At 55.1% G+C, this 123,160-nt stretch overlaps 3 protein-coding genes across 4 annotated transcripts; 1 reads left to right on the top strand and 2 right to left on the bottom strand.

The window, feature by feature from the left end:
• Positions 1-3,117: 3,117 nt before the first annotated feature.
• ACSBG2 (acyl-CoA synthetase bubblegum family member 2) lies at positions 3,118-20,558 on the top strand (the record flags this gene model as incomplete). The annotated part of the gene is made up of 13 exons (XM_080822125.1): positions 3,118-3,181; positions 3,640-3,863; positions 7,245-7,333; positions 7,811-7,931; positions 12,549-12,629; positions 12,740-12,889; positions 13,003-13,179; positions 14,952-15,133; positions 15,238-15,471; positions 18,796-19,013; positions 19,268-19,407; positions 19,826-20,072; positions 20,467-20,558. 13 exons carry the CDS (start codon positions 3,118-3,120, stop codon positions 20,556-20,558), a joined length of 2,019 nt encoding a protein of 672 aa, XP_080678251.1.
• Positions 20,559-23,777: 3,219 nt separating this feature from the next.
• MLLT1 (MLLT1 super elongation complex subunit) lies at positions 23,778-88,173 on the bottom strand. 2 transcript variants are annotated; one of them, XM_080801393.1, is made up of 12 exons: positions 88,057-88,173; positions 78,284-78,464; positions 71,114-71,196; positions 43,982-44,125; positions 40,225-40,350; positions 35,664-36,218; positions 31,591-31,678; positions 29,595-29,703; positions 27,291-27,390; positions 26,910-26,981; positions 26,639-26,710; positions 23,778-26,459 (listed from the first exon to the last, which is right to left on the bottom strand). In XM_080801393.1, exons 1-12 carry the CDS (start codon positions 88,066-88,068, stop codon positions 26,331-26,333), a joined length of 1,671 nt encoding a protein of 556 aa, XP_080657519.1. In that variant the 5' UTR covers positions 88,069-88,173; the 3' UTR covers positions 23,778-26,330. The 2 variants fall into 2 exon arrangements, with proteins under 2 accessions (XP_080657519.1, XP_080657520.1); XM_080801394.1 differs by lacking the exon at positions 40,225-40,350.
• An 8,544-nt stretch (positions 88,174-96,717) lies between these two features.
• On the bottom strand, positions 96,718-114,203 carry ACER1 (alkaline ceramidase 1). Its single transcript, XM_080822085.1, has 6 exons — positions 114,011-114,203; positions 102,321-102,435; positions 102,098-102,239; positions 101,142-101,279; positions 98,332-98,469; positions 96,718-98,051 (listed from the first exon to the last, which is right to left on the bottom strand). Exons 1-6 carry the CDS (start codon positions 114,101-114,103, stop codon positions 97,886-97,888), a joined length of 792 nt encoding a protein of 263 aa, XP_080678211.1. The 5' UTR covers positions 114,104-114,203; the 3' UTR covers positions 96,718-97,885.
• Between the last annotated feature and the right edge of the window lie 8,957 nt (positions 114,204-123,160).

Raw genomic sequence — 123,160 nt, 5'->3', positions numbered from 1 at the left:
ACTTGTGATCTCTCTCTCTCTGTCAAATAAATAAATAAAATCTTTTTTAAAAAGTTGAAAAAGTTAAAAAAAAAAAAGAATCACGTATCTGCGGGGCGCCCAGGTGACTCAGTCTGTTAAGCGTCTGCCTTTGACTCAGGTCATGTCCCAGGGTCCTGGGAATGAGTCCCACATGGGTGAGCCTGCTTCTCCGTCTCCCTCTGTGTGCTTTCTCTCTCTCTCTCTCTCAAATGAATAAACTACTTTTAAAGATCACTTATCTGTTAAAGAACTTGTAACCAGAATATGTAGAGAACACATACAACTCAACAATAAAAGGCAAATGGCTAAATTTAGAAATAGGAAAAGGATTTTATTGGACATTTCTCTAAAGATGGACAAACGGTCACTAAGCATGTGAAAAGATGCTTCATGTCACCAATCATCAGGGAAATGCAAGTAAAAACTACAAGACAGCACTTTACACCCCCCACCCCATGGCTAAAAATTTAAAATCTGGCAATACTGAGAGTCAGCAAGGATCTGGAGGGAATGCAAACAGCAGCGCCGCTGTGGAAAGCAGTTTAGACAGTTTCTTAAAATGTTGAACATGGGGGTGCCTGGGTGGCTCAGGGGTTAAAGCCTCTGCCTTCGGCTCAGGTCATGATCTCAGGGTCCTGGGATCGAGCCCCGCATTGGGCTCTCTGCTCAGCGGGGAGCCTGCTTCCCCCCCTCTCTCTGTCTGCCTCTCTTCCTACCTGTGATTTCTGTCTGTCAAATAAATAAATAAAATCTTTTAAAAAAAATGTTGAACATGGAGTTACTGTATGACCCAGCCATTTGGCTCCTAGGTACGCGCCAAAGAGAAATGACCGGAAAGCTTGTACACAAATGTTCACAGCAGCGTTATTCATAATCACCAAATGCTAGGAGAAAATCCAAACGTCCACCAACCGATGAATCAACAACCAAAACACAGTACCATCCAAATCATGGAACCCTACTCAACCACAAGAACGCATGAACAACAGAGACATGCGGATGAACTCACACTACGTGGAAGGAGCCAGATGCAAAAGGCTACACGCTGTGTCACTCCACTTATATGACACGTCTGATAAAGGCAAAACGATGGACGGAGAGCAGATCAGTAGTTGCCCGGGGCTGGGATGAGCAGCACGGTCAGTGTCACACAGGCACAAGGGAACTTTCAGGATGATTATGGTGATGGCTTCACAACTGTACAACTTTTATTAAAATATCACTGGATTGTTGCAATGGGTACATTTTATGGTTTGTCCATGATAGCTCAAAAAAGCTGGGCAGGGGGATGGGGGGATCGCTCATAGGGCTGGAAAAGCCTGCTCAGGAACAACTCCTAGGTCCCCAGCTGAGAAGGCTCCATCATCTCTCCAGCGGCTGATAGACTCCCGCTGCCCCCGAGCTGCTCAGGGAAACTGCTTATGCCCAAGAAGCCGCTGACTGAGGAGACGGCTGGCCAAAGCAGGAAGCGGAGGCTCCCACTGCGGGCCCCAGAAACCACCCGGCTCTCCCCCTCACGGGACTCTCTTCCAAATCAATCAAGACTTGGAACCTCCGCAACTACCCCAGCAACCACCACTCTACTTTCTGTCTCTCTGAGTCTGACTGCTTTAAGTACCTCCCGCAAATGGGGTCAGACAGAATCTGGCCTTTTGTGTCCAGCTTATATCACGAGCACAATGTCCTCGGGGTTCATCCACGTTGTAGCAGGTGTAGGCATGGCCTTCCTTTTTAAGGCTGAATCATAGCCCGTTGCACGGACGGACACATTTTGTTTATCCTTCATCCATCCGTGGACAGTGGTTTCCTTTTAACTGTTGTGAATCAGGCTGCTGGGAACGTGAGTGTGCGAAATCTCTTCTAGCCCCTGCTTCCCGTCCTCTTGGGTATATTCCCGGAAATGGGATTGCTGGGTCATATGGTAACTCTATGTTTGATTTTTTGTGGAACCAGAGAGGCCTTGAAATGCCTTTTTGGTTTATCGACCTCAACAGCATCCAACGCAATATGTGAAAATCCAGCTGTATGCCCATCTGGGAAACTATGCTAGCTCCACACTGCGCCTAATGGGCAGGTGAATTCAGGACCCCCCAAGCTCAGCGACTCAAGGTCCTTCTCCACCTTTTGGGAGCCTCAGGTTCTGCCGACCTTAACTGGCTCTGTGACACACTCGGCTTCGCTGGCCTCCGAGACCTCACGGCTTCCACAGTGCCTCCTCATCTCACTACTCCCTTTCTGGTCTCCTGTGAAATTTGTCACCCAAAGCTAACGACGCTGGGCAGGGACTATGGAGTCCCTCCAGCTCCCAGCTTTAAAGCCAAGATTTTGCTGCCTGCCGGCTCCTCCCTGGGAGCGGTCACCTTGGGAACCACTAGCTGTGGGGGCAGACCCCTGGCTCCTAAGACAGGCCTCTACCAAGCAGCAACAGGCCACATCTCCATCATGGCTCCAGGCTACAGAATCCACAGTGAGGTCACAAAGGCTGGCCATAGGCAGGAACATTCTGGATGTCTAGTCTAGAGACGGCTGTGCCCCTGTGGCTAGAGCAGGAGGGTCATCAAAGCTCATAAAAAGAACTGCAAGACCGAAGTAGGCTCAGCCTCCCCGATGACAGAGAAGGGTGAAATTGTGTTGTGGGCGGAAGGCAGGGGCTAGGAGCTGACGCATTTCAGCTCCCGTCAGGGGTCAACTGGTCTGTACACTGCGTGGGGGATGGACACAGAAGGACCAGAAAGCAATTCTTTACTAACGCAGCAAGCAAGACCCCGTGCTGGCCCCACTCACGCCGCCCATCTGGCTTCTTTTTCTCCCTTTCCCCCAGTTTCCTTATACTCCAGCCCCACGGCCTCCACCACACTCTCTTTCCCCAGATCTTTCCCCCTCCCCTCCTTGCCAAGTCAACTCCTACCCACTGTTCAGAGCAGCCTCCCCGGACCCCCCCCCCCCGCCCCCTGGGAGTAGCTGGGAGTCCCAGACCTCCAGGGGCCTGGCCACCCACAGCCCTCCACCGGACTGCAAGTGTGTTTCTGTGGATGTCCCAGCAGGCCCGACGCTCCCCAGGCCGTAGGAAGTGAGGCCGAAGATACTCCGCGGACCATGTCCTCACACAAGACACTGAGTCCAACTAAGAGAGATCGGCAATCAGAAGTCAAAGCCAAAGGTAAGGGGGGCTCTTTGGGCCCCACAGATGCCAGTCACAGTGACCCAGCCTCGGGTTCTTTGGGGTCGGGTCAGGGCGCTGGGAGTACGGGAGGGAGGTGGCGAAGGTGGACACAGCGGTCAGAGGCGCTGGTCCTCGGGGAGTCCACAGTGGGGGCAGCGGGCCTGCTGCTGAGCTGCCTGCTTGCTTTGGGCCTGCTGCCGAGCCCCCGCTCTGGGCCGGTGCATCTGTCTGTCCACCCGTCCCTGCGCCCCCTTCTGTGCCTCCCCATCCCCCCCCCCCCCACCATCTTTCTCCCTCGGCGGCGGCCTCTCTCCCTCTGTCCGCCATGCCTTCCCCACTCCCACCCTCCCCCACTTCCTCTGCCCGCCCCTGCCCCTGCCGCCACCAGGGCCACAGCCCTGCCCCTCTCTCGCCCACCTGGGGTCTCACTGCCCCCGAGCCCCGCCTGCCCACAGAGCACCCCTACTGCACGTCAAAGCGCGACGGCGAGGTGCACCTGCGGCAGGAGGACACCTTCACCGGCCAGGCGCCCGTCACCGTGCACGACATGGTCATGAACACCGCCATCAAGTACGCCAACTACATCGCGCTCGGCTCCAAGCACAGGAACGGCTGGCACTTGCTCACCTACATCGAGTACTACGAGGAGTGCCGGCGCGCCGCCAAGGCCTTCCTCAAGGTACCACGTGCCTTCCTGCGCCTGCGCGCGCCCCGCCGCTCTGCACTTGCGCACTGCTGTGCCCGGGCCACCGCGCCTGCGCGCCACTCCCCGACACGCCCCCCCCCCTTTCCTTAAGCGCCCCTCCTGCTGGGCGGGCCGGGACAGGCACCCTTTCGTCTGGCTCCGCCCTTACCTGCCCATTTTTGCTTATGTCTCTTAACCTCGCTCACCACCAGATGTGGTTAGATGCCTGTGGCTTTTTTGTTTAAAAAATGACTTAGGCTACGCTTGTGGACGTAGCATCATGTATAGACTTGTGGAATCACTGTATTGTACCCATAAAGCTAATGGAACACTGGGTGTCGGCTGTGCTTCAAACCAACGTTTTTTTAATGACCCAGCCTCACCGTGCCTCGGTTTCCCTATCTGTAAAATGGGGATTTTTTAAGAAAAGATTTTATTTATTTGACAGACAGAGATCACAAGTAGGCAGAGAGGCAGGCAGAGAGAGAGGGGGAAGCAGGCTCCTCACTGAGCAGAGAGCCGGATGCGGGGCTCGATCCCAGGACCCCAAGATCATGACCTGAGCCAAAGGCAGAAACTTTAACCCACTAAGCCACCCAGGCGCCCTAAAATGAGGATTTTTTATATATGTATGATATTAAAAACATAAAAGTTATATATGGACAAATCCATTTACTTTATTTTTATTAAATTTAGTATAAAACGTGTTCTATTAGCATTTTATGTATGAATATGAAAATAAAATATAAAAACACCCAGCACAAGAGTTTGCTGCAAGAAGTTAGGTTGCTGGGGCGCCTGGGTGGTTCAGTGGGTTAAGTGTCTGATTGCAGTTCAGGTCATGATCTCAGGGTCCTGGGACTGAGCCTGGTATCAGGCTCACTGCTTAACGGGGAACCTGCTTTTCCTTCTTCCTCTGCCCCTGCCCCTGCTTGTGCTCTCTCCCCTCTCAAATAAAGAAGTAAATGCAATCCTTAAAGAAAAAAAAAAAAGAATTCAGGAAGTTTACACCTATCAAACAGCCCCTGACTCACACTGAGCATTACATCAGCATTAGCTATATTTTTACGGTAGTTACCGTTACTGTGTCTCTTTGCCAATGTCTCACCTTTTTTTTTTTTTTCAGATATATTTATTTCCTGGAGGGAGGGGCAGAGAGAGAGGGAGAGAGAATCTCAAGCAGGTTCCCTGCTGAGTGCGGAGCCTGACCCAGGGCTTGACCTCACCAAGCTGAGATCGTGACCTGATCTGAAATCACAAGTCAGACACAGACTAAGCTACCCAGGCACCCCTCCAATGTCTCATCTTTTGAGCGAGGTCATCCCTGATCACCCTGGGTCCCCAGACTCACCAGCCCCCAACACACTCTATCATAGTCCCTTTGAAAATGATCTGCCCAGCTCTCATAGCCATGTGGCAACATAGTTGTATAATTTTATTTGTTTAGTTGGTCAGAGGGCAAGGGGCCAGACCACCTCATTCATTGCAGGCCTCCAGAATCTAGCCCCTTGGGTATGTCTTCAATAAAGGAATGCTTGTTTTTCAGATTAGGAAAGGGGATAAGAGACTTCTAGGGACTTGTCCAGTCAACATAACAAACAAGTATGCAGGAAGTAGACAGTGATCTGGAGAAAACTAAAAAAAATAAAAGGGTAGATGAGCTGGGGTAGGGGTTGCAATCTTGCCCTATGGTGGCCAAAGAGAAACTCTCTGAGAGTGGCATTTCAACAAGACTTAAACAACTGGGAGGGGGGAATCTAGGTGAGTATTTGGGGATAAGTGTTACAGGTAGTGGGAACAAATGTGCAAAGGCCCCGGGGCAGGATGGGACCTGGCATGTTGGTTGAATTGCAAAGAGGCCCATGTTGCTAAAGCAGAGTGAGTGAGGGGGAGAGGGAGGTGATGAGGGCAGGGGGCAATAGGGACAGGTCTTGCTGGGTCTTGGGGGGCTTTTACCAGTAATGAGGTGGGAGCCATGGAGGTCTGTAAGCAGAGAGATGTGCCCAGAGTTGGGTACTCACAGGCACTGTGTGGCTGCTGCAGAGAAAACAGACTGGGTGGAAAAAGAGAGACCAGTTGAGGTTGAGAAGGTGTTTGGGACCTGTATGGTAGCAGGAGAGGGGATGAGACGTGGTCGGATTCTGAAGGCAGAGCCAACATTATGTCTTGATGAGTTGGGTGTCCGGGAGAATGAAAGGCACTGAAGATAATCAAGATTTCTGGCCCGGGCAACTTGAAGGAAGTGCTGTTAACTGAGATTGCAGAAGGCAGGGTCAGCACAGGGGAGTGGGTAACATCAACAATTCTTTATGTTGACTTTATGGTGCCCTGTTTAGACAAGGACACCAGCAGTGGGCGGTTGTGCTCGGAAGCCTAGAGTGGAGGGGAAAGGCCCACCTGGGGGCCAGGTGGTGGCAACCCCTGTTTCTGCCAGGATGGATGAATGGTGCACCACTTTGAATTTTTAAGTCAATCCAGACATCAGCACAAATAATGTGGGTATACAGAGCTTGAGCTAGGCAGATGTTCTCCCAATATTTTATCTAATAAAAATGGAGGGGAAAAAGGATCTTACCTAAGTATCAACCAATAAAGGGGGGGTCACTAAATTATGACTTTAAAAAAAAAGATGTTATTTATTTATTTGAGAGAGAGAGAGCACAAGCAGGGTGAAGGGTAGAGGGAGAAGCAGGTTCCCCGCTGAGCAGGGAGCCTGATGTGGGGCTTGATCCCAGGAACCCGATATCATGATCTGAGCCGAAGGCAGACACTTAACAACTCAGCCAGCCAGATACCCCCAAATTGTGACATCTCTATATTATCCAATATCATTGGGGTGTTATATTTGATACCAGAAAGAAATATTTAAAGGCTGGGAAAATAGTCAGGATGTATGGTTTTACCAACAATGCGTGTTAATAATAATATAGACCTAGCACAGCCCTGATTTTGTCAAATATTTATTCATAAAAATGTTGGAGGGGGGCACGTTTTATTCATATTTTCTAATCCCAGTACTATGGACCCTCGGGGCTGGATCATTTTTTGCGTACGGATCTTCCCTGAGCATTAGAGAATATTTCTCAACACCCCTGGTGCCCACCCACTCGATGTCAGCACCATTCCCTTCCCCAGAAATGTCTCCCCATGGTACCCAATGTCACCTGGGAAGGCGGAGTCATCCCTGTTGAGAACCACTGCCCTAGCTGAATATGTGGTAGCTTGTAATGGGGAGATGGGCTCTTTTATCAGCAAACAGAAGCCCAAATGGTCAACAGAGAAAAGGTTCTCAGCCTGAGGCTCCGGCTCCAGGGCAGGGAGGGAGGGGCAAGTGGCAGATGAGCCCCAATGCCTCACAAGGGCTTCCTTCCGCAGCTGGGCCTGGAGCGCTTCCACGGAGTGGGGATCATGGGGTTAAACTCGGAGGAGTGGGTCATCGCCAGCATTGGTGCTATCATGGCTGGGTAAGAGTTATCTGGTATCTCCCGGGGGTACAGGGAGGCAGGAAGCCACCAGCCCAGAAAAGTCTTATCCCTCCTCTTGAATCCATAGGGGGTCTCACGGAAGAGTCCCCAGTTCAAGGAGCAGACTAGGCTCCTGTTTGGTCTGTGTTCAGTGGGACTCATCAAGGGCTCAGCCCTGAGCACCCGCCAGCTCACCCTTCCTGACATTCTCTACCTGTCGAACTCCTACACATCCTGTGCAGCCCAGCCCCATGACCCCTCCTCCACAAAGCCTTCCCCACTTCCCAGGGTTCTCCAGCATTGAGCCCTCCCCTACTTGTCCAGACCACTGGGGAAACTCTGGAGGGCAGGGCTCATCGGGGCTGTCTGCCGCACTAAGGGCTCTGCCTGAGGGACTGTCTCTCCTTTGGCAAAGCCGGCCTCTTGGAAACCCGGCAGTTCACCGGTGGGTGCTCACCTCTTGGGTTCTGCTTCTAGAGGCTTCTCTGTTGGCATCTTGGTCACCAGCTCCCCCAAAGCCTGCCAGGTCATCGCTGAAAGCTCAGAGATAGACATCTTTGTGGTGGATAATGACAGGCAGTTGCAGAAAATCATCCAGGTCAGTGACTCGGGGAACTGGGGGAGCCAGGCGGGCATGCCTGGCGGAGGGCACAGCTCAGGTAAAGACACAGACTTTGCCTAGTAGACAAAACGGATCTAATGAATGACGCACCCACCATCCCATGGTTACTCACAAGCTGGGAACTGTGGATTCCATGCATGGGCAGGTCCGGGGCCTGTAAGAGGTCCCAGGCATGTGCTGTGCCTGCCAAATGGCCCTCGCTTTGCTGACCATAGCCGGTGCTCAAGCCCGAGGAGGTCAGAGCCCGCTCAATGCTGGCCCCAACACACCCCAAACTGGGACGTCAATGTGTCTACTGCAAGCAGATCCTCTCTTCCCACTTTTTAAAAATAATTGTGGTAAAATGCTCACAATATACAACTTACTGTTGACACCCTTTTTAGTTCAGTAACATTGAGGGCACTCACAGTGTTACGCAACCAAGACCTCTGTCTGGTTCCAGAACATTCCATCACCTGAGAAGCAAGCCCTGTGCCCATTAGTGGGGATGCTTCATTCCCCTGGCCCTAGCCCCTGGCAACCACCAACCCACTTTCTGTCTCTGTGGATTTGCCTGTTCTGGATGTTTCATCTTAATGGAACTGTACAAACAGATCCTGAATTTCTCTGGGCCAGCACTGCTCCAAGTGAGGTGGTTCTGGGTGTGGGCTCTATGGCTCGGAAGCTACTTCACTAAGTCTGGGCCCTGGGGCAAGGTGTTCTGAGAATGAACTGAGTACACCTGAAATAGGCTAGGACGGAGCTTAGCATGGTCAGCGTTCAATGCTAACGCTATCGTTGATAGGATCACCAATGGTATGATCATTCCTATTTGATCTCTGTTCCAAGGAGGGAATGGGGAAAGATCCATGGGCATATGGGACACCCAGAGGAGGTGGACATCAGAGTAATGCCCACTCATGTTTGGCCACCCCAGGCTCTGGGTCTTCTTCTCCCTCCCATGGAGGAACTGTGATGGTCCTACAGCTGAAACTTCTGGGTCAGCCCCTGCCCGTCCTGCAGCCTGAGCTGAACCCGGTGAAATGGGGACCCTAAGAGGAACCATGACAGGCGGACAGAGGCATGTAGGCAAAGACAGGACCACCACAAAACACCCCCTAGGATGACTCCAGTTTTAAAACAGACCCTACCGCGTGTTGATGAGGAGAGAGAGCCACCAGAATGCTCCGTCATTGCTGGCAGAGATGGCGCTGCCATCTTGGAAAATGGCTAGATGGTTTCACAGCAAGTGAAACAAATGCGTAATATATGGTCCAGACCTCCCACCCTGGAGTACGTACCCAAGAGAAATGAGAACACGCGTCTACCCTGCATGTGAGTGTCTGTGGCTGTTCTAGGCATGATTGCCCAAAACTGCCCAAACATCCATTAACCAAGATCCAGCTGTTTTTGTGTCATTTGGATGAATCGTGGTCCATCAGTACCACCAAACCATAGTGATGACTGGGTTCCTGTTACGTGTAATCACGTGGCTGCAGCCGAAAGGTGCTGAATGAGAGAAGGCTACCCGTGGTGCGAGCTTATATATGGGAATCTCCAGCAAAGGCAAAGCTACGGGACAGAAATCCAGAACAGTGGCTGCCAGGTTGAAAGGAGGAATCGGACCACAAAGGAGCCGAGGAAATTTTATGGGGCGATGGAAATATTCTAGATCTTGATGAAGGTAGTGGTCACACGGCTGTAAGTTTGTCAAGACGCATGGAACTGGAGGTGCCTGAGTGGTTCTGTCGTTGAAGCGTCTGACTCTTGATTTCAGCTCAGGCTGTGGTCTCAGGATTACGAGATCGAGTCCCAGGTCAGGTTCCAAGCTCAGCGTGGAGTCTGCTTGAGATTCTCTCTCTCTCTCTCTCCCTCTCTGCCCCTCCCTGCTGTTCTCTCTCTCTAAACGTAAATAAATAAATCTTAAAAAAAAAAAAGACTCATGAAACTGTGGACTTAAAAAGGTGACTTTTACTCAATGTAAATTATTCGTCCATCAATCCAGTGCTCTGTTGAGAACGTAAACCGGTGCGGCCACTATAGAACACAGCATGGGGCGTCCTCGAAATGTTACAGAGTCAGCAGCAATCCCACTGCCGGATGCGTACCCGAAAGAAGTGAAGGAAAGGTGTTGAAGATACATTGGTTCATTCGAGTTCATAGCAGCAGTATCCACAACAGTCAAAATATGGAAATAACCCAGATGTCCGCTGATGGATGAAGGATACTGCGCGGTCCATCCCCACGCAGGAACACGGTCCAGCCTCAGAAAGAAAGGGACCCTGACCCCTGCCACGATGCGGAGGGACCCCGAGGACACTGGGCTCAGCGAGAGGAGCCAGACCCAGAAGGACACATCCCGCAGGACCCCACTCCCAGGAGGGCCCCAGAGGAGTCCTGGCCACACAGACAGAGAGGAGAGGGTGGGAGCCGGGGCTGGGGCAGGGAGTGGGGAGGTCCGTGGTTCACGCAGACAGAGTCTCCGTGTGGGGAGATGGGAAGTTCTGGAGATCTGTTTCCCAGTAATGCAAATACACCTAACACTACAGACCGTCTGCTTAAAATGGTTAAGATGGGAAATTTTGTTATGTATTTTTTTTAACCACAAATGTTTTAATGCTAAATAAATAAATAAACCCAAGACAGGGTCTGGGCAGGTGACCAGGTGTGTGGCCTGGGTCATTCTCCACCTGGAAGGCGCGCCCCTGCTGTGGTGGGGACAATGTCGAAAATGAAACTTGCACTGTCCGGCTCCCCGGTTGCTACCTCTTCACTTGCTTGAGCCTTAATCACAGAGCCGGGCCGGGGACAGCAAACCACTGCTCTCCACGTTCTGTGTCTCTTCCCCAGGAGATAACTGTTTGCAGACATTTCCCGCACTTTTATCTCCAGCTTTCCCAATAATCGCCGTGGGATGCCGGACAGGCATCTCAGACACGGCCTGTCCAAACCCAAGCTCCGGATCTTCCCCCCAAAAACCTGCTCTTCTCTCAGTGTTTCCTCCTCCTTCGAGCTGTTCAGACCTGAAGTCTGGCCCCACTCCTGAAGCCTCCCTCTCAGGAGATCCCGTCGGTCGTCGGTCCGTGTGATCAGCCCCTTGATGCCAAGGATGTCCACGCCCTAATCTCTGGGACGCGTGATCACCGCACCTTGTGTGGCAAAAGCGATTTCGCTGATGGGATTAAGATTAAGGCCCTTCAGCTGGGGGATGATCCTGGATTATCCGGGGGAGGGGTCGCCTATAAACACACGAGCTGGAGACAAGGCAAGATAAGGCAGGAGGGAGAGTGGAGAGATTCAACGACTCAACCTCCCTGGCCCCCCTGGGTTTCTGACTTTGAAAATGGAGGAAGGGACCCTGAGCCAGAGAATCTGGTGGTCTTCGGGAGCGGAGAAGGGCCCTCGGCTGGCAGCCAGCCAGGGGACAGGCAGACCTCGGTCTGCAGCTGCAGGGAGCCAACAACCCAAAGAAGCCAGTTCCCAAATGAGCAATCCTGCCGTGGGGCCCCCGGAAGGGACCCAGGCTTCCCACTCTTGGGTCTGGAGATTCCAAGACTCTAAGCAGAGAGCAGAGTAAGCCGCTCCAAGGCCGACGCCGTAGTGTATCCCAGCAGCCCTAGGACACCCACAGCAGTCCGCCTTCAGAATGGGTCCAGGATCCCTCGACATCGAGAACAAAACACACCAGCAACGAAAACCCGGTTCAAAAGTGGGCAAAGAAAAAAAAAAAAAGTGGGCAAAGAACTTCGACATTTCTCCAGAGAAGAAACACGGACGGCCAGTAAACCCCAGAGAAGATGGCCAACGTCCACGGTCACCCAGGAAACATAGAGGGAAGCCGCCATGAGATGCCCCTTCCCACTCACGAAGACAGCCCTTGTCAGAAATGCAGGTGACAAGTGTTGGTGAGGTGGCGGGGCCCCTGGAGCCCTCGTGCGTGGCTGGGGGCGGGGGAGGGAAAGTGGGGTGGCCCCGTGGGAAGCTGCTCAGAAAGCCGACAGTAGAATCACCATCATATGACCCAGCGATCCCGCACCGGGGTGTCTACGCAACAGAATGGAAAACAAGCGTGCAAACAAAAGTTCATACACAGACTTTCCCAGCAGCCCAAACAGGGGCATAGTGCAGCACCCCACCAGCCGATGAGCGGATAAATGGTGGCCCATCCCTGCCCCAGACTGTTCCTCGGCCCTAAAAGGAGGAAAGCACCGACACGCCCCAGCGTGGGTGGACCTCGAAAGCGTGACATTCAGTGAGAAGAGCCGGACACACGCAGCCGTAGTGTAGGATTCTGTCTATACGAATCATCCGGAATAGGCCGGAGGACGGGGGAACGGAGTCACGGCTAATGGGCACCGGGTTTCCTTTTGGGGAGACGGAATGTTCTGGAACTAGCCAGAGGTGACGTTCACATCACGTGAATCTACTCAATACCGCTCAAGTGTCCACTTTGAAATGGTTAACGTGGCCAATTCCTGGGTGTTTTGCCACAATCCAAAGAAACCGGGGGAGTGCCCTCGCCGCCCGTGGGGAAGTGCTGGGGAATCAGGCTCGGGGCTCAGCTGCGACCAGCGCTCCTGCCCGGCGCCTCCTGAGCCCCTCGCTGTCTGGCAGATCCAGGGTTCCCTGAAGCACCTCAAAGCCATCGTGCAGTACAAGGAGGAGATCCGGACCCGGCTGCAGAACCTGTATTCTGTAGGTCCTCGCTGGGGAGGGCAGGGTCGGGGGCGTGGCCTGGAGGCTGAGGTCTCAGGGTCAAGGTCCCCTCCCGCCCCCCCCCCCGGCCCCCCGCCGGCTCTCTGCAGTGGAGAGGGTTCCTGGACCTGGCGGGCGGCGTCTCGGAAGACACGCTGGACCGGGTCATCGACTCCCAGAAGCCCAACCAGTGTTGCACCCTGGTCTACAGCCTGTCAGCCACAGGCCCCCCGAAGGCCATGATGTTCAGCCACGACAATGTGAGTGTCCCCTCTGGAGGGGGGGAGCCTGGGGCTCTGGGGCTCGTGTGGACGAAGGTGAGCTCCCGGGTGTGGAGAACAAGCCTCCGGGTGATGGCTCCGGGGCCTTGCAGATCACCTGGACCACGTTGGCCACGGCCCAGAGGCTGTCTTACAAGTGCCCCCCGGAGGAGCAGGAGATCCTGGTGAACTACCTCCCGCTCAGCTACATGGGGGCCCAGCTCTTGGACATGTGGATCTCCATCTCGGTCGCCGGAGCCCTCTACTTCGCCCAGCCAGACGCTCTGAGGGTGAGCAGAGCTCCCAGGCCCTCTGCCGCGGTGGGCGCAGGGGAAGCTGGGGAGGCTGGAGGGGTGCGGGGGGGGGGTCACCCTCTGTGCGGAGCTCGGCCCAGGACTGGGATGCCTGCCCTGCCCCCACCCCCAGCCCGCTATGCGACTTGGGTCCTCTGCGTCTCTGGGCCTCAGTTTCCCCGTCTGTGAAGTGACGGGGCTGGAGCAGACATGACCTTGTGACCTGGGGAATGGGAAGCCTCCATCCGACTCCTCCCATAGGGCAAAACTCGCCAGCACAGGAGGCTTGATCCAGCCGTTAAAAAAGCACGTGAGGGGAAGCGCCCCTCGTGCCCATCAACAGACCAGTGGGTAATAATACATGAGTTCCCCCCATCCAACAGAAGACAGTCCAGCCCTAGGAAGGAAGGGACCCTGCCACCTGCCACCACGTGGGGGGACCCCGAGGACACGGGGCTCAGCGAGAGCAGCCAGACCCAGAAGGACCCCTCCTGCAGGACCCCACTCCCAGGAGGGCCCCAGGGGAGTCCTGTCTGCACAGACCAGAGAGGAGAGGGTGGGAGCCAGGGCTGGGGCAGGGGGTGGGGAGTCCATGCTTTGTGGGGACGGAGTCTCCATGTGGAGAGATGGAAAGTTCTGGAGACGGGGGGTGGGGGTGGCTGCAGGACGGTGTGAGCGAGCTTCAAGGCACGGAGCTGTGCACTGAAAATGGTCAAGATGGTGTCGTGTGGGTTTTACTGCAATAAAAAAAAAAAGCCCATGAGGCCACTGACATACATCACGAGACCTCAGTCACAGCGGTGTTGACTCCGAGTGCAGAAAATCACACACTTCCCGTCAAGAGACAGGAAGTAGGGAAAAGCGAAGAATCAGGACATCATTGCCCGGATCCCTGCGACTCCCTCAGCCAAGGGGCCCGCAAACGTGTCCCGCAAAGGGCCAGGTGGTGCGGGATGTAGGCTTCCCGGGCCGAGGGGCATAACTGAGGTGAATCATGTAGGTACTTAGGGAGAGAGCAAATTTCTGCAGATTCCTCATTGAAAAAAGTAGAAAACGTTACGGACACGGAAGCTTCGATTTCATATTTTCGCGTGTCACGAGCTCTTCTTCTTGGAGCTCTTTCAAGGACCCGGTTCAGCTCTGGGGCTGGCCTCTGTTCCGGGGGTCCGGTGGGCGTGGCTCGGCTTAGTCCCAATTTACTCTCCACGTTTCATTGTCAATGTTGCGTTTGTGGGCACTGGGGCATCTCTCTTGGTAACCGAGAAGATATGAAAATGGTGATAAAGCCAGAGTTTGTCCCTCCCCATCCCCCACTTCCTCTCATTCCCTCCCCTCCTGTCCCTTCCTGTCTCTTTGTCTCATCTTGTCTCTCTCTCCCTCCATCACTTAATCTGTGTGTTTGTCTGTCATTTTCCGTGTGTCTCTGTCTCTGTCTCTGCACCTTCCCTTCCCTTCTCCATCCACTGCTTGACCCAACTCAGGGTTCTGGGAGAGGCTGGACGGGACCCCAGAAACAGCAAACATTGTGGCTGAATCTCACATGTGTTGAGCCACGTGGGGAGGGACACGGATCCTGCGTGTCCCACTGATCAGGGCCGGTGGGAGCAGATGGTCCTGGTCACCCCCCTCGGCCCTCCCTGCCTCCCTCACGACATGGCTCCTGGCCATGGCTGCAGGGAAGGGCTTCCCACACCCGGCCCTACAGTGGGGCAGGGGGCCGGGGGGCTGGGGCAGGGCTGGCCGGGAGCCCACGGTGCCGTGTGATGCAGGGCTCCCTGATAGACACGCTCCGGGAGGTGAAGCCCACCTTGTTCCACGGCGTCCCGTGGGTCTGGGACAGATTGCTGGACAACCTGAAGACCGACCAGCTCTCGTCCTCCCCATTCCGGAGGAGGGTCGACCAGTGGGCCATGTGGCTGGGACTCAAGACAAACAGAAAGCGGATGTTCAGGTGAGGCTGGGTCTCAGGGCTGCCCCCGAGGGGGCCGGGGGGGCGGGGGGTGCCGGCGTGGAGTCCCGAGGCCCAGCTCTGCTCCCCTGTGTCCGCTCCTCAAGGCAGACCCATCCCCCGCTGTGCTTCGGCCTGGCCAAGAGGCTGACCTTCAACCAGGCCAGGAAGTTCCTGGGGCTCCATCACTGCCGGCAGTACTTCAGCCTGGGCCTGGGGCTCTCCAGAGCCACCCTGGATTACTTCCTCAGCCTCAACATGCCCATCCTTGCGCTCTACGGCCTGTCCGAGAGCACCGGCATCCACACGGTCTCCAGGCAGCATGACTTCCGGCTGCCGAGGTGGGTCTCAGCGGAGGTGGCTGGGGGGCGGGGTGCGTGGGGGCCGGCCAGGGCCGACCTCGACCAGGGCGCACGGTCCCGCTACTCTGTTCTTCCCCACTGCGGAACGCATATCCGAGGTCAAACGAGCACGCGAACCCCCATGTGGGGTGACCCGAAGCCCCTCGGATTTGTCTTCTAATGTGCCAACCGTTCTTTTTACTAATGGCCAACCACTTTTGACACCCTGGCGCCTTGGGAGGGAACACGTTCATCGCCGTGTAAAGGTTACCCTGAAATTTCGCAGCTTAGTACCACAAACATGATTCCGTGGCCTCTGTGGGTTGGGAATCGGGGGGCTGCTTGGGAGCTTTGTGGTCCTCGCCCCGAGTCCCTCAAGGGGTCGCGGTCAAGCTGTTGGCTGGCGCGGCCTCATCTGAAGGCTCAGCCGGGGCCGGAGGAGCCGCTCCGAGGCTGGCTTCTGCACACGGCCGCTTTGCTCCTTTGCTAGCTGACCTCTCCCCGCCACGGTAGTAAGACACGAGAGACCCCAGAGAGGGCAAGGTGGAAGTGGAAAGTGGAATCCACACTCTCCTTCAGGTCTAGGGTGGCCAGATTCAGCAAACAGAATACAGGACACCCAGGGACATTTGAATTTCAGACAGACAACTTTTTTTTTTTTTTTAACTGTAAGTATATTCCCTGTAATATCTGGGATATACTTATACTTGCACCTGTAATTCAGATACACCCAGGCCCCTTGTATTTGATCTGGCAACCCTATCATGACCGAACCTCAGAAGAGGAACTTTGCTATTTCTGCCCTGTCTGACATCTATGGGGGTCGGGAAGACCAGGCCTCTCCAGGGTGGGAGGGGGCTGCACCAGGATGTGGATGCCGGGCGGGTAAAGCCATCTGGAGGCTGGCTACTACCACCACTGATTTCGTTCAGGGACCCCTGCACATCTCCTGGAGGACTCAGCATGTGCTGAAAAAACAGGACAAAATAGTTGACTTGGACACGTCACGGCCCTTTTGGTGGGCTGCCCTTCTCCCCCGCCCTCCGTCTCCCTAACCTGGGGCTGGTCTCTGAAGGGGTGACCATTTCCGAAGGTAAAACCAGACACTCCTTAAAGTGACAGGGACAGATTTTATTCACAACCACCACTGCAGCCAGAAGGAGGGCCCTGTGTGACCTGACCTCCACTTGAATTTGGGCCGAGGGACTGGATGTCTTCGAGGGGTCTGTGGGGTCGAGGGAGGTGGTGGTGGCTTGAGTTGTCGGGGAAGTGGCCGTCACAGAAAGCAGGAAAGGGGGTCGGCACTCACTAACTGAACCCCTCCAGGTCTGACAACTGGCACTTGCTTCTCTGGAGAGAAATAAACCTACCGTGCGTTTGTGGCAGGAGGTGTAGACGAGAGCAAGCGGCCCTCTGGGGAGGGGTCCTGAGTCTCCCACAGGCGCTGAGGGAGAAAGCCAGAGTTACCTCCCTGCGTTCACATTTCAAAGAGCAGAGAAAGTTCTGGGTGGTAGATTTGCATCTCAAAGGGCAGAGAGGGGACTGGCCTGAAAGCTTTTTTCAAGTAGCTACCCTAAAAGGGGGTTTAGGGGGCCATCTGGGAAACTCCCCTGGGAGCTCCGAGCTTTCTGGAAGGGATGTGAGAGGGATGGGGCCATCCTGGGGAGGTGGCCTGAGCGTTGGGAAATGCTAAGGTTTTCTCAAGTCTCTCTCTCCGGGAGTGGACGAGGTGGTTTGTGCCTAGAGACCAGGGCCCAGGGCTGTGGAGAAGACAGCCCAGAGACGCCCGAGCTGCGCGTCTGGTCAAGGAGGGTCTGCGGCACCCTCCCGAGAGCACCTTGGCTTTGGGGAGGTGAAAGCGACCTTCAGCAGGGACAAGACGAAGGCCAGTCACCAAGCACTTGGCCACCCACAGGGTCTCCTCAACCCCAGACCCAAAGAGAGGCAGCGCAGAGAGGGGGACAGGCACGGAGGCTGAAGGAAAGACAGGTTCCGCGGCCCGAGCTGTCGCCCGACGGGGTGGCGGGGTTTGGAGTTGCCGCGCGTTCTAGGTACCGCTTGGCATGTGGAGTGATCCCTGCCTGCGGGGGGTGTCAGACCACTAGGGTTCCAGCAGGAACCCGGCGTCAAGAATCCCTGCTGTGGGGGGCAGTGGGGCTCGCAGTCCAAGCAGCCAGAGCCAGCCCCCGATGCTTCCAGAATCCTGTCATTCCGCACAAGACCTGAGCAGCTCAAGTGAGCAAAGTGGTGTCCGCAGCCAGGAAACCAGTCAGAGCAGAGGCGCTCTCAGTCAGGCCTCTGGGTTTTCCAGTATTTCACTGGGCGGCTTTGCTCCTTCGGGCGGCGTGGGACCGTGAATGGAGATTGCCTTGCACGAGGGGCTGGGCATCTGGCCTCAGGGGGCGTGTGTCCGCTCTGGCTGCCGCGACAGAGCACCACAGGCCTGGGGGCTTCAAGAACCACAGAGAACTCGTCTCAGTTCCGGAGGCTGCAAGACCGAGATGTCCCTGATTCGGTTGCGGTGTGGACGGCGAGCTCCTCTCTGTGTCTTTGCATGGTGGAGAGATCGTGCGGTGTGGACGGCTGGCCCCTCTCTGTGTCTTTGCATGGTGGAGAGAGGGTGTCTCTCCTTAAAGGACATCGGTCCCCACTCCCAGGACCTCACGGAAACCCAACCAGCTCCAACCACCATCTCATTTGGGGTTAGGAATTCGGGGAAGACGCAATTCAGTCCACGCAGGTGTATTCTGGGCATTGGCCGAGCCAGTGCTGAGGCCCCGCCCCGAGTCTCCAGACAGCCTGGGGAGCGAGTGCGGCAAGGATTGGGGTCCAGGTGCCTGGATAGGAACCTCGAACTTTGAAAGGCAAAGCATCAGCCCCAGCACCCACCCCCAGTTTCCAAGGACATAAGCAGGTGGTGAGATGCCTCATTCTCGCCTGGATGGTCCTGTTTTCTCTCCTGCCCAGATACCTCTCACAGCAACCCGTCCCGCCCAAAAGGTGTCTGGAGTTCACCTGCCTCTTGCCTTGTCCCCTGTGCTCATCCGTGGCCTCCTGCTGGCCAGGAGCTGGGTGTGGGAGGTCCACATACCCAGCGAGCTTGGTTCCAAGTCAAGGTGGGCCAAGCCTTCCCTCCCTGTCCCCCTTCTCCCTGTGCCCCCTGCTTTGGATCCATAGGACGTTAGAAGCCGGACAGGCAGGAAAGGCCTGGGATCTGGAAAGCCGTGTGCGGGGGTGGGGGTGGGGGTAAGGAGTTGCTCCTCTGCCGGTGGGAATCTCTATCTGGTGTGTCCCTAACATCCCTTCCCTGCCCACTGTCCCCAGCTGCGGGAAGTCCCTCCCCAGAACCCACATCAAGACACAGAATGCAGATGATGAGGGCATTGGGGACATCTACATTTGGGGCCGGAACGTCTTCATGGGGTATCTCAATGATGAGGAGAACACCCAGGAGAAGATTGATGCCCATGGCTGGTTGCGCACGGGGGACCTAGGCTTTTTGGACACTGATAAATTCCTGTACGTCGTGGGCAACACCAGAGGTGAGCAAGACAAGGCCGCAAGGTGCTCTGTGCCTCTGAGTGGGCCCCACAGGGCTACTGTGGACGGTGGTGCGGGTAGTGTACTGCACAACAATGAGGGGGGGACTGAAGTCCAGGTTGGAGGAAGGGACACCTTTTGTGTGCCTGGGCTGGATCTGTCCTTTCTGAACACCAGAGGGTGGCCGTGGGCTGCGGGAGAGCTGACTTGATGCGGCTTTTCAGACCACAGCCCCCAGCTCCCTGTCTGCATGCAGATATCATCACCCTCAGTTCAGGCGAGAGGATCAACCCGAACCCCATTGAGGAGCGGGTGAAGCGGTACATCCCCCTTGTGCGCTACGTCGTGCTCGTGGGCCAGGACGCACCCTACCTGTGCGCCCTGCTTACGCTCAAGGTACCTCCCGGCTGCGTTTCTGAGCCCCGCGATGATCCGGGCTGTGGGCTGGGCGGAGGCTGCTGCCCCGGTTTCAGGATGGGCACACTGAGGCTGGGGGAGGAGAGGCAAGGGGTCGGTCCCTTGGCTCCCTTGGGGGGGAAGCTCCTGGCCCATTTCCAGAGAAAGGGCAGCTAGGGCTGAGCTGGGCCCACCCAGCCCCGAGAAGTGGGGACGTGGGGGGCAAGAGTCCCCAAGCCGAGCTTGTTTTCTCTTTGGCGCCAGAGGGGGTGGGGACGCGGCCCTCCCAGGGTGGAGAGGAGAGAGACAGGCCACGGGGGCGAGCCCCCACGTGGGGAGCTGGGCTCGTGGGCTTGGGTGTGGGCGTGGGGGCCGCTAGGGAGCCTCCTGATCCATTGCCCCCTGCCCCCAATGTCAGTGCCAGATCAACACGGACACGGGGGAGCCCCGGAACGCGCTGACCAGCGAGGCGGTGGCTTTCTGCCGGCAGCTCAGGAGCCAGTCCACCCGGCTGTCCGACATCATTTACGACGGAGACCCCGTCGTCCTGGAGTTCATCGGTCAGGGCATCGACGCCGCCAACGCCGAGGTCACCTCCGACAGCGCCAAGATCATGAAGTGGACCATCCTCAGGACGGACTTCTCGGTGGCTGGAGGGGAGCTGGGTGAGCGGGGGCGGGGCCGGGAAGGCGTCCTGCCGCGGGGGCTCACTCCCAAGCCCCTGGCTCGTGCTCCTTAAAACGCCACCGTCTCCCGGGCCACGATCCCTGGCGCCTGTGTTTTTCAGCAGCCCCTCCCGAGGAACATGGCTGGGGGTGGTGGGGGCGGTCCTCAGCGGCGGTCCCCGTGCAGGACAATCTCAGGGCACTTTGGGACGGGCCTACTGTACCTCCCCTCCTTGGACCCCTCAATCGCAGCCTTCTACTGTTCCGACCCCAGGTGGCCCCCTGCATCCCCAGGACCCATCTGGCCCGCAAACATCTCATCCTGCAGGGAGGGAGGCTCCTGCAGGGGAGGGGGAGGGGGGAAGGCCCGGCCTTGCACGTGATTCTGTGACAGGAGCCACCACCAAACTCAAGAGGGCCATGGTGGCCAGGATCTACCAAGCTGAAATTGAAAATCTTTACGAGGAGGACGACTATGACTACTAACCAGCGGCCAGGAAAGGCCCCAGGGCTTCCGGCCTCATCCCCGGGCCCGGATCCCCCTGTGCCCCCGAACCCCTATCGGAGGATCCAGAAGATCTGATGCTCAAGGCGCTGCCTTCTAGAAGGGAAGCTGCTCCGAGTGCCGAGCCGACCGGGACAGGTTTTAACTAAGATGCCCCCTCTGGGGCAGTGCTTTACATTTAAAGGTGAAAGTGAGTAAAACTGGTTTCACGAAAGCGGTGGTTCTTACCCAGGGTGATCCTGCGCCCCCAGGACACACGTGGCGATGTCTGGGGACATTTTTGGTTGTCTCCACTAGGCAGGTGGATGCTAGTGGCACGTGGTGGGGTGGGTGGAGGCCGGGGACGCCACCTGACACCCCACGGGGAGCCCGGCCGCAGTGTCCGTCATGCCCAAGTGGGTGAGGAATTCCTGCTGAAGGCTCCGGAAACGCCGAAACCAGATGGGATAAAGCTCATAGTTTCTTCACTTTGAACACTACACACACACTGACGTAAGAAAGGTGAGGCACGGCCGCCCAGGCTCACGACCCCCTGGAGAGAGGGTGTAGGAACGACCCCCCCCCCCGCCCCCCCCCCCGCGCTGTTCGCAGTCACCCGGAGAGAACGGCCACCAAGGATTCTCTGGGGACCCACCCAGCGCCAGCCAGGACACTTTTTTTTTTTTTAAATTAAAATTGAAACTAAAATGTTAACAGGAAACTTCAGGGTAACAAGATAAAACGTTCTAGAACTCAGGCTGATTAGGCTAGCTGGGAAAGCAACCATGCCGGCCTCTCTGGGAAACTCTAAGAGGGGAATAATTGACGTTGGGGACTAGTTCTACTACGAACAAAGACATGACAAAGCCACGGTAGTGAAAAGCTCAGTGAGGGGGCGTCAGCGACAGACGTGCAGAGGCGAGGAGCGCGGCACACGGGCGAGCGTGCAGGAATGGAGCGGCCTTTCGGGTAACCGGAGGAAGCACGGGTTAGCCCGTGACCGTGACCGGGGATGCCCGGCCTCGTGTAGCTACTGCGGAGAAAGAGCTGGAGCCTTGCCTCCTGGCAGGATGCGCCGCAGACGGAGCACACGGAGAGGTGAGAACGGAAGCAAGGGAGGGAAGCAAAGGGAGGAGAAAGCATCGAATTGGTGGAAGGAGCCTGCAGAGAACCCGTAACGCTTGTGTCACGCTCGACCAGGAGTAAGCACCCAGCGGTGGCCCAGGGAGAAGCGGGACGAGGACGTCAGGCTTCCGCGCGTTGAGAGACGCGGACCGCACACAGGACGGAAGGGCGAGCGGGGAACTCTGTGCCACGCAAGAGCCACATCTCATGCTCCGAGAAGAACACGCGCGGGTGCACAAGCAGGCTGCCGCCTACGAGCCCCCTCGGAAGACGGGCAGGTGAGGCCAGCACTGGTGTCCCCCTACCCCTACCCGCCACCCCTGAGACCCAGTCGTGCAGTGAGTTGTGTGCAGTCACGGAAGAGGAGCAGGGGGGGATCCCATCCCGAGCCCGCCCGCAGGACTAGTGGTGCGGGTTAGGGTGCATCGGCACCGTGTGAGGACGGAGCTCGCAGATGCGTTCCGGAAGAGGTGCGCAGGCGGCCGCTGTTTGGGAGGGAGCGTTGTCGTGGTCGGGAGCGGACCGTGGCTCCCGAGGGACGCATGAGAAAGTAGACACGGAAAAGCAGCAGGAATGAGGATCACGTGCCTGTGGAATCTGCAGACTCGTCTGGAGTCATCAAAACAGACACAACGTAAGATTTGTAAATATTCAAGGCAAAAGCACTGAAAGGGGCCAGAGACGTCCTATTGATGAAACAAATCACCAAAACGTTATGCAACTATTTCCAACTGAAAGACAAAAAGGAAACTTTAAAAGGCACCAGAGACCAAAGCCTCAAAGGGGCGAGAGACTGGAGGGCTGACTTCTCAGCCAATCCGGCGGGAGGCAGACGGTCCCGGAGCGGCCGCAGAGCCACGGCGGAGCGCGGAAGAGAACGCAGCCGCCCACCTAGAGCTCCGCACTCCGTGGAGACACCTGTACGCACCAAGGATGACACAGACTTTTTTCTTTCTTTTTTTTAAGGAACTGAATTCCCTGCCGTTAATGAGAATTCCTCAGGCTTCAGGCCAGGGAATCCCAGATGGACCCGCGGGAGGGAGGAGGGCGCCCCCCCGGGGCCAACACGCGTGAGCAGCCGCGGGACCACGTGCCTGGGCTCGAGTCTCAGAATGTGCCTACGTGCCGCGCCGCAGGCCGGCGGCTCTCCGGACCGCTCCGTCCGCCCCGCGGGGACCCCGGCGGCAACCCCCGCGCCATCCAGGGCTCGGGAAGAGGCCGAGCGACGGTTCCCCGCCCTGCTGCATTCTTGGCCCCGGGCAGTCAGCCCTTCAGTGTGTGGTGGGGCTCCACGTACCCTGGGAACCCCCGGGACCCTCTCTCGCTCGCTGCCCCTTCTTCAGGAGCTCAGGGCAGAAACTGCCCCAGGGGACTTGCAGAATCTTTCTCTGGTGGGAAAGACAGGGTGGGGGAGCCCTGATGTTGGAAGCAGAGGTCTGGGCAGGCTGAGAAGGCAGGCTCCCTGGGACCCCACGGGGGCCTGCCACCTCCCTCGCAGCTGCCGTGGGCAGAGTGGCCGGGAGCCAGCCTGCCGCGCGGGGCACTCAGGGACGGGACTCTCGCAGGGCGGACGGGACTGCGTACGTGGGGCCCGTGAGAACTCGGGCTGCCGCGGAGTCCAGAGCAAAGGCCGCCACGGACAAACCAGCAGGCAGGCCACCCGGCTCTCAGCAAAGGAAGCTTTACCACCCTTTTTCTACCTATCTTGCCCTTTGTCGTCCTCCCACCCCAACCCATCCCTTCACCCCTCCACCCCCGCCCCCCATCCCTCCCATCCCCTATGCCAACCCATTCCCCCCCACCCCCCTACACACCCACTCTCCCATACTGTGAAGTCGGGCTTGGTTTTCAACCCCAGCCTTGCTGCCTGCTTCCAAGGAAAGAACACACCATCCAAAACAGGACCCAGGACCAAATTCTCCACCATCATCCCGCTCCTGGATTTCTAACGGCGCCGTCTGCGTTCCTCCAGGAGGCCAACCGTGCTCACAACCCCCCATCCCCACTCCCCCTGCCCGGGCTTGACGCCCGCCCTGTCCCCTTCCTGGCTGTTCCAAGAGGAACCAAGCGGACGCACGAGGCTCCACATACAGCTCTGCTTTCCCATCTGACTTTATTTCACTTTTTTTTTCTATAAAACTCCTCCATAATTTCACAATTTAACAAAAAGTTTAAAATCCAGGACAGAAACAATCCTGTAACTTATTACAAACACGATTCTCCTTTATTCCTTTTATCCAGGAGTTGGTCTCGGGCCGATGAGTGTCCTAGTTCCTAGTGAGACACATTCTTTGTAAAAACCCTTATGGGTAAGAAAGGTATTCGATACCTTTTGCTTTCAGGTGTCGGTTTACATTTTGTTCAGGAGATAGCAAAACACAGGGATTTGCACTGGGGGCAGGGGGCTTAACACTAAACACGAGGCAATCACAAAGTGCCAGCCCCTTCCTATGGAAGTGTCCCCAGAGCCCTTGGAGGCCCAGCTGCCGGGCAGCTGGGGGGGGGGAGCAGCTGGGAATGCTGCAGTCAGGGTCAAGGCCCTGGGTGCCTGGCATGTCCATCGGGTGGTCATGGGGCCAGCACTGGGGCCTTCTGGCCAGAGGAGGTAACTGAGAAGTGGGTTGGTGCTTCTGAAAGCCCCAGGAACAGCAGGAGAGGCCAGACGCTGCTGCTCCTGAGGGCGGGCCAAATCCGGGCCTTCCCCAGGCGTCCTGGGCACGGCCTGGCTCCAGAGCTGAGCGCCGCTCAAGCTGCCGCACGGGGCTCGGGAGGGCCTATGGCCCTGCCCAGCAGATGCTCCCGAAGGGGAAAGACCAGCTCAGGCTCCTGGCTGTGGCCCCCAGCAGCCTCCGCACACAGAGGGCTGGGCAGCGGCTGCCTTCCGTGTAGCCCACGTCAGGCCGCGTCCTTCAGTTCGATGTCTTAGAGTTTCCAGAGGAGAAAGGTGCCCCACTTTGGAGTATTGTCGGCCTGCCTGGGGAAGGGGACGGTGACGGCACGGGGCCCGCCACACAGGCCTGCCCTCTTCCTAATACCTCAAGGCAGTGGGGTCAGGAGAGAATCAGAACAGACGGCGAGGAGTCATGGCCGTTTCCTCTGCAAAGCTCCTGGGCCTTCCCAGCGAGGCCGAAGTCTGGGGCAATCTTGGAGGCAGGGCTCCCCCAGGAGTGCTTAGGGTCTGCCTCACAGACGAAACCACCGGGAAGGGGAGCCTGGCACTCCCCGCATCGGAGCTCAGAACTGGGGGCAGGAGAGACTCTCTGACGGTGGGCTGGGCGGAGAGGGTGAGCCCACCTCTGGGCCCCACCCCAGTCCTCTTCCCCACGTCTCCTTCAGGGCAAAAGTCGGGGGAGGGGGTCGGGGGAACCTTGAGTCACGGTCTGGGGGAATAGAGGCCGAGCACACAGGGCCCCCGCCCCGGGGAGCCCCATCCCAGGTGGGCTGACGCCACGAGGGCGTCCTGGCTGGGAGCGAGGGGCCGGCGTGGCCCTTGGAGAGTCTCAGGCATGCGAGGAGCTGGTCTCTGGACCGGCGTGACTCGCAGGGGTGGGAGGGCCCAGCCCAAGCCAGAGCCGCGTGTGCCCAGAAGGGCCTGCCACTGGCTGGGCCCGGCCACGAGGGGCTGGCTCTGAGTCCTGACACTCCTCAAAAAACTCCACAAACTATCCCGTCTTATTTGGCAAAAGCTCATTTTTTCAAAGTTCGAAGACTCCGACAGCAGAAGGAAGAGGGTCCTATGGAAGGAGAAAGAGGACGAGCCATGGGGGGAGGGGGCGGCCCCGGTAGGGCCTGCAGCCGGCGGAGCCCAGGTCGGCTCCCAGAGGCAGCTGCCCGTCTGACCAGGCACCAAGTGCGCCCAGGCCCCTGGGTGCCCGCGGACCTGCAGGCCCGTCGTAGTGTTCGCCAGCCCCGGGCGGGGCCCTCCACACCCCGGGAGGATGACTCGTCCCCTCGCCTGGAGAGGGCCCGTGCTGCTCCAGCTCGGCCTCCGGCCCAACGACCAGACCAGTGGAAACGTCTTAACCTAAAAGTCCCGCCGAACTCACCCCCCACCCCCCACGTGCAGCGCTGCCACGGAAACGCACACCCGGAAGCCGCTCTGGTACCTACAGTGCAGACACACACGCACACTAGAGAGAACTATACAGACGGAGTCCCAGCACAGTGAGAGCCCGCGGGGGGCTGCGGCCCTCTGCGCTCCTGGGGCGCGGGGTGGGGGGGGTGAACCGTTCGGGGAGGCTGGAGGCAGTGCCCTGGCTGCTCAGAGAGGCCCGGGCAGTGAGACCAGGCCACGCGCCCCTCCGTGGAGCGAGGGCCCCACTGCCGGCCACCTTTCCTCCCCTTCTGAAGCGAGGCCGGTGCTGCCTTCAACACCCGCTGCTTTCCGAGTGGGGTGCGGGGGACGGCCCCTGCGTGTTGGGGAGCAGCGGCGCTGGCCGGCCCCCCCTCAGCCTCAGGGCTCCCGCTAAGGTGGTGGGGAGGGCGGGCCGGGAGCCGACGAGGAAAGTGCAGCTGGCCGTGTGGGCCGAGGACAGGGCGGTCACTAAGGCAGTGCTGCGGGTGGGTGAGTCGAGAGAGGAGGAGGAAGGCGGGGCCCGGATGCGGCCGCCCAGGGCCCCAGCGAACGGGGCCCAGCACCCGGCCCAGGGTCATGTGGCCACGGCCTCCAGGTAGCTCTGCAGCTTACGCACGGTGGTCTCGTCCAGGGAGAAGAGATCGAAATCGAAGGTGGTGTTGGTGACGTTGAAGTGGCCGGTCTCCTCGATCAGGTTGACGATCTAGAAGGTGGTGGCAGGGTGGCGTCAGGAACAGGGGGCGGGTCTGGGGTGGCCCTCCCCCCAGCAGGCTCCGAGGGGGGAGAGGAGTGGGGGAGGAGGAGGGCTCCCTGGGGAGGCACCCTCCGGGCAACCCCCCACCCCCAGGACCCGCGGCCAGGGGTGGGGGCGGGGCACCGAACCTGCTGCAGCACGTTGCGCTCCCGCAGGGCCATCAGCCTCCGGTGCAGCTCTACCAGCTCGTCCGTGTAGGCCTAGGGGGTGGCGGATGGGCGCTCAGCCCGCAGCCGCCCCGGCCCCTGCCGACAGCTCACCCCACCCTGCCCGTGAGCCCACCCATCTTGGCTCAGGGCCCAGGGGAAGAGGAAGGCCGGACAGGGCACCCAGCGGGAGAAGCGCATCCAGCTCTGGGGTCCCGGGGCCCCCGCCACCTGCCCAGGCCCAGCCCGCCACCTTGTCATAGGTGCTCCTCTTGAGGATCTTCTCGGGCTTGCCGCAGGACTCCGGGCTCCTCCGGCCTGATGCCTGCGGGACAAACCCGGGTCTGCTCGGAGTTCTGGCCTGGCCCTCCCACCCCTCCGGGGCCACTGAGGCCTGGAGGGTTCAGGGCCTGCCCATCCTGGCGAGCAGATAGCTCTCTGGGGCCTGGGGGGCGGGGGTGGGGAATCAAGCCTAAGCCTCAAAGTCTTGGAGAACCACAGCCCAGGAGCAGGCCACGGGCCATCCCTCGGCCTACGTCCAGGATGTGAGGGCTGAGGCAGAGACCTGATCACCCAAGAGACCCCCTTCTCCTCCTCCTGAGTGGGCCACCTGGGCCGCCCCCGACCCCCTTACCTTGCTGTTGGGTGGGGGTGGTTTCTTGGAGGGAGGGGGCTCTCGGCTGGGCAGGCAGGAGTCGGCGCTGTTGTCACTCTCACTGTCACTGAAGCTCAACCTGAACACGGGACACGGCTCTGTGTCAGGCCTCCGCCACCCACTATTCCAGGGACCTGGGCTGCTGCCCCGTGGGCCTGGCGTCCACCCCACATTCTCACTTCCGCGCTCCCCTAAACCGACCTCACTCCGTTCTAGGCAGCTACTGCCAATAGAAAGCAGCTCAGAGCACAGAGCCCCAAGAGCAGCGGGCCGGCACCCTGAGAGGCTCGGGGTCGGGCCCCAACCCGAGGGTGGTCTGCTGATCTCGCCCCTGGGCCGGGTTCCGCTGCTGGTGGCGAGCACGTGGAGCTGCGGCGCTCGGGCCAGCAGGCCTCCCTCAGGGGCACGGGGCAGCCTGTCCTGGGGATGAGCAGTCAGGCTGTCTCAGAGAGAAGAGCGTGATGACTCAGGGTTCAGAATCCCCCACACGCATGAGCCGAGAGCCACGTCTCTCTCTCTCTCCGTCTCTGCACTAAACATGCCGGCCGCTGCCTTTAGCGTTCCCCGATCTCCGGAAGCCCAGGACGCAGGTGCGGAGGGGACCCATCCGTGGGCCAGGCACACACAGCACCCTTGGGAAGACTCTGTTCAGGACCTCTGGGCCCTGGGGACACCCCACGGCCGGCCCGGGAAGGAGCAGCCCCGCAGCTGCGGCTGCCTAGCTCCTCTACGGCACCGCCGGTCCGCCGGCTGCTTTCTCCCGCTGCCTGACACAGGCCTCCCCAGGGAACAGTGCAAGAGGCAGCGGGACCCACAGAGGCCAGAACCTCAGCCCGGGGGGCTCTGTTCTCGCTGCCCTGGGGTCAGGGCTGTCCTGTCCTTGGAAGGCTGGGTGGGCTCCTCCCACAAGCAGCACCCGGCCCCAGGGCCCCAGGGCCCTGCTCTCTTCGGGGCCCAGAAGCGGCTCTCTCCCCAACTCCCGCAGCTGCGGGTCCCCAGGAGGGAAGGCAGGCGGGCGGTCTCCTCGTTGCCCGGGCAGCACACGGCGTCAGCCAGGCCCAGGCACAGCCCCGGTGCCCCACGCACCCTTCGGTTCCCCTGCATCTGTGGGCCCCCCACAGAGCCGCTCCCCACAAGGCAGACAGGACAAGGTGGGGTTCTGTCAGCTCATCCCGAGCAGCCACGGGGCCGATGTGGCCCCTTTCCCAGCGCTCCAGAAGGCCCGACCTTCCACGTCCGACCCTAGAAAAGGACACTGAGGCGCTTATGCACATCTGGTCCCTGTGTGGCTCAGGGAGCCTCTCAGGAACGGGGGCCACGTGTGTGAGCGCTAGGGCCCCCCCAGGCTCCCAGTGCCCCCCACAACCTGCACGCAACACTGCCAGCACCACACCGGGCGGGGCAGGAAACACTGCCATCGGTTCCTCCTGGCCTGGGATGGTCCCGACCCACCCTGGCCCAGCCCCAGCTGCCCTGCCCCAAGCCTGCCAGCCAGAGCACAGACCCCTTTACAGCCTCCCTCGGCCGCAGCTCTCAGGACGGCGAGGTAGCCACCGCGACCTGCACAGCACCACTCAAGCCCCCTGTCAGGCTTCCCTGACCCTCGGGAGTGCAGACTCGATGCCCAGCCTCTCCGAGACACGGGCTGCTGACTCCCGGGCCCAGCCGATCCGCTGGCCTGGCGCCAAGGCCGGCACTTGCTGTGGGCTGGAGGCTGACAACACACAGCCGTCCTGGAGGTGGGTGCGCTCCAAGGGTCTGAGGGTACCCAATGGAGGAGCCTGGCTCACCCTGCTCCGAGGAAAGGACAGACGTCACCTTCCCCAGGCCAGCGGGCAGCCATAGCATCTCCCCGTGCTGGGGTGTCTGCAGGTCCCAGGAGAGTTTTCAGTCCGTCCTCACCCTGTGCCACCCACGTGGGTGAGGGGGAGGGGGAGGTGGCCTCCTGGCCCCAAAGCAGAGGAACAAGTCCCCCTCCCCCCCAACCACCGTGTAGCCTGGACCGGGACGGGCCCCGGGCTGCCGGGCCCTGCCTCACTCCCTTCTCGGGTGGTGCCTGCACGTCGTGCCCTCAGCACCCCTGCCCTCCCCGCCAGCCGGCCGCCTAGAGCGCCTCAGCCTCATGGAACCGAGCGCGCAGCCCCCAGGCACCCTGGGGGAGCTCCACGGACGCCGCCCCCCTGGCCCGGCCTCCCCCAAGCCCCCCAGCTGCAGCAGAGGCAGGCCGAGCCACCCCGGGTCGCCCTCGCGCCCACCCGGCTCGCTCCCCGCTGGCCCGGGCACCTGGAATCCCTCCCAGCGTTCGTCTTGCCAGAGGCCTCCTCGCCTGACGAAGAGTCGTCCTCGTCGGACTCCTCGGACTGCAGGTCCTCCACCATGGAGCGCAGGGGTCCTGGGGAGCGCGGCGGGGGAGGGAGAGGAGGGCAGAGAAGGAAGATCAGGGCGGGCTCTGCCTGGACCCTACAGGCTCCCCTGTGCGCTCGAAGGCCACATGGAGCTGCCGGAAACCATGACCCCAAAACACAGCCATGCAAGCCTGCCTCGGCGGTCCCTCCGGCCACAGTGAGGTCTGCCACCCACCCCTAAGAAATGCCCCCATGGCCACCCTCTTCCTGAAGGACCCCGTGGCTCCTCTGCCCCCTACCTTCCTGGCCCTGTTCGCAGGACTCTGGCCCCCGGCCCTGCGCACAGGCCTCTGGCCCCTGGATTTGCTCGCAGGCCTCTGGCCCCTGGTCCTGCCCACAGGTCTCCGGCCCCTGGCCTGCAGCAGGACTGCAGGGCCCTTCCATCCCTCAGGCCGATGGGGCAGCCCTCCTCTGCTCTGGGTGCAGGGAGCACAGCCTCTGCCTAGAAGCCACAGCAAGCCAGCCCCGGCCAGGGAGGGCGAGGCAGCCAGACCTGGGGGCTACAGCACCCTCCCGGGCTGCCTGCGCCCCTATTTGGGCCTGCCCGGCCCTTCGGCAACCCCCTCCGCTGCTCTGGGCCAACCGTCCTCTCCTCTCTCCAGAGGCTCACAGTTCCAGTCCCCCACAGACGGCATCTTGGTTTATATTCCTGTTACCAAGGCAACAGAGGGACACAAAGCCCTCAATTACCTTGGTCACATGATCCTGCTTGGGCAGGTTCCCCCTCCCTTCCCCGTAGATAAGAACCCTTGGAGAGAGTGTGGGCTTTGAGCATCCCATCCCCCATTCCCCTCAGCGACTGCTGTCTGAATTCCAGGCCAGACCCTCCCCCCACCCCCAGCCCCCCAACCCCCCTGCCCATTCTCCAGTCCCCAGCTCTCCCCAACCCTTGAAAAAAGATTCGAGACGGTGGGGGCAGGACAATCTTGGCCCCATCCACCAGAAGAAATGCTTCCGGTTTGAGGGTGAGCCCCTCACTGCCTTCTCACATCAGCACCCTGCAGGCCAGGGGCCCCCAGGCCCACTCTGCACCCGAGGAAGGCCCTCCCTGCTCTGAGGGCAGCCGTGTGGGACTTCGGGCTTCTCCCCCTCCAGCCTTCCCAAACGGGATGCAGGGAAAAGACAGAACCGCAGACTGCTGGGGTCTGAGCCTCAGTGTTTCCCACCCTGCCCCGCGAGAGCCACGCTGAGGTGGAGGTGGGGACGGGTGTGGGGGCCAGAGGGGAAGGGGGTGGGGGAGGGGTGAGCACGGGGTGGGTGAAGATGGGGCAGGGGTGAGGTGAGGGCGGGGTGGAGGGTTGGCAGAGGTAATGAAGCCTCTATCTGCTGGGGGCAGGGGCATTGGCAAGGAGGGGTGTCTGCTCAGGGGTGGGGCCCAAACGAGAAAGGGGCCCCTCTCCAGAGGCCCAAGGGCACAGGCAGGCAAAGCTGAGGCCCCCCTCGGGGACGGAAGAGCCGGGAAGAGCCCCACTTCTCACGCCCGGCCGCCGGTCGGGGGGGGCGGCCTGCTTCTGTGTCACTCTTTAATCCGGTCACCCTGAGCCTCCACAAACCTAAGGACACGCATCTGGGGGTCTGGTCTGGGAACGTCCAGGGCCAGGCTCCCCCACTCTTCCTGTCACCCGAGGCCCTCCCTATCACCGGCCCCAGGTGTGCGCCCGTGAACGTTTCTGGTGTTCAGACTCGGGGTGCGCGGACGCTCAGGCGGGGAGCGAGCCCCCGTGCAAGTCAACGGTGCGGAGAAGACAGTCATGACGTCCTCTGGAGCCCAGACCCCCAAGCCTCAGTGGCTCCAGGCGGCCAGGGGCTGCCCGTGCCCAAGAACACTCTGCGGGCGCTGAGACCCGTCCCCCGCCCTCCCTCCCACCACGCACCTTGACTGTGGTTCTGGGAAGGCTCGAAGTCCGAGTCCGAGCTCGAGTCGGAGCTGGAGCTGGAGTTGGACGGGCTCGACTGCGCAGACTTCAGCCCGGGGCAGCGGGGATGGGCAGGGCAGGGGGAGAGAAAACAAGAGAATCTTTCAGTCCAGAGGGAAGGAGCAGGCAGTACGTGTCCTCTGGAAGCAGGAGCGCCTGGCCAGTCTCCGCCCAGACCCTGAGGCAAAGGGTCACCAAGGCGCCAGAGCCCAGCACCCTTGGCCTAAGGCTCACACAAGCTCTGGGTCCCCCTTCGTCCCAGGACACCAGTTTGCATTAAAAATGCAACGAAGGGACTCGAAATTCCTAGCAGTTCCAGGACAAGCTGCGGACCACACGTCTAGTCCGTCCATCCCCCGGGGCAGAAGGACAGGGAACTAGTTAAGCTCTTAATGCCTCGCAGAGGTTGGCGGTGGGGGGCAGGGGGGACGGGGACGACAGCCCCTCTGTGGCGGCTCATCCCTTTGTGGGCCCTGCCCTCCTCTGGTGGCGGCATGCCCCGGCGGGTGTGGGCTGCGGTCCTGCGGGCATCAGCTGAAGGGCAAGGCGGGCACAAAACCCAACTTCTCTTTCTCCCCCTTGTTTCCTCACAGCCCATCCCGAGGCTGAGGGATTACCCAAAGCCGTCTTCCCGCCACGCGCTACCACCCACCGTGTGCCTGCGAGCACGACGAGGCTGTGTGCGAAGGACAGGCGGGTGAGGCCACGGTGGGCGGGAGCCGGGCCCGTCGTGCTACTGCGGCTCACAACCCCTCCTTCTTCCTCTTCCCGGGGCCAGCTACCCCAAGCCCAGCCACCAGGGGTCAGTAAACGCCAAAGCAGGACACCAGACCTTGGGATTGGTGGGGGGGTTAAGGTACTTGGGGGTTGCACCTGCCGTGGGGACACATGCAGGTGACAGGAGCCTCTGGCGGAACAGAGGCTGCATTTGTTCCTGGGCCCTTGGTTTCTGCCAACAAGCTGCTCCAAAGGGACAGCACAGGAGGCCGTGGGCAAGTGGCACAGGTTCCAAAGGGCAGAAGAGCTGAGCCTGCAGCTCAGGAGGTCTGCCTCGGCCTGGAGCTCCCCCAGCGTGCAGGGGCCCCAGCAGGCCTGTCCTCGGGACAGGGCCTGTCCAGCCCTCTCTAGCCTCCGGGGACCCTCTGAAGGGAGACAGCTTCAGCCCCGGGGACCAGGCGCCCCCCCCACCCCCAACACACACACCAACACGAGGAGGGAGGAGGGGGCCGGGAGACAGGCGTAGTAGGCAGCCCGCAGTGCCCGTTCAGTCCCGGCTGGCGCAGCGTGACTGCAGCAGGACAGGACGGCCCCTCGAGATGACCCGTGGAGCAAGGGCAGCCCCCAACCCGAGGAAGGGGCCCCGGGAGGGCCCAACTCCTCCCTCACCCCATAGGCCCACAGAGTGATGCCGGCTGCCCAGACACAGAACACTTCTCGCCTGACAAGTTAAAGTTTTTTCTCTACAGGTTAGCACAGCCCACCGGAAGCCACTCTAGGCCTTCACGATGTGCATACCCCTGCGTACCCCCTCCTCACCCCCCTTCCCACCGGCCAGTGATGTTCCCTGGGGAGCCCTCACTGGGAAACCCAGCCTAGACAGCCATCAAACACAGACCAGAGAAGACGTGAGACACACACCAGCATGACCCCCAAACCCCAACAGGCCTAGAGCCAAGTGGCTCCACCGACACACAGACCCTGGAGCTCTTACCCTGGCTTTCTCATCCCCACTTCTGGTTTTCAGCCTCAGTTTACTTTGCTGGCCTTTCGTAAATGTGTGTCTGTACTAGATGTTAGCACACCAAGCTCGAGGTCAACTGTGCCACTGACCTCTGGGGGCACAGGATTTGGACAGGACTGGGCCAGGGGCGTGGGCAGTAAGGGCTGAGCACTAGACCAGGGGTGTGGCAGTGCCTGGTTGGGGGACTCAGGTCAGCAGACTCTGGATGTGGGGAGCCCCCAGGGACCGGCCTGGGCCCCGTATCAGGTGAGCACTGGTGGTGTCCCTGCCAAGCAGCAAGACGGCCTTCTCAGGAGGACTTGTCTCTCTTCCTTCCACGCCAACCCAAAGGGCAGGGGAAGGGAACCGAGAAATGGTTTCAGCGGAAAGAGCCTAAAGGAGATGTAGGTCAAAAAGTGCACGGGGGCTCACTGTGAGCACTGCCCAAGTGTCCCGGCCCTCAGGCCACATGGAGTGTCCACAAGGAGGGTGGAGGGCCACCTAGGCTGTGACTGGATGGGGGCCACTGGCTCAGGAACCCCAGGGGCCCAAGAGACTAGAGAAAAACCACCGGAGCGGCTGGGGAGCTGGGCCCAGGGCCAAAGACAAGGAGCTACCCCGCCACCTCTGAGGGCTATGGGGAACGGCAACTCGGGGTCTGGAAGGCTAGCCCGCCTCCTCCATCAGACATCTGCACCTCACTGGGGTCCCAGGGTTGGCTAATGCCCGTGAGTCACCGTCTGGCGTCCTGTGGGTGGTTTGGATCTCACACATGCCGGGACCTCCAGCAGCTAAGCCTTGTCGTTCAGAGATCTCTCGGGACATGGGAAGCTCTTCTTTAACCAGGAGAACCCCCAGGGTTCCTCGAGCAACTCCGGCCTTGGGACACAGTGCCCGAGGCCACAAACCCCGGAGGTCCAGCCAGCCCACACAGGGCAGCCGCCCCCAGGGGCAGGAAGTGCCCCACATAGCCTGCCAGTGCTCACGACGACGACACCAGGAAGGTGGCGTGGGCACCAGCAGCAGGTCACCGTGTGCAGATCGGGGGAGGGGCGTCCAGGGGAGGAGGCACCACCTCTCCCCCACCGTGCAGGTCCGCCAGCCTTGCGCCCGGAAAGGCCTGGCCTGAAAGCAGCTGAGGTGAGGAGGGAAGGGCACCGGCCCACAGCTGGGGGTCCTGGGCAGACGGAGGAGAGGATGGCCGGAACAGCTGCTACCAGCAGCCAAGGACGCTCCAGCCGCTAAGTGAGCTCCTGCTGTGGCCCGGAACTGCTGGGGGCTTCCACAGAACAGGCCCCATCCCGGGGGGGCTCCAAGGTCACTGGCAGATGGAGGAGTGTGGGGCACACGGCACTGATAGCTCTGTGTGTACCCCTAAGCCGGCGGGGCGCATGGTTACCCACGGGCCGAACTGTCGCCCCCAGCCCACATGGTTGCCTCCAACAGTCTGCCCCCGGGAGCCACTCTCCAAGCCCCAGCAGAGCTCTGAGCGGCAACACCAGAGGCAAGGCTTCTGCCTCCCAGAGTGAATGAAGATTTGGAAACACAAAAAGGCAGCGGGGGCAGGGACGGGTGACACAAGTTGGGGGTCACTCAGCCACTCCTCCAGCCAAGCACCTGTCCTCTGACCCCCAGATGCCACACCGCGGAGAGCCCCACACTCCGGCCGCCACCGGAGGCCCCTGGGAGGTCGGCTCCCCAGGCAGCCGTCTGGCTACCGGCTGCCCTATGGCTCAGCCGTCTCTAACGGCGACCTTCAGCGCTGCCTAGAAGAGCTGCTGCGGCCTGGAGCTGCGAACTGCGCGCACGAGAGCAGGTGGTGAGAGGGGAGAGCAGGTGGTGAGGTGGTGAGGCCGGGCGGGGAGGCCCAGCGGCCAGCTGCAGTTCCCAGACCAGAAGAGCGAAGGAAGATGCTCCGGGATGCCCCAGGAGCAGGGGGAGCGAGTCTCCGGACAGACTGACCCTGCGGTGGCCAGGGAAGGCGCCGCGGTGACCCATGATCGGTCCCCGAGACCCTGGCCCGTGCAGGGAGCTGTCCACAGAAGAGGGCTCTGAACCAAGCACCAAAACCGTTCTTCCCTAAGCACGGTCTCTAGCTTGCCTGACCGGAAGGGAAAATGAGGCTCGGCGAGGTGCGGAGGTTCGCCCAAAGCTACAAAGAGCAAGTGGGGACCCCGGACCCCAGCCTCCTCGTGTAACCTTCGGGCCCACAGGCTTCAAGCGGCTCAGGTCCAGGAGAGAGAGGGCGAGGGCGGGGAAGGCGGGGGAGGGCGGGGGAGGGCGGGGGAGGGCGGGGAAGGCGCCGCCTCACCTCTGTCTTGAAGGAGGCTTCGTCCTCCGAGTTGGACTCCTCCACCTCTGCGGGCTTCTTGATCTCCCTGGGCTCACTCTCGGTCTTGACCTTCTCCCCTTTGGCGCTGCCCTTGTCCTTGGCTGGCTTTTTGTCCGAGAAGGAGGAAGACGAGGTGCGGGGCGAGGTGCTGGGGGCGCCCCTGGACCCCTTGGAGCTGCTCTTCTTCTGCTTTTTGGCGCTGGGCTTGGGGGAGTCGGCGGCAGCTGGCCGCTTGCTGGAAGACTTGGGGGGGGGCGGGGGCGGGGGCCCGCCCTTGGGGGACATGCTCTCCAGTTTGGTCTCCTTCAGGGCCATCTTGGGCTCCTTGAACGCGGCCTTGGCCGGTGGGGCCTTCTCTTCCTTGGGCGGCCGGCCTTCGCCCAGCTTCCGCGCGGCGTCCTTGGCGCTCCTGGCCTGCTCGCGCTCCGGCTCCTTGGACGGGGCCTTGCCCTCGGAGTCCTTACGCGGCCGCTCCCGGTGCTCCTTGGCGGCCTTGTGGGTCTTACAGGCCTTGCTGCTCTCCCTGCTGGCATCCTGAAATGCCGGGGCAGGAGGGGGAAAGACACGGTCAGATGGCATCTCGGGGTCGCCCTGCTCCGCCTCCCCCGACCCCTACAAAGTATAATCCACCTGATTCAGACTCAGCTAGAGAAAATCTTCCATAAAGCGAAAAAGTAAGGCAGCAGGTGAGAGTTTTAAATGGAGCTGTCCCTTTAAACTACTAGGAAGTGTCAGCAGGTCCCGGGCGACTGCAGGCTAAGATTCCCCTCTGAATTGAACTGACATTCCCTGAGGGATTCAAGAAGAGTACACGGTGAGTCAGATACGAGACAGGCAAGCCACATCGACCCGCTCCCACTCCGGCACCTCACAGCTTCCCGGCGGCCCAGGCGAGGGGAGGCTGCGCGTGGTGTTGGGGAGGGGCCGGGGGGGGCACCGGCAGGCGGGCGCCCCCTCTTCTGTCCCCACACAGAGCCTGCGCGCCTCCTGCCCAGTCACCCCCACCCCAGCCCCAGTGCACACCCAGCACGGCTGTTCTTTGACCCCCACGGCCAGCATTTACTGAGCACCTGCTGGGTTCCCAGGCCCTGTGCGGAACAGCTCCTAGACCTCTCGGAATCAAAGCCACCTGGGCAGTGTCTCTAAAACACGTAGGACTCTTGGGTGTCCACCTTGGAAATTCAGAGGGTTGAGGGTGGAGCCCAGACTCTAGCCTTGGTCCACCAGGTCACGGAGCTCCCTCTGGGGATGGAAGCAGAGAGGGGCCCCGAGCCAGGCTGCTGAGAAGGCTGGGCTGGGGGCTCCAGCCCTGCACACCTGGGCTTCCTCTGAACGAGGGCAGGACCACCTACCTCACTGGGCAATGGCGCAGGGCCCGGCAGGCAGCAAGCACTCAACCGAGAGGGGACTGCGGTCACTGCCACCAACCCCCCGCCGCCCCGAGCAGCTGGCGCAGTCTGCAGGCAGGAGCCCCATGGGACACCCTGTTCGGGCTTCCTTCCTATCAAAACACCCTAACACCCCGTATATCTGGGTATGCCAGACAGAAGCCTGCTGCGGTCAGCTGCTAAGGGCTCTGGCCCACTCAGGCGGCCAGGTGCACAGTGGAGCCCCGAGGCTCTGCAGAACGAAGGACACCAGGAAACCAACAGAGCCAGACCAAAGGGTGACCCGCACCACGCAGGCAGCCACACTTCACCGGTTCACCCCAAGTGCCAAGAGGACAGCCTGGAGCACGCAGGAGAGGGCAGGCAAGCCAGGAAAACCTCCAGCAGCAAGGCCCCTGCTGCTCCCACAGCCTGCCACGGGACCCTCCCGGCAGAGAGCCACAGGGACAGAAGGCGCAGCCTTGACCACCTCTGATCCACGTGGGTCGCCGTCTTCTTGCAAATCGATAACCCACATCAGTGCCAAAGGTTCGGGGACAGCCCCACATGGCCGTGGGTTGCTGCCACCTCCCTGGAGAAACATCGCCCCGGGGGGCTGTGGCCCCAGCTCTTACGTCACCAGGGCAGGGGAAAGGGATGCTCGCACCACGAGCCCCCAGCAGCCCGTGTAACGGGGCAGCCTCCTTGGGGCCGGCTTGCAGAACGGGGATCCACGCCGCAGCAAGCTGCTCCCCCAAGGAGGGAGGCAAGAAGCAAACTCCACATGCCATCCGGCCTCTTCCTGCAGTGCCCATGTGCCTGCTTGGGCTGCATGAACCGGACCAAGTGCCGAGAGGCGAGGCAAAGCAGAGCCAACTGGCACGCTGGCCGATGCCTCCAATGTGGTTCCCATCATGCCACCTCCCAGCCCCCCAGCCCCGAGACCGGGGGTCCACCTCGCCCCCACAGCCACCCAGGGCCTTCGCAGCAGCAGCTCTTCACCCGGGGCGGCGGGGGGGGGGGCTGCACATGGACCCCCAGATCGTGGGCTCTGTGAAATCACACACTAACTTGAGCATAATGTAGATATTCCCAGGCGTAAGGACTCATCACAGTCATATTCTCAAAGCTGTTAGTGACCCCCCAAAATGACTAAGAACCAAGTTTTAGAGAGAGCTCAGGTGGGCCAAGTGGCTGCCATCAGACCGAGGTGCAGGCGCCCGTGGAGCCCCACGTGTGCGGTCCAGGGGAGCTGCCGGGCGGGGGCCAGAGGGCACCACCTCCATGGGGGCGTGAGCCTCCCAGGGTCCCACCCCACTCCCAGGAGGCTCCGATCCCTGCCTGGCAGGGCGCCCTCGATGGACAGAACCGTCAGGGAATGATCTGCAGAGGGCTGCGACAGCCCGATGCTCCAGCAGTCGCCAGGCCAGGGGGCAAGGTCCTACGAGGACCCACCCCTTCCCCCCAAGCCCCCTCTGCCCCGAGCATGCGGCCTGGCCGCTCAGACCTTTTGGCTCCAGGCTGCAGAGAAGCAACCGGGAGAGAACAGCCGGTGCCCAAAGGAAGGTCCTCAGCCGGATGGAGAGGCTGGCACAAAGGCCGGGCCGTCCGAGGAGAGGAGAGAGAGACCGCCCGCTCTGGAGCAGAAGGCTGGAGAGCCGTCGGCGGAGAAGAACCTGCCTTCGGTTGCCTGAGAAACCCCGTGCGGGTGCCGCCTCAGTCACGCTGCCCGAGGGGAGAAAGAGCCTGGGGCAGGGACGGGGTGGCGGGGGCTGCGCAGTGAACACTGCCCCCACCCCAGACACGCACTTCTGGCCTGGGGGCTCCTGGGGATCTCAAAGACCCCGGCGAGAGAGGCTGCGAGCAGCCCTAGCAGATGCAGCCCCGTCAGCCCCCGCGGTGTCCTGGCCACCCAGGAGGGCATTCCCTCGAGGTGTCTGGGTGGCCTGCAAGCGACACATACAGAAGAAATGTCAGTTCCTACCCCTATTCCGCGGAGCCCCAGATAACCGTGGATGGCTGAGAGAGAAGCCACCAGATCTCCTGCAGGAGTTTCTCTTCCTTTCACCCTCCACGCGCGTCAGGGAAGGACAGGGCCAGGGGGCCGGCAGGGCAGAAACCCCCCCGAGCTGCAGTCGTGCCTGGACTCTAGCCACACACGTCTGGACAGCATAAGTCAGACAAATCAGGGATGTCAGAAACCCACTGGCCTTGTGGAAAGTGCCAGAAAGACCCTCCTGGGTGATGCGGCTCTCCTCCCGGGGTTGCTGACGAGGAGAGCTGTAAGACAGGCCGAGAGCTCCGCCCAGGCCACCCGGGGCGCCCCGAGCCCACAGCACCCAACAAGTGAGTGAAGCAAGAGAAACACAAAGACGCAAAGTGGATAAACCCGTGCGGTCGGTGGCGGGAGGACAGGCAGGTGCCCTGAACGCCAGATGAGCTTGACCTCCGGGACAGAGCCCCGTGGGCAGCTACAGGGGAACAGGACGCACACTCACGAGCTTGTATGCACATCAGGACCCTATCCGAAGGGCTCCAGTGACCACTCCTTAACAGTTCAGAGAGAGGTCTCGGGGAGGCACAGTGCCGCCTGCCCAACAGGACTGAGACAAGAGACAAAAATGGTTCTTCTTGGGGGAAATGAGCCTCCTCACCACACTGTCCCACCTGGCCCTTCCCCTAAATAAGCAGTCTGCGCTGAGAGCTGCTCCCAAAGAAAGAGGCCAAGCCTGGAGCAGCCCGGGGAGGAGGCACCCAGCCCCGGCAGATGGGGCACTCTGGCCACACTCAGGAGGCCTGGGAGCTGGACGGCCGTGGCTGTCGCGCAAACGCTCTGTCTGTGGCCCCCAACCACGTGAGACTCTCGGGGTCCTGTCTGAGGGGTCCTAAGGCCCACGAACACAGTGGGAGCAGGGAGGACGGGGCGGACTCTCTGGCTTTAAGAGGAAGAGGGCGCAGAGCCTGCAGCCCCGCAGCTATCCGTGCGTCCCGCAGGCGCTGACCCTCCGCAACGGCAGGGAGCTGCCCGGTGGAGCCGAGCGCTCCAAGAGGAAGATGCCAAGGGAGCGAGTCTGGGAACGGAAGGTCCAGCTCTGCGGAGGGGGCGCCCTGAGCCCAGGACCCACCACTGGGCCCCAGTGCTCCCACGTGACTGGGCCTTCCGCCTCACTAACCTTGGAGCCGTGGGACGGTTTGGTCTTCTTGGGGTCAGAGAAGGCAGAGAGTGGAATTGTGGGTAACATGGGGTAGTCGGGGCTGGGCCTGGACACCGTTTCTGCTCCTTCGGGCATTACCATCACCTAGTGATAAAGAAGAGACAGATGTTATCAGTGAGCAAGGAGGCAGGCTGGATTTCTGACGGGCAAGAGGAAGTCAGCCTTCAGGAGCCTGGCCAGAGGCTGTGGGAGCGGCCTTCTGGCGGAGGGGCGAGGGAGGGCTGGAGCGCCACTTTTCCCAAAGAATCAAAGGCTTGTCCTCCACGAGGGGCTGGGGGCTGAGTGCTTGGAGCGAAGCAGGCTCGAGGCGTAGAGCAAAGAGAAGCCAGGGTCCCAGGATGGCTGGGCCCCGGTGCGGCCGCACGGCCTCTAGAAGGAGAGCCCAGAGCACGGCAGACGGGAGGGCCAGACCAGGAAGACTGGCGGAGCGTGCCGAGAAGCACGAGAAGGCAGCTGTGGCCCAAGGTGACCTGCACGCTGCAGCTCAGAAGGACCAGAAGCACGGTTTGGAAAGGCAAGAGGCCAGCCAGACACCCACACTGGGCAGCCACGCGGCGGAGCGAGCAACTTGGGATGGCTGGGTCCCCCTTCTCCGGGGGCGGGGGGAGCGCCGTCCTCCACGGTCCAGCAGGTGGAGGTGACCGAACCGGCAGCACGGGAGGCAGAGGCAGGAGGGAACTACACAGGGGTCGGGGCAGCTCTCTGCACAAGCCGCAGCACGAGCCTGCGGGGGAGGGCGGCGGGCGCCCGGCTTGGTCAGCCAACTGCTGCCAGGAGGAAGGGCCTGGGGTCCTGCCGGGAGGTGCTCCCAGGAAACACCGGCCGGATCCAGCGCGGCTCCTGGGCTCCTGCCGCACCTGCTAAAGGAGAGAAGGCTTGGGGGCAGGTCGTCTGAATACTGACACTACATGTTAAAATGACGAGCGGCCAGCAACTCAGAGGGAACTTTCCAGATAGCAACGAGACAGAATAAAAGAATAAAGCGCACAGTAAAAAAAAAAAAAAAAAAAAAAAAAAAAAAAGAAAGAAAAAGAAAAAAGAGGGGAAAAGCATTTAGCTCCGTAGAAAAAGCATCATTAATAACCTTGAGCACCTGGGATTCCTTGACCAGCCAAACCCTTCCTCCGAGGAGGCTGGCATCAGGGGCCACAGGGTTGAAAGCAGCACAGCGAAGCCCCTCGTGCCCCCACCCCGTGGCCCCCGGACTCCCCGGTGGCTCCCCACAGCCTGTCCGAGCACAACACTCTGGCCATGGCACCCGGAGCCCAGCCGAGCAGCCCGGGCCGCGGGCAGAGCCCCACGTTCTCAGGCTCGCAAGGACTCGCCGAACACAGAGAAGCAACTACAACTCGACCCAGGGGCACAGACAGGTCCCGAGGCTCTTTCACTCGCATTTCCTGCCACTCTCGCCTTCAGGCCTCCTCTCTCCCTTCTAATGACTGTCCCGGCCGGACGCGGCTCCCGGACAACGCAGCGATCGCCTCTCCTGTCCCTCTCCCCCATAACAGCAGCCCTCTGAGAGAGGTCAAGGGAGCCAACAGATCGCCTTCCACCTCCGCCGCCGCACCTCATGAGGACCTGTCGCACCCGACGGAAATACAGACCCTCGGTCGCAGAAGGAGCTTCTATTCCGTGCAGCTCAACTGCCGATGGGGCAAGCTGAGGGGACGGGCCTCTGACCATCCAGCAAGGAGCACAGCTCATCTGGCCACTGCTGAGCAGGTGCCCGCAGCTCGGGCGAGGGGTCACAGGGCTCCGGGAGACCGCCGGCAGAGGGGCGACCAGCAAGGCAGGTCTCACCGACCTATGGGTCGGCTCGCAACTTCATTTTTTCGGCACCGACATCAACTCGGGCGGGTCTGAGGTCATCTGCCACAAGACGGCAAATGCCAGCCCCAGTGGGGACGCTCCGCTCAGAATGGCACAGGAGGACCACGACTCACATGCTGGGAGCTACTATCCCATCCAGGGCTCCAGCTGCCCTAAGACCGGAGAGCCCTGCTTTGCCATCAGCCCAGGGCAAGCCCCAGAGGCCTACAGCCCCGAAGGGTGAGAAAGTTCCTGCCCAACCAGTCAGTTCTCCAGGTGGCCCTCCCTGAGGTGAGGAGCACCAGGCAGAGACCACCATGCCAGGCTCTGCCTCCTCCTTCCACGACTGGCCCTTCCCAATGGCTCGCCGGACCTGCACTCCCAAGCTCTCCCCGTCACCGCCTCCGCCCTCCGGTTTTATATGTTTTGATGATGCACATCGAGCCTTCACCTCTTCGCAGCAAAGAAAACCTCCTTACGCAGGGGGCAGCGGGGGACAGTCCCTCCGGGGTCCTGGAGCTCTGAGAGGCCAGGAATGCTAAGCGCCGTGCGCCTCCCAAAGCCAGGCTGACTATGCAGCCTCTGGGAGACATGCTCTGGGAGGCGTCCGGCTGCGGAAAGAAGGTGGCGAGGCCAAGCCGGGGAGCGCCCCGGACCCCGGCAGCCCCGCCCACTTCCTCGGCTCTTCCGGGACGCCCAGGCGAACTTCAGGACGCGTGCCTCTGTGAACAGGTTCCAGCACCTCCCTGTTTGTTCCCATCAGCCGTCACGTGCTGGATGATAATCACACACTCATTTTTTATAAGGAACCTGGCAGAACATAATCAAATTCTCTACAATGAATAAGTGAGGACCTTTATTAAAAAAGAAAAACAGGGGCGCCTGGGTGGCTCAGTGGGTTAAGCCTCTACCTTCGGCTCAGGTCATGATCTCAGGGTCCTGGGATCGAGCCCCGCATCAGGCTCTCTGCTCAGTGGGGAGCCTGCCTCTCTGCCTACTTGTGATCTCTCTCTGTCAAATAAATAAAGTCTTTAAAAAAAAAAAAAGAAAAAGTGTAAAAGCCCCACCTGAGTCAGAAAGGACTGCTCTGGAGACCTACAGAAGCTCAACCAGACTCCTGTGCTCCCGGAGGGGCGGCCAGGCCACCACACGCACCTGCACTTGCAGCCCACACCGCGCCCTCCTGGCTGGCGGCTGGGCAAATGCCCAGCAGTGCTCAGGTGCCAACAGGGGGCTCTGGGATGCCCCGCGTCCTCAGCCTGGCCCTGCCTCGGCACACGTGGTCCAGCCTTCCCCAAGGCACCCCTCCTCCTCCACACCCAAGCATCCCATCCACATCAAGCGCCCCCCTCCCGTTCTCAACCGTGCTCCCGGCACTCGGCCACCACACACGGATGCCCAGCCAAGAGGCCTGGGTTCCGAGAGCTGACGCCTCTGTCTGGCCTCACTCGGACAAAACCGCCAGGAAACCCGCCTCACCAGGGAACCCCACAGGGAGCCCCCACTGTTTCCCCAGATGACGCAGTCCCAGCCCAGCCTTGCCGATCCGGTTCAAAGCTGGCTCCTGCGCCTCGCCACGCTCACAGCCTGGCCCCATGCCCGTTCCTCCCACCCCTTCTTCCCATGGAGAAAGATGCTAATTAACCACAGTCAACCAGGAAACTCTGTGGGTAACTAGTCACTAGTCGTTCACAGCGGACAACGCCCCAGCACCCACTCGGGACACCCGGATCCGACGCAGGGCGGCCGCCCCTCCAGGTCTCGAGCACCCAACGACGCGCAAGAGACAGGCCTGGGAGCCCCACAGGCACCCCAGCACGGAGGCCACGGCACACCAGCAGCCGTGCAGCAGCCACGCCCGAGCGGCCGGCGCCCCTGGCGCCCATCTGAGCAGGGGCTCACTCACCCCGCCAGCCATCAGCAGCTTGTACCGGAACTCGATGGTGGGGTTGTTGAAGGTGAGCTTCTCACAGCGCAGGTGGTTCACGGGCGGGTTGCCCTCCAGGTTCAGGAACAGGTCATAGGTGAAGCAAACCTTCCGGGGCTCCTCCTTCAACAAAGAAGACAAGGAAGTTCACCTCAGAGGGGCGGGCAGGAGGCCATGGGGACAGCCGCAGGACACACGCCCCGCCGGTGGCCCTCTCCCCCTCCTGTGCCAGGCCTCCCCGTCTCTCCCCCTTAGGCCCTTATCTGCTTCTCTCGTGCGCCTCCTTCTCTATTCTGTTATACAAGATAAATTAACTTACTATTTGCACTGCACCCAGCAAAGCAGGCTCCACAAGAGAAACACAGACCATGAAGAATGATGTTCTCAGGCGGTTACTGAAAATACTCCTGCTGGTGGAGAAGCCCCTCTCCTTCGACCCTCACGGCACCCATCAACAAACAGAGAGACCGAGGCTTAGAGACTCGGCTGATGAGGGGCAGTACGGGGGCCTGAGCCCAGGCTCCGAGGCCTGTGACCCCACCGTCTCCACCCCGTGCTCCCTTCCTGGCGGAGTTGGGGGCGGCTCCAAAGACATCCAAATGGCCGACAGGCACACGAGAAGATGCTCAGCATCCCTGATGATCGGGGACAGGCCAATCCGAACCATGAGATCACACCTCCCGGCCCCCAGCACCGCCGCTCTACGGAGTGGGAAATCTCAAGTGGTGGCGAGGACGTGGGGCACAGGCGCCCCATGCATGCCCCTGGAGCGTGCCGTCCCTGCCCCGTGCCCATGGCTGTCACTCCCGAGGGCCTTCGGGGGGCCCCTCCCCACACTGGCTGCAGAGTAACCGCCCCATACGCGTCTCCTGATACACAGCCAAGAGAAATGAAAACACGTTCACACCAACACTAGTACATCCGTGTCCGTAGCACAGCCAGATTCACCACAGTCCAAAGTGGGCGCAACCCCAGTGTCACGATGGATGAACACAACGCGTCCCTCCACGCGCAGGTGCGTCTCAGCCATGAACAGGAGCGAGACGCTGACAGGCGCTGGTGGGGATGAGGCTGTTTTCTGGGGTGATGGAATGTTCTAGAATTAGAAGACTGATGGCCACACAACACTGTGAATATACTAAAAAACCACGGACTTTGGACGCTTCAAAAGGGAATTTTCTGATATGTGAATTATAGGCAATTTTTAAAAATGCTCTCCAGCAAGAGAGAAGACCTAGGAGCCGGGGTGCTGGTGAAGGGGCTCTCACTTCAGGATGGGGCAGGCAGGGGTAAGGAAGGAAGAGAAGCATGGAGCCTCCCACATAGGCAGGCCCACGTTCTTTTTTCCACCCTTCCCTCTACCCAGACCGGCAGGGTCACAGTCCTGGGGGAAAAGGGAGCAGAGGCCGGGGCTGAGCCTCATTCCTGCCACTCTGACTGCGGCCAGGGGCTCCGGCTGCCTCCTCCCCTCCCCCTCCTCCTCCGTCTCGCCGGCCAGTGGTCGCATGGTCTATGTGAGCCATGCTGGGTTTTTTGAGCTCTGGCGAGTGGCTGACACCTGGGTGTGGGAAGCCGGCCTGCCCTGTGCCCGTGTCTGAATAAAGGGGACAGGAGTGGGGTCCTGCAGTTGCGTGTGGACAACTTGCCCCTTTCCCCCCCATTTAGGCCACAAGGAGAAGGTGCCCCTGTTGAATGAAAGAGACACAGATTCTGCCTTCTGGGAGCCTCAAGCCTGTACAGAGAAGACACGGAAAGAGGCCTTCCCAAGGCAGTGCCAACCGGTGAGGTAACTCGGGCCTCGTCCTCCCCCAGCAGCCCTCCGGGTCAGCAGGAATGGTTCCCACCCCCGGCCCATCTAAAGCAAACTCGGAAACTGTTCCCCTGGCCCGAGGTGGACATGTGGCCTGGTCTGAGTGATGAGGGGTGAGGAGGTCGGCCTAGGGAGCGCCGGCCTTCCCAAGTCAAACACTCAGTGTGGAGAGGAAGGCTCGGCATCGTTCTTCCTCCTGCCTACACGGAGGGCTGGCAATCCCAGGAACAGCGTGCAGGCGATCCATGGGGATCTCTGCTCCGGGGCCGCTGGCCGGCTGCTTTCCAACTGCTCGCTAAGGAAGAGAAAGAAGCCCCCATATCAAACTCTACCGGACCCCTGAACGCGGCTCACGCCCCCCCTCCCCATGCCTGCACGGTTCCTGCCAACCTCACGGAGGCACTTGTCACAGTGGTGCGGTGTCCCCACCACCCTGGGAACCCCTTGGAGGCAGGGGCTGTGGGGACCCATCCGGCACTCAGGACATTTTTGTCCAAAGAATGAGACGTTAAGATAGGCAAGAGCAGAGCATGACCCAACAGTGGGGGTGGACAGGGGGCCACCTTGAAGGGTTAGGGTTAGGGTTAGAGAGGGGCGATGAGTCAGTCAAGAAGGGGGCGGGGAGAAGCTGCACAGGCCACAGCACAGACCTTCCTAGAGCCCCAACAGTCCAGATGGCTATAGCTGGAAAGGGAGGGAGGACTGCACTGGCAAAAGGTGACCTAGAGAGATAGGCCTTGGCCACATCCTGGGGGCAGAGGTGTCTACAGGGGCATCTGGACTCAGAAGGAACAAGCCCAGGAACGCCTGGGTGGCTTGGTCGTTTGGGCATCTGCCTTCGGCTCAGGTCATGATCCCGGGGTTCTGGGATTGAGCCCCACGTTGGGCTCTCTGCTCAGCGGGAACCTGCTTCTCCCTCTCCCTGCCAGTCCCCCTCCTTGTACACTCTCTCTCTTTGTCAAAAAAATAAATAAAATCTTTAAAAAAACAACAGCAACCCTTAAAAAAATAAGAAAGAAAGAACAGATCTGTGTCCCAGGAAGCAAACACCCTCTGGCTTACAGGATGCCACTACAGGGGGCAGGATCTGAACCTGGCGAATAAAGAGGAAAAAAACAAAAAAGCACACAAAAAAACCCACATCAAGCATTTGTCCTGCCTTCCCACGAGGTAAAAACACATAAGATCCGAGAGGCTGCCTGCAAGGATGTCTCCAGCTACTGTGTGCAGCAGGAACTTGAGCACCGCTGTTGTGTCCTCCTAATGGGTCAGGGATCGGGGGGCGCTGTTCACCTGCTGCGGCCAACAGCACGAACACCGGCCACAGACGAGGCCATCGCACCACCTCCCAGGGAGGATTCAGCTCCACATTCAAGTTCACATTGACTGGGAACACACAAATTAGAGGACGGCGCTGGATGACAAACTTCACGCGTACAGAAGCAGCAGAGAGCCGGGTGACACCAAACTACCCAGGACAAATGAGCCAGTTTCTTCACATGTAAATTGCCAAGAGAAACAGTGATAGAGGGAGACTCTTCCCTTCTTCAGGCCTTTTCAAGGGGCCAGCTCATGAATCACAGCACGTTGGTCTTACCTGTAAATCCTGATTCAAACAGGAAAAAAACTTTCCACACTGCATATTAAGGAATTGCTCATTTGTAGGTGTGATACTGGTATTATTATTTTATTATTAAAAAGCAGTCGTCGTCTCTTAGAGACATGTTCTGAGACAGGCACAGATGAAATCATGACGTCTGGGGCTTGCTCCAAAATGACACGGGCTGGAGAGACCGCCCACCGAGCGCAGCCACGCGCCGTAAGTGCAGGAGCCAGGGGATGGTGGGGCGGTGGGGGGGTGGGGGGGGCTTGCTAACGCCCTCCTCCTCCTCCTGCAGACGTTGCGCTATTTCCCTAGAAATTCTGTGAGAGGACTCAGTGCAAAGGCAGCTAATGGCCTCAGCTTGGTGCCATGGAGAAAGGGAAGCTACTGCTTTTACCAGAAAGAGCTCTAGGCTGTAGGAGGCCACCTGGGAGACCCGCCAGACAGTGACTGAAGCCACAGGATCCGCCCGCAGAAAAACAGGAGCTCACGGGGCCGCTGAAGGGCTGCTCTGTGGCTCTAGCTGCCGCACGCAGGGGTGGAGCGGAAGGCCCGGGGCCGAGCCTCCTGTGCCCGGCATCCACCGGCGTCTACCACTTTCTAAGCACTTAACACATGCGACTGCTTCATAGTCCGGAAGACGGATGCTCTCAGCGGCCCCGTTTCGCGGATGAAGAAACTGCACAGGCGGGTGAGCTGCCTGGTGCCACACGGGCGGCCCGCGCTCGCTGGCAGCCCTGGCCCCTGGAGCCAAGCAGGAGGGGCGCTTTAGGGCTCCCCAGAGCTGGGCACGCAGCACGTGGGCCGGGTGGAGGCCTTCCCCGAGCGCCCACCGTGTGTCCCGGCCGCTGGCAGCCAAGGTGTGCATCACACGCACTGAGAAGGGCTGACCAGAGCTCCCTCTGGGTGGAGACCTCCATCCGGCCTGCAACGCCCCCTGCCCGGCAAACCAGCCGGCTTCTCAGGAGATGCAGGCGGCACGGCAACACCTCCAAGAGCAGCGTGTTCGGCGAGGAGCACACCCAGGTTCAGGGTGTGCTAGGCCCACAGTCCCGAGAGCAACATCCTTGTCCTTTCAGCCAGACCCTACGGGTGCCCCACTCTAAGCAAAGGCAGCCGAAGCTGGCCTCCAACATTCTTGGCGCGGGCCACGGGCAGCCACCCACTGTCCAGGATGCTGGCCACGGGCCAGCGTGTCTCTCCAGACTCAGCAGACTAGGACGCAGAGGAACCGGACAAACTGGTGCCAGCGCCCAAGCTGACGGCGCGTGGACTCATCCACCGCATTCGGGCAGTCTAGGCCACGGGAGCCCTGGCCACGGCCCGCTGCCCACCGCCGTGGGGTGGCTGACCACACCTGTGGTTTCAGCTGCTGCCCCTCGACCACCTCGGGCCCCACCCTCTCTGCAGCAGGGTGCACTGGCCCTGGAGGACCCGCAGGTTGACTGCCCCACCCCGTGTGCCCCTCAGAACACACCAGCTAAGGAGGGCCTCGGGGCGAAGTCCGGGCTATCTGGGCCCTGCCCGCACTTCTGTCTGCCACCCCTGTTAGAAGGCCTCAGGGTTCAAAAAAATAGTTAAATGTGAACCTGATCGCGGCCCTGTATCTACCTGCCAGCTTACAGGGCCGTAGTCAGTAACCTCCCCACGGGACAACCCAGACAGCTTCTTAAAATGCTTTGCAAGGGAGAAAGAGAGAGATAAAGAGACAAGCGAGATTTACAGAAGCTTAAGAAACGCAGCAAACAGCACCCAGGCGTCGACCTTCTCTGAATCCTGATCTGAACAAATTATTAAAATACATATATACGTGAAAATAAAACTGACACTGGACATTTGATATTAGAAACTGTTAATCTGCTCACTCCCAGCTACGATGACGTTGTGGTTAAATACTTTAAAAGAGTTTTATTGTTTACAGACACAGACTGAAACGTTTACAGAGTGAAAGACAGGCTGTCTCGCACTTGCTTCGAAATAACGCTGGGACCAGCAGTGAGCAGCGCCCTGTGGCCCCGCGTGCAGCTGCCAGGCCGCGCCGTGGTCTGCTCTGCTGCTCTCTCTACTTCCGTAGGTATCTTTAAGTTTTCTACATTAAAAGGCTCTCAAGGCACAGGCTTTGCTCCAGCCAGCCCTGCTCACAGCTCTGCCCTGGGCTTCTGTGGGCCGCCTGCCGCAGACGGACTCTCTCTGGTACTGGGGACCAGGGCACAGACAGGGCCCTTCCAGGAGCCCAGAGGAGCCCAACAAAACCCTCCAGCCCTGGGTCCACTCGGTGACACTTCGCTCTCTGCTTCAAGCGGTCACACTGTCACCACCACTCAGGGAGCCGTCCCTGGGGCCAGGCGCTGCGCCACAGGCTTTACCCAGCCCCTCACTTCCCGCTCACAAATGCTCTGGGACTTAGTCACTGCTCTCACCACACGTCACGAGAGGAAACTGAGGTTTGGTGGCATTTAATCATTTGTCAAGGCCACGTCAAACCTACAAAGGTCAGGCACTCGAGTCCACGGACCACGGCCTCTGGCGTCTTCCTGGGGACACAGCCCTGCCACGCCCGGGCCCTCGGCTCCCACGGTGCGCCCACAGGGGACAGCAGGGGCGCCCGGGAGAGAGCAAGGGCAGCTCCATGCACAGCCGCCACCACCAAACCTGAAATCCCGTCTGGGACTCTGAGGTTCGAGGAGGGTCACTGAGGCACGCCCGAAGTGAGAGGCCTCCAGGTGCCCAGTGTCCCTCCACAGGAGCCGTCAGGGACATTACAGCCCGTCTAAGCTAGAGGGAGCGCTGCGCAGCCATCGTAAACAATGAGGCAGAGTTTGGGGCGCCGATGTCGGGGGTCCACAGAGACTTGTTTTAAAATGCATCTCCCTCCTTCCCTCCCTGTCTCTCGCATACACAAGCCCCACAGAAAAAAACTGTTTCTGCAAGGACATCACTAACTGCTTATAGTGGTGACTTCAAGGAGACAGACTGGAGGGGGACTGCGACTCCCTGCTGCCCACACACATCACCTCTGTAGTTAGGGGCAGAAAAATGACTTTAAAAGGCGTAAGGACGACAGGGCAATGTGGGCTGAAAACCGTGGGCTCTGGGGTCCAAGACCTTCTGGATGCCAGAGCAGCCTTGCCACCGACTCACTGTGAGACCCTGGACAAGCCACGCCACCTCTCTGAGCCTCAGTGAGGGGAGGAAATAAAACCAGAGGCTTCCAGGTGTACAAGGGGAGGAGCGGGAAAAGACTGCGCCTCTGGCCGGGAAGGGCGTGGGTCGGGCCGGCCACTGCCCGCCGCACAGCTGCTCGGCCGGCCATGACGAACAGTCAGACCCGAGGCCGCAGGAGCCCATGGGCCTTGAGTGAGCCCGGGGTGGCCTCCGGCACAAAGTCCATTCTGTCCCCGCTCCTCAGCACTCCCCCAGTGAGGCTGGGCCCCCCGGGCTGCCAGAACCAGCCACTGGTCCCTGTGCAGAGGGCTGCCCGCCTCCGGGGCTCTGCGCAGCCCCCAAAAGCTGACCCCCGTGTGGGCACAGGGCCGAGCTAGTGGTGACCCTAGAAGTGTGGGCAGGCTGTGAGGGGAGAATGTGAGCTCTCCACTCAATCCTTCAAGACCGGAGCTCACATACCAAGTCTCAATTCAAGTGGAGGGCCGGTGGGAAAAGCCCGGCCCGGCCCAAAAGAGAGGGTCTTTGCAGGCCGATGGGGGGGATGGCGCAGGGGGATGGAAGAGTGCAGGATTCGGTGGCCCTGGGACCCCCGCCAGCTCGTCGCCAACCCTACCACGTGGTTCATGTGGCTATTTCCCCAGATCACAAGCCAGCCAGGATGCACCCAAGACTCTGAGGGCTCATGGCTCGGAAGCCGGCAAGCACTGTTTTAATTCACTTTAAAACAAAACCAAAAACACTTTCAAATAAAACTATGCAAACTTCCCAATAAAATGTTACCAAAATGCCCTTCCTGTGACCTCAGATGCCACTGAGAGTGACGGCTGGGGCTCAGTGTCCAATAATAGCTCGTTACAGGGGGTGGGGGTGGAGGGCAGGGAGGACAGCTAATATTAGCAGCTAATAACCAAAATGAACTTGTTTACACTTGACCACTTCTGAAAACCGGGCTATCTCTTAAAGTCGGAGTGCACACCTGATAGGTGTCTCCCCCTCCCAGAAGTGTGTCATTACACTGATGGTGCATCTCACCACGGAACTGTTGGCCAAAGTGAGCCCAGGCCAGCGCTCACTCCCTGACAAACACCCGCAGAGCGCGGGAGGGGCCGAGGGCTGCGCAGGGGGTGGGGGGGTGGGGTAGAAGGGTGGGGGGGGGGAGGGTGTGCAGCCGGAGAAATAAAGAACAGGAGCTTTGAGTGTAGAAAACCTCTCCTTCCCATTTCACAACTGATTTCCTTCTCTCCTCTTGGTTTTGCCAACCACCCCAAGCCAGAAACTCGGGACTAAGAGGAACCAGCTTGACTTTGTGAAAAAGAGAAAATCAGATCTAAGAGGATTCCGAAGGAAAATGAAGTTACATCAAACGATGCCTTAGATCTAGAATGGCCGAGTCCTGCTGCCGGCCTCAGCTAATGACTCAAAACCAAAGCAAAACAGCAACTCCAAGCCAAGGGCAATTGGCCGTGAACACGAGCAGGTAAATCATGGGGTCACCAACTGGGGGGGGGGGGGGTTTTGAAGGTAAGGCACAGGTCATGTCCTCAGGGCCCACACACTCAGGGAGGGGCAGCGGCCCTCCAGCTCCGTCACCCACACCCGCGCACCATGCCCCAGACCAAGCCCCGGCGCCTCCCTCCCATGTGGACACCAAAGCGCCCCAGGTCCCCTGCCCCACCCACCCCCTTCTGGGACAGACAAGTACTTCCCGTTTGGCAGCCACTGAATTACTTCCGGGAAACGTGGAAGCAGGTATGCTCTGTAATGTGACTGTGGCACCACAACACAATCTGGGACGGGCATGAGATGGGCGCTTTGCTGGGCATTCTGGAGCCCTGACCAGAGGTAGATGAACCCAGAAGCAGCAGAGAAGCGGCCTAACAGCATATCCAACTGCCCACACATGGGCCCGAGAGGCTCTTTACGGAACAAGTGGCACCCCCCATGCCCAGCCAGCACACTCCAGTGGCTTGCCAGTGCGCCTGGGTTGGGTTGCCCTGCCAACCACCCAGCCTCCCTTCGGAACCCAAGCGCCCCTGACTCTCTGCATCCACAGTGCTGCTGCTTTTGATGAAGGACAGCTGGAAGGCGGGCAGGCAGGGACAAGGGCCACCCTCCCAAGAGAAAACCACCCCGAGTAGGATTCCTACACCACCCTGGAAGGAATCCTCTACCTGTTCCCATACAGTAGATGGGTGACAAAAACCCAACTGGGTGACAGGTGCAAGGAGCGTTAATCAGATTAAAACAGCCCGCCCACAAGCCCATAAAAACCCCTAGACTCAGAAACTCCAGAGGCTACCCCTTCGGGTCCCCTCCCTCGTTGGGAGCTTTGCACTGTCACTTTGCTGTTGCTCAATGACTTTTGCTTTGCTGCCCTCCGCTTTGTCTGGTTTACCTCTTCGCTCTTTGAAGTGGCATGACCAAGAACCGTGGGCACCGACGGAGAAAACACGTGGAAGAGCGTCTCCAGGTCCTCCCCGCCCCGCCAACCCCCGCGCACCCGCAGGCCTCAGAGTAAGCCTTTCCCTACACGTCTCCCAGCTCTTGCTGAATGAGTCCCTGCAATACCCTCGCAGTATTAAGATACCTGTACCCGAAGTATATTAAAAACCCTCAAAACCCAACAATAAGGAAACTTATTGTTTCCAACTGACAACAACAAAACCACCTAAATTCTAAACCCTTCACCAAAGGAAACACAGGAACTGCAAACGAACCCACGGAAAGACGCAGACTGTCGTCAGCCGGCAGGTCACTCTACGGATTCAGGCTGCGGGATTTTGGCTTGGGTTTGCGGGTACGAGTCCGCATCCACTAGGACGCCTAGAATCAGACAGGAAGCGCGGGCGAGGACGTGAAGAGGCATGGAGAGGCGGGACGCCGGCTCGGCTGCGGGGACAGTAAACGCGGTGGCTACAGAGGACAGTCCGGCACTGCTCACAAAAATGAGACGTGGATGACCGTATGAGCCGGCAGCTCTGCTCCCGCCGACGTGCCCCCGAGAAGCGACAGCATCTCTGCACATCTCACTGCTGGTGGTGGCACAACTGACAGACAATATGGGGTCCGTCCACGGCGGGGGTGTCTGCAGCCACGGAAGGAGCGCGATGCTGATGCGCGCTACGACGCAGACGAGCTCCGAAGACATTACGCTAATCAGAAGCTTCAAGACCGAAGGGGCCGCATGCCGCACACTTCTGTTTATACGAAGGCGGCAAATCCACCGCTAGAAGCAGCTTCCTGGCCGCAAGGGACGGGAGGGAGGGAGGATAAGGAGCGACGGATAGTGGGGACAGTTTCCTCGTGGGTGAGGGAATGTTCTGGAATCTGGGGTGATGGCTGCCCAACTCCGAACGTACTAAACACCAGTGGAATGTGCACATTCAGTGCATGAACGCTATGGTAGGTGCACTGTATCTCCATAGAGCTACTTTTTAAGAAGAGAGCTACAACAGCACACCCCCGGAGACGAGTGGCTGCCCAAGCGCAGGCCAGAACGCGGAGCATCACCGCGGTGCACAGCGGACACGACCCGTAAAGCCGGACACACCGAAAACTCACATTCTCACAAAAACCGGTACGGGGATGTTTAGGGCAACTGTGTTCATAATCACCCAGAACCAGAAACCACCGCGATGTCCTTGACACCACACGCGGGGAAACGGCCCGCAGCGCAGCCACACAACAAGAAAGAGCGAGCTACGCGTTCAGACGACACGGGCGACTCTACAGTGCATTCTGCACCAACAGAGGGCTGCATGCCGTGCGGCCCCAGTTCTGGGACAATCTGGAAGAGGCCAAACTCCAGAGATGGGAGACAGAGGAGTGCTTACAAGGGACCGACAGGGGCAGGGGCCTGACTGCGAAGGGACAGCGTGCGGGGGTCTGGGGGCTGGAACTGTTCTGCACAACACTACTGTGGCAGACGCATGACCGCATGACAGGACCCAGAGTGAATTTCACTAGAAACAAACTAAAACAATAATGATAATAACCAGACAGGCAGGAGGAGGGGTCCAAGATGGCATGTAGACTGTGACGGTTGAATCTGACCACATTACACATGTAGACATGACCACGGCGCCAAGAGGGAGGGCAGAGCTACCATAAATGACCTGGGGTTGGGGGGGGGGGCGGCTGGGTGGCTTAGTTGGTTAAGTGTCTGCCTTCAGCTCAGGTCATAATCCCAGGGTCCTGGGATCGAGCCCTGCATTGGGCTCCCGGCTCCGCAGGAAGCCTGCTTCTCCCTCTCCCACTCCCCCTGCTTGTGTTCCCTCTCTCACTGTCTCTCTCTCTGTCAAAAAATAATAAGTAAAGGGGCACTTGGGTGGCTCAGTCAGTTAAGCCGCTGCCTTCGGCTCAGGTCCTGATCTCAGAGTCCTGGGATCCAGTCCCACATCGGACGCCTTGCTTGGCAGGGAGAATGCTTCTCTCTCTGCCTCTGCCTGCCACTCTGCCTGCTTGTGTGCTCGCTCTCTCTCTCTCTCTGACAAATAAATAAATAAAATATTTTAAAAATAATAAGTAAAATCTTTAAAAAAGGAAATAAAATAAATGACCCACTGAAGAAGCCATGTTTTAGCCAGACATCAGAAGGCCCAAGACCAAAAAAACTACACACGGACATTGTACTCCGGCAAGTAAATTTACTTCTCCTAGGAGTACTGGTCAGCAATTTGGAAACTACTTTCCCAATCCACTGGACTTCAACAATAAGCAAATATGTTGTAGATAATGAGGGTCAGGTATCTCCCCTCAGAGAAAGTTAAACGAAGCAACGGAAGAATGCTAGAGAAGGCTTGTTGGTGCAGGACCAGAGATGGAGGCATTGGTATGAGCTGATGGTTACTGTGATCTACGTGCCGACAGACACAGATACAACACACAGACGGGGGCGGGGAGCACAGGTGACCCTCGACCAACTTAGGGGTTAGGGCCGCCGATCTCCCTCCATCCCCCCACAGCAGTCAAAAATCTTCATATAAACTTCTGACCCCCCCAAAACTTAACAACTAACAGCCTACTGTTGACCAACGTTGTATTATCATATACCCTATTCTTTAACAATAAAGTAAGCTAGAGAAAAGCACATATTACTTTAAAAATCATAAGGAAGAAAAAATACACTCATAGTCCTGAACCGTATTTATCCAAATAAGCCCCCACATCAATGTGGACCCACACAGCTCAAACTTGATTCTAGGACTAGAGAAGGGAAACCCAAGGCGAGCCCGAGCACCCTGTGGTACCTGAAAGTGAGGGAAGGACCCAAAAAACGATGGGAACATAACGAAAAGGGACAGAGGCCCCCCAAGGGGGGTCCCACTAGCCAGAGTGAGAATAGTTTGAAAATAATAATAGATTATAATACATAATTATGTTATATACTAATATATACATATAAATATTATAACCCACAGGAAAAAAAAACAAATATCCATGAATCCATATGGATATAAATAAATGAGTGAATAAGTACATAGATGGGGGAGAACAGACACTTCCTTACAGAAAAATTCCAGCGAATAATCAAAGAAATGAAGGAAATAGAGCATCATAGAACACCACTGACAGATGGCTAAAACTAAAGAAACTTGAACAAGAAACAGGTCAATTGCGTACTTTCAGCGTATCTCCTCCAAAGAGATACTAGTTACCAGGGTGGTTTGAACAACGCCCGCCAAGATGTGGAGCTTAATTTCTCTCTGCCTGAGTGTGGGCTGGACTTGACTCGCTTCTAACAACTAGCAGAATATGGAAAGAGAGTGATGACAGCAGGGAAGCCCGGCAGACAGCACCTTAACAAAGGGATCGAGGTCGATGTCCCCAGTAGTAAGTCAAGGTAGCGTCAGGTCCTCCCTAGGATAGTATGATGGGGGCGGGGAGGGCTCTTCTGCTCTGTCGTCTTCTCCCAAAATCTGCAACCCCTTGTAATCATGAAAATACACCAAGCAAGCCCAAGTTGGCGGGCATTCTTCAAAATGCGTGGCCAGAGTATTTTTAAGACATCAAGGTCAGAAAAGATGAGGAAAAGCAGATAAACCGTCACAGACTGAAGGAGGCAAAAGAGACCTGATGTTACATGCCGTGTAGGCTCCTGCAGCAGATCCCAGAACAGAAAAAGAACACTAGAAAACGGGGAAACCCGAAGTCTGTTAATAACGTCTACCAATCCCAACGAATAGCAGTGCTGTGGTCACGGGGAACAGAGACAGGAGGGAAGCGGGGAGTGCAGAATGCAAGGACTCCGCACGTTCTCTGCAACTCTTCTGTGTTTCCACAATTAATTCAGAATTAAAGGTCACAAAAAACCAGTATCATGGACTATGAGATCGTCCATACCAGGCTGTTAGCGAAAACCCTTATGGACGGCGGCAACTGGAATCTATGAACCTCCTTCTTTCTCCAGATGTAAATCTCACGGAGTCTAAATACAGATCAAGTCTTTCTGATAAAATGTCATGTCCAAACTGGCATGATTCAGTATGTGTAGTACACACACCAAACTTCTACGACCTAGTACGAAAAAAGAATGCAAAGTATCTCAGGAATTCAAAAATATTGATGACATGTTGAGATGATAATGTTTTAGATAGAGCGGGCTGACTTACATTATTAAAATTAATTTCACCAGTTTCTTTTTTGACCTTTTCAAATACGGCTACTAAAAACAATTACGTGGGGGGCTTAACTATTTCTACCGAGCGGCCACTGTACGAAATGTAATTCACACACTGAAACAAGGACTTCAAATGCATCTGGCCACTTCCAAGACAACATTAAGGGAGCGTTTCAGCAAAACTCCACTCCCTTGATTGGTCCTAGGACAGCTAGGACCAACTTCCCTGTCCTGAACACGCTCCCTGTCCTGGGGCAGCCTGAGCCTTGCTCTCCCAGGCCACAACCGATGCTCTAGTTCACTTTACACAGGAATAAATCAGCCACAGCTCATACAGGCTTCTGGGTCAACATGGGATCAGAGGGCAACCATCTGGATTCCCCTAAATGACCTTGAGCTCCTAACTCGGGAACATTCACTTCCATTCATTCTGCCCCATAATGTGCTTTGCCGTCGGCGTTTACAAACAGGGACCTATCCAGAATTCATACAAAACTCTTACACAGCTCAACAACAAACAGACAGACTACCCAGTTAAAAAATGGGCGAAACACTTGAATACATGTTTCTTCAAAGATCTGCAACTGGCCAACCAGCCAACGGAAAGACCCTTGGCCTCATGGGTCACTTTGGAAATGCAATTCAAAACCATAATGAGATACCGCTTCACACCCAGTAGGATGGCCGTGACTGAGAAACCTAGTAAGCGAGAAAAGGCAGGAAGCACTGACAAGGATGCAGAGGAGACCGGGACCCGCGCACGCTGCTGGCGGGAACACAAAACGCAGCGACTGCGGAGGACGGTTTGGTGGTCCCTTCAAAAGTTAAACACTGGGGTGCCTGGCTCGCTCGGCTGGAAGAGCGTGTGGCTCATCTCAGGGTCATGAGTCTGAGCCCCACGACGGGCGAGGAAATCACTTTAAAAAGAGAGAGAGAGAGAAAGAAGTTAAACAGAAATCCTGTATGACCCAGCGAGTCCGCCAGGTGTCTGCCCAAAGGAACGGAACCCTGGTGTTCAAACCAGCACACCCACATATGTGTTCATGGCAGCAGACGACCGACGACAGCCACAAACAGCCGACAGCGCCAGCATCCGTCGGTGGACAAATGAGGAGACAAACGGGGAGACGGCCATGCTGTGGGGGTGCTACTCAGCTGTGAAAAAGAACGAGGTTCTGATACGGTTACCATGTGGATGAGCTCCTACAGTTCCACCAAGTCAAAGGAGCCAGACACCACGGGTCACACTGGAGACAGGCCTTCCTTTGGGGCGGAAGAACATACTTTGGGACCAGGTACAGGTGGTGATTGTGTGACATGGTGAAGGCACCAGACGGCCACGGAATTGTTCATTGAAGCTGGTGAATTTCCCGTTCTAGGACTTTCTCCTGTTTTTAAAAAGCTGGGGGTTGCCGACCGTGTCCCAAGGCTCGTGGGTGTACACGGCTGCCCCTCCAGAATCCACCCGTCCACGCAGTCGCTCATTCCACAGATATCGACCCGGTGCCATCTCCGCGCCGGAGGCCAGCACACAGCGGAGAGCACGACTGGGGGGCCGCTGCCCTCCGGAGCTAATGTTCCAGGGGGAGAGCCAGACGGCAGACAGACACACACACACGCATTTAAGGACCATGGAAAAGCAAAAGAACGGTGTGCTAGGAGAAAGGCTAGAAGGGAAGGCCAAACTCAGAGAGGCTGTGTGGGGATCACGGGGGCTACATGGCCCCTGGCCTGGGTATTCATTAAATACTTTTTTCCTAAGTATAAAATTATTGGAGGTGTAACAATATGAAAAAAAAAACACAAAAACCACATGGTGATGTCAATAATGCAGAAGGAACACTGGACACAATTCAACACCCTCCTGTGATTAAAAAAAAAAAAAATCAGCAAACTATAAACAGAAAGAAACTACCTCAACGTAATACAAGCCACATATGGAAAACCCACAGCCAACATCACGCTCAATGGTGAAAGGCTGAACGCTCTTCCTCTAAGATCAGCAACAGGCTGGGACACCCGTCACTGCTTCCAGCTCACAGCGCTGGAAGTCGCAGTCAGAGCACTAGGCAAGAAAAAGAGAAGAAAAAGAAAAAGGCATCTAAATTGAGAAGGAAAAAGTAAAATTATCTGTTAAGCAGATGATAACCTCTTATCTGTCGAAAACCTAGGACACCTCGCATACACACACAGAACTAATAAATAAATGAGCAAAGTTATGGGATACAAAATCAACACAAAAAATCAACTGCATTTCTATACACTAACAATGACCAAAGTGAAAACAAACTAAGAAAACCAATCCACTTACAAAAGCCTCAAAAAGAATAAAATACTTAGGATTCAACCAAGGAGGTAAAAGAACCGTCCAATAAAAGCCACCAAGCCACCAAACCCTGCTGAAAGAAATTAAAGAGCACATAAATGGACTGGAAGACATCATGTTCTTAAAATTTCAGTGCTGATGAGGGACAGAAGCAGGAAAACGTTCATCTTTAGTCCGGAAGGCTAACCTACAGCAGTTCTGATAGGGACCAGATACGAGCTGGTTGCCACATTCTTAGAGGGTCTCATGACTGCCTACACATCTCACCGACAGTTACCGTCCAACCGAGCGATAAGCACCAGAGAAATCTTGCAAAAGTAGTTCTACGAGTATAAGTTTGAAGAAAAGATTTATGATCTGACACTCCTTGCACGTCCCTTCCCCCTTGAGCACCGAGCACACAACCACCAGCTTCATACAGAAGTGCAGCTCCCTCTGCTCGCGGCTCCTGTCCCCGCGCCATTTACATAAACTTGGGAAGCTGCACCACGCGACATCTGGAGAATTCTTTCTCGGCCACTGCCCTCGACGCCGTTGCGAGAGCACAGCTGTGGAGGAAAACAGCACGGTGGTTCCTCAAAATATTAAAAATAGATTTACCATATGTTCCAGTAACTGCACTTCTGGGTATATACCCAACAGAAGCGAAAGCAGGACCTCAAAGGGATGTTTCTGCACTCACGTTCCCAACAGCAGTGTTCCCGGTAGCTAAAACATGGCAGCAAGCCAAGGGTCTATAGATAGACACGGGGAAAAGCCAAATGTGGTGGGTACACGGCACCACAGAATACCATTCAGCTTTAGAAAGGCACGAGGCCCTGTCACACGTGACAACAGGGGTGAGCCCCGAGAACACGATGTGCAGGAAAGGCCACCAACAAAGGACCAGTATCGTACGCCTGCACGCGGGTGAGCTACCTACGGCAAGTTCACAGACACAGAAAGTAGCACAGAGGTTACCACGGGCAGGGGGAGGAGCAGTTGTCGTTCCACTGGTCTGGTTTTACTCGGGATGACCAAAATGCCCTAGAAGCCCCGAGAGGAGTGACGGTCGCGCGGTATCGTGCACGTGCACGAACGGCCCGTTTCAAAATGGCTAAAATAGCACACACTGCGTCACAGACACACACAAACACCCACACGCCCCAACCCAGAAAAGGCAAAAATCAATAAAATGGACTGCATCAGAATCAAGAGCTTCGGCTCTTTGCAAGACTGCCGAGAGCCGGAGGAGACCAGCCTTCCAATGAAAGTTATCGCAAAGGACGGGCGCCCAGAAATATAAAGAAATCTCACAAATTCAGTAAGAGAACAACTCGACTTTTAGAAAATGGCAGGCATTTTGAACAGACACCTCACTAGACAGAATGACAAATAAGCATATGAAAACATGCTCAATGCCTTTAGTCATTAGGGGAAAAGACCAGAATTAACACCAATTCTGCTCAAACTCTTCCGAAAACAGAAGAGGAGGGAATACTTCCTAACGTGTTCTACGAAGAGAGCATTATTTTAACACCAAAGACAATGACAGCACAAGAAAACAACAGACCAACAGTCCCTGCGAATAAAATATCCTTAAAGATATTTATATCCATAAAGCATCCAATATCACACACTTAAAAGATTATACACCTGAAACTAATGATGTGCTTTAAGTCAGCTAACTGAATTTAAATTAAAAAAAAGATTATACGTATAACTGCTATCTATCCCAGGAATGCAACGGTGGTTCAATGTAGAAAAACCAATCAAAACGATCAAAACGTAGTATGCCACGTTAACAAAACAACGGGGAAAAACCCACATGATTATCTCAACGGAGGCAGAAACAGTGTTTGGGAAAAAATGGGCCCATTCATGATGAAAACAGTCAGAAAGCTAGGAATAGAAGGGGGCTTCTTTAACCTGGAAAGGGCATTTGTGAAAAACGCACCATGAACACCACGCTCAATGGAAAAACACTGAAGACTCAGCCTTAAGCTTTAAAACGTATCATCAGGAACAAGATAAGGACGGGCCACTTTCACTCGACACGGTAATGAAGTCCCAGCCAGAGCAATGAGGCGAGAGGAAGGGAAAAAAGGGAGGTGGGCGCCCAAACTGGAAAGGAACAAGTAATATTATCTCCACATGCTGATGGCATCTTACGTGTAGAAAATCCCAAAGAAGCCAGATTTGGTATAGTTGCAGGATATAGGATCAGCATACAAACTCAGTGGTGTTTCTATATACTACCAATGAACAATCCCAAAAGAAAATTGGGAAAATAATTCCACTTATAATAGCATGCAAAAGAATAAAATACCTAGGAATAAATTTAAACAAGAATATAAAAGACTTGTACGCTGAAAAGTACAAAAGATTGATGAAAGAAATTGATTCAAGAAAACCTAATTAGATGGAAAGACTTCCCATGTTCCTGGACTGGAAGACTTAATAATGTTAAAGAGTACTGTTTCCCAGGCGATCTGCAGATTCAATGCAATCCCTAAATTCTAGTGGTCTTTTTTGCAAAAATGGAAAGCCAAACAGCAAACTCATGTGAAATCGCAGAGGTCCCAAAGAACCAAAACCACATTAAAAAATAAACAAAACCCCCACAAAATCGGAGGGCTGTCATTTCCTAATTTCAAAACTTCCTATAAAACTACAACAATCAGAGAGGTGCCTGGGTGGCTCAGTCGGGTAAGCATCCGCCTTTGGCTCAGGTCTTGATCCTGGGGCTCTGGGATCAAGCCCCATGTCGGGCTCTCTGCTCGGCAGGAAGCCTGCTTCTCCTTCTCCCTCTGCCTGCCTCTCCCCCTGCTTGGGGACTCTCTTTCTCTCTCTCTCCAATAAATAAATAAAATCTTAAAAAAAAAAAATTTAAAGCAATCGGGGCACCTGGATGGCTCAGTTGGTTAAGCATCTGCCTTTGGCTCAGGTCGTGATCCTGGGGTCCAGGGATGGAGCCCCACATCAGGCTCCCTATTCGGTGGGGAGCCTGCTTCTCCCTCTTCCTCTGACCCACACAGCTTGCGTGTGCATGTACACTCTCTCTGTCCCCCAAATAAATAAATCTTTAAAAAAATTTACAACAATCAAAATTAGCAATAGAATAGAACTGAGAGTCCAGAAATAAACCCAAACACCTGTGGCCATCCGACTTTGAACAAGGTTGCTGAAACAACTCAAAGGGGAAAGCTTCGTCTCTTAAGGAAATGGTGCCGGGACAAATGAATACTCAAACATGCGAAAGAATGAACCGGGCCCTACCTCATGGCATATATCGAAATTAACTCCCAATGGAGCAACCGTCCAGATATAAGATGTAAAACCATGAAAGTAAACACAGGGATAAACCTTCACAACCTCACACCTGGCAAAGAAGTCTGAGATTTTACACTCTAAGCGTGAACAACAAACAAAAATACAGAAACTGAACTTCATAAAAATCAAAACCTTTTACACATTAAAAGATGTCACCAGAACATGATAAAACAACCTACGGGATGGGAGAAAATATTTTGTGAAGTCACACATCTGGTAAGGGTCTACTATCCGGGACACAGGAAGAACTCTTGTAACTCAACAACAAAGACGACAAACGACTGAATTAATAAACGGACGTGTATGTAGCCATTTCTCCAAACAGGACATACGAATGGCTAATAAGCACGTGAGATGTTCAATATCATCGATCTTTAAGGAAATGCAAATCAAAGCCTCAATTGAAATAACCATTTCATACCCACTAGAAAGGCTACAATAAAAAAAATTGTTTTTTAACGGAAAATGACAAGCCCTGAGGAGTTTTCCCACGTTGCTGCTGGGAATACAAAATGGTGCAGTCAGCGGGGCAAGCAGCGTGGCAGGTCCTCATGAAGGTTAACGACGGAATTTCCACACGACCCAGCATTCCACTCCCAGGTGCACGCCCCGGAGAAGTCAGAGCCGGAACTCCAACATGAACACAGACTGGGATGTCCACGGCGGCACCACACGTGGCAGCAAGTAAGTGGAAACGGCCCACATGTGCAGCAGGAGAGGGACGAGTATCCAAACTATAGGCCAGCTGACCTTCACTGCTCATGCCTCCGTATCTGGGAATGTGGCTACTCGCTGAAATTTATTTGTAAACCGACAATCAACACCTGTGGCTTTCACATTCATTCACAGACACGCACGCAGGGGTGAAAACTCGGAGCCTCCCAGCGCTCTTCCCAGCGGACTCAGAACGGGATGAAACTCTGCCGTCCTGTGCCAGCCCTCGGGGTAAACAAGTGTCCTTCTCGTGGTATACCCAGGGCCATGGCTTTCACATTTTTGTGCTCTTTGCTGGTGATCTTACGGTCTGAAAGGGCCCCAAGCAAGACACTGATGGGCTGTCGAGGGCCTAAACCCAGGCTGGCCATGAGGTGCCTTACAGAGAAAATACGTTTTTCAGATAAGCCGGGCTCTGGCAATTGGCTGTGAGCTCAGGGTTGGGGAAGCCACAGCATACATTAAACAAGGCGTCTGTGGACGGAAACACCCAGAACACATGACTACAGATCCACCAGTCGGTGAACACGTGACCAGCGGCTCCCAGGAGCCCAAGCCTGCGCTCCCCTCTCCCGACAACAGTGGCTCAGGCTTCACGGATTCGGGGCTGGAGGGGACGTCTCGGAACTCCTGAGGATGAAGGGAACGTTACTTGGCCATAAAAAGACATGAAGCACCGACACGGCCGCCAACACGGAGGAACCTTTGCAACCACGACACTGAGCGGAAGAAGCCAGACGCAGGAGGACACATGTCATCCCACTCCCTTCACGTGAAATGTCCGGAACAGGCAACCCCACAGGACACAAAGCAGACTGGAGGCTACCAGAAGGTGGGGCTGGGGACGATGGGGACACGGAAAGGTCTGACTTTAAAATGGTTCACTGCATGTGAATTTCACCTCACTCAAAAAAGATTTTCTCTTTTTTTTTGGGGGCAATTGTGGTACCAGAGAAAGACACTTGGGCTTTGTTCCTGGCTCCTGGCACAGATTTCCAAAACCCTTGGAATGGCCTGAGGGTCAGGGGCGTCTTTGGTTCTCACGAGACAACCCCTGGTGGGGTCGAAGACAGGGGAGGTTGGGGGTGCTGGTTGCCAGAAAAGACCACGTCCCCATGAGCGGCTTGGATCTTCCCGCCCCACCTCCCAACCTCCAGAGACGGGTGAGGGGCTGACGGCTGAGTCAGTCACCAACCACCAATGATTTTAGCCAATCATGCCTATGCGTATTAAATCTCCATAAAAACCCTAAACAATGGAGTCTGGGGAACCAGGCTGGTGAACACAGGAGGTGCTAGGAGGGCGGCATGCCCCAGGAGAGCCTGGGAGCTCCAGACTGCCCCCCTCGCCTCCCCCATACACCTCTTCCGGCTGGCTGGTCCTGAATTGTATCCCTCATCATAAACTGGCAACAGTAAGGAAAATGTTTGAGTTTTCTGAGCTGTTCTAGCAAATTATGTAACCTGAGGAGGGGGTCGTGGGAACTCGGGCATTCGAAGCCCGGGCTTGCAACTGGCACTAGAAGCGGGGGCCGTCCTCTGGGGCCTGGACTAGTTCGGAGCAGACAGTGTCAGGACTGACTCGAGCTGCGGGACACCCAGCCAGAGCTACGGAGTCGGAGCTGGACAAGTGTTCTCAGAAAGGACACCTCTCGTTAGCGGTCCGAAGCAGTCTCAGTAAGAATGCTCAACAGTGCACACACACAACTTCTGAAATAGGACGAACCCCCCCGCCCCAGTTTGTTCCCTTGGGGGAAAGGAGAGCTTTTATCTGTCCAACAGAATGCGGCCTCACATAAGTACCACTGCCAAACAACACGGAAGCAGAATTCCTTCATTTCACAGACGCCGCCGTCCGCATTCGGGGTCAAGAGTGGCTAAAAACCCCTCAGGCTGACCCAAGAAAACGTCCTTTGCTTGAGAAAGCGCCTGTTTTTGCTGTGGGCATAGGTCCTCCCCGCTCACCAGAAAGGCCGAATGGCATCTCCCTCCATCTCTGGAATGCTGCCCTCTCCGGCCCTGCGGAGGCCACTTTCTCCGCTTACCTTCCCGACGCAGAGGAACCAGCAGGGGAGGCCGCCATCTCAACGGCCCCAGTAACCACACGCTCTCACCGAACGCCCGGTCCGGGCCGTGCCGGGCCCTGGGACAAGCGCTGTGCCTGGCATCTCTCTGACTCTTCCGACCAGCCCTGGAAGGCAGGAACCACTAGGAGCCCCGTGGAGCGGACAGAGAAATTGAGGCCCAGAGCAGGAAGGCGTCCACTCCCTTCCTATCTCAAAGATCAACTCACCCCATCTACAGCTGCAGAGTAACCAAGGGCGACCCTGCCTTCGCCAGGGCGGAAAAGCCGCCAGCAGACCCACTCACAGCGGCCCTGCTGCGAACAGTACTCCAAGCCTGTAGGAGCTCCTCTGGCGGTAAACTGGTGTTACTCCCCACAACTGTCTGATCTCTACACACCTTTGGAAGCAGGGACCCACATGAGACAGCTGCAGAGCACGATGCCTATGACCGTCCCTGTCACCCTGATGTAAGCAAACGCCAGGATTTGTGAGCAGCAGACGTGCTGGGTGTTCAGGGAACAGGGGTACGCATGCACTCAGAGGCTCCGCTGGCTCAAATCCCAGCTCTGCCCGTGGCCGCGTGGCCTTCACTAAGTGACTGGGTGGCCAGGAGCTCCTTCACCCAGAATGGGGGGATCATCTTCCTCCAGGCCTCGTCTGCAGAGCACCTTCCCAATGCACAGCCCCCACAGGACCTGCGGCTGGACTTGCGGCCCGGGCCCGTCCCACGGTGGGCCTTGCTTCCCGGGTTTTCCCAGTTCAGGGGCATCCTTGAGAGCTCTGGGGGCAAAACCACCTCCAGGAACAGAGGAGGCCAGTTTTCGTTCCTAAGCAAGAATGGGCTGCAGTTCGGAGAACTGGCTCACAGCGGCGCTCCCGCCCCAGGCACATGGGCCTCGGCAGGAGTTGGCGAGACAAGTCTATGCCTGGGAACGGGACCTTTTCTTTCCTTTAACAGAAAGAAAAAGGCCTCACTCCAACAGATTTCAAATGAAAGCACGAGTCAAAATTTTAAAAGCCTACGGTACCTAAAATGAAAGGATCATAGTGTAAGTAAACTCTACCTCGAGAAACCATACTCGAAAAAAACTCTTTTAACTTGAACTACAAGCCACGGTGATGGCCTGCGGGACACACCAGGGCAGTGAGCTGCACACGTGCGCCCCCTAAAGGGTCACCTGGGGAAGTGGCGCCACACAGGGTCTGGCAGAGGAACTGGGAGCAGAGAGGCTCAAGGGGCCCAGGGTCCCACCCCACTCTTGCAGGACACACACACACGGGCTCACTCCCAGTAAGAAAGCCCAAGGATCCCAAAGGAGCACACCGGGTTTCAGGACACCCTCTGCTTCCTCCATGCCCCAGTGTAGGTGAGGGCGTTGTGCGCAGGAAGGACGCGTCCTGTGGCCAAAGGGTCACCCGGAATTCCCTCTGTTTCCCACCAGGGGGAGGAGAGAGGGGTGGAACCTTGGAAGCTTAGTATAGGAAGTCCCGATGCAAGGCTCAGGGGAGCATTACAAGACGCCACCGGCAGACACCATGACCCACGGTGGAGACCTTTCCTGAGGCTCCTAGCGGGCTGGGCAAGTTGCACCCGCTCGATCTGGGTTTTTTAACACCTGGGACTTCCGTACATGGTGGGCCTCGATCTCCCCCACCACACAAGGCTAGGGGGGCGGTGCTGAGCAAACAGCACCAACCACGCCCTGCCCAACATCCTCCAACACGCAGCTGGTCCCACAAAGCCACCTGCCAAGCCAGGGGACAGCAAAGGCCAGGTGCTTGACTCTCCCTCCAAGGGCTGCCCTCAGATACGTGGCCTGACTGAGCGTCCGTAAACACAGGGTAACAACTCAGCCTGGAGGGACACTCCAGCGGGCAGTTCTTCCACGGACCGAAACAGAAAAGGGGAGAGGAGCGGCTCGTCTCTGGGACAAGTGTTCTTAATCACTGAAATGATTTGCCGCCGTTCGGAGGTGAACTTCACCGCTCGCAAGCCCAAGCAGGGGACGTGCCAGACGGGAGACAACACTGGGCCATGTCTGCTTGCTGCCAACCCGCCGTGCAAGCTGGAGGAGGAGACACCCTCTCTGGCCCTCAGAGTCCCCAGTGGTCTCGAGGGGCTTGGAGACATGGGGGCCTGGCACCAGCTTCAAAACCAGAAAAAAATGCCTCTGCAGTGAGCCCCCGAAGGGTCCGTTGATGGATGAGTGGATCAAGAAAATGTGGCCAGGGGCGCCTGGGTGGCTCAGTGGGTTAAGCCGCTGCCTTCGGCTCAGGTCATGATCTCAGGGTCCTGGGATCGAGTCCCGCATCGGGCTCTCTGCTCAGCAGGGAGCCTGCTTCCCTCTCTCTCTCTCTGCCTGCCTCTCTGCCTACTTGTGATCTCTCTCTGTCAAATAAATAAATAAAATCTTTAAAAAAAAAAAAAAAGAAAAAAAAAGAAAATGTGGCCAGTGTGTGTACGTGTGTCTGCACACATAGTGGAATATTCTGTGGGCTTGGGAAATCCCAACGGACTGGGATTCCGAAGAAGAAAATCCTTCGTAGATGAACCTAGAGAGATTACGCTACGTGAAATAAGCCAGACAGAGACAGACAAACATGACATAGTATCACTTATGTGTGGAACCTAAAAAAATAAGAAAATCATAGAAACAGAGTAGAGAGTAGTTATCAAGGGCTGGGGGGCGGGAGAAGTGGGGAAGGCTTGGTAAAAGGGTGCAAACGTTCAGTCGCGAGATGGAGTAAGGCTTGAGGATCTGATGTGCAGCGTGGGGACCACAGCTGATGACACGACCACTAACTGAAATCTGCTGAGAGAACTTACATGTTCTCCAAAAGAAAAAAAAGGGGGTGTGTGTAAGGTGATGGATGTGTTAGTTAACTCGATGGGGAAAATCCTCTTACAAATGGGTGTGTCTGCCAAACCATCATGTGGTGCATTTTGAGGGTCCTATCATTTTGTCAGTTACACCTCAGTGAAGCTAAAAAAAGGAAGAAAGAAAAAAAAAATGCTTCTGTGTCGCGCTGTAATTGGCAACCCCAATCCAGCAGTCCTTACGGGCGCCCGTGGGCTCCTGCAGCTCCCAGGGAAGACAGAGAGTGGCCCTCGAGCCTGGGTGCGGCTTCCAGCAGCGAGCTCCGGGGACCAGGAGGGGCGAGGCAGTGAGGGCCGGAGCTGTAGCTCCCTCCCTGCTCGACGCTGAGTACCACCCCTCCTCCAGAGGGGGAGCCCCCCAGAAGGCTCCATGTGGCTCACGGCCAAGAAGCTGGAACAGGGTCTGGACGGTCCCCAAGACCCCTCCCAGCGGCCAAAGCACTGTGCCTTCTCTGGGGTACGTGACGCAGAGCAGCACCCCCTCCCGGTGGGAGAGGCCTGGGCAGTTCTGCAGAAGCCGCCACAGGAACGGGGCCAGCTAAGGCACAAGCACCAAATGCTCCCGCTTCTTGCCAGCGTTTCGAGAGAAAACCTGGAGAGCAGCAAAGGACCTGGGGCAGGAGCAAGGGCTCCAAGAGCCAGTGCCACCAACGCAGCAAAGCACAGCCTCTGTGCGGCACCTCCTCCCCGGGCAAAGCCCTAGCCTCCCTGCAGGCCCTTGGGGAGACACCGGGAAGCCGGGCGGGCACCAGCACTGCCCAGGGGGCGGCAAATGCAGCTCCCACCAGTGTCAGGGACCAGAGAGCAGACAGACCTCAGAAAATACAAAAGCCTTGCTGGCCTGGGGGACCCCAAACTGCTTCTGAACCAAGGAATCAATCTAGTTAACCCAGAGACGAGCTCAGGTGGCCAGAGGACTCCCATACCAGCCGCCCCTCAGAACACCGGTGCACACGAATACCAAAGGCTTTCTGCGAACGGACTTAGTCTCCCCAGCTGCTAGCACCCTTCCCCCACCACAGGCTGCCCCCAGAGAGCGGGGAGGCCAAGGACCCCTGCCTAGAGACTCACCCAGCATCCATCCCACCTCCACAGTCCCCGCCCCTCCTCCATGCTCCTGGACCCTGGGAGGGTCCAGGAAGACTGCCCCGCCACCTGCTGCAGGCCCAGCCCCAGCAGGGCAGCCTCTCCCCTGCATCTCCCCGACTCAGCCCTTGCCAAAGAGACATAGAGCCTCTGCCCGCGCACACACAAGCTGGCCTCTTCTCTCGAGAGCAGCCACTCCCTGGGCCTCGAGGGTCTTGATCCCCAAAAGCCTTGGGATGACCCAGGCTTCTGTGACCTGGGCCCAAGAGGGCCCACCAGCAAATCCCACCAAGTCCTACCCGCTGAAGTGGCACTCGGTTCCCAGCAGGTCGGCACACCTGAGCACCATTCCCCGAGGCCCTCGGTGCCTCATGGCGTGCGAAGAGAGGGCTAACCAAGGGACTCATAGGGCTAGTGGTGGCACCTGCCAGCCTCCCAGGGAGATCGCCAAGGTCAGCGGGCCTTGGGGGAAAGCACACCTCTGAGCCAGGAAAGCTCACCACGGCCTCATGGTGGCGCCTGTGAGAAGCAGAGGCAGGCTGCCAGGAAGGCTTTTCTAATCTTAATCATTGGGCTTTCAAAAAAAAAACAAACTACGGTCCAAATGTGTCCCCCCAAATTCCTCTGTGGAGTCCTAACCCCCGAGGGGATGGACGGAGGAGGTGGGATCTCAGAAGGTGAATAAGTCCTGGGGCTGGAGCCCTCGCGAATGGGATGCATGTTCTTGTAAGAGACCCCACGCGTGGCCGCCTCTCCCTCCATGCGAGGACACAGCAAGGAGTCTGTGACCCTGGAGAGGGCCCTCCCCGACCCAGTGGTGGTCCTGATCATGGACTTCCAGCCAATACATCTCTCTTGTTCATAAGCCACCCAGTCTATAGAACCTAGTTACAGCAGCCCGGATGGAATAAAACAATATACGTAAATACATACAGTCACTGTGTTTAAAAAACACACATGGAAGAAAATAAAACAAAAAAACCCTTATAACCCTACCCCCAGCTTACCCTTTTAACATGTCTGATGAACCTCTTTTTCTCTATGAATAATATACCTAAGCTTGCTTTTGTCCAACCAAAATTAACCCCCCCACCCCACCGGGTCACCGAAGATTCTGTACAGATGCACCGTAAACACATCCAACCGCTCGCCTACTGTTGGACGTTTACGTAACTTCCGCATTTGGCCGCACGACCGGTGACTAACCCCCTAAGACCATCCATGGAATCTGGCCCTGTCATGGCACGTCACTGCTGACTCAGGGCCCACACACACCTGCGGGGCAACCGAACGGGGATGTGGCCCGGCTGCTCCCCGGGAAGGCTGCATCCACGTGCAACCCCACCCACCGTCCCACGGGCCAGTTCCCCAGTCCCCACCTTCCACACGAGACAGTTGCCGCACTTTGTGCGCCGGCGCCCTAACTTGGAGGTCTGCTCCGAGGGACCCCGACACTCCACCCCACGTGCAGCCCCGGCTCCACCTCCTCCTCTGGGAACGGCGTGTCCTTCTCGCGCTGCCCCGGGATCCTACCTTGTTTTTGAAGTACACCTCGATGGGCATGATGAAGCCCGCGTAACCCGACTCCTCCACTTTGTAAGGGGGCTCCTTGCACACTAAAAAGAAAGGGAAAATGCATCATCAGCTCGCCGCACGCTCAAAGGCCCAGCCGCCAGCACCAGCAAGCTCGCAGCTGACCTGGTGGGACTGCAGATTTTCTGGAGGCCAGCTCCCCCGGGAGTGTCGAATCCCACGGAATTCAAAGCATCACAAGGCACAGGAGCGAGCAGGAGAAAGGTGACCCCGCCACGGAAGGAGGGCGGCAGAGGGATGCAGGAAGGGACGTGAGACGAGCTAGGTCAGAGCGGCCACTGCCGGCCACGGGCTGCACGAGCTCAACTGAATCGGGGCAACGAGGTGCCAGACCCCGTGGGGCCCCAGCGTCCCCGGCAGGGAGGGCCGTACCCACCGCCTGCTGCTGCTCACTCAGACACGCTAACAGAGGCCCAGCTGGGCGCCAGCGTCCCAGACGCGGGGAGACGGGAGATGGTGACGGCGGGTCTTCGCTGGGAGGACCCTGGGTTCCGTTTTAGCGCCTCACAAAGCCATTCCCAAGTGACTGAATAGAGACCCGTTAACCCCAGAGTTGGGGGGAAAAACAAGGGGAAACCAAAAAGAACAGCGAAGTACAAGTCAAATGACCTCCAGCAACCACACCCTCTGGAACGAACCTCGATGTTCTGACACGCACGCTGCCATGAAAAGACCATCCTCCCGCTTTGAAGAAAAATTAGAGCAGTCCAGGTCAGCTCCCCTGGTCCCCCACCCCTCCCTCTCCAGAGGCAAATTCTAGTGGGAGACGGGAAACACCGTGCCGACTGTGAAAAGCCATTACGCACACGTCTGCCCCAGTCAGGTGATTCTTCAGTGGGCCGGAAACTGCTGGAAAACAGTGCCCGGAACATAATGAAAAGGTTTTTTGTTTTTTGTTTTTTTAATTAAAATGGTGTAAGTTTTTTTCTTTTAAAAAAATCTTTAGCACTCAAATATCTCATCCAATATCATTATGTCAAATATGTCATGACTCTCATCTGTCCCAGCAAAACTGGCCAACAGGGGAGGTCTGGAAGAGCTAGGGACCCCCTAGGCAGGGCTAGCTGAAAGGCCTTGCACGGGCAAGCCCCAGGGGAGCAGGAGGTGGGCTTGCGGCTCAGGCTTCAGGAGCCCCATGGGCCTCACAGACCAGAGAGGGTATGAGCCGCAGGGGAGCTGGCCTTGGCTCCAGGAGCCTTGACCAAGACTCCCCCCGCCCCATTCCACTCTGCCCTGCCGAAGAGCCTGTTCCCTTCAAAGTCCACCTCCCCAGCCATATGCTCGTTGGGCTCTCTAGGAGCCAGGCTCTGTGGCCGGCCACAGGGACACTTCCGGGGTGCAGGACCTTGCCCACTGCTGGTGAATGCAGGTTACTCAACTGGACTGACCTCCCCACCGGATGTCGGGGAGGCGGCTCCCAAACAGCCCCACGACCGGCCACAGCACACAGCACAGCCCCCTGGAGGCCAGCAGGGGCCCCGGCAGCCCGAACACGGTCACCTGACTATCACTGCCAAGTGCAGCAGCGACTGCATCCGTCCATTCGCTCTGCCACTGTCTACGGCTGGCAGAGTCAGGCGCTGGAGTGATGGCGGAGGCCGGGAGGGCACCTCTGTCTGGCCTAGCTTACACGGGCTGTGTCCCACCCTCGGTCTGTCGGTCAGCCCACCTAGGAGTAAGGAGCAGCCCTGCCTCCAGGACAATAGGCTGGGGCCCACCAGATAGTAAGCCCAGGTAGCCCGGGTGAGGTAAGCAGCAAACCTCTCCGCTAGCCAGTCTCCTTCTGCTTCTCCGACACCTGCCCGAGGGGGCTGGGTGGGAAACGCAGATGTTTCCTTATCCTTATCCTCCTTCCCCAGCACCCCACAGCTCAGGACTCAGGCTGCCTACCACCCACCCAAGGACCCAAGGTCACCCCAATCCTCCGTCTCCCAAGCTCACCCATCACCAAGCACTATCACATCTGCCTCCAAAACACTCCGGAATGCACCCACTGCCCTGGCACCGGGGGCTCTGCTCCAGCCCAGGCACCCTGCCACTCGCATGGGGGGCCACCCAGCATGTCACTGGCCCTTCTGTCTCGCGCTCACTCCTGGGAATCTTCTGCACGGGCACTTATAATGACCATTCTGAACTGTGAACGAGACCGTGTCCCCTGATGGCTCCCCACTGCCCTCAGGACCAACTTCAAGCCCCTCAAGGGTGTTGTAAGGTGCTTTGTCATGACTGGCCTCACCCCTGGCCAGCCTGGCCTCAGTTCCTAGATCCAGCCGTGATGACCCCGTTCCGTCACAGATCACTTCCTTCTGCTGACCTCATCTTGCAGTTGGGGGCTCCACTCCCCAACCAGAAGCCTGCAGGTCAACAAAGCCCACCCTGCCTTACAGAGCGCTCTCAGTGAGAGTTCCCGCCTAGAGGAAAGAACCCAGAGAAACTAGAATAATTCAGGGGCGCCTGGGGGGCTCCGTGGGTTAAGCCTCTGCCTTTGGCTCAGGTCATGATGCCAGAGTCCTGGGATCGAGCCCCACGTGGGGCTCCCTGCCCAGCGACGAGCCTGTTTCTCCCTCTTTCCCTCCCCCCGCTTGTGTTCTCTCTTGCTATCTCTCTCTCTCAACTAAATAAACTCTTAAAAAAAAAAAAAAGAAAGAAAGTAAGAAACAGGAATAATTTGGAGACCACATGAGAACTTGGGGAGAACAACAAACTACAGCCAATGTCCTCAGATCCAAGATCTGCCCAACAAATAGAAACAAAATACTTTAAAAAGGACCGCTAGAGAGTAGGAAAGGGCTTTCAGATGTTACAAATAGAGTACTTAAATTTTATATCTCAATGGGAAGACTAGAAATTAGAGTGGAGGAAACGTACCAAGATGCAGGGCAAAAAGACACATTTGTAAAGGGTGAGATATAAAGAAACACTTCAGATCAAACAGTAACAGCACCTAACATTTACACGGAACCTGCTGTGTGCCAGGCACTGTTCGTAACACTTTATACATATTAACGCACTTAATCCTCAGGACAACCTTGTGAGACGGATACTATTGTTTCTGTTCTACATATGAAAAGACCTACAAGTACAGGAGTAAAGAAGCATCCCCCGGAAAAGGAAAAAAAAAAAAAAAGAGAGAGACCGAGAAAATAGAAATTGTCAAAGAAGTAGAAGAAAACTTTCCAGAATTAAAAATGAAAGACACCAGGGGCGCCTGGGTGGCTCAGTGGGTTAAAGCCTCTGCCATCAGCTCAGGTCATGATCCCGGGGTCCTGGGATCGAGCCCCGCATCGGGCTCTCTGCTCAGCGGGAGCCTGCTTCCTCCTCTCTCTCTGCCTGCCTCTCTGCCTACCTGTGATCTCTGTCAAATAAATAAATAAAATCTTAAAAAAAAAAAAGAAAGAAAGACACCAAATATCCCACATTAATAACAAAAAGAACAACAGAAGGACCCCGAAACAATGCTATAGAAGGTCCCAAAGTGCTCCTAGAGGAAAGCAGACAAACATGAAGGCAGCCCCCCCAGCAGCATCAGAACGAGCACCGGAGCCCCTGGAAGACGATGAAGCAGTATTAAAGGCTCCGCGACTGCGGTCTCCCACGGAAGTATTATACCCAGCCAGACTATCAGTCAAGTGTGACACAGAGTAGTGGCGCTTTCCAGTGCACGGGAGTCAGAGCTTACGTCCCACGTGCCTCTCTTCAGAAACTGCTTCAGTAATTAGTCTCTTGGGACTCTGGAAATGACTCCAGTAAAACAACAAGCCAAAACACAGGGTAATAAACAGATTCCCCCAGGAGAGCAATAAAGGCCCAGGGTAACGGCTAGGAGGTGGCCTTGACAGCTGCCAGTCCTAATTAGAGAAGGAAGATGCGGAGAACCAGAATGAAATAGCGGGGGGGGGGGGGGGGGGGGGGAGTGGTGGGTGGGTGCGGACTCCACCAAATAAAGGAAATGATCAAGAGGATGTGAAAAAAGCAAAGCGCTTTGGATGTTGAAGAACAACACAAGGGGGAAAAGAGGGTAGAAGCAAATTATTCAAAGTTATGTCCAAACAGGAAGCAAAGTAAACAGGGTGAAATTTTAACCACGAATGATAAAAAGGACCCATCTGACCTTGACACGACCTTGAGTGTTGTCCTTTGGGTGGGCGGGAGCTCAGAGGATAAATGAAATCCTGGCAATGACCAGCCCAACAATGTACAGAATCAACAGAACAGTTGGTTTCCAACTTCCAGAATTATCCCCTAATCTGGGAGCAGAAGTGCAGCCCCCAAAAGGAGGGGCAGAAGGTTCAAGGAAAGACGGGGGTGCTCAGGTCCTTCTCTTCCCAGGTGGAAAGTCAGAAAGCACAGACGAAAGTTGACAGGGCTGTCCCCATTCATTTACTCAGTGAGTATTTAGTAAGCCCCTACTGTATCCTTTCAGCGTTAAGGTTACAGCAGCAAACTGCATACGGCAAGACATAAATCTCTCCCCCGGCGGGGGGAGGAAGGAAGGACAAGGTAAGTAACACATATAATTTGTTAAAAGGGGCCTAAGGAGGGAAAGAAACGAAAACAAAAACAAAAAACACAGAGAAAGGCTACGAAGCATGCAGCATGTGGGCGGCTGGGCACAGAAACCTGGAGTTTGACGTGGCAGCCAGAGGTCCTCCTCCAAGGATGCAGAGGACCCAGAAGGCCAGCGGGTCGGCCTCCTTGTTCAAAGTCACAAAGACAACCACTGAAAACCAATCACTTACCTACAAAACGTTAGAGGAGACGCTGGAGAAGGGCTGGAGTTTAGGATAGAGCTGGTAAGTTAAAAACATCATTTTAATTTGGAAAATCAAGATGTAACAAATCTGCTTCTACTACTTTAAGATGTTTGGGAAGGAGAAATCCACAAAGGGCTCGAGTGCCCTGGGGCAGGACGGCCAGTGTGAGACAGAAAGGGAGACTTCCTGCCCCGCAGGCTTCTGTTGGGTCTGTTAGGAATACCCATTTCATTGAAAAAACACTTTTTAAGTATACCAAGTGTAATCTCAGAGCGCCCTGTGCGAACTTCACTCTCTTTAACCTGATCCATGGCTCGCTGACAACCGGCACGATGAGCTTGGTCAACACCACCATGGTCACAACGGGCCACATTCCGGGCAGTGGCTCCCCGGGCTTGGGCGTCCACACTCACAGACAGACCTCGCCACTGGCACGCCACGGCCACTGATCCCACCTCTGCCCCCGAGCTGACGCGTTCAGAGAGCGCGCTCCACTCATCACCCCGTTTCCTAGGTACGTGGAACTTAGCAGGTGCCGCCTCCACATGACCACCACGGGCTACGGGGCCTCTCTGAACCCCAGTGAGCACATCTGCCTGCAGGGATTCTGGGGGCCCCCACGCAGCAAAGCTGCCACGAGCACGGCACAGAGCAAGTACATGGGAACCGCAGACTGCCGTTCGTGTCACTTCGGGTGCCCGGGGCGGGGGGAGGGGGGACACAAAAGATGAAATGAACAGCTTAAAGGTGGATGGAAACATCCCGCCGGGGCCACCCCAGACAGAAGGGGAGCAGACAGGGGAGCGTGACGGTGAAGAACTGGAGAGGAAGCTGCCTAAGGAGGCACGGAGGGCCCAGCCCCAGAGGGCAGCGCGGACGGAGCAGGCCCGCTGGGGCGAAGGGGCGTGCGGGAGCTGGGAACAAGCAGGGGCGCTCCCTGGGCCCCAGGCCAGTGCGCAGACCCTGCTTTAAAGCACAGACCGTGCCCGGGGCCCTCCTGAGCCTGCCTCGCATCGGTTAGGGCGCTGCGGGGAGACTGCACAGGGACCCCGCACGAGGGAAGAGCTGAGCAGGAAGTTGCCGGCGAGCACCGCGGGCTCTAGTTCCTGACGGTGCCTGCCAGACACCTGCCGGTGTAGTAAGCAGCTGCTCCCCTCCAGGACACTCAGGAGGGAAAGGAGAAAAAGGAGACCAGGTGAAGAGCCGGGAACGAGGGAAAGGAATGGCTGACAGCGGACGGAAGAAACCAGAAGAAAAAGAAATGGCTACCACGGCGCTAGGAATCTCCAGTTGCCTTCCCTTGTGAACCAGAACTTTCTGCATGTGCAACAGATGTCATTTCCCCGCTAGACCACAGGCCGCTCGCTGGCACAGGCCCCGGCCCCCAGGGGATCCCACGCCGTGCTCCTGCTTCGGCCTGAGGCCATCCACGCTTGCTCCCGCGTGGTCCCCCCCCCCCCCCGCCCCGTCCCCAGCACTGGGGGCGGAGGGCTCAGCAGCGGCTCTCCCTGCCCTGAAGTCCTTCTCCAGCAAAAAATCCTCCCCTCCTTTATCAACACACCCGTTCAAGAAGTTAATTACTGGACCCGTGACGTGCTGCACTCCACCCAGGGCACTCCATGGCGAGGAAAGCAGACGTGGCGCCGGCCCCCACAGAGCTAAGGAGACGGTCACCAACTTCATCCCAAATTCCCCAGGGAGTGTTCTCTGAACCCTGTAAGCTGGGTGAGCTCCCACCTCGCCGCCCCATCAGACCGCTGGGCCCCAGGCCATCGGGACCTGCGCCCAGGACACGCACGAGGCCCTTCCTTCTGCCCAGCAGCAGTCTGAGGGGGGAGCGGGGAGGGAAGGCACACAGAACAGGACGGCGGGGAAATGAGAACCCTTTATGCTTCTTGCCCCAAATATCACGAATTCTTAAAATGGCATCTCTCATCCTCAAATGTAGGCCCAATAAGCAATTTCCTGATTACTCACCAGGTGGGAGTAAGTCAGCCTTCCCACCCACTGGCCACGGGCTACGTGCTCTGGATGCTTCTCGGAGCCCAAGTCTAAACAATGACACAAGACGCAGTCACCACCTCCTTTGGGTTTTCCCTACAGCGAACTCATCAGGTGAAGGAGAAGCGGAGAGGAGGGAGGAGAACCACTTTATCTGAAGGTCAGAGAAGGGCCGCATCCCAGCTGGGTACCTTCCCTCCAGCAGGGACAGGGGTGCGAGTCAGCAGCTCAGAGCGCGGGCCCCGCTGCTCCCGGGGAGAGGGAGGAAACCAGACTTCCAAGGAGGAGGACACACGGGTTGCGTCCCAACACTCGGTCCCCGCGGGGCTGCCCCGCCGAGGCCGGAGGCACTCACCGCGCTTGGGCTTGGGGAAGCTGTCGTGCAGCCGGAAGACCACTTTCTCCACGAAGTGCTGGATTTCACATTGCTCGGGGCCGCGGACAAACACCATCCAATCGTGGGTGAACCCCTCCGTGGTGGGCTTCTTGCGCAGTTGGGCACGGTGTCCCAGCTCTAACTTGACCTGGACAGTGCACTGGAGGGAGAGAGAGGCCAGCACGGGTCAGTGAAAAGCCCAAAGCAGGGAACTGCAGGCCATCACACCCCATCGCCCACAGAGCTGGGGCAGCGCTGGCCACAGGAAGAGACAAGACTCTCGAGCCACGGGAGTCTCAACCCACAAGAGCGCAAAGGGCCTCCCTGTACTTACGGCGGACTGGACACCGCGTGAGCTGCTGGTCAGGCCCTCTCTCCCCAGCCTGCCCACTGGAGGCCCTCCGTTTCCTCCCGTCCTCGCCCTCATCCTCCGCCCAGCCGGACGACCTGCCCGAGTTCCTCCAGCAAGCCCTGCTCGCTCCTATCTTGGGACCTCGGCACCCGCGGTTCCCTCTGCCTCGGGTGCTCTTTCCCTAGGCTCTTCCACGGCTCATTCCCATCACTGAAGTCTCGGCTTGAGTGTCACCTCCTCTGGGAAGACCCCCCCCCACCCCCAGCCACCCAATCTGAAAGCACCCACCACCACCCCCGTCACGCTGTGTCACATCCTATGTTCTCAGCATCTGTCACTGCTGGAGCTCATCGGCTCACAATCTGTTGGCTCTGCTCTGACGTCTGACTCTCGGGGGCGGCTCCCTGTCCAGAGCTGGAATCCTCACCACGAGCTCTCAGAATACATCTCCCAGTGTGACCCACAGTGCGGTTCCTTCATTCCACAGATGAGGAAACAGAGGCCCCAGGATTGGGCTGCTGAGCCCACCATCCTCAGCTAGGGAGCAGGGCCCAGATTCAAGCACAGGTGTGTCCCCCAAGGGCCTGCTCCCTGAACCCCTGTGCCATCTGCCCTCGCTAGTCGGTCAGGTCACCCAAGCTCCTTGATGAAAGCGTGTTCCCTCTCCTCCATCCCGTGGGAGGCCTCTGGGGAACAGAGACCCTTGGGGTCACTTGAGTCCACACAGACACGCGCTTTCCGTTTTAATGGCAGAATGGAGGGGCCAGGATGAAGCCAGCTGGGGGACGGGTCCCAGGCGGACCTGCAGCCCCGGCAGCCAGGCTCCCTTTCTCACGCACGTGTGTGACGCTACGCCCCAAGTATGAGGTCGCTCATGCCAGTTCCAGCCCACCGAACACAAAGCCACAAAGCGTTTACGCCTGGGCGGGCCAAAACCACCGACAGGGAGCCCACAGTAAACATCCACTCTACTCGGAAGGTCCTCCCCGGGCTCCTCATGGATACAGCCTGACACCTAGTATCAAATGCAAGAATGTTACAAAGAAAGCAGAGGCCAAGTGGACACGTGTTCCCAAGCGCTGAGACAGCCAAGAGCTCGGTGCTGGGTGGCGTGCAACTCACACTTCCCCAGCAAAGCCCCCTCCAGGGAACCACCCTCCCCGCTGCTGCCCACCACCCACCAGAGACCTCCTGCTCTGTACTCTGGACCCCCTTTCTCTCCAGCTGACCTTATGTGATTCCCGCCCCCTTTCCCCCACCAGGGAGCAGATCCCCACAACGGCGTCCTCCCTCTGTCCCTGCGCTCTCGGTCACTGCCAGGAAAGCAGGACACACACAGCCCATCGCTCCGCCAGTTCAACCTTCCATGGCTCCCCACTCCCTCGGAATAAAGTCCAAACGCCTCAGCACACCTCCCGTCTCCCGCCTGTGTGTTTCCTCAAGTCCAAGATGCTCATCGTCTCTCACTTTTTAAGCTTTTTGAAGTCAGAGTGTGTCTTGCCATCCACATGTAGGTTTCCTGGGTTGAGCGGCACGCGTGCACGCACACACACACAAGCACGTGAGCCGTCCCTAAGCTGGTGGCTTGCCTTGGAGGCTCTGCGGCAGTCTGGGTACAACCCCCTCCACGGCACGCACTTCATGCCTGCCCCCCCGCTCCCCTGCTCCCCTGCTCTGTGGCCACTCACTGCTGCCTCCTCAGGGACCACATCTAGCTCGTCCTTTTACTTCCATCTTCGAACCACTATACATGAGGCATCAAATACGAGAGATAATTTAAACTAGAGAGCCTTCCTAGGTCAGCAAATTCTAAGTGGTGCTTTCCAAGAGGGAAGGGCCAATAAGGATGCTGATAAGGACAGGGTGGGTCCCAGTGCAGGGAAAGGCTAGTGGGAGGCTGCGCGCACTTAGCGAGCCAACTGTAAACCACGGAGTAGGAGGTCCCCCAACCTGGGATCTGTCACTGCAGGGCTCCACAGGGGAGAAAGCAGGGGCTCTCTAGGTCCCGGGGCCACTGGAGGGACAGGTGGGGATCGGGATGGAGCATTCAGATTCCCCACAGCAGAAATGAAAGCCAACTGTAAGCAGATGATGGATGCAAGGAAACAGTATCTGAGTCAAAATTTCCCGGCAATTGTGTACAGTTTAGGCTAAGCAGAAAAGGACAGACAGACAAACAACAAGCCTGCTAGGAGGCAACCAGAGGGAGTGGCTAGAAAAGGAGATTTAGACGAGCCTGAAATGGGAGAACTGGCAGGACGTAAGAGTGGACAGAAGCATGCCTGAGTGGTTCAGTCGGTAGAGCGTGAGGCTCTTGATGCAGGAGCTGTGAGTTCGAGTCCCCCACTGGGGGTAGAGATGATATAAATAATAAATAAATACATAAACGTTTAAAAAAAGAAGAAGAAGAAGAGTGGACTGAGGAGAGACAAGGAAGTTCAGCCCCAAGACCCAGGGCAGGGGGATGCTGCTGATGCCAAGCGGTGGCAGGGGTGTGGGGGAGGAGGACAGGCGACAGGGGACACTCCAGGGGGAAACACCACGCCAAACGCTAGAGACGAGGGAGCAAACGTCTGGATAAACAAGTAATGCTCAAATCCACCACAGGCATCCATCTACAGAGCACCGCACACAGGCCACGTTCCACGGAAACGAGCCCAAACTGTATTTACGTTACCCCGAGTGGGCTGCAAGCCCCGACGCCCTCACACACAGGACAGAAACTCTGCCTTTCTCGCCCACCTGTCCTCCCCTTGAGAAATCGGGAGACATTCCCTGGACTGCGGGGGGGGGGGTTTACAGGTGGACTAAAAACACAGGGTCATGACCATACACCGGCAAAGGACTGATTTTCGGTTCTTCGGAGTTAAGCTCCTCTGGACGGAGAGGTCTCCCCAGAGTCGGCCGTTCACCAACCCGGCGGCCTTCTCAGCAGCTCTGATCGGCTGGGGCTCCTACCCAGGGCACGCCAGGGGCAGGGCAGTTATTGTGAAAGAATAGAAGACCACAGTTCCATCAGAGACGGAGAATGAAGCGCCAAAACACCCGTTCCAGAGGCCAAAGTAAACAGGAAGGTTGAGAAGCGGCGCTGGGCGATCGCTGCGCTGGCACACCGTGCCCAGCGCTCTGCCCGGGCAGCATCTATGCCCCCGGGGCTGGCGCCAACCCAGCCTGGACACCCCCCAGCCTCCAGGGGCCGATGACAGCGGCCGCTGGTGCGCTAAGGAGGGGAATGCTCCCCCCACCACCCCCGAATGCTGGACTCTTCCAAGAAATAAAGATGGTGGCGTCACTCAGATTCTGAGCGACTGTCTTAGAAAAGAAGTCGCCGACTGCGGAAGACATTCAAGCGCCCTGAACTGGAGAGAGGCAAGAAACTGAGCCCGCCCCAGTCATCCCGGCTTGTCAAGTCATGATATCTTCTTAGTGCAACTCAGCGAGTTCCACCTTCAAGGGTTCTGCCCACCGTCCCCCACCCCCAACCTGGACTCCTTCCCCAGGCAGCAGAGCCAAAGAACTGAAGTGAATCAGTTAGCTCGTTCCCCAGGAAGGGCGCCGAGCTTCATAAAGAGGTCACCTGCCAGTCAGGTTAAGCTCTCAAGCGTTTTGGAAGGAATGCCTCCCGCCTGTCCCGCCCGCTGCTCGGAGGCACCCCGTGCAACCTCCAAGTGGGCGGCCGGAAGGAGCCTGAGGGACCCGGCCTCGGTGCCCGCCATGTCCCAGAACCCTGGGAACCTCTTTGGCACCCATTCCCCGCTCCAAAGGCTGGGAACAAAGGGGGAACATTCGGGCCTGCCCGGGAAGAGTTCACTATGCCACTTCTATGCCCTCAGATGGAGACGGAGCAACTGTGGGGCGCTGAGGGCGATCGGGGCGGGGGGGAGGGGGGGATTTGGGCTGAGGGCCTCCGCCAGGGACTGCTCTCTCCGGATCCACCAGAACCCAAGGGTGGTGATCCCATGCCCTGCGGGCCAGGCACACAGACCCCAGAGGGCACTTTCTCACTGGACAGGACAGATCCCCCCAAGTGCGAACTCACACGGCCAGCGCCCGGCAGAGGGCCAGCCTCCCTCCAACAGCTCTGCTGCATCAAAGGCCTTTCCTCACTGGATTCTTTCTGCGTCCCAGGGACCCTGCCCTCAGCCTGGGCCCCCAAAGGCAGGTCTTTAACAAGTTTATCTGTAAGAGTTCCCCTGATTTCCTTGTGGGAATTCTCTTCAACAGATGCCCTTTCCTCTGGGACTGCATACTTTACTGAGGGGTATAATTATGCCTGGAGTTTGGCGACCGTATCCAATTCCCTCAGATGCAACAATTCCCTCCCCTCCCAGGAGGAGAGAACACCGAAGAGCCTTCTCCCCTCATTGGCCTAGACGGACCGTGCCAAGTCCAACTGGGCCTGGCACAGCTGCTGGCACAGCCGCTGCAGCTCCACAGCTACGGAAGCGCGAGAAGGTGCTGGTCCCACAGCGCGACAGCAGCACCAGACCAGAGAAAACGCTCTTTGCAGAAACTTCTTCCCGCAGACCTGGCCGGGGGATTTAAGAGCAGCCGTCGCTCAGAACACGAGGAAGATGGGAACATGATGGGGATCCCTCAGTGACAATCCTCTCAAGCCGAAGACTGCCCTCCCAGAGGTGGGGACAAAGCCAAAGGAGCTCTCACAACCCCTGCACTAGGCTCTGGTCTTCTAACCAGTGACACACGGCAGGGACTGGGAGGGGGGAGGGTGGCTAGTACCTGCGCTCCTCGTCTGGCCTCATCCCTTTGGCCTAGGGCGTAAAGTTAATGACAAAAGGACGAGAAGGGGCTTGGTGAATGTCTCCCTAGAAACTAAGGATAAGTGTGCCGACCATGGGGAGATGCAGTGACACCCCCAGTCCTTAGTCTGCAGGTTCCCAGGAAGACTGAGCCTTGCCAGCCGGCCAGAGAGGCTGGGGCAGGGTTTATGCTACACACGTGTCCCGACTCTCACGCCCGCAGCTGCGGGGATGGTGCACCCGCTGGCCACAAAGTTCTCCAGAAAGCAGCGTGCTCTGAAGGAGCACAACCCTAATCAAGGCTTCCAACCGCACGCCAGGTGGGCCTGGTTACACAGCGACTGATTCCTAGTTACTTTTATTCAACCAACAGTTGGCAAAGCGAAGTGCAAAACTTGAGTTAGAAACGATGACTGATAAGGGGACGCGGGTTCAGCGTCCAGCTCTTGATCTCGGCTCAGCTCCTGATTTCAGGGTTGTGGGATCAAGCCCTGCATCAGGCTCCCTGCGCAGCGGGGAGTCTGCTTGAGGTTATCTCTCCCTCTACCCCTCCCCACCAGCTCACTCACTCTCATGCTCTCGCTCTCTAACATAAATCAATCTTAGGGGCAGAAAAAAGGGAAAGAAAAGAATTATGATGGTTATAAAGGTGAAGAGAATTCTGGTTCCTACCTCAAAAACTATACAACGTACTAACTTTAGGACAAGCCACTCAGCAGGTCAACTGCCCAGCGACAGTTTGAGAGCTGGGTCAGGGAGAATCCTGTCACCCTGCAGTCAGCGCTCTGTGCAAATCTGAGCGTTTCTCTCCAAGGTCTGGGAAAAGGACACAGTCACCTAGGAATCCCACCTGGTCCTGACTCCTCTTGGGACCCTCCTGAGCCTCCATTTCCCTCTCTATAAACTGGACCATCGCTGTCAGAAACAAACCTCCCCTTCTGGAACAACAGAGGATGCTCCACAGTAGTGTATCTCACATTTGAACTTGGGACAATCAGCAAGCATCATTTCAACTGTGTGATTCAATGGGCTGGCTGCCCACCTCAGGTGACAGGCTCCGTGTTTCTGTGAAGGGAGTGCTCCCCGGTCCTACCGAGAACAGGACCACTCAGGTGCTGACACCACCCCCAGCAGCCTAGGCCACTTCTGTGCCCAGAGACACAGTCTCCAGCCTCCTTTCTCCATGTTCTCACCATCTGCTCTGCCTTCACCCATGCCCACCCTTCCACACCCTCCATGTCTCCCAGACGTGACCCCCCAAAACACAAACACCACAGACAATGGACCTGTAAGTCCGGACTGAGGGTTGAGGAAATCAAATGGATGGGTTAAAGTCAGGGAAAAGGGAAACAGAAAAGACTTTTTCAGGCCATGGGGAAAGGATTTCAATGCTGAGAAGTTAGGAGCCTAGAATAAAATGCAGAATCCCGGGGCGCCTGGGTGGCTCAGTGGGTTAAAGCCTCTGCCTTCGGCTCAGGTCATGATCTCAGGATCCTGGGATCAAGTCCCGCATCGGGCTCCCTGCTTAGCGGGGAGCGTGCCTCCTCCTCCTCTCTCTCTCTCTCTCTCTGCCTGCCTGCTTATGAGCTCTGTCAAATAAATACATTTAAAAAAAAATGCAGAATCCCCCTTCTTAGCTGAGCCTGAAAGTTCTAGAGAATATGGCAGGGAAGTAAAGAGAATGAAACCCTCCCAAAGCAAGTGGGGCAAGGGGCCCTTAGGGGAAAGTCCTGTTGTTTCCCATCAGGCTGAGGCATTTACAGGTCTGGGGCATCTCAAGGGAGAAAGAGAAAGCCAAGATTCTGGTGAATTCAAAGCATTTTCCACGCACTAAAGTCATTCTGGAACAGTCAGTGCCAACTCACCCACTTGGGTAAAGGACACCATTCCCTCCTGTCTTCCCAGGGAGTGCCACCTCTGTCAGGAAGGGACAGAGCTCCCAGGCCTCTCCCAGATTGGCAGAAATGCAGCCAGGAATAGAGAATCAGACTACAAAGTGCCACATACTTTCCTTTGGGATCAGTTTCATTTGCAAATACTTCTGTAAGGATCTAGACAAGCACTGGCCCATGGAACTTTCTGCCATGATGGAACTATTGTGTCTCTGAGCTGCCCATGAAGGCGGCCAACAGCTCAGGAGCGGTGGTTAATGGGCACTTAAATGTGGCTGGTGCCACCGAGAAACTGACTTTTTCATTCTCATGCACGTGAATGTCAACAGCCACAGGCGCTAGCGGCTGCCCACTGGGCAGTGGCGGTCTCTCTCCTAGCCCAAGAGTGATCACCAGTCCACTCAAGCAGGACTGTTCTCTCCCTCCGTCACGGCCAAGAATGCCACCTATCCCCACCATTCCACTTACATAAATGACAGCAACCCAGACAGCCAGGGCCCGGCAAATCACAGGGGAATGGACACATCTGGGCTGAAGATATCTCCCGGGGGACTAGCAGGTGGGGCGACAGGCGGGAGTCACATTCTATGCCTGCGTGGTACCCAACAAGACTTTCCCACGGGGGGTGGGGAAAAAGTGGGCACGGAAGGTATATTCTCTTTTGTTTTTTAATTCAGCACAGGCTGGGAGCAACAAGCTCAGTCCCTTTGAGAGAAGTGAACTCACACCACGCTACAGAAATCCACCATTCAACAGCTCTAAACTCTACCCCACCTCTCAAGAGAAAGGCCACAGTGATCCTGTACCACCACAGTTGACCGGGACGGGCCCCTGAAACCTCACCGCCACACAGCACCTTACCAGACAGAGCCGCCTCGGTGGCGCCAGCAGCCAGGGACGCCCCAACCTGCCCTCACCAACTGCAGATTTCAGCGGCCGCCCCCAGAGCCCCACACCACCGCCCTTCCTGGCCTCGTGCCCCTGGAAGCCCAGGGGCAGTGGGCAAGGATGAAGAAATAAATGACCCCATGTTGGGGGCCATACCAATCCTGGGCTTGAGAGGGGAAGGGGCGTGGGCACTGGAAAGAAGACGTGCAGAGCTGCTGAAGGCGGGACCAGGGCCTGAAAGGCCTCAGGTTTACTAAAACTGACTGAGTTGACTCCGGGTTTCCAGGTGGAGGGAAAGGGGCCGTGGGGAGAGTTCATGGAGGCTGGGGAGCCACTCTGAGTTTGGAGCAAGGCTCTAAGATGCTGGGGAAGGAAGGGATATGGGCTGGGCTGTGGGGAGAGGAGAGTGGCTGAAAACCAAAACGCCAGGCCTGGGGATGCTGGGAGGAAGTGGGAGACCCTGAATGCAAGGAGACACGTACGGGAGGCTGGGGACCTGGGGGTCCGCCAAGGGAAGCCAGCTGAGGGTGAAAGAGGCAGACTGAGATCTGGACTGGGGGGAAGTGTGGGGAAGGGTATATCAGGGTTGCAGAGGCACAGAGGACCCACGCTGAGGGGAGTGAGCCATCTGGGGTCTGACAGGCTCGGGGGCTCCAGGTCAGAGCAGAAAATGCCCCTGGGCCTGGTCCAAGAGAAAGGTCTGAAGGTGAAAGAGAGCCCTTCAGGCTCTAGGGGCCGAGAGACTTAACAGGGCCTGAAACCAGAGGGAGCTGAGGAAAAAAGGGTTGGGGGCGGGGGGGTAGTCGGGGGTCAAAGCCTCCGAGGAAGCAAGCCCGGTCCAAAGTGGTCGGGCTGAGGGGGTGAGCTCAACGCAGGCCTGGGTCATTGTGGGCAAAACCCAGGCCCCAGCCAGAGTTCAAGGGAAAACGGTCACCTAGGCTAAGGCAGTGGCAAGATCAAGGGGGAGAGAAGGCTCGGTCCTGGAGAGAATGAGGGTTAAGGAGGCTTCAGGTGGGCCTAGGTTTGAGGAAGCAGGAGGCCGCACCAAGGTCCCGGGGATTCCGGGAGGTGTGGGGGGATTCAAACCCCAGCACTCGGTTTAAGGAAGAAGCAGCACTAGGCTGCGGGCTCAGGGAGTTTGAAGAGGCTCAGGGCCGAGGGTCCGGAGAAAAAAGGAGACAGGCCCTGGACCCAAAGAAGGGTGGTACGGCCCAGACCTGACAATCGGAAGGGTCCCAGGGCAGCTGCGGGACTCTCTGGCCCGGGCTGGAGTCCCCAGGGGTGCCTGCGGGGACTCTGGAGTGGGCTGGGATCCAAGCGGCTCTGGGCCGCACTGGGGTCCCAAAGGGCGTCTCAGGGGCTTCTAGGCCACCTGTGGGGGCTCTGGGCTGGTTCAGGGGCCCGAGGAGCGTCCCACAGGGTGCTGGGCTGGGCTGAAGTCTCAGGAGCAGTCCCGGGGGAGTCTGAGCCGCCTGTGGAGGCTGTGGCCCGGGCCGGGGTCCCGGGGAGCGTCCCAGAAGGCTCTGGGCTGGACTGGGATCACCAGGGGCATCCCAGGGGGGTCTGCGCCGGGCTGCGGTCCCGGGGGGGGCATCTCAGGGGGCTCTGCGCTGGGCCAGGTCCGGATCCCCAGAGAAGTCCGAGGGGCTCTGGCCGGGCCGGGGTCGCGGATGGGGGAGGGGCGCCCCCGCCCCACATAAAGGCCGGGGGAGCGGCAGGCGAGCACAAAGCGGGGCGGGCGGGAGCTGAGCGTGGGCGGGGAGGCCGGGACCGAGGAGGGCCGGGCGGGCGGGTCGTGGGAGGGAGGGAGGGGACCGGGCGGGCGGCGGGCTGCGCTGGGGCGGCGCGGCCGCTCCTCACCTGATTGTCCATGGCTGGCGCCCCGCCCCGCCCCCGGGCCCCGCGTCGCTCGCCGCCGCCGCCGCTCAGCGCCGCCCCGCCGCCCTCATTGTCTGTCAGGCGCCGCCGCCGCCGCCGCTCCCGGCTGCCCGCCCGCCCGCCAGCCCCGCGGAACCGGAAACCACCGCCAGTCCGGGTCGCGCACCGACCGCGGGCCCCCGCCGCCGACTCTGGCCTGCCGCCCCGACTGACAGCCGCCTGGGCTAATCTGCAGCGCGGACGGCCGCTCCTGGGGCGGGACTTCCTGCCTGGCGGGGGCCTGCCGGGCTGCGGTCGGAGGGACGAAGCCCCCAGCCAATGGGAAGCCCGAACCGGAGGGGCGGTGGGAGGGAGGGAGGGAGGCGCGAGGCGAGCCCGGCGGAGGGGAGCGCGAGGTGTGCGCCGCACGTGGAGGGGGGCGGGGGCGGGACGGGCGTGCCGCGCCTGCGCACTGCGGCCCGCAGGGGGCGCTGCCTCGTGGCCGGAGCTTCCCGGGGGCCTGAGCCTAACCTGGTCCAGCTGAGGTGGCGGTTCGAGCTCCGGGGCGGGTGCCCTAGGAACACTTTTGTTTCCTGGCCGCGTGTTGCTACCGTGTCATGGGATGGGCTCCGGGCTCTGGAACGGGAAATTAATTTTCCAATGCTGGATCTGCATCAGGGAAAGCCTGGTCGACTAGCCTCTCGGTCCGAGTCTCAGTTTGCACATCTGTGAAATGGGGACGCTCAGTACCTTGTAGTCTTCGTTCCCACTAACTTCAATGATACACATTTGAAAGCGTCTGCATTAAAATGATCAAGAAAGCCTCACTTCATCCCCGAAATTGATCATTCCCCTAATCCCTCTAAAACCATCTTTCAATTCACCCGTGATCATATAATTTCACAATTTGTAAACTGTTTGGATGAGACAGAGACGTATCGTTCCATCTTTTTTAGGATCTTGCAAGCCACTTGTCTCTCGCACGATGGGACTTCTGCCTGCAACTTGGGGACTCCCATACGCTTTATTCTATTTTTTAGAGATTTTATTTATTTATTTGAGAGAGAGGCTGAGATAGCGACTGAGAGCACAAGCAGGGAGGAGAGGGAGAAGCAAGCTCCCTGCTGAGCAGGGAGCCTGACTCAGGGCTCCATCCAGGATCATGACTTGAGCCGAAGGCAGACACTTAACCAACTGAGCCACCCAGGCACCTTTGTGCAGTTATTTTAAATTTCTTCTTATATTAAACCAGGGCTTTTGGTTTGTTTGGAGGTTTTCTTGCCCCCCCACACACATTTAAGTGTCCGCCGAGTATTCTTTAGGTAATGAGGGTGCTATTTTGTACTGAAGAACATCAGGAAATCAGTAACTTTCGAATGAACATAATTCCATGTAAAACTCTGAAAAAGGCCAGATGCTGTCATAGTAATACCCTACCTTTTGATCTAGGGCTGGGCGTGCTGGGGGGAAGAAATGAAGGACCTGCTGAGAAAATAAGCAGCAACTTTGATGTGAGTACAACTTTTTTTTTTTTTTAATCCTATAACTGGATGGAAGTGGATCAGTAGTTCTAAGTGGTCCTTGAACCAGCAGGTTCGCCATCTCCTGGGAACTTTATTCAAAATGCAAATTCTAATCTCCCTTGATTTACGGAACCAGAAACTCTGGGTGCACGATCTGCACCCAGAGGGATGGCCGTACTAGCCCTGCAGACGATAGTGAAACTTATTCAAATTTCAGAACCACTGTCCACAGTTAAAGAAGAAAAATTGGGGGGTTAGCCATTTGTCTCTAAAGGAAGCTTTCAGTGAAAAACCTTCCAGCTACAGTTGTTGCAAGGAAAAGCTTCGGGAACTCAACCACCACCCCCTTACTCATCTGGGAAATTCTCTTTAAGTTAGATTTTGAACTGTTGGGGGTTTTCAAAACTATCTTCCCAGGGCTCCCACTAAATCAAGCATAACCCTTTAAGAATTGGAAAGAATAACAGGGGAACAACCCAAGTGTCAATCAGCAGTTGAATGGACAAAATGGACAAAATGGGATCCATCCATGCAATGAAATATTATTTAGTCTTAAAAAGGAAGGACAGCTGCTACAACATGGAGGACATTATGCTCAGTGAAATAAGCCAGACACAAAAGGACTAATCCCACCTGATTCCCCTCACAGAAGGTCCCTAGAGGAGTCCTATCCACACACACACAGAGAGAGAGAGAGAGAGAGGGAGGACATGGTGGGAGCCAGAGGTGGGGCAGGGGGTGGGGAGTCAGTATTTCCTGGGGACAGAGTTTCCGTTCAGGAGAGATGGAAAGTTCTAGTGACGGATGATGGGCATGGCTGGACCACAGTGTAAGTGTGCTTCACGCCACTGAGTGTGCACTTAAAATGGTTGCAGTCATAAATTTTGTTATGTATATTTTTACCACATTAAAAAAATTAATGGATTTCTTGACACCATGAACATATAAATATCCAGGAGTCCATAATAATATCAGAACAACACCGGAGCTCATTCATCACTTTCAAAAGTGACAACCGCATCAACTCCTTACTTACCATGCCTTTGCAGCATGAAAGCAGCCCGGTTGATGAGGGAAAGCCCTTTTCACAGAAAAACACCTGCAGATAATGCTGGAAGGATGATAGAAAAAAAACCCACTATTTTGAAACCACTAATGAAACAACCATTGTGCGCAAGAGTCATGCACGGAGGCTGAAACCATTCCCTGAAAGGTTACAGGGGACTGGAAAGTCTCATGTTCACCAAAGATCTGCCCTCAGATCGCCTGCTAAATGCGAAGAGGAAACAAGTAGCTTGACCATGGAAAACATCATGCTGTCACCATCTTGGTTCGGTGACCACCCTTAGCAGCAAAGCAGTGGGACAAGCAGAATGACGGGCTCCTGCTAGGGGTGATGAGAAGTCCACGGCACCAAAAAGAAAGTTCTCGCCCAAAAAGTTTAACCTGAATCTGGTCTCACCCCTAATGGCCTAACTACCAGTTCACAGGAAAAACCCAGGAATGTAGGGGAAGCGTGAGAGATGAGATCATGAGAAGACGGTCAGACAAATCTAGAAAATGGGATCTCAACAGCCCTGGCTTCCTTGCGTCAACGGGAGGGAATGAGAGGAAAGGTGACTGCCCAGAGGCACAGGAGGCAGCTTCACAATGAACTGCGATGTGGGCGTCTGTCCCTGGACCTTGGGTTTTGAACAAATAAAGCTGTGTCCACTGGGGAAGTATGACTATGGATGATAGCAGCTGATGCTTGGAAATGTATTTGGTTAGTTGCAATAATGAGATTATGGTAGTATAGAAAAATGTCTTTTTTTTTTTTTAAGAGATGCATAGGATTGGTTTAGAAGGATATTGCCTTCCAAATACCTTAATGAGGGGCCCCTGGGTGGCTCAGTGGGTTCAGCATCTGCCTTCGGCTCACATCATGATCCTAGGGTCCTGGGTCCCTGCTTTGCGGGGAACCTGCCTTTCCCTCTCCCTCTGCCTGCCACTGCCCCTGCTTGTGCACGCCCCCTCTCTGTGTGTGTCAAACAATTAAACAGAGAAACAGAGAAATCTTTTTAAAAGTTAAATATATTAATTAAAAAATAGATGCAAAATAGAAAAAAATAGTAAATGTTAAACATTGTTAAACCTAGGGCATGGATACATCAAACTGTTCTTTATGCTTTATATCTGTATGTGTAAATTTCCATAATAAAAAGCAAAAGTTTTTAATAAGATTTTTTTAAAGATTTTATTTATTTATTTGTCAGAGAGAGAGAGAGAGAGTGAGCACAGGCAGACAGAGTGGCAGAGGGAGAAGCAGGCTCCCTGCGGAGCAAGGAGCCCGATGTGGGACTCGATCCCAGGACGCTGGGATCATGACCTGAGCCGAAGGCAGCCGCTTAACCAACTGAGCCACCCAGGCGTCCCAAAAGCAAAAGTTTTTAAAAATACATCTTGTGCCTAAAATAGAACCACTGTATTCCTTCCTTCAGGAGGTCAACAGACGGCTGCCCCTTTTTCTCGTTAGTGGTGGCACTGTCATAGCCAACACCAGCTGTGTCCAAACTCGTATTATCTTATTTCATCGTTACAATACCAGGAGGTAGGTGGTGTTGTCCCGTTTTACAGGTGAGGAAACTGAGGTGCAGAGGGGAGCGAGTTACCCCAAAGTTCCATGGTGAGTATATGGCAGAGCCAGGGACCTTCTCAATGAGACCTACCCTGACCATCCCATTTTATTCTGTCCCCCCAACCATAGCTCTCCAACCATTGTGACTCTGATCTAATTTTTCCTTTATCCACAGCACTAATCACCTCCTAATATAGACATATTTACTTATTAAGTGCCTTGTCTATTTTCCCTAGATGAAACAGAAACTCCAAGAGAGCAGGGGTCTTTGTCACTGATGTATCCCGAGGACAGTGCCTGCCACAAAGTAGATGTTCAGTAAATAGTTATTTCATGAAATGAAATAATACTGAATCACATAGAAGATTGGTTCCTTTTCATTTCTCTTCAGTCTTTCTAACTCCTTCAAGAAAAAATCTTGGCTTGGTGCTCTTGTGTCTTCAACTCCTCCCTGTCACTCTCTAATCTACCTTAATGACAAGAGAACAGACCTAGAGTTCAGAGCCTGGGACAGGTGATCACATCTGGTGCCCGGACTTTGAAATCTCCTGATAATCTGTTAAAAAAAACACCAGTGACGGGAGCCTTAAAAAAAAAATCCCACCTTCAGAGATTCTGGTCTTATTCATCTGGAGTAAGACAGAGGAACCTACGTCTACACACACACACACACACACACACACACACACACTTTTGTTTAAATGCAGCTGGAGATTCTAATGTGCAGACTGGGTACAGAATCACTGAGCTGTGGTTAATAACACTTTCTATTGTTACTGTATCTAGTTTTCTTGTTGTTTTTTATCTATAAGAAATGACTTCTTAAAGTGACACAATGTTTCCTATTTAAACACACCAGGGTGAGCAAAGGGAGATTTAAAGAAAGACATAAAGTAAACAGTGATTTGAGCCCTTGGCAAAATGCACGATACATGTTATCCCAATGTTACAAACAATAAAATTGATACACAGAGAGACTACTCTAAGTGGTGGCCCAAGGCCCAGAGCTAGAAAGTATCATTTTGAACCTAGGGAGTCTAGCTTGCCCCCTGGGGCTTAAGGGCTACTACATTAGGTCTCTATCGCCCCCTAGTGGCCCAGTTTAGTTGCACCCGCGGGGAGGGCTTGGCATTTATTCCCCACTACATTTCACCAATGTACACGGTTCAGCCATCAGAATTTGGGGGAATCCTCTTTCTGATCTCCAGCATGTTCCCTGTACCTTCAAGTTTCTTGCCAGCCACAAAGGCACACACAACCACACATAGCGATACTGAGGATGACCACGCTGGAGCAGAGCCCAGTGGCCAGTTGGAGTCCCACCCTAGATTAACTTCAACTCACAGCAGATTTTGAATGTCACACTGAAGCCATTGACCCTTATCCCATCGGCAATAGGGAGCCATGAAAGGTTTTGGAGCCAATGGAAAATATGTGCAACAAAGCATTTCCCCCAGAAGAGGGCAGCACACTGGGCATCTGGGTTGTCCTCTGTGACAGTCCCTGATCCCGGTACTCCTCCCAGGGCCAGTATGAACCTGTAAGTCCGCTTTGTATGAATTTTTTTAATGGCAGCCCTTCCGGGAGAATGCCAACTCATGATCTGGCACAAGGCTTGAGGGAGGACTTGAACTCCCAACCCCCACTTGTCCCACACCCCTCTCAGACCTCAGAGTGGGGCTCTCCTCTGGCAAGAGGAAACACACATCCAAACCTGGCTGATCAAAGGATTGTGTCTCTCTGGCTACTGGAATCGGTTTAATGGCGTAGGCCATGACCTAAGACCAGCTGAGAGACTCTGGGAGCTTTATTAAATTTCAATAAAAGTTTATGTTATGTGCAGGAATTCACATAACACAAAATTAACCACCAACCCTATTACAGTGTACAATTCAGTGGCATTTAGAACATTCACAATGTTGTGTAACCACTACCTGTACCTAGTTCCAGGACATAAGGAAAGGAAACTCATCCCTACGAGCTGTCACTCCCCATGCCCTCCTCTCAGCCCCTGGCATCCACAAATCCACTTTTTGTCTCCGTGGATCTGCCTGTTCTGGACGTTTCATATAAATGAGATCACATACCATGTGACCTTTTGTGTCTGGCTCTCTTACTGAGCATCCTGTGTCCAGGATTCATCCACATGACAGCCTGAGTCCCTGCTTCGCTCCTTATTATAGCAGAATAATATTCCATTGTACAGAGACACCACATTTGTTTAACATTTCACCCATTGATAGACATTAATATGCTTTCCACCCTTTGACTCTTATCAAATGGTGCATCTATGAACATTTTTGTACAAGTATTTGTTAGAATATATATCTTCGATCTTTTGGGTATATCCCTAGGAGCGGAATTGCCAGGTCCTATAGTAATTCTGTGCTTAACTTTTGAGGGATGGCCAGACTGTTTCCAACAGTGGTTTCACTGATTTATGTTTCTATCAATGTACAAGGGTTCCAATTTCTCTGCATTCTCTCCTACATTTCTTTTTCTTTTTTTTTTAATGACCAACTTCATAGATATGAAATGGCATCTCATGGCTTTGATTTACATTTCCCTACTGACTAATGACATTGAGCATGTGTACTTGGAGCTTTGGTGTATACTTTTCCTTTTTAAAAAAAGATTTTAGGGGCACCTGGGTGGCTCAGTGGGTTAAAGCCTCTGTCTTCGGCTCAGGTCATGATCCCAGGGTCCTGGGATCGAGTCCCGCATCGGGCTCTCTGCTCGGCAGGGAGCCTGCTTCCTCCTCTCTCTGCCTGCCTCTCTGCCTCCTTGTGATCTCTGTCTGTCAAATAAATAAGTAAAATCTTTTAAAAAATGTTTTATTTGTTTATTTGAGAGAGAGAGAGAGAGAGAGAGAGCATGAACAAGGGGGGTAGAGGCAGACTCCCAACAACCTCTGGGACTGCCAGGGCTCCCAGGGAGCTCAGTAGGGGACTCAATCCCAGAACCCTGGGATCATGACCTGAGCCAAAGGCAGCCGTTTAACTGACTGAGCCACCCAGGCACCCCTGGTATATACTTTTCAACTTGGAAGGATGTAAAGCCTAGCACTGCTGGCAGCTGCCTCCCACCCACAAGGTAGACCAGAAGGATAGAGGGAGACCGCCCCCCGGTGACATCACTGGAAGCCTGGATCCAGCTGTATGGGCAGCTGGATCCTTAACTTCAAAAGTATATATGCTTGCTGATGGTGCTTTTGTCATTTCAGCCAGCTGGAGCTGAACATTTTATCCTTTGTCACAAAGAGTCCTCCCTGATAGAGACTGGGACTTGCCAAGATCACATCGCTGGTTCCAATCAGACAAGACATCTCCAGACCTCCTACCCACCTGTAGCCTCCATAGTCAGGAGGCTAAGAGGAGGCTGTGAGGTTGGGTCAGCAGCGGCCAGGAGACAGGCACACGAGACAAATTGTTGCTGTGTATTTAGGGACAGAAGCATGGGTGTGGTGGGGGTGGGGAACAAGAGGCAGGTGCTTCTCTATCTGCCCTTATCCCCATCAGAAGGTTTTGAACTAAGGTTCTTCATTTCCAGGGCGCCAAATGCCCCTTTAGAGAATCTCTTGGAAGTACAGCTCCTCTCCCCCACCAAAAACACCAAGACAACATTTTGCAGGCAATTTTATAGTTTGCAGAAACTCCCTCCCTCTCTGCCCCCCTCTTCCCAGCATGATCCATCTTGGAGCCAGAGGTGAAGAACCTCCAGTTTCTAGAATAAGAAATTCAAAGGGATTGGAGGCAGTGGACCTGTGATCCAGATTCGATCCTACTGCTGACTAACTGTGGTGCGAGGAACTTCGGGGGAAGGACAGACCTGGTTCGAATCCAGGCTGTGTGGTCCTGGGTAAGTTGCTTGGCCTCTCTGAGCCACATCTACGAAATGAGAATATTCATGTCTATCTGAAGTGTTGTGGGAGGGGTATTAGGTTCAATGATGTGTGTCGTGGGCATGGTAGTCTCAATAAAGATGAGTGGCCCTTCTTCTTTCAATCTCCCCATCTCTCCAGCAGGCCGGATGGGCTAGCCTCTACTCTGTTTGGAGTGACACACTCCAGGGATCTCAATAGCATGCCCAGACAATCCTCTTTTGCAAAGAATGTCAGGTGGTCCATGGATACCTAAACCTATCCCAGGTCCCCAGATTACAAATCTCTTACTCTACACTCTCCCTCATTTACTAAGTTCCAACGAGCGTGTTCTTTCTGATCACTGACCACTACATCAAAAACTAGTGATGTACCGTACGTTGGCTAACTGAACATTGGGGGGGAAAAAAGAGGGCTCTTTCTGTCTCACCAGTTCATCCACACGCTGGGAGTTTCACACCTGCCATTCCCTCTCCCCAGAATGGTCTTGACCACCCAGCTCTCAGTATGGCTGGTCTCCTCTTGTCATTGAGGCTTCATCTGGAAACCGCACTCCCCCACTGAGCACCCATTTGAAAGGGCTGCTTCCCCCCATCATGGTTCTCTAAAGCATCACCTGCTTTATCATTTTTACAGCACGTATTAGTGTCTGGAAATGCCTTGTTTGTCTTTTTATTTGTGTAACACGTGTCTCCTCATTAGAGCAGGGACATTGCCGGTCTTTGTTGCCTTGTATTGCCAGCGGGTGGTCTCGGACATTCAGCAGGAACTCGATGTATATTTGTTGAAGAGACGAATGAATGAATGAGTGGGAACACAGATGAATGAAAGGATGATTAAATCATTTGGATGGATAAATGAACATGAATGGATGGCCAAATACAGATGGGAGGAGGGAGGGATTCAAGGACGAGGAGGTGGATGGTTGGATGTTTTCCAGATTCCATGCTAAACACTTTTAATACATGATCTTGTTCTATCCATGTAAAAGTCCCATGAAGGAAGAAACATCGTCATATTACAGACAAAGTGCTTAGGCTTCGAAGGTAGGAAACATCACTTCCCCCAGATTATACCACGAAGAAATGGTCAAGCAGGATTCCAACATAGGTCTGCCTGACTCCAAGCCCTGTACTCTTAACTACCACAGAAATCATCGTCCTGCACTCCTCTCATTTTGAGAGCCCATACAGGCCACCCAGTTCCTCTCCTGGTACCCATGTCCCAACAACAGCCAGATGACCCAGTCTGGGCCTCCATGTTGCTCCATTGTCTACCAGGGAGATGGCCCCAGAGGTCTGTGGGAGCATGTGTGTGAGAGGATTCGCAAGGTCTCTGCATACATGAGTGAGTGCAGAATGAAGTGACTGGAAATCATGTCTGTTCTCTGGGATGCCCCCCAAGTACCAGGGACAGGGCATGGCCAAAGACAGGTCCAAAGGGTCTGGGGGTGATGGCCACAATTTATGAGGTTGCCCAGGCACCAAGCCACAGCCTGAAGTCATTCCCCGTGGCTGCCAGGTAATCCCAGCACGTGGTTGGCCAGCCTCACAAAGTGAACACAGAGGAGGAACTAAAAGAGAATAAGGGCAGGTCGTGGAGGGAAGTTCCCCCAGGGTCATCAGACTATGGTGCAGAAGGCTCATGAAGTCCATCCCCTGTCTTGGGGCGGGGCCGTGCAGGACAAGGAGGATGGAGAAAGGGAGGTAGAGGAAAGAACGGTGAGCATCTCTCGGACTCCTGATGCAGGCCTCCCTCTTCCAGACACAGGTGAGTCGGCAGGTGCTTGGGTAGTCGAGAAGCTGGCCGGCATCAGCAGCTCTTGTCGTCACTGACTTCCACGTAGGGGAGCCCCACAGGCCAAGTGTCCCGAGGCCAGTAGCGGACTTTGAGGGTTTGACCTGGCATCTCATACCTGGCGTCCACTAAGGCCATGGTCACCATGCCATAGGGAAAAGTGATACTGATGAGGACGTGCCTGTGGGGTGCAGGGAGAAGGTGGTGAGGGCACCAGATGCCGACGTGCCCCTGAGCTAGCTTGATGCCCCCACCCAGGTCCTCTCCTCACTTCTCATGGATCCTGACCATCCAAAGGGACATTCTGGATCAGACCCTCAATTGCAACCAGATCCTACACTCACTCACACCCCACCCCCCAGTATCGGTGCCTCTGCTTTCTGCCCCCAGGCTCCTGCTCCAAGCTCTGGCATCTGAGATTGTCTGGTTCTGGTGCCCCATACCACAGGGCAGGTGCTTACCAGATGCTGTGCAGGTAAAAGAAGTTGATCTGCTGCCAGAAGCTGCAAAGCAAGCGGTCGCTGATCCAGCTGGTCAGTGCAAAAGCCCATAAAACCACGGAGACCTCCATGATATGCCGAAGCTCCTTATTGCTGGTTCTAGGGAGAGAAGGAGGGAGATTAGAGCCTGACTCGGACCGCAGAGCCTGAAGGGGCTGATGGGAAATTCCTCCATCCAAGGAGATGATGCTGAGAGGAAGAAACGACCAAGAACACCAGAGGGAGACCACAAGATGTCAAGACAACATCTTGAGAAACTGAGAAACTTGTGATGATTGCTAACATTTGCTGGGCTCTACATGTTCTTCCGATAAAAACTCAGTCCTCACAACCATGCTGTTGTTCTCATTTTGGAGAGAAGAAAGCAGGCATGTGAGATTAAGGTGTGCTCCAACCCCACCCAAGGTTTCACGGCCAGTAAGTGGCAGAGCTGGGGTCTGAACTAGGTTTGTCAGGCTGCAGACTTCTTAACCAACAAGCCCTCCCCTGTTTGTGTCTGGGGCTGCAAGTGTGTGAACACCTGTGAGTCAGTGCCCGAGAACTCGTGTCTGTGTGACTATGGGTTTGTCCGTGTGTGGGAGGGCAGAGTCTCTGGAGGCCATATCTTGGGACAACTCAAGATCAGAATCTGTTTCTCCGACAGCAGAGCTGACCCAGCATCCTTTAGGAAAGAGCATATCAGGGATTAATGAGGTAATAACTCCCATATGGTTAAAAGCGTGGGGTCTGCCCCCTACTTTAAAATGGGACGGTCTGAACATCAAAAAAGAATAATGAGTAAGGATGGATGAGATCTGAATAGAGAGTCTGGTGTCTGGTTCACAGCATTGTTCCACTGTCAAGTTTCCTCCTTTTGAGGTTGTACTGTGGTTACATAGGATGCTCCATTGGGAGACGCTGGGGAGAGCTGGATGGAGGATTCCCAAGACTCTCCACTATTTTGGCAACTTGCCATGAGTCTGCAACTACTTAACAAAAACTTAAAAATACAGCCCGGGGACTGCAATGGATTGAAACACTTCTGAGATATAAACATCTATGAGTTCACAATGATACTTTTTTAAAAAAAATTTCATTGGTCTCTACTAGAGATGGCTAAGGCCCCAACTCATTACTCTGGAAATAGATCAATTAAGGGAAAGAATCAATTATCCATCCTGTCCTCCCTGTGCAAACTCTATTTCCAGGTGGACGAGCGGAAGTCCTTCTTGATGGAAGAACTCCGGATAATCATTGCAAAAGGAATAATGGGTTCTGCAAACCACCCTCTTGCAACCACTAATGAATCCGTGGATGGAAGTGTGAGCCCGAATGGCTGCTGAAATCCTTGGGTGGAAAGTCAGTGGAAAAGTTTACAATAAAGTGAGAAGATGACGCCATCTGAATCCACTGATCCTTAATAGCACTAACTGTGGAACAACCACTCATTACGGGGTCCTAATGGCACGGAAACACCCAGCACCATACATGAAATATTCTGGCCTCAAAATATGTCAACCTAAATCTGGATCTAACTATTATTTTGCAAGAAATACAAAAAAGAAAGGAAGGAAGGTAGGAAGGCAGACAATGAAAGACACCACAGGAAGCAGACGGCCAAATCCAGAATGTTCTACAGGACAAATGATGGAGTTTCTGTTATCAAATCAGAGGCATGAAGATAGGGGAGGGAGGGAGAGACTGCTATGACATGAAGAAAACCTAAGAGACTATGTTCACATCCCAATTTCAACAAGACTAGTTGGAAGACGACATCTTGAGAAACTGAGACAACAGTGGTGTGATCTGGGTATGGTCTACTTCATTAGCCCTGAGTGTTCCCTATCTTCCATCTGTCCCTCTAGATCCTTCCCTACCTCTCTTCATTCCGCCCTGTGCACCAGGGAGGCAGGGTGCTGACCTGTGTGGACTGAAGCCGGGGACTGCTTTGTCCTTGGGCTTCCAGTTAGACTAGCCAATTGTTTCCAGTTGGTTAAGCCAATGGCTTCCAGTTGGGTTGGCCAATGGTTTCCAGTTGGGTTGGCCAATGAAGCACCCCAGCAAGAAACCAAAGGGTATGAGGAGGGTATGGTTAGAATATTTATTCTCCTGGCCTCCTCCATGTGGGGTTGGCTCAAGCTAGTTGCCACCAGCAACTGGAGGTCACAGTTCTTGCTAAGGAGACCCTCTTCACAGGGCTCTCTTCTTCCATACTCTTGTATTCACTCCCTCCCATTGCTCCCTCCATCAGGTCTCCTGATGATCATAGGATCCAACTCTTATCAGCACAATGGTTCTAAACGATCCCTAGTGATTTTCCTACACCTGCTCTCTCCTTTGTAAATAACCCTTTTATTCAGGTCTCTTCAAATGACCCCATTTCAGAGACCTCTCTCTATCCTGCCAAGTCCTAGTACGGGTTAAAAATAATAATAATTCTTTATTGGGAGAGTTAAGTCCTGAAAAGTTAATGGGTGCCATATACAGAATCTGAGGGAGAATGTATAATGCAAGTTGGTAAAATGCTGATGGTTGTTGGGACCAGTAGTAGGTACACGGAGGTTTATGGTACAACAGTCTCTGCTTGTATGTACGTTTGGATTTCAGCCCTAGGTACCAACCCTAAACCTGTCCCTTGTTAGTAGATGATCTTGGGGAAGGGACATCTCTCCCTTGAGCCTGAAGTCAATGAGAACTCCATCCCTGGGACTTGGTGAGAATGTGGGGTGAGGGAAGTACTTGGAGGGGATGGGAGCCACCTCCCCAGGGAGGCACCTGCAACCACCACCCACTTCTTGTATTCCTGGAACACGATGTAGAGGATATGCACAGCAATGCTGTTGAGGGCATACGCGTTGATCACGGGCCTCAGGAAGGACAGGAAGGTGCTGACCACAGTGGTGATGATGACCAGGCAGATGAACTGGGGCCTGAGGGAAGAAGGATGCAGCTGTCAGATGGCAGCTGGGAGTGTCCTGGGGTCTCTTGACCTTAGGCAGGGTCAGGAGATCTTGTGGCAGAGGTAGATGAGCAAAGGGAAGGAGTTCCAGGGAGCCCAACTGGACTCAGAGAAAAGTCTTGAGGGTCCCAGGTGGGCTTAGCAAAGGGCCCCAAGAAGGGTCTGATGAAACATCCCAGGTGGGCTCAGGCAGGGTCTGAAGGGGGCCCATGGGCAGGGGTGGGTAGGATTATGAGAGGGTCTCAGGGGGGCTCCAAGGGGCTTAGTCAGGTCAGCAGAGGGTGTCAGGGTCCAGGTGAGGTCAGTCAAGGGATTCAGAGGAGCCAGGTAGGTTGAAGGAAGGAATTATAGAGGTCCTATCAAGAGGGGGTCCTAGAAAGCTGATAGGTCATATGGGTCAGGAGAGAGATTCGGAGGGGTCTCAGGTCAAGAGAGGGGCCCAGGAAGAACCCAGGAGAGTTCCAGGGATCCCAGGGATAGGCTCAGGGGAGAGGTCCCTGGGTCCCAGGTAAGCTTAAGTATGGGTTCCTGGGACCCCCCCTAGGTAGCTTTGAACAGGTTCTGGAGAAGGTACCAGACTATCCAGGTAGGATCAGGAGAGGATTTCCGGGGGTCCCAAGTACTCTCAAAGGAGGAGTCCCTGGAAGCCGGTTAAGTCAGGTAGGGTCAGGAGAAAGTCCTGGGGTGATCGGGGGAGGGATTCCAAGGACCTCAAGTGAGCTTGGGGAGTGGACCCAGGAGCCTAGATGGGCTCTGGTGGGATCAACAGAGGACCAGCCACCGCCCCACCTGTTCTCTCCTAGGAAAGTGGGAAAGTAGCAGCGGGGCATCCATATGCTGTAGCCACTGGCCAGCAGCCACAGGATAGCGATCTCATCCAGCAGCTGGCCCAGGAAGCTAAGCGTCATGTGGAAGTACATGGAGAACAGGCCTGGAGCAAGAGACAAAGGTAGGTGGTCAAGGGGGTGGTCCCCCAGCCCTACCACCCCACGGTCATAGACCCCCCACCTACCTACGACCATGAAGAGGACACAGGTGATATAAACATAGCGGGAGCGTTTCTGGGCGTAGGGGTGCATCAGAAACATCATGAGAGGCCCAAAGATGAGGAAGGTGACATTGCTGAACTGGAAAAGAGGAGGACATGGGGAGGGGGTTATCAGAATCACAGGCAGAGGAGGGCTGCCCCTATGTCCAACCCTAAGGTATTAGCCAATTGGTCACCTAAACCCTTTCAGGCAATTAATCAACCCAGAGTTTGTCACTCTTACAGTCACCAGTCATCAATAGATTAATTACTCCATCTCTCATTCTGTCAGTTCATTCATTCACTCACTCATTCATTCATTCATTGAGTGTGGCAGACTAGCTACTAACCTTCTGCACACATCTGCCCCCTTTTCCTTAGAAATAGGATCCCCCCAAGTTTTAGACACACTACACAACTGAAGACTACACTTCCCAGCCTTCCTTGCCACTCACTGTGCCCTCGTGACCTGGTCTGAGCAATGGGATAGAAATGCAAAGGAATAATTATTTTTTTTTTAAAAATGTGAGCTACATTTATCAAGATAGACTGTATTACTGAGACATTTTTGAAATCCAGGGCTACACAAGGACATGTTCCCTTGGTCATCTGAGGGATGATGTCATCACTCATCACAAAACCACTAGAAGATTCCATTGTACCCTGGTGAGACAATTAGAGCGAGAGAGGCAAACAAAATCTTTGTATTATTATGAAAATAATTCTCACCTCAAGGAACCTCTGGAAGGCCTCAGGGAGCCCAAGTTGTCCATGGACAGTATTTCAAGAATCACTGCTCCATGAACAGCAGAGCTGTCGTGTGCTAATGTTGAGCTGCTGAGTTAACATTCCAGAACCATCTACCTCTCGACTTCCATTTCAAAAGATAAGAAGATATGATCTTGTCTTTTTAAGCTGTTTTTAGTGGGCTGTTTCACTTGAAACCAAAGCATCCTAGTTACTGGTCTTCTGGTTCCAAGTGACATGGGATTGGGTCCATGCTCCCCCATCACGGACTGTGACGAGTTAATTCAATGCTCTAACCTACCATATCTGCATTTGTGACATATGTGTAATGCCACTTGCCTCTTCGTGTTCTTGACCCAAAGATCCCTAGACCTCAGCAGTCCATGAGTATGATTAAGCTGACAAGAACACGTGCACCAGAATTTCAAGAGTTCAGAGTCCCTGATCGCTGCTACAGGACTTCAGTGCCCCCTCAAAGTTCCCCCCAGATACGTCCGGGCCACAGTAAGTCTCTCACAAGTGCTCAGAAACAAGTGTTCTCCCGGTCGGCTTGAGGTCAGCTTCTTGCTCACTCAATTACACCCTTCTCTCCCCAAAAAACTCTTCCCCTCGTAAATGTCTCCTCCATCGCCTTCATCCCATCTTAGAAAGTGAAGAAGTAGTACCCTGTTAACCAGGGCGCTCCGTTATTTCTCAGAAACCTAGTCTGAGGGGATGCCGACTCAAAAACAGAGAACACAAGGAAATGCAAGTCAAAACCACAGGGAGCGATCACCTCACACCAGTCAGAATGGCTAGTATTGAGAAAAAAAAAAAAAAAAAGAAGAAGATGACAAAATAACAAGTGGGGTAAGACTGCAGAGAAGGGGAAACCCTCGTGCACTGTTGGTGGGAATGCGAGTTAGTGCAGCCATGGTGGAGGTTCCTCAAAAGATTAAAAATAGAAATACCATAGGATCCCGTGATTCTGCTGCTGGGCATTGACTCTCCACCCCCCCCCTCAAAAACAAAACCACTAATCTGTAAGGATATACGCATCCCTATTGCAGCTTTATTTATACCGGCCAAGATATGGAAGCAACCGGGGGTCCCTGACACATGAATGGCTAAAGAAGACATGGTGTAGGGGCTCCTGGGTGGCTCAGCCCTTAAGCATCTGCCTTCAGCTCAGGTCATGATCCCAGGGTTATGGGATCGAGCCCTGCATCGGGCTCCCTGTTGCGTGGGAAGCCCACTTCTCCCTCTCCCACTCCCCCTGCTTGTGTTCCCTCTCTTGCTGTGTCTCTCTCTGTCAAATAAATCAATAAAATCTTTTTAAAAACGAAGAAGAAGAAGACGACGACGACGACGTGGTGTATAGTGGAACAGTACTCAGCCACAAAAGGCAGGAAATCTTGCCATTTGTGACAATATGAAGGGACCTAGAGGGTATTACGCCAACCGAAATAGGTCAGAGAAAGACAAATACCGTATGATTTCACTTATATGCGGAACCTAAAAAACAAAACCAGTGAACAAACAAACAAAAACCAGAACAGACTCATAAATACAGAGAACAAACTGGTGGTTGTCAGAGGGGAAGGCGTGGGGGATGGGCAAAACGGGTGAAGAGGTGTAACTTCCGGTTATGAAATCGATAAGTCATGGGGATGAAAAGCACAACATAGGGAGTGTAGTCAGTAACATTATAACATTTTATCGTGACAGGCGGTAACTACACTTACCGTGGTGAGCGCTGTGTAATGTATGTGATTGTCAAATCACTATGGCGCATCCCGAAACTCGTATAATATTCCATGTCAACTCCACTTCAGTAAAAAAGGAAAACACAGAGCACAGAGGCGAGTGTGGGGAAATCATTTACCTGATACAAGGTCACCATCTAGGACCCTAGGTCTTGGGCACCAAGACAAGATCCCGAGGCAGGAGCCCTTCTGATTCTAGGGAAGCCCATGGCTTTCCTTGGGTGATGGTGAACCAGCTCAAGGGCTGGTTCCACAATTTGAGGACCCTTGGCGAGCCGGTTTTGCAGCCCATGACCCCACCGATGTCCTTGCTTTCCACACCAAGGTGTCTGATGTCCACCAATGGACGATGTCAAACACATCTACCTGTTCCCAATGGCTGCCTGAGAACATGCACGCTGTGTCTGCATCCTGACACCCAACCCCACTGGAGCAGACACCTATCCCAAACTGGGCCAATCAGATTTTCCTGGGAATTTGAAACCTGGAACAGATACAGAGCCTGGGAGTCACCAGAATTGAGTTGCACCATTGTCGACTCTCTAGGGTCTTGGGATATTGTCCTGATGTTTAAGATATGGCAACCATTTTGTCACCACAAACAGACAAGGCTGAGAACACAGGCAGATACTCAAGGGTGGTATCTGTCTTGTGCTAAATCCTCCAGACCTGCTGTGGACCCCAGCCCTCCCAAGCAACTCATCTCTCCATTTTCTAAGATACCCCAGTACCTATCTAATGCATTCTTCTTGTTTGGTTTGGGGAGGGGTTGCTTGTTTGTTTTTGTTTTGTTTTGTTTTTGCCTAAGCTAGCTTTCTAATACTTGAATCCAGCAAAATCATCACCATTGTTGTATGAGTTAGGGTTCTTGGGTAGCAGGCAACAGAAAACAAACTTATACCATAAATATAAAAATGTGTGCATGGTTACTTATTTAATTTGTTTGTCAATTCAGTAATTTATTATGGGGAGCTCATTAATCCAAAGAATTGCAGAAAACAAGGAAAACCAGAAACCAGAACAGTTCTGAGCCTCGAGTGGACAATCTCTTCAGGGAGCAACTTTGGGCATGAATGGGGAAAAAAAATTATGTTCAGTTGTTATATCCAGGCCCAGGATTCAAACTCAGGAGATGTGGTCTGGGCCACAGCCCGCCCTTGGCCAGGGGTGGGGGGGGGGCACCTTGATTGACCATCCACTGAGAACATAACCAGAAGGAAAGGGGCAGTTGGTTGTCATAGGGAAGACATAGAGAATATGGTGCCATGGATACCAAATGGGCAAAATCCCAAATCAGATGTTCCCTCTGCCTTCAAACGAACGCCAGTCCTTGGGCGTATCAAGTATGGCAGAAGATACTGAGGCAACCAGTTCCCCAAACTCTAAACCCTCCATTTAAAACACGTCTGTGACTCCCATAGATAAAATGCAAACTCTTAAACCTGGCTTGTGAACTCCCTCCATAACTCACCTCTCTCCACCTTCAACTTTATCATCCAGGCGGAAGGGACAACTCAGTTCCCCCAAATGAGCCATACTTGCTCTCACCCCTGAACCCCCAGAAGTTGGCAGAGGTGGTTCCCACTGCCTGGAACAGTCTTTGTCCCCACTTACCCCTCTTTGCCAGGCCAAATACTACTCCATTTTTCCCCTGGGCATCACGTTTTGATAAAGCCTTCCCAATCCCACAAGGCAGGGTCAGATGATCTTCTTTGGGGCCCTGTCCCCCTATCCTAACACTTCTCCAGCTGTTCTGAAACTGCCTCGCTCTCCCACTAAAGCCAGCTTTGGGAACAGGCACTGGGTCTTCCCTGTTCTCCACTATAATCTCAGGACCTGGGTATAGTAGGTGCTCAATAAATGTTTCCTGCTGACTGGACCTCGAAGCAGGTTTCTGTGGTTCGCCAGCCACTCACATGAAAACACTTGGCAGAAGGGGTTATACCTGGAAAGTTCTGGATGGAAGGTGCTACGACTGTCACTTTCTTATCTTTGGACAACATGATTTTATAGGCATTGCTTTTAATCCTGGTGCACATCTCCCCCCACGAGGTCTAACTTTCTAGTTCTTATTTGACAATGGATCTCAGAGAGGCGGAGTGACTTCTCTGAGGTTGCACAGCCTGGGGAACGCCAGAGTTTGCTTTTACCCTCTGCCTTAAAAGACGAGAGGAGTAGACAGGCAGCAATGGTTACGAGAAGGCTTTCCTGCTCCCTGGCCGTGTGGCCTGGTGTCTCTGGGTCTCCCTTTCCTGCATCAGCAAAATGGCAGAGAACAATGAATGGGTGGTGCAGAGGCTGTGGAGGGCCGTGCGCGAGACCAGGCCTCAAAAGACTCCCTTGCCGGGGACGTGGTTACAGCTCAACAAATAGCAAGGGTTACTGCCAGTGGTGGTGTTGGGGGAGATAAGAGTCACAGGCTTATCCTTGGTTTAGTTGCTCCAAGCTCAGAGGCCAGCAGAACCAAGACAGAAGTTTTTTCTAACGCCCGAGTGTGCAGAATGAGGGCAACGCGACGGGCAGAGCCTCTGACTAATGAGCTCCTGCTGGCCCCAGAGATACCATCAGACACCGCCCCCTACCGGGGCCTCCCTCCCTGCCTCTGAGGCTGGGCCCCCACATTTCCCAACCAGCGGCCCTACCTAGACTCTTCCAGGACAGAGAGGCGCTGGTGCACGATCATGAGCCAGAGCCAGACTCTCTGGGTCCCAGCCCCAGCAGGTGCCGTCACCTCCATCCGCCTGTCCATCCATCCGTCCATCCATCCATCCATTTGCTTACTAACCCTTCCTTCAGTATCTACCATGCTGCTCAAGGACCTAGTAGCACCCCCAAAACGAAGTCTGCCTTCACAGGTCTATGCAGTCAGGGTTTGGGGGGCATTCTGTGCCGCACTTTCCTCCTCTAATGCCAAGCATTACCGTGAGGATGAGAGAACCAAGTGCTACGGGGCCGGAGAGTTTGGCTCACCGCTGTGAAACTCCACTGTCTAGAGCAAAGTCTGGCACACAGTAGGTGCTCAGTGAGTTTTGTTGTCCCTGTCCTCCTCACTGGACGGCGACCTCCGTGAGGACGATACGCACCTGTTTTGTCCCTGGCTGTGTCCCCAACGCCCACCTCGCAGGGCATGCATTGGGCGCTCGAGAAAAATCTGTCAAATCAATCAAATCAACGAACATCACCAAATGCCCCCGAGTGCTTTCTCCCCACCGCCAAAGCTCCAACTGCCACCACGCACACCCAGCTCTGTCACCTGTCGAGGACCCCCTCACATCCACCCAACGCGTGCACAAGAACACTGGTGCGGGGCCGGGGGCGTGGGGCTGGAGCACCAGCTGTAGACCCTCCCCGAACAGGACTTACTTGCATGAATTAAAACACACATAATTAATTGTTAATCACCCAGTAACTGAGTGACCTCACAATGCTGCGGTTAATTAAGTGAGAGGCTCTGGGACCAGGGGGCCCGGGCTTTAACTCTGGCACTTCCGGCGTACACAGCCTCTGTGCACTTGCGGTCTACATGCTGTGCAACCCGGGGGAGGAAACACACACTCTCTGAGCCTTTATTCCCCATTTGTAAAAATGGGGAGAATAAGAGTGCCTACTTCCTAAAATTGCTAGGAGGGTTACAAGAAGTGCTATTTGTTAAAAAAAAATTTTTTATACATAAACACTTTCGCATCTCTGCGCTGCGTTTACTTCCAACAGCAGTAGTTTTGTTTATTTCGTGCTTGGGACGCGTCAGGAACATTAAGGGTTTCTTTTAATTTGTTTTTTAAATTGATAAATAAATCACATACGATCAAATTCACTCTTTCAAAGTGCACAAGTGAATGGGTTTCAATCGACTCCTCACGCCGTTGTGCCACCATCAGCGCTATTTAATTCCAGAACATTCTCATCACCCCCCAAATGAAACCCTGTTCCCATAAGCAGTCACTCCCCACCCCCACTCCCCCCAGCTCCGGGCAGCCACGCATCTGCTTCTTATCTCTACAGATCTGACTCTTTTGGGCGTGTCCTATGGATGGAATCACACAGCGTGTGGCCGTCTGGGACTGGCACCATGTCTCCAAGGTTCACGTAGGATGTAGCGTGTAGCGCTCCGCTCCTGTTTACGGCTGAGTAGTAGTCCACCGTGGGGACGAATGATGGCGTGCTTCCCCGTTCATCCATGACGGACGTTTGGGATGCCCTACGGTCTACGGTTTAATCATATTAGCACCTCACAGCTGTTCCCCTTCTGAGTAAGCACGCAGCAAATATTTGCTGAGTAAATACGAGTGAATAAATGAACGGACGTAAGAATGAACGAGCCTTTCTTCCCTGTCCCACCCGCATGCTGTACCTCTGACTTCTGTTTTTTGTCAGTCTCCTCCCTCCCCCAGGACACCGGCCCCGTGAGGGCAGACGTTTTCGTTTGCTTTGGTCACCTCCGTGTCCCCAGAGCCCGGGACGGTCCCTGACCGGGTCAATTCTTGTTGAGTTGTGAGCAAAATGAAGGGGTCATTATCTCTTCAAATTGGACCCCGCTGTCATCCCCAGAAGGCTTTTTCTGAAGGAGAAAAGAGGTCCAGAGGGACCTATGGGGTCTGGGCCAGGAAGGGTCATGGGCATGGTCTCTGGGGTGTGAAATTATTCAATGAATAGGGTCTGCCCTCCCCGAGGGCAGAAACCATGCCCTCCTCATTTTCAGGGGGTGGGGGGCCGGAACAATTGTTTTTGCCGTGAATTTGATGAGAAGGAAGGCAGAAGGGAGAGGTATGGTTTCAGAACTCTGGGACCTGCTATGCACAGCCAGGGGCTCAGAGAGGGGAGGGTCTCCCCCTGCATCACACAGCATCCAAGGGAGAGAGGGATAGAAACCCCCACACTGCAGAGGCCAGCAACAGCCATGCTCACTGGCAGAAGGACGGGGGGAGGCTGTGGGAGGTACGGGCGTTGCAGCCTACACCCCCTGGCACGACCTCCCACTCCGACCTCTCGTACCCCTTCTGCAGAAGACGCCCACCGCTGCACCTTTGCCCATGCCGTTGCCCACTCCAGACACGCCACCCCTTTGTTCTGCATCCAAGCATCCAAGAGGGAGCTTTCTGGAGAGGACGAGACGCAGAGCTTCTGAAGTTTTGGCAAGACCCCAGGAAAAAATTCAGCAGCAAAGCTCAGCTGTCTCTCAGAGCCAGGGGGCCTTGAAACTTCTTCCTCCACCCCTGGAAACCCTCCTGAGTTGTCAGCAGCCCAGAAGGAGGCCACACCTGGAGGCCAGCAGGCCAATGCCAGCAGAAGCAAAAACTAGAGCAGCCCACACCTTGACTTCTCCCCCACCCCACCTGACCCAGGCCCTCCCACGCCCTTGACCTCTGTTCCTGTTGGATATGCCTGCCTGGTTCCCCAGGGCCGTCTATGAAAGCAACAAGGTGCCTCGGCTGCAGCCCACGTTATTGACTCTTTGCTGTTCAAAAGTCACCCATGGCTCCCCAGTGCCCTCACCATGGATCTCACGTTCCCCTGCCAGGCATTCTCCGTGTGGCCCCTGGAAACCTCCTCCACCTGTCTCTCCGCCTTCATTTCCTCCTTCATGGGCAACCCGGGCTCTGGCTTCAAGCCACCAACTGTCCCTTGGTCTGCCGTTCTCTCTCACCCCAAGATCTTGGCTTATGCTGGTCCGTTTGCTCCACATGCCTGAGAGAACATTTACTCATGCTTTAAGCATTGAGTTTCCCTCCCCATTCAGCGAGCAGAGGCCTCCCGTGTCATCCCCGTGGCTCCCCACTGCCCATTCTGGTCCCTTTGCCCTCCCTCTGTCAGATCTATTTCTGAACATGCCACTTCCTTATCCAGGGAGCACTGAGCCTCTCCAGGACCCCAGGATCAATCAGCTCAGGTTGGTTCATAACCGTGATATTGAATGAATGAATGAGTCCAATGAGTCCATCAGGAAATACAGGATATATTTGGAACACTCCCACCCAGCACTCAAAACTCGTTCAGCTTTATCTCTTCTCATAACTCTAGCCACAGGAACACACTTCCCTTTCCCAAACTGTGCAGGCTCTTTTACTTCCAAGACTCATTACATCCTTTTCCCTCTCTTCTCCCTTTTCCTCGACTCCTACCCTACCAGGCAAGCTCCTATTCATCTTTCAAAACCCAACTCCTCCTTGCCCTCCTCGATGAAATTGGTCAACACCTGGGCGGAGTCCTGGAGGGCTGCCCTCTTCTAAACCCTGATCGGGTAGTGCTGGGCTCTGCCTCCCCCGAGACACCGAATCATGCAAGCAGCAGATCAAGAAAGTGAAAGTTTCTGCAGAGTGAGCTGACTCCTAGGTGGGTCATGATGAGATCAACACGAACCGATCTTTTTAAGAAAATTCTTGCTACGTATTTTGTCTTCATTTATATACCTGCATCCAAAACGTGCCTTTAAAAAGCTGCACAGTATTTGCCCAGAATGTGTTCAGCCCTACACAGGCTGGTGGAAATGTTGTGGCTTCCTTTTTATGTATTCCACTACTGATGGCCATTAAAGATGACTCAGACGGCACTTTATATATAAATTTTGTTTTCTATTGGGATTATCTCTTTGATGCGAGTTCCTGGAGGCACAGTGACGGAGCGGGAGGAGAGGGGGCACTGTTTGTGAATCCATATCGCCACGCAACTTGGTAGATGGCCCGCAGGAAGCGGCAAAATACAAGTGCCCATTCACTACAAAATGAATCCATTTTTAATGACTGATTTGAGGAGGCCAAAAGGGAAAGATCTCATTGTTTTCTATGGGGCTGATTATTATAAATACAATATCAGAAGCTGGCAAACTCTGGCCTCTTGCCAGATCTGCCCGCTGTCCTGTTCTGTATGGCTTATGAGCCAAGAGCGACATTTACAATTTTAAATGGTTGAAAAATTAAAAGAAGAACGATATCTTGTGACACGTGAAAGTTACACGAAATGCGGGCTTCGGTGTCCATAAATAAAGTTTTATTGGCACACGGCCACCCTCATTTGCTTATTACATACTATCTGTGGCTGCTTTCCAGGTACAATGGTAGAGCTGAGTCATTTCCATACAGATTGTACAGCCCAAAAAGCCAAAAATCGTTAATATCTGGCCTTTGCAGCAAACGTTTGCCAACTCCTGAACTCGATTTATTAGCTCTGATGATGGGTTTGGGATACTCAGAAGTGTTTGGGAAGAGAAAATCTTGGGGAGACCCTTTATAACATAACTCGGATCCAATTCCTTGTCCCTGGTCTGTTTTGCAAGAGCCTTTTCAATAGGAGAGGAAATGTCCAAGTGTGTTCACACCAGGGAAAGACAACTACTATTTTGCGAAACTTCTGTTTCTCTTTGATAAGTATCTGGAAATGCAGGTACAGGGAGATGATGGGGTTGAAGCCTTGCATGTGTCATGACCACGTCTCCCGTAGCCTCAAAGGGTGTCTGCCAGTCTGCCAGTCCCTCCATTTGCTGCATTTGGAGACAGGTGAAGGGAGACTGAAGAGAGGAGCGTTTTGCATTGCCAAGAACAGATAGACTCGAGGCTCAGCCCAGCCCAAGGTCAGCCCTATCTTGGTGCCTTTTCTGGGGACTCCTGCCTCGGGGTGGGGTGGGCTGCCAGGGGATCCAGAAAGAAGACTCCTAGAACCTCAAACCTCTTCTCCGCCTCGGAGATCAGCACCTTCAGCCCCTCTCCCATTTGTCAGGTGATGGTACGGAGGACCAGAGGCAGTATTTCTGCCCAGGAGAAACAAGATTCAGGGAACGACAGGGAACCCCTGAATCTTAAACTCCCACCTCCTGGCTCTGGAAATCGGTGGGGCCAAACAAGGCAAAAGCAACCAGGGCATCCCAGGACTGATCTCCCTCTCCCCCATCCCCCAAAAAGAATCTCCTGGAAACACCAAGTTCAAATCCTAGCTCTAAGTGCCAGCATGGCCCTTGACCCCTGGTATAAATCTTTCAGCCTCCCTGAAGACCATTTCCTCACCCGGACAATGGGATTAACTTTATGTAATATACACTGTGCCTAATTCCCAAAGTCACTGTGAAGATTAAACTGAGATTTCTCCTCTGAAATATTTAGTCCAATGCCTGCCACGCAGAAGCACTCAGTAAAGGTGTGCTGGCATCACTCACCGTGGACTGAGCACCCTCGCTATGTGCAGGGTACAGAGCAAAGCCCATAGCCCGCATCACCCCCCATGCCAGTGGCTCCAGGAAGGTGGGCAACCCGCCTTATTCATGGCAGTCTCCCCAGCACCTCACACGGGGGTAGTAACACACCCCGCACGCAGCTTCGACTGCTTTGTGTCTTCCAAGCTTTGCTGAAATGCCTCTGCCATTTAGGCATTTTTTTTTCTTTTTCTTTTTTTTTAAAATATTTTATTTATTTGTCAGAGAGAGAGAGAGAGGGAGAGAGAGCGAGCGAGCACAGGCAGACAGAGTGGCAGGCAGAGGCAGAGGGAGAAGCAGGCTCCCTGCTGAGCAAGGAGCCCGATGTGGGACTCGATCCCAGGACGCTGGGATCATGACCTGAGCCGAAGGCAGCCGCTTAACCAACTGAGCCACCCAGGCGTCCCCCATTTAGGCATTTTGAGCCCTTCCAACGCAAGAGCTGGGGGAAGGATGATCCACAGTGCTGGTATGCCCAGAACTGAGGGGTCCCTAGGACGTGAGACTTTCAATTCTAAAACCAGGACAGTGCCCAGCAAACTGGAATGAGTTGGTCAACCTCGGCGGGGAGTACAGCTGAAAACAAACTAGACACAGTCACCTCCTCCTGGAAGCCCTTCGTGATCCACACCCCAATGCGCTCACAAATCACACCTCTACCCTCCCCGCTCCCCAAGGCTGCCCGTGCAACTCCCATTATAGCACCATCCTCCCGGGTTGTGAATGTCTGGAGTCACCTCTGTGTCCTCTGCTCCGGCGGGGTGGGCAGGTATTGGGGAGACTGGCTGTTTTCCTGGTCACTGTTGCCTTTCCAAAACCTTCCACAGAGCCTGATGCCAAATGCAGACGAATGAATGAAAGCTAGCTCTCCTTGCCTAGCAGATGAGCCAAAACGCAGAGGGGTGAATCCTCCAGCAGGATTCCCCAGCGGTGAAGCGGAGACGCCAGGTTGGAACCCCGGTCTGTTATGACTGTCACCCCCAGCCCTCCCACCCGGACCTCACCGTGTTGTAGAACTCGGCCACCAGCTCCGAGTGCTGAAAGTTACTCTCACACCAGTCCACCTCGGAGCTCTGGTAGGCGAAGATGCTGGGCATCCTGACGCAGCGCCCACTGCCCACTGGCTCAGTCTGGCAGAGAGGAGCATGAGAGCCTAGAACAGCCCAGCCCAGGTGAGACAGGCAGAGGACAGCTTGTTGCCCCACGGCAGGCAGGCAGACTGAGAGGAAAAACCTGCCGAACCACTCCCCCGTCGAACTAGGGTAGCCTCGCTGTGCGGTGGCGGCCGCCCTGGGCATAAGTGGAGGGGCTGGCACCATCCAGGGAGGGCGGAGGGAGGAGGGGCCGTGGGCAGGGGGTGTGCCTCCCATCCCTACCCACTAGGAGTGGGGGTTAGGGGGACTGGTATTAGAACAGTAATTTAAAGTAATAGCGAGCCCAGTGGGAAGAGTAGCCTGGCTCGCCCCACTTTACAGAAGAGCACACTGAGAAAGAAAGCACCAGATCACTCGCTGAGGGCGTCCATGGTGACAGTAAGGCCACAGCGTGAAAACAGGCAGCTGAGTCCAGGCTCCGGGCTCTTCACCAGTAGGTCCAACCACCTCCATACTGGCAAAGCTCCACACGGCTACTTCCCATACCAGGGGCAACAGTACTGGACTTGGCTCAGCCAGTCCTTGGTGATGTAAGGTTACCTTGTTATTTCATGTTTGGGGGCCTGGGTCTTTCTGTGTGTGTTATGGGAGGCTGGGCTGGACCAATGCCACTTCTCTTGGGTGGTCAAAACCTCAGAAGCCTAGAGTAGCCCGGCTTCTACCGGGGGCCACCTTCAAAGCCCCCATGAAGGGAGGAATCTGTAGAGCTCCTGGCCTGGGGCCCCTAGTCCTGGGTTCTGGGGGCTGTGGAAAGCTCTGGTTTTAGAATCAATGAGGCCTGAGTTTGAATTCGGAGCTCCTCCCCTTCCTAAGTTGGAGGACCCTGAGCGAGTGAATCCACCTCTCTGGGCCTTGATCTGCTAATCTGTAATATGGGGAGGGTGAAGCTAGACCCAACTGTTCTAAAAACGCACAGAAATACACAAGTCAAGAGCTTAGCTCTCTGCCTGGCCCAAAGTGGGCCCAAGATCAAGGTAACGGGTTTTCTTATTGTAGCTGACCTTGAACTTGAAGGCAACCTGTGGGTATAATAATAATAATAATAGCACATTTTACTGACGACTTGCTGGTGCCAGGCTCTTTTCTAAGAGCTCAGCGTTTAGTATCATCTCATTGAATGTTCTTGACAGCTCTACGAGAGACTCACCGCCTCTACGTCACTAGCAAGGAAACTGATATCCAGAGAAGCCAAGCAATTTTTACCCAAGGTCACATAGCTAGAAAGTGAGACCGTAGGGCAAGCCACTTTGCCCCTCTAAGCCACAGGTTCCTCATCTGTAAGACGGGGATAATAAGAGTACCTGTCTCTTAGGGTTGCTGTGCCCATTTAATGAGCTGATACAGTGTTTCCCTAGAAAGACTTTGGGTGATGGACGGACCTGCTTCCGAGACTCAGTGAATTGTGTGGCAAGTAATCCACTCCCTTTTCAACTCTTAATAGTTCAAGGAGTGGGGCTTAATTGGTGTTAATAAATGTTTATGCCCCTTAACACTTAATCCCTTTGTTTGATAAGCAGTCCTTCAGTAGGCAACAGTATCCAACTGGAATGCAGTGACACTGTTTACATTGTATTTGTTTTTAAATAAGCTTGCCTTACTGGGGTGATATCCACTTTTCACTCGTGGCAGGGTTACAAAATTTCTTTTTTATTTTTGTAATTTTTTAAAGATTTTATTTATTTATTTGACAGACAGAGATCACAAGTAGGCAGAGAGACAGACAGAGAGGAGGGGAAGCAGGCTCCCCGCTGAGCAGAGAGCCCAACGAGGGGCTCAGTCCCAGGATCCTGGGATCATGACCCGAGCTGAAGGCAGCTGCCCAACTGACTGAGCCACCCAGGCGCCCCTGATTTAAGCTTTCTAATTCTGGGGGTGGTTACCGAAATCTATATATGTGAAGAAATTGCATACGCACATACACACACATGAACATAAGAGCTGTTGAAATCTGCATAAGATCTGTAGGTTACATCCAGGTAAATGTCCTGTTTTGGGAACTGTGTAGCTATATAAGATGCACCATTGGGGAAAAAACTGAGTGAAATGTACAGGGGGACCAGTGGAATTGTTACAATTTCTTGTGAGTGTATAATTATCCCAAAATAAAGAGTTTTGTTTCTTTCCGAGTAATTGATTTAGGCTTTCCACCGGTGGATGAATGGATCGACAGAATGTGGTATAGCAATACAATGCAATATGATTCAGCCTCACAAGGGAAGGAATCCTGACACCTGCTACAATGTGGAGGGACCTTGAGGACACTGGGCTCAGTGAGAGAAGCCAGACCCAGAAGGACACATCCCGCAGGACCCCACTCCCAGGAGGTCCCCAGAGGAGTCCCGTTCACATAGACAGAGAGGAGCTGGTGGGAGCCGGGCCTGGGGCAGGGGATGGGGATTCCGTGGTCCATGGGGACAGTCTCTGTTTGGGGACATGGAAAGTTCTGGAGACGGAAGGTGGGGGTGGCTGCAGGATTATGTGAAAGTGCTTCATGCCACAGCTGTACATTTAAAAATGGTTAAGATGATCGGTTTTATGTTATGTATAATTTTCCACAGTTTTTAAGGGTTTTTAAAAGGGTTTTATTTGACAAAATATAAATAGAGCTTAGGCAGAAGGTGGATAATATGAAAATCTTGAGGGTGGTCTGTGAAGGTCAAATATTGGTGCTTAGTCCAGACACAAATATCATGTTGCTACTATTATTATTATGGTTATTATTACTCACAAGGTGTCAAAGCTTCCATGCTCATTCCCTGCCAGGTGCCCCGGAGCTACCTTTGAGATCCTTTGGGGAGATGGGAAAGATGCCAGGTATGGGGGTGAGAAGTTCCCAGAGCCCGAATTAAAGGCTCTACCCAAGTGGGTCTCGACTTTCCCAGAGCAACTGAAACCCCACCATTTAGCCATGGCCTTGGCCTCCCAATCCCCTCCCTAGCTGGGCCAGGTCAGCAAACAGAAGCCAGCCCAGCCTCTCTCAGCCCAGCTGAAAGCAGGGAGCCTGAGTCCGTGAGGGGGTGGAGCACACGGTCTCTGACCTCCTGCCATGCTCAAATCCAGGGCAGGGCACAACTGTTGGGATCTGGCTCTCCGGGACCTCAGTGAAAGGTTTAGTTAGCATCAGGAAGCAAGGTGGTGACGGGTGCCCACACCCAGCCCAGCCTCAAGAGTTTGGGAAATCAGCCTGCACAGAGCTGACTAGGGAAACAGGACACCCGGGCAAGTGTGTGGCTTCTCCCTCTGCTAGGAGGAGAGAAGGAGGCAAGGGAGGGTGTGCAAAGGGCCAGAGCCTGGGTGGCGGGGTGGGTGAGCTCCCAGGGCTGCTTACGAATTAAGACAAATAGTAGCTTAAAACAACACACATGTATTATCCTACAGTTTCAGAGATCAGGAGTTCAAAATTAGTCTTCTGAGGCAAAAATCCAAGAGTCCATAGGGCTAGTTCCTCTTGGAGGCTCTAGGGGAAGAATCCATTCCTTGCCTTTTCCAGCTTCTAGAAGCTTCCTGCATTCCTTGGTTTGAGCCCCTTCCTCCATTTCAATGCACGTTGCTCCCCTTTGAATTCCATCATCATATTTCCTTCTCTCTGATAGTGGCCCTCTCCTAAAGACCCCGAGATGACATCGGGCCCCACCAGAACAATCCAGGATCACTCCCCCTTCTCCAGATCCTTAAGCCAATCACAGCTGCGAAGCCTCTTTGCAGGGAACATACTCTCAAGATTCAGTAACAAAGACGTGGATATTTGGGGGGGATCATTACTCTACTTAGCACCACTGGGAGGAGGAGGAGGGTCTGGGGGTAGTGAAGTTGGAGACTGGGAGTGGAGAGGGAGATGAGGTAAAGAGGGGGTTGGGAAGGGGCTGGAGACTGGGTGAGGATTGGGAATGAGGTTAGGAGTGGGACTGAAGATCGGTCTTAAGGCAGAATGGAGTTGGAGGAGCCAGGGATGGAAATGGGAGTGGGGATAGGGACAGTGTGGAGATGGTGGGGCTGGAACTCTGCCTTTCGTGGACATGGGCATCCTACCCTGGGTCAGTACCAAGAAGGAACTCCCATGGGCTTGCAGGAAGAGGCAGACGCCCCTGGGGGTGGCCAGGAGGCTGCCAATGTGCTCTGACTACTCCACTCTCCCAGACAAAGGTCTCATGTCCTCTTCTTACTTAGGGGCTCCTTCCTATTCCTCTTCTCTCTCCCCTCAACACCCTCTCCAGGTTTGAAGCTGGGGTCTGTCCACTGACCAGCGACCACCTGGTCCATGTAACCAGCCACAAAGACCATTAGGCATCCCCGCCATGATACTCAGCTGCAGAGACACTACGACTCTACTCACCCCTGTTCCCTCCTCTCACCCCCGCCATGAGCCTCAGTAGGAAAGAGGCTGATTTTTGTCCTTATCTATATTGTCATAAGCATCAAATAACACACGTGCATCGTAGAAAACTCACTGATAATCTTAACTGCCCAGACATAACTGTTGTTAATAGTGACATATTTTCAGCTTAAAAAATCATGTATAGGGGCACCTGGGGGGTTCTGTTGGTTAAGCATCTGCCTTTGGTTCAGGTCATGATCTCAGGGTCCTGGGATCAAGCCCTGTGCTGGGCCCTTTGCTCAGGGGGGAGTCTGCCTCTCCCTCTCCCTCTGTGCTCTCTCTCAAGTAAATAAATAAAATCTTTTAAAAAATCATTTATGGGAGCACCTGGGTGGCTCAGTGGGTTAAAGCCTCTGCCTTCAGCTCAGGTCGTGATCCCGGGGTCCTGGGATCGAGTCCTGCATCGGGCTCTCTGCTCAGTGGGGACCCTGCTTCCCTCTCTCTCTCTCTGCCTGCCACTCTGCCTACTTGTGATCTCTGTCTGTCAAATAAATAAACAAAATCTCAAAAAAAATCATTTATATTATTTTTTACAAAGATTTGGGTGTACTGTTTGTTACCTAATTTTTTCACTTAGAATGTCATTAATATCCTTCCATATTTCAAAGCACTCTTCACTATAATTCTTTTAAATTTTATTTTTTATTCTTAACTATAGTAAAACACATATAACGCAAAACTTACCATCTTAACCACGTGTAATTGTACACTTGAGTGGCGCTAACCACACTCACACTATGTGCAACCATCCCCACCATCCATCTCTAGAACTTTTCCATCTTCCCAAAATGAACCTCTCTCTCCCATTAAACACTAACTCCCCATCCCCTCCCCACAGACCCTGGCTCCCACCATCTACTATCTGTCCTTCTGGATGATTCTAGGGAGCATACTGTTTTCAAGTTTCATCCATGTTGTAGCAGGTGTCAGACGTCCTTCCTTTTTAAGGCTGAATAATATTCTATTGTATGAATAGACCATATTTTGTTTACAATGAACATTGGGGCTGTTTTTACCTTTTGGCTATTATGAATAGGGCTACTATGAACACGGGTGTATTAATCAGGGAGAACCCTGATTGATCTATCTATCCTCTATCACCAGATTTATTATAGGAATTGGCTCACCTGATTATGGAGGCCAAGAAGCCCCATGATCTACCATCTACAAGCTACAGAACCAGAAAAAATAATATAATCCAGTGATATAATTCAGCACAAGTCAGAGGCCTGAGAACCAGGACCTGATGGTGGAAGTTCGAGTCTCAGTCTGAAGACCGGAGAACCAGGAGCGCCAACGTCCAAGGGCGGGAAAAGTAGCTCTCTCAAACACAGAGCAAATTCCCCCTTACTCCATCCACCTTTTTGTTCTATTTGGGTCCACAGTGGCCTGGATGAAACCATCTGCGTTAGAACAATCTTCTTTATTCAGTCCACTGATTCAAATGCTAATCTCTTCCAGAAACACTCTCACAGACACACCAGAAAAATGTTTTACCAGGTACCTGAGCATCAGTTAAATCGACACATAAAATGAAGCATCACAACGGGTGTTACAGTACAATTTTAATGGCTGTAGAATATCCCATTGCATGAATGGATGCAACGTCATACCTGAGATAATCTCCTATGTTGGAAAGTTGTATTCTTTTCTTTTTCTTTTATAAATAATGCTACCGTAAGGGGCACGCCTGGGAGGCTCAGTTAGTTGAGTGTCCAACTCTTGGTTTTGGCTCAGGTTGTGATCTCAGGATCATGGGATCAAACCCCGCATCAGGCTCTGTGCTCAGTGGGGAGTCAGAGCCTACTTGGAATTCTTTCCCTCTCCTTTTGCCCCTCCCCTTGCTTGTGTGCGTGGTGTCTCTTTCTCTAAAATGGATAAATAAATCTTTTAAAAATAATAATAGTGCTATGGTGAGTGTGTCTGATGGTTTAATCTTCAGGCAACAAATACTAATCAAGTCTAATGCTTCTCTATCCAATATGGTAGCCTCTGACCACATGGTGGCTACTAAGCACTTGAAATGGGGCCAGTGCCATGTGTTGAAACAACAGGATTTTGGATATGGGGTTAAATACAGGATATTATTAGAATTCATGTCAGTAGATCCTGTTTACTTTCCAAAATGTGGCTACTACAAAAAGTTAAGTTACATATGTAGCTCACACAAGATTTCCACTGGATGGTACTGAGCTAATTATGTTTATTGGCAACACCAGGCACTGTTGCGAATGCGATCTCATTTCATCGTCCCAGATACCGCAGGAGCTCCATGGTGTGGAGCTAAAGCTGCCTCTTTGGTGTGGTGCCCTTAATCACCAAGATACCCTCTACCCCCAACCCTACCTCACAGGGTCATCTTACAGAGGAGAAAACAGAGGCTCACAGAGGTTCAAGTGACCTGCCCCAGAGTCACACACAAGGAGGGGACACTGTTTCCCAAAGGGTGGGAACCTTTTTATGGTGTTAAATAACATTGGATCCCATTGTGAGAAAGTCGAAGTCTCTTGATTTCTCTTTCTGGCAGTTTGGTCAATGAGAAAGGCTCCATTGGGTGCTATGGTGACTTCAGAGTCTGTATCTGCTCCTGGTCTCCCCTTCTGGGCTAGAATTTCACCTTTTGGCTTCTCTGCATTGCTTTTTTAAGACCACTTTATTGAGGTATAGTTGACATACAATAAACTACATGTGTTTAAAATATATAATTCAGGGGCGCCTGGGTGGCTCAGTGGGTTAAAGCCTCTGCCTTTGGCTCGGGTCATGATCTCACGGTCCTGGGATCGAGCCCCACATCCGGTTTTCTGCTCAGCGGGAAGCCTGCTTCTTCTTCTCTGTCTCTTTGCCTGCCTCTCTGCCTACTTGTGATCTCTATCAAATAAAAAATTTTTTAAGTATTTAATTCAATACATCTTGACACACGCGCACATCTTTAAAACCACCACCACAATCCAGAGAGGGGACAGACCCATCTTAGCATAAGTTTCTATAATTGCTGTTTATCTTCTTTCCTAGCTTGCCATTTTGGGGGAGCACTGTAAAATTGCCCTTTTGAAATAAATGTGTGGATTCACATTTTTGAAAAGTGAGTTTATTTGAAAACAATGTTTAGGTCAATCATGGTGACAGATTCAGTTCGACAAAGTTTAAAATCTGAAAATGCCCCAGGCTGTGAAGGACGTGATTGAGCCACAGGGAAACGTGAATATGGATGTATATTATAAGAGTGTCTACCAGAATAAGATTTCTGAAACTGATAAACGACATGGAGTTACGTAAGAGAATGTCCCAGCTGTTGGGAGATACATCCTTAAATATTTAGGAATGAGGGGACGTGTTGTTCACAACTTGCCTCGAAATAGTTCTGTGGAAACTGGGGGTGGGGGTCGGTGAGAGAAGGAGGGGAGAGAAAAATATGGCGAAATGGAAGAAAAATGATTGATGTATTTGGGTGAAAGGTATATGGCAGTTCATTATATTCTTGCGGCTTTTCTGTTGCCATAGACATATTTCAAAAAAAAAAAAGTTGACTAATTAAAAGTATTGGAGAGGATGGGGAGCAAGGAGACTCTCATCCCTGACTGGTGGAAACGTGGGATGGTCAATCACTCTGAAAACAATTTGACATTGTCTAGTGTAGTACTGAGCCGGATAGGTCAATTGCTAGACTAAGAAAACGTCTTAAAAGTTTATTTCTCACGTAAGCAAAATTCACTGAGCGTGTGTATCTATCCTGGAAGGCTGTCCGTCAGGTGGCCCAGGCTCCTCCCATCTTGTGACGCTTCCATTCTCAACATGGGATCTCCACCTCCAACACGAACTTTTCAGTGACCCCAGTAGGAAATGCATGGAAGACACACTGGATTCTTAACCCCCTCAGTCCAGAAGGGCTTGCCTTACTTCAGCAGACTTTCTATTGGTCAAAATGAGTCCACATGACCTCACGGTGCAAGGGGAGCTGGGAAATGTAGTCTTTTGCAGTTGCTCCTTTGTTACGGTTCTACCCTATGGAGGGGCACCTGGGAGGCTCGGTTGATTGGGGGTCTGACTTTGGCTTGGGTCATGATCCCAGGGTCCTTGGAATTGGGTCCTGTGTGGGGTGCCCTGCTCGGCAAGGATTCTGTTTCTCCCTCTCCTTTTGCTCTTCCCCTGGCTTGAGCTCTCTCTCTCTCTCTCTCAAATAAATAAATAAAATCTTAACAAAACAAAACTCTACTCAATGGAAAGGGAGCCTGAATCTTTGTGACAGAGCAGGCTGCCTCCGCCACATTCACCAAAGTCACAGATGAATATATCTTGCAATTGGGAATTTCCCTCCTGGATTTATGTCCTCCTGGAAAACCATCACACATGGACTCAGGAGTCAGGCACAACTATTTAGAGTAGCCTTACTAGTCCTAGCAAAACCCTGGAATTACTCTGGGGGCACATGGGTGGCTCAGTGGGATAAAGCCTCTGCCTTCGGCTCAGGTCATGATCTCAGGGTCCTGGGATTGAGCCCCATATCAGGCTCTCTGCTCGGCGGGGAGCCTGCTCCCCCCTTGCTCTCTCTGCCTGCCTCTCTGCCTACTTGTGATCTCTGTCTGTAAATAAATAAATAAAATCTTAAAAAAAAAACCTGGAATTAC

This window comes from Martes martes (assembly GCF_963455335.1).
Source record: "Martes martes genome assembly, chromosome: 1".
Classification (NCBI taxonomy): Eukaryota; Metazoa; Chordata; class Mammalia; order Carnivora; family Mustelidae; genus Martes; species Martes martes.
This window is presented reverse-complemented; position numbering and strand designations above follow the sequence as displayed.

Excerpts from the sequence above, each read along its gene's own strand:
- MLLT1 (XM_080801393.1), bottom strand. Across the intron at positions 44,126-71,113 it reads AGGTGTACTTCAAAAACAAG|GAGGAGCCCCGGAAGGTTTG; the intron begins GTAGGATCCCGG and ends TCTTTGTTGAAG. Across the intron at positions 40,351-43,981 it reads AGCTGCTGATGGCTGGCGGG|GTGATGGTAATGCCCGAAGG; the intron begins GTGAGTGAGCCC and ends CTTTATCACTAG.
- ACER1 (XM_080822085.1), bottom strand. The coding sequence starts at position 114,103 with ATGCCCAGCATCTTCGCCTACCAGAGCTCCGAGGTGGACTGGTGTGAG. Across the intron at positions 102,436-114,010 it reads TGGCCGAGTTCTACAACACG|TTCAGCAATGTCACCTTCCT; the intron begins GTGAGGTCCGGG and ends CCTCTTTTCCAG. Across the intron at positions 102,240-102,320 it reads TGTCCTCTTCATGGTCGTAG|GCCTGTTCTCCATGTACTTC; the intron begins GTAGGTGGGGGG and ends CTCTTGCTCCAG.